Source organism: Eumetopias jubatus, unplaced genomic scaffold, assembly GCF_037043125.1.
Source record: "Eumetopias jubatus isolate StellerSeaLion01/CBP00866 unplaced genomic scaffold, mEumJub1_p1.0 scaffold_13, whole genome shotgun sequence".
Classification (NCBI taxonomy): domain Eukaryota; kingdom Metazoa; phylum Chordata; class Mammalia; order Carnivora; family Otariidae; genus Eumetopias; species Eumetopias jubatus.
The window spans coordinates 103,248,764-103,392,621 of NW_028274819.1; the positions used below are offsets into that span (position 1 = coordinate 103,248,764).

General features: G+C 45.1%; 2 protein-coding genes across 2 annotated transcripts; both read left to right on the top strand.

Annotated features, from left to right (window-relative positions):
* The first annotated feature begins 4,367 nt into the window (after window positions 1–4,367).
* ZW10 (zw10 kinetochore protein) lies at window positions 4,368–36,735 on the top strand. The gene is made up of 16 exons (XM_028105940.2): window positions 4,368–4,550; window positions 6,358–6,492; window positions 10,567–10,668; window positions 10,851–10,928; window positions 11,082–11,241; window positions 12,760–12,912; window positions 13,458–13,649; window positions 23,143–23,306; window positions 23,869–24,051; window positions 27,586–27,824; window positions 30,110–30,181; window positions 30,831–31,000; window positions 31,854–31,984; window positions 32,655–32,786; window positions 33,591–33,793; window positions 36,121–36,735. Exons 1-16 carry the CDS (start codon window positions 4,446–4,448, stop codon window positions 36,239–36,241), a joined length of 2,340 nt encoding a protein of 779 aa, XP_027961741.1. The 5' UTR covers window positions 4,368–4,445; the 3' UTR covers window positions 36,242–36,735.
* Window positions 36,736–59,220: 22,485 nt separating this feature from the next.
* On the top strand, window positions 59,221–67,615 carry TMPRSS5 (transmembrane serine protease 5). The gene is made up of 11 exons (XM_028105730.2): window positions 59,221–59,353; window positions 59,690–59,788; window positions 60,261–60,383; window positions 61,461–61,596; window positions 61,952–62,065; window positions 62,800–62,843; window positions 63,584–63,746; window positions 64,709–64,887; window positions 66,456–66,554; window positions 67,033–67,175; window positions 67,424–67,615. Exons 1-11 carry the CDS (start codon window positions 59,236–59,238, stop codon window positions 67,613–67,615), a joined length of 1,410 nt encoding a protein of 469 aa, XP_027961531.2. The 5' UTR covers window positions 59,221–59,235.
* Window positions 67,616–143,858: the final 76,243 nt, after the last annotated feature.

The following is a 143,858-nucleotide window of genomic DNA, read 5'->3' on the forward strand; positions in this document are numbered from 1 at the left end:
CACCTTACCTCCAGGAACTGACCCTAATTTATTGTGAGTATATACAGAGATTATGAAAATGTCCATTGAAATATTGGTTAGTACTGGGCAGCCATTTTAAAGTGATGTAGAAGAAATTTCAATGACATGAAAAATATTTTTGATTCTTTGTTAAGTGAGACAGGCAAGTGACTGACCAATCAGTGTATAGAGCATGTAGAGTACAATTTCACTTTCAAAAAAGAGTGTACATCTATATCTACATATCATACATCACAAAATGTGAACCATGGTTATTTTAGTGGAAGGATTATGGATAGTGTTTATTTCTTTATTTGTGATTATCCATGTATTTTATATATTTTATAAATGTACCAGTTAATATTTTTGTAAGCAGGAAACATAGAAAATGCCTCATCTGAGGAAGCAATCCAGACCCAGAATCCGCCAGGAGGGAAGCGCTCCCTCCCTCCCCCACCCCTACCTAAGCTCCAGCTGCTGTAGGACAGTGGCTGTAAGAGGTGGTACCCTTGCCAGCTTCCATTCCGATGTGTTGCTGTTGCCAAAAGGCAGGTTCTGACAGCAAAGGAAATAATTTGCATTTACTGAGTATGGCTAAATGCCAGACTTTTGACCAGATGCTTTATCCGTATTTAATTTTCACCCCACCACTGTGAGATACATGTTAGGCAATGTACCAGTGTGCCCCAGCTGGTAAGCAACAGATCTAGCTCCTGAGCCAGGCGGTTTCAGCCTGTGTCACTTCAGGTCCCTGTCTCCAGGCCGCCACGGTGACTCCCTCTGCCCTGCACCTGCACAACCAGTGACATAGCACGTGGGCATGGTTAATCTTTATGGCAAAACACCGAAGAAAATTGGGATTTCTTATAATGAAGACATACGTGTTGACCAATGTATTCCCCTCTTCATATTTTAAGCTACTGATTGTCCTATGGTGCACTAGGAAGGGGAAGCGGGGAGGAAGGATCTAAGAAAACACTACCTTGACTTTATCTGAATGATGTCTCAATACAGTCTGATCAGATTATCAGCGGTGTGGGGGTGGAGGGAGGCGACCGGAATCATCTCGGAGGCCCTTTCCTTCCTTTTATGTTTTATTATAGAACATTTCAAACACATATACAAGTAGAGCAAATGGAAAAAGGAATTTCATGTCTTACCACCCAGCTTCAGAAATTACCCACACATACCAGTCTTATTTCATACCTGCCCACATCCACCATCCGCATCCCTCCCTTCGCACTGTTTTGAGGCAAATGGGGTACTTTCTCAAATTGTAGGCTCCTTCTGCTGTTTTTGTAACAACCACATGTTCTAATCAACACAATGGCAAAATATTACGCATCCCTGGAAATGCTGTCTGCTTGCACTATATTCATCCAGGTCTGTGTTTGGTATTTTCCTTCTTGAACACAGGCACGCCACATGTATAGGAGCTCTGACAGGTCAGGAGGAATTCTTTCAGACACCACTCCTTATTCCCTCACCTTTTCTTCAGAGCCCTTTCTTTCCTTCTTCTTCTTCTTCTTCTTCTTCTTTTTTTTTTTTTTAAGATTTATTTTTCTGGGCGCCTGGGTGGCTCAGTCAGTCAAGCGTCTGCCTTCGGCTCAGGTCATGATCCCAGGGTCCTGGAATGGAGCCCTGCATCGGGCTCCCTGCTCAGTGGAGAGCCTGCTTCTCTCTCTCTCCCTCTGCTCCTCCGCTGGCTTTTCTTTGAGAGAGAGAGTATGCATGGTGGGGGGAGGGGCAAGGGAGAGACAGAGAGAGACAAGGCGAGAGAACCTTAAGCGGACTCCCTGCTGAGTGCAGAGCCTGATGCGGGACTCGATCCCATGACCCTGAGATCATGACCCAAGCAGAAAACAAGAGTTGAAAGCTTAACTGACTGAGCCACCCAGGCGCCCCTTTCAGAGCCCTCTCTTGACAATTTGTGAAAATCTGTGAGTTGGGAGACATATAAACCATGATAAGTGTGAACTGTGGAGGAGGTCAGGTTAGTGAGGGAAAGCAAAACCCATTCATTTTATTAATTTCTTTTTATTTATTCAGGTAAGTCATTCATGCCTGTCTGCACCGTCTGTGTGTGGCAATCCCACTCCATTCCTTCTTTCTCCTGCTTCCTCAGTCTAACTCTGGCTCTTCCTGGCCTTTCCCTGCAAACTTGAGGGGCAGTCGGCCATTTATCCCGTGACCTCTCTGCCCAGGGAGGGGCAGAGCTCTGCAGTTGCATTTGTGGGTCTGACCTGTGGACTGGTTTCCTGGAGAAGATTCTAGAACCTCAATCTCAAAGTGGCATCTCCTTCCATTCTCAGTTCAGATTCCTTCTTCTTCTTCTTCTTCTTTTAAAGATTTTATTTGTTTGACAGAGAGAGAGACATGGCAAGAGAGGGAACACAAGCAGTAGGAGTGGGAGAGGGAGAAGCAGGCTTCCCGCGGAGCAGGGAGCCCGATGCGGGGCTCGATCCCAGGACCCCGGGATCATGACCTGAGCCGAAGGCAGACGCTTAACGACTGAGCCACCCAGGCGCCCCAGTTCAGATTCCTTCTTACTGTGAAACTTTTCTGATTCAATCAGGGACTGGGTGCTCCTCCTCCATTATTTCCCCTGCCCTTTGTATCTTCCTCAGAGGTGACTTTAGCTTCGGGGCTGTTACTTGCACAGGCCCCTTCTCAGGCCTGCACCTAATTTTGTATTTATTTTCTATTCTTTTCCTGAAAGAGTTCTCCCCTTCCCAGCAACTGGATAAGACCTAGTCCCCACAAAATCTGGATTGATCTCTCATTTACCTTCAAGATGGCAATGATCATATTTCCTGGGATTATTTATTCACACATTTTGGATTTTCAGCCTAGCCCAGTGTCTGTCATACGTAGTTGCTCAATAAATATGTAAGTTTTCAGGAAGATCCCCTGCAGGTCCTTCCTTCTCACTGGGCATTTAGTAGTCGTAGCATTTAGAATTCAAAGTGAGGCTGACAGGTGTACTGAACAGAAGCTGATTTGGTTTTCTAGGGAGAGATGCCTTCCCAGCACGTTATGGCTATCCTTTGTGCTTCCTGTCTCAATCTCAGTTTCATTTCCTTTGCTCATTTCACAGAAAGCTGCCCTTGCCTCACTGGGATAAGCAGATAGTCCCACGGGCACTTAAAATTGACAAGGACTTTCGGGTCAGCATCTACTTGGGGTCAACCCTCACCAAATACCTTTTTAAAAAAATTAAAGATGACATTCTAATCAAAGTAGTACATGTTTATGACAGAAAAATAGGAAAACAGGGCAAAAAAGAGAAAAAATACCATAAGTCTGCCACTCAGATAATTTGGTGTATATCCTTTACCACTCTATATGTATCTATATCTATTTATTTTATTTTATTTTTTATTTTTTTTAAAGATTCTATTTATTTATTTGAGACACAGGGAGAGAGAAACGGCAAACAATCATCGTGTATGTAGTATGTTGTGAACATCTTTCAGTATGTAACACATGTAAATAATGAAACAATTTTTTAAAACTTTTGATAAAGTTAATTTGTAACCTCTGATAGAAAGTGTTAAGTATCTTGTTCTAGTCTACACAGTACTAATGTTATTTATGCTTAGGTAATATGAATAATATAAAAAAAATATGTAATGGGGGGCACCTGGGGCTCAGTTGGTTCAGCCTCTGCCTTCAGCTCAGGTCATGATCTCAGGGTCCTGGGATTCCCCCCCCCCCCAAAATCAGGCTCTCTGCTCAGCAGGGAGTCTGCTTCTCCTCTCCCTCTGTGCCCCTGGGTGCGCGCTCTCTCAAATAAATAAATAAAAATCTTTAAAAATATATATAAGTATGTAATGTATTACATAGAAGAAACACATGTGTATTTGTTACACAGATGTAGTATGTATGTACATAGATTGCATTGTAAACCATGCAACATAAAAGGAGTGCAATTTAGTCAGACTTTTTTTATGAGGTGATGCCACTTCATTTGCACAACTCCAGAGGGCACTATTCATATAGACTCTGAAAGCCGCCGCAGCCCTTGAGAGTGAATATTTAACGAAAAAAGATCAAGGTGGGTTCCTCGGGTATTCCAGCTCAATAAATTTCACAGTTAAGCGTTCTGAAGTTGAGAAAGGTTCATTTAGGACTGGTTTTTAAGTAAAAACATTTCATTTCCTCTGGCGAAAAACAGGCGGGAAGAGACAAGCTATTTGGAAACAGCCAGGGAGGGAAACGCGTCTTCCCCAGTTTGCCCGCTACGGGACACCGTGGAAATTCCACGCTAGGACTGTCGCGGTGCCTGCTGGGAGTTGTAGTGCGTCCTCGCCTTCGGAGCCAAGGTCTGGGCCCCGCGAGACTCAGCTTCCCGGCAGGCCGCGCGCCAACCCTGCCGGCGGGACTGGGGCTGCCGTGCTGGCCGCAAGAGAGTGACCCTGTCCGTCTTGGTTCCAGTCGTGGCGATGGCTTCGTTCGTGACGGAGGTTCTGGCACACTCGGGGCGGCTGGAGAAGGAGGATCTGGGCACTCGGATCAGCCGCCTGACCCGGCGGGTGGAGGAGATTAAGGTGAAGGCCCAGCAGCCGGGGGCTGACTGAAAAGGGACGCCGGGTCCGTTTGTGGAGGGACCGGGAAAGGAGTGGGGGCGAAGGGCAGAGAGAGGGGGTGTGAGCAGAGTCAGGTGGAGGGGCTGAGTGAGAAGAATCTGAAGTGGGAGGGCTGGGAGGTGTGTGGCTTGGGGAGGCGCGCGGAGGGGAGCCCAGACGGGTTGGGGAGTGAGGAGGCGCGGAGGCCTGGCGCTTAGGGGCGGAGGAGGCGGTGTCCGAGGAGGGCTGGGCAGTGGGGTTAGGGTGGGGACCGGCCAGGTCGGGGGCTTCGGAGGAAGACTGTGGAGACCCAGCAGAGGAGGTGGGTCTGGAAGCCCCGAGGTGTCCAGGGAGGGAGCATGTGCGAAGGATAGGACCACCTTCCTGGTTTGTGTTTATCTCCTCCGCCCACTCCTTTTTATACCATTGGCTGATGAATAAAATAGCTTTGGGAGAATGGTACCGTTCTCCTCTCTGAAATTTTTGTTGTTCCAGTCTGTCAACATGTTTTTGAAACTCTGGTCTTCATCCCCAAGTCCTTTGAGGCCGCTCTGAGTGTTGTAAAACAGGGAGAGAACGCTTCAGTGGACCCTGCTGGCTTGAGATTGATACCAACCCCCAAAGCACGGCGCTATGCACAGTTTCACTCTGTATTGGTACCCTTCCCTTGCGAGTCTTTGCCCACATCTTCGTTGCTTTCCTTTAAAGTTGTGTGCACCCACGTTCAGCCTGGATTTCAGGGAGCAAGTTTGGCACCCTATCATAAGGGCGCAAGAAGTAGGTCTTCCTAACAACCCCTGATTTTACAAAAATGGTTTCCTGACTTGTAAGTATTCATGTTGCGGCCATCTCTTTTCTAACACGGCTTTAGGGTTTTTCACCACTTTTTATATTAAGCTACCTTAGCGTGGCACTCAAGGCTCCTACTGTTCTGGACCTAACTTTCCTTTCACTGGGTTTCTTTCCTTCACCAACTTGGATCTTCAGCCAACTGACAATTACTTTCTATGCTCCAAGCCGACCCAGTATTTTTCCTGGTTCCCAGACTTTGCTTATGTGGCCATCTTTTCATCTTTACCTATAGTATTTCTACCCATTTTTCATGTCCTATCTCAAATCTAGTTTCCTGCATATAAGGTATCTCCATTTTTCCCACAAGCAGAGGTGATCTCTCTCTCATTTGTGTTTCTGCAGGACATTAACTCTTCCTATATTACATTTTTGTATTCTGTTACTTAAGTGTATAGTAATTTTTCTCCTTAAAAATAACTATTATTTATGGGCAGGCATAATTTTTTCTGGTATTTTCCAAAGCTTTCAGTGCAGAGTATTCAATAATTTATTTATTGATGAAGCTCAAATTGAGAGTTTTAAGATTAGGCCTTAAAATTCTATAAGCGAGAAGATAGAAATTCCTAAGTTGAAGTATACAGATTGTGGATTTAATTTATCTGTTTGCTTTTTCTAGTAGTATACGATTAAAGTTGGTGGCTGCAGTCTGAGCTAATCTAGTGTAATATGAGAGCTTCTGGCTCCCCCTTTTCTTTTTCAGCATTTGTACAACTTTTGGGCACTAGTGGAAATTGGTGATCATTGTCTTCTTGCATCCTAATAATGTTATGGGATCCTGAAAGGTGGGAGAAATGTGTTTTTCAAAGAAACCCATTGGCTTGGAGGAAAAATGAAGGGGTGTGGGTAATGGCCAGAAGGCTCCAACATGGAGGATTCCTTATGGAAGATGAGCTGTTCTCTACTCATCTCACTGTAATTCTTCTGTCTTATTTTATAGGGTGAAGTGTGCACTATGATCAGCAAGAAGTATAGTGAATTCCTGCCTAGCATGCAAAGTGCACAGGACCTGGTTACCCAAGTGGATAAGCTATCTGAGGACATTGACCTGCTGAAATCCAGGATAGAGAGTGAGGTAAAAATGCTTCATTATATTGGTTAGGTTTGTAGGGTGGTAGTTCAGCTACCTGATTGCTCAGACGGTTCAATTCTGTGTATAAGTTTTCAAGACCTCACTTTCCTTATTGGTCAATGGAAGTTGTATTGTATAACTTTAGAGTAACTTCCAGTTTTAAAATAGAAATATTTTCCAAAACTATAAACAATTTTCATAGTGAATTTTTAAAAGCTATAATAATAATGTCTTGCATTTGAATAGCACTTTATAAATTAGAAAAAAAAACTCAGAATTTTATTGTCTTCAAAATAAAGCTGGGTCATTTGGACTTTTATCTCTTAGTTTAAAATGCTTACATCTCTTAATGGCTAGTATTCTCTCATATCTATAGCTGGCCTCTGCACATTCCAGCCTCAACATAATCTTGGTCATTTGGCCTTCTCCTGGAAAATTGGCTTGACTTGCCAGCTACAACCACTCTGCTTCCTGTCGTAAAGCCACTTTATCTGGACACACAGAGAATCGTTGCCTGTCTTGTACTGTGTCGCTGTGTCGGGCCCTGCTTGCTGTGCTCCTTATGGAAGGTCTGGTGGGGTTTAGAAATGCTTACCATGTTTGCCAGAGTGCTGTCATCACAAAAAGAAGTAGGCCAGTGTGGAAACAAAAATAGCCACTTCAAAATTTTAAAAACTTTTTTCACATATATTATTTCACCGGGAGTTTTTTCCTGTATTTAACTTTTAGGAAACATAGTCATTTGAAGCAAGGAAAGCTGATATTAGAGGTTTAAGCAGGTGTAATCTTCGAGGCCTTTTACATCTATTGCTAAATTATTGGGCAGGGCTCACTGATACCCCAAATCGAGATGGTGAAGTGTTTTCAAAGTCCTCAAGGAAAGATGCCCAAGTCTTTTCTCTGTGTGACAGTTGCTAAGGAAGGAAAGTGAGCAGATGTGTTTTTCAAAAGTTCTATATAAAACTTTAATCACAAATGAGGATTTCCAGTTACCTAGAAAATCTACTAACAGCCAGTTCATCAATCATTCTGATTAGAAGTTTTAATAAAAATCTGTTACTCTACAACTCTGGCACAGTTCAAATAATATTTTCAAGGTGTATTTGTAGTTAGTTGATTGTTTGATCCGTGAGTCAATAGTGCAATCTTAGATTGTACTATTAGAAATGCAGTGTCTGGAATAAGAGAGTCATGGACTGTCTGTACCAGATTATGGTTGGTGAAATTTATTCAGTTCTGGTTGTTGCATTTTGAAAGGTGCCTGGTCTAAATGAGAAGGTCCATACCTAAACATTGTATCATCGGAAGAACAGTGGAAGAAACTGAGGATGTTTAGCCCTAGTAAGATTCAAACTTACGGCTGGAGAAGGAGAATGAGATTTAATAGGTAGATATTATAAAGAGATTTAATCAGTCATATGGTATACTTATTCAGCATCTACAAGGGGTCAAACACTGTGGTAGTTACTGAACACAACAGTTTTTTATTTCAAAAATGTGAATCTCTTGCCTAATGTAGATGACTAAAATAGTATGATGCTTGTTAAATAGGAATAATTCAATCAGAGAGGGAAAATACAGCTAAGCTTGACTTCCTATAGGAAATAGTATCAGACCAAAACCTGAAGTAATAGGTAGTTAGGCAAAGAGGAAGGAAGAGTGTTTTAGGTGGACATAGGGGATAGCCTTGCAGAGACATAGATGGAATGGAGAGATGTCACTTTCAGAGAGCTGCAGGGATTCCACGTGACTCATGTGGTGGGAAAGGACACGAGATGAGAATAGAAAGGTAAGCAAGGACCATGTCTATCAGGTTAAGCCGTGTGGACGTTATCTTGATGGCACTGTGGAAGCCATGGAGGATTTTAAACAGAGTAGTGACATCAGGTTTGAATTTGAGGAATCCCATTCTGCTTGCAGTTTGAAGAATGGACTTGGGGAGAATGAGACAGGGACATGAGCTGGCAGTTAAAGCATTAGGAGGCAGTTAAGCTAATCAGGGAAGAAAGGACAGGGGCCTGCTCTAAAGTCAGTGGCAGTGAGGATGGAGAAGAGGGTGAGGATGAATCCTAGTGACATTTAAGAGATGGGATCTTTGGGACTTGATGTGGGCAGTGAAAGATGGAGGAGTCAAGGATCATGGAGAACGAGGTCATTGATGTGCCATTCACTGAAAAGAAAATCTAGAGAAAGGAGTAGGTTTTTGTGGGGTGCCTGTGGGGTATGCAAATGGAGCTGCACGTTGGAGTGTAATAAGACAAAGGCTAGACTTCAACAAGAAATGAAAAGAGAGAGTGAGAGAGAGAGACAGACCTTGAAATGCAGTGGCTCAAATGGCTTTTTAGTTTGCAGTAGTCCAGGCTGCCAGGCTGATTCTACACAGTCAAGAACTATGAGGGAATCTGAGGTTTTATCTGCTTGTAGGTTAGCTAGTTAGCCTGCCACAGTTTCATGGATGCTACTAGAAGACATGAGACTCCTTGGGTGGGAGATCAAGGACAGTTTATTACTCACAACAGGGGGCAGACTGAGCATTTTGTACAGAGGTTAGGAACAAAGAGAGGGCACGGACGAGGCGCATCTATTTTCTTGACTCAGACTTGGAAATGGTTCACATCACTTCTGCTTATATTTCATTGGTGAGATCTTAGACACATGGTCACACTCCACTGAGAGAGCCTACAAGTCTCGTCGGGTAGCTGTGTGCTGTTACTGTGGGGGAATGGGAAAATGGTTTTTAGTTGGCAGTTTACACATCACCCATCCATATACGTGTTTGGAGCTTAGGAAAGTGATGTGGACTTGAGATAGAAGTCTTTGGAAATGGAAGCCATGAGCCACTGATTGCCCAGAGAGAGTGTGGAGAGCAGGGTTTCTCAACCTCGACACTGTTGATATTTGGGACTGGATAGTTCTTTGTTGTGGTGGGCTATCCTGTGCATTGTGGGGTAATCTGCAGTATCTCTGGTCTCTACTCCCTAGATGCCTGTAGAACTCCCTCCATTGTGACAACCTAAAATGTCTCCAGACACTGCCAGATGTCCCTAGATGGGAGGGGGGGAAAATACGGTTGTTTTTTTGAGAACCACTGGTTCAGGGTGGGAGGAGGGCCAGGGAGAAAGGACTATCAATCTGTATGAAGTGGTCAGAGGGAAAATGAAGTTCCCCAAAGAAAATGAATGGCCAAAGAACTAGGAGGAAAATCTGGAGAATAATTTCAGGGAACCAAGGGAAGGAAAGTAACTGTACTGTTAAATAAACACTGATGATGTTTGCTTTGGATTTAGCAACAAGGAGTTGATTGGTGTTTGGGGCACTGTTTTGGAATAGTTTTGATGGAATGGTGGGGGTAGAAACCAGATCTCGGTGAGTTGTAGAATGAATGAGAAGTGGGAAAGTAAAGACAGTGAGCATGGATCACTCTTGCAAGAAGCTTGTTTGTGAGAGGGAGGAGAGAAATAAGGTAGCCACTGAGAAATAGGGGTTGCTGAGGTGGAGGGAATTTTTTTCTCAAAGATGGAAATTTCAGCATCTTTAAACCTGAAGGAAGGAGCCTTGCTCTAGTAGGCACTCAGTCAGTGTATATTTTATGAATGAGGAATGAATCAGGAAGCGGTAAAAGATACAGAAAAGAAGAATTGATAGTGCAAAGTCCCTGAAAAGATGGGACAGAATGGGAGGTGGATTCTGATTCAGCATAAAATCTTTCTAAGAGTTAGAGCTATTAGCTGTAGAATGAATTGCCACTTAGCAGTGGGGATACCCCTCTAATCATCCAGGTGGATGAGCTCTCTGATGAAAAATACTGCTTAAATTAAGGCTAGATTGTGACATGAGCCTGTTATGTTGAAGGCATATTGCTGCATAGGATAACGGTTTAGACTAAGTGAACCGCTTAAGATCTCTTCCCAATACATTCTGTGACTTTTTTTTTTTTTTTGTTATTCCAGTCTTAACCAGCATTTGAATTTCAGTATGAATTATGTTCACCTAATGAAGCTTATTGATTAACTATAAATGCTTTATTTCTTAGATATAGTATAACTTAGGAGTACTTATGTTCGATGTGTGAATTAGGTTCGCCGGGATCTTCATGTATCAACTGCTGAATTTACAGACTTGAAGCAACAGTTGGAAAGAGACTCAGTAGTCCTAAGTTTGCTTAAGCAGCTGCAACAGGTCAGTAAACTCAACACTCAGTGTTTTGCTGGTGAGAAAGTCATTTTTTCCCAGTTGGTCTTATTATTAAATGTGTATCCCTCTAAGGTATTTTTTCATATTTTAAAAATAAACAAGCAGACAGACTTGAAATAATAGGATGTATAAAATGAAATACCTAATAACAGTGTTTATTGTTTTAGTTTTCTACTGCTATTGAAGAATATAATTGTGCACTAACGGAGAAGAAGTATGTCACTGCTGCTCAGTGTCTGGAAGAGGTACTAAATGCTTTCTCCACATTATAAGCAATTAGTACTGTTCTTGTTTTTAGTAAATTTTCTGTTCCACTTATTCCTTATCATTATACCAGTATATTCTCATTGCCCTGAGGCTAGATGGAATGTCTAACGATGATTCCATTTCACTGCCAGGCGCAGAAATGCTTGAAGTTACTGAAATCCAGAAAATGCTTTGATTTAAAAATGTTGAAATCTCTCCACATGGAGCTCACAATACAGAAACAGAACATCCTTTACCACCTTGGAGAAGAGTGGCAGAAGCTGATCGTATGGAAGTTCCCGCCATCAAAAGGTGCTGCTGACCTCAGGTGGACTGCTTTGCTTAATCTGCCTGAACCAGTGTGGCCTCTGAATATATTCTAAATATCTTATACTGGGGGATAAGGAGGTTTCATTTATCAGTCTCCACTGCACTGAGTTCTCCTTTTAAGCAGAATGCATGTTAGGACTAGCTCCTCACTTTACTTCCCCTGAATCTCTCTCTCTGTTCCCTTCACGAGGAAGGAACACAGCAAGGGAAGATGACTGGGTGGGTGGGATTCATGTGATGCGGGTGCGGCGGTGGAGGAGGTGGTAGCTGTTTAAGACCCCAAAGAGTTTCCACTGCACTGTAGGCCCACCCATTCCCAACAGCCCTAATCCCAACAATTTACCATGGCCGGAAAGCTTTGAAAAGCTGTTCAACCATTTCCTCTCTTGGCGAGGGAAGAAGACGCTGGGTGAGAGGGCGGTCAGTGGGACGGGGGTTTGGCTGTTTTTTTCAGTCCTCAGGGAAAAATGGTGGCAAAATCATGAGATACTGGGTGCTTTGCAAGATGAAGAAATAGGATGACTTTGGCCCTGGCTTTGCTTGACCCTGCTTGGCTCTCAGGCTCTCTGCTCACTCTAGGTGCCCGTTGTCTTTGATGTCTGGTTTACACAGAGTAGAACCTCTGAGACTATATGTAAAGGACATGCCATTACACCTGGTATATATTCTAGTATTGAATCTTGAAATTTAGGTTGTTTCAGTCTCCCCCCAACCCCTTTCCCGTATCCACTTGGGCCTCCAAATTCATTAAATACGTATGTATGTATGTACACACACACACACACACACACACACACACACACACACACACACACACACACACACACACACACACACACGTGTATGTATTTCACTTTGAAGGAAGTAATCTAGAAAATTTTGGGTTATACTTGCAGGCAGACTAAAATTAAGAGAAGATAGCAGGCGTGTTAATTTTTTGTTATTATACACCCTTCTTGTTAAATTTATTAGGCAGGCTATTTTCTATACTTAGTAAGAAAAAACATTAAGGAGATCTTAAAGTGAAACTGGGACCTCACATGTCACTCTTTTTTTTTTTTTAAAGATTTTATTTATTTATTTGACAGAGACACAGCGAGAGAGGGAACACAAGCAGGGGGAGTGGCAGAGGGAGAAGCAGGCCTCCCGCAGAGTGGGGATCGTGACCTGAGCTGAAGACAGATGCTTAACGACTAAGCCACCCAGGCGCCCCCTCACGTGTCATTCTTTACCTCCACTCATTACATATTTAATAAGCATCTATTAGGCACATCTTCTTGCTTTTGCACTTAGTTTGGTTCTTTGAATATACCAAAAACAGTCATTTCTTGTTTTAAAGTGATGCCAAGGACACGTATGTCATAATAAAAATTTGGTTACATTGGAAGTGTATTGTAATAAAACCACATATTTAGGAATCTCAGAGAATGAGCTCTGAGGAATAGAGGTGGGAATATCTTGTATTGCTGAGACAGCTGATGTTTTCCCCCTTTTTCTTAGATACCAGTAACTTGGAATCTTGCCTACAAACAGAACTTAATTTATGCATTGAACAATCTCAGAAAGAAGAGAAGACCCCTGTGCCACCAATCAATTCTGTCCTCCTGGCATTTTCTATTCTTGGGGAGCTACAAATGAAGCTTAAATCATTTGGTAAGGCATACTACTTTGTTTCATTTTCATGAAATCTCAGAATATTCGGTATTAATGGAATGACATAAGTTTATAAAATATTCTCTAGAAAATATTGATGATAGATCCTGGGTTTGGCCTTATGATTCATCAAATGGAATTCTCATAAATACTACCCTTTTTATTAAGGGCTTGGATCCTTTCTTGACTTCTTTTTTCCTTTTTTTTTTTTAAAGATTTTATTTATTTATTTGACAGAGAGGTAGAGAGCACAAGTAGGCAGAGAGGCAGGCAGAGGGAGAGGGAGAAGCAGACTCTCCACTGAGCAGGAAAGCAGCTACTGCTATTTATTTAATTTGACTTTTTGAATGATTTAAATAAAAATCTGTGGACAGTCTAGGGAATTTCAGTGGGAAAACCTGTAGTGCATAACGAGTGGTGTGTGATGTCACAGGATATGTATTTTTATTGTTAGGTTCAAAGATCTTTTTTGGTGGTGGTGGCGGGGCATGCTTTTTAAAAGTTTGTTCCAGTGATTTCTGATGAATGTTCATATAATTTTTCAGGTCAGATGCTGCTGAAGTATATCCTTAGGCCTCTGGCATCTTGCCCATCCCTTTATGCTATTATAGAAAGCCAGCCTAACATCATTATTATTCGTTTTGAATCTGTAATGACTGACTTGGAACATCCGTCACCGTCTGAAGTTTTTGCAAAGATCAGACTGGTACTGGAAGTCCTCCAGAAACAACTTCTAGGTCTGTATCCCCAAGGTAATACTTTTCTATTTTTATATTTGGGAAAAGTCAGTATTGTTTTTAAAAGTAAGTATTATTTTAAAGTAGATAAAAATGCCCCTAATCTGAATGTATAGAGGATTGGAGGTGAGTAGATTATGCTATAGGAGTAAAGTTATCACCTGCTTATGTCTTGCTCTGCTTTACATTCCTTCTCCTCCCTATATTGAAAATAGGGTCACCAGTGCTACCCCAGATTCTGTATTTGTAATATTTAGTTGAATTCTAGGATATACTTCTCTCACTGGACTTCTAGTAACATCACATTTTGGGACTCTTGCTTTAATTATGGGAGAAGCAGAGATGAACTAAGTACTCTTTTTTTTTTTTTTAAGATTTTATTTATTTATTTGAGAGAGAGAGAGCATGAGAGGGGGGAGGGTCAGAGGGAGAAGCAGACTCCCCGCTGAGCAGGGAGCCTTATGCGGGACTCGATCCTGGGACTCCAGGATCATGACCTGAGCTGAAGGCAGTCGCTTAACCAACTGAGCCACCCAGGCGCCCTCTTGTTTGTCTTTTAGAGAGCGAGACAGGTGGGGGGAGAGGCAGAGAGAGAGAGGGAATCTTAAACAGGCTCCACACCCAGGGCAGGGCTCCATCTCACAACCCTGAGATCATGACTGAGCCAAAATCATGAGTCAGACGCTTAACTGACTGAGCCCCCCAGGTGCCCTGAACCAAGTTCTGTGTATTTCAATAGGAAAATCTCCATTAATCTGATAGAAACAAACTAGATTTAACATAAGAAATAAATTACATTCCATCTTAGCCTGTTGTTTAGATCTTGATATATTCATGATTGAAATAGCCAGTTTCTGTATTGCTTTGAATAATTTTTTTGGTTGTCATACTATTAAAAATAAATTTTTCTGGTGTTTTAATACTATTTTTTAGTTATTTGACTTCTTTTTAAAAAATTTATGTATTATTTGTTTATTTTGACTTTATGCTTTTCTCAGTTGTCTTACTAAATAGTCAAACATTCTTGATGTAGAAAAAATTAACAAACTGCTGGTGGTGTTTGTATGCTTCGCTGGCAGTCATTTAGTTTATTTATATAAAATAATTTCTGTGTAAAGGAAGGAACTGGTTCTAGTTTTAACAGTAGCAGAGAAGGAAAAAAAGTCTTCAGACTTATATAAACTGCAGCAATCCAAGGTAGTTTTCTTGTTCCTTCACTTAGGGAAATAATACATAGGTATAAACAAAGTTGTAAACAAAGTACCCAAGGACTAGAAAGAACCAGAGATCTCTGATGCTTGAGTCTCCTCTCTGTGGGCCACACGGGCAGCCTGAGCACTGTTAGTGAGGGGGAGGTCACTTCCTCTTGATGCATGCATTCTGTCCTGCCTCTGGGCAGCTCTGAGTTTTATGGAGTTTTTGTTTGTTTTTTAAAAATCATGTCTCCTATATCGATAGTAAATACTATTAGCAAAACCTCCATTTTGCAAATTAGATCTTCAGGGTAGTTGTTTAAAAAATGTGTTCAAAATACATTGCTCTGTAATGCCTGCTTTACTGATGCTATTTCTACTATGTGTAGCATATAGAACATGTCTAATTCCTATTACACATGATGGACTTTTAAATTCTTTACGGTAGGGGTGCCTGGGTGGCTCAGATGGTTAAGCGTCTGCCTTTGGCTCAGGTCATGATCCCAGGGTCCTGGGATCGAGCCCTGCATTGGGCTCCCTGCTTGGTGGGGAGTCTGCTTCTCCCTCTCCCTCTACTGTTCCCCCTGCTTGTGCTCTCTCACTCTCTGTCAAATAAATAAATAAAATCTTTAAATAAATAAATAAATTCTTTACAGTAGCTGTTACTTCCTTTGTATCTTACCACCAGTATCAACATCCTTAGGTTTTTTTGAATGACATAGTTTTAAGTTCTTATTTTCATTGCTCTTCTATGAATATATTCCATTTCTTCTATAGTTTTACTTAAAGTATGGTATTCAAAACAGAACAAAGTATTAATAGTGTGAACTAATTCAGAATAGTTTGGGAGCATTCATGCCCTCATTCCCAGTTCCATGCTTCTGTGAGTATAGCCAAAGGCTTTTTATTTATTACACAGTTAACTCACTGAGCTTAATCTAAATGAAAATCCTGTGTCCTACTTAATGCAATGCATACTGCTGCTCTCCCATCTTAGACTTGACTTTTTGGAATTAACATTAATCTTTGTTAAATTTTACTTGATAAAATTTTGCAGTGTGTTTACTGTCCTTACCCCTTCATGTCGCATGCATAATTGATACCCATGCTTTCATATAGTTTAATCTGAGTCAGTGATGATATTGTGGCCTGGGATAGGGTTACAGTCCAGAGGTGCTCTGGAGAGTTCTGGTACAGACCTCTTTACAGTTTTACTTTGCTCCACTAAATTAATCAGTACTGTACCTGTTGATCTATATGTAAGTTTTCTTATATCTAGGATATTCAGAGCAGAAGACAGCTCATCTCTTTATGCATTTTAGGCTCTAGTTTCTCTTTTACCATTCATTGTTTCCCTTCCGGTTTAGAGATCACTGTCTTTGACAAAGAAGAGAATAAAAGAACGAGTTTAGGAATTTTGTGTTCTCTTTGATATCCGTCAGCATTCATTCCCTTCCTTCATCTTCTTGATCTAAATATAATCTGAAAATTCTGTTTTGAGTCCTTAGTTCTTTTTGGAATCCTCTATTTTCTTTGGATTTTAGTTATTCTGAAACTTCCTAAGGGCTTTTGCCCTTCCTCTTATGTTTGCCTTTGGTTTATGATCTTCTTTTCACCTTTTAAATCTGTATTTTTCCTTCAGAGTTTTCTTTATTAGAAGGCATTGTTATATCAACAACAAAGGAGCTTTAATTTTTTTAAATTTTATTTAGTTTCATTTTAATTCCAATATCGTTAACCTACAATGTTATATTAGCTTCAGGTGTACACAAAGGAGCTTTTATTTTATTTATTTATTTATTTATTTATTTATTTTTAAAGATTTTATTTATTTGACAGAGAGAGGGAGCATGAGCAGGGGGAGGGTAGAGGGAGAGGGAGAGCAGGCTTCTGGCTGAGCAAGGAGACTGATGTGGAGCTTGATTCCAGGATCCTGGGATCATGACTTGAGCTGAAGGCAGATGCTTAACTGACTGAGCCACCCAGGCACCCCTCACAAAGGAGTTTTTATTTATTTATTTTATTTATTTATTTGTTTTTTAAAGATTTTATTTATTTATTTGACAGAGAGAGACATAGCGAGAGAGGGAACACAAGCAGGCGGAGTGGGAGAGGGAGAAGCAGGCTTCCCGCGGAGCAGGGAGCCTGATGCAGGGCTTGATCCCAGGACCCTGGGATCATGACCTGAGCCGAAGGCAGATGCTTAACGACTGAGCCACCCAGGCGCCCCACAAAGGAGTTTTTAAAAGAGGAAAAAGAAAATTTGCTTGGAAAGAATTTGGCAAAATATATAAAAGGTCTTAATATGTTTCAATCCTTTGAACCAAGATCTCAACTTATAGGAGTCTGCCCTACAGAAATAATCTTAAATATATAAAACTATGTATAAGGATGTTCACCATAATGTTACTTATAATACTGAAATACTGGAAAGTAATGAAATTTTGAAGAATAGGAAAATGAGTAAGTAAATTATAGAGCTATGTAATAGATCACTTTGCATAATTATATTTGTATTGAATTTTTTTAAAGAAAGGATTGGTTTTAAAACTAATTGCTTCTAAAAGCCAACTAAAAGCATTCTATTAAAGGATTAAAAACTATTTCCATTAAAATCAGTTATAAGTCGGGAATGCATGCTACCATTAATATTCTTTGGTATTGTTTTAGGGGTTGTGCTAATGCAAAGAAGAGAAAATAAGTATGAATATTAAAGAGAAGAAATTATGTATAAATGATATAATTGCATACATAGGAAACCAAAAGGCTCTAGTAAAACTTTTATAATTAATACAATTATAAATTGTGTTAAATTTATAATTTAAATTATATTTTATCTTTAAATTAAATTTATCATATAAAAATTTAATGTTTAGATACAGTGTGAAGGTATAAAAATCAATAGTATCTTTGTGCACTAATAATCAGTTATATTAAAATATAAAGATATTTATAATGCTAACAAAATCTGTGAAATTTTTAAGTATAAGTTTAATAAGAAAGAGGAGGATATATGTGAAGAAAACCATAAAACTTTGAAGGACATAAAGTAAAAGCTGAGTAAAAAGAGGCTTTTGTGGATTAGAAGACAGTCCCATAAAATTGTCAGTTCATTCCAAAACAGTGTATAAATTTAATATATTTCCAAATACCCATTATATATTTTCAAACTCAATAAAGTACTCTAAAGCTTATATCAAAAATAGATTTGGAGAATTGCCAATAAAGATTTAAGAAACATTAGTGGGACAATTTAAAAATTAAAACTATGTTCTTGGTACAAGGAAATCAGTGGAATGAAGAAGAGTCCAGAAGTAGAGCCAGGATAAATGAGAACTTGATGTTTGATCAAAGTCACGTTTCAGTTTAGTCGGACAGACAGTTCATTTAGTAATGGTGCTAGCAAAATTGGCTGTCTGTGCAATAAAACAAAGTTAGATTCCTGCTTCATAGTTCGTACTGAAGTAAATTCAAGATGAGTTAAAGCCCTCCATGTGAAACAACAACAACAAAAATGTTAGAAGAAAATTTAGGAGATGTGAATAGTCTGAGGAAGCTCAGAATGCATAAAGGGAAGGACTGACAAATTTGACTACGTATAAATGTTAAATTTTGTATGGCAAACAATACAGTAAACAAAAGCAAAAGACAATAGTGAACTGGGAGAAAATTCTTGTAAAGTGTTTGACAGACAAGGCATTAGTATAAGGACTTTTTTCCAAAGAAAAAGAGAACATTAGTAATAGAAAAATAGGCAAAAAATTTGAATAGGCAATTCATGGAAGAGAAGGTGCAATTTGTTAATAAATGTAAAAATGTGTTGCTTAACCTCCCTAGTAGGGAAATAGAAATCACAGCATCAAGGTGAACTTTCATCCTTAGGGCAGACATTAAAAGATTCTGAGTGAGACACTTCTGATAAGAAAGCGGAAAGATAGTCTCCTTCATTGCTTTTTGTGAGTGCTTTGTAGAAAATACCATGGGGCACCTGGGTGGCTCAGTCGGTTGGGCAACTGCCTTCGGCTCAGGTCATGATCCTGGAGTCCTGGGATTGAGTCCCGCATCGGGCTCTCTGCTCGGCAGGGAGTCTGCTTCTCCCTCTGACCCTCTTCCCCTCATGTGCTCTCTCTCTCAAATGAATAAAATCTTAAAAAAGAAAAGAAAAGAAAATACTATGAAGCTCTGCTATTATATAGTATATGTATAGTAAAATCTAAAATATGCCTCCCTTTGACCTAGATATTCCACTGTCTAATTCTCTACAGAAGTGATAGCAGTAGGTTATGTGTGTGTGTGTGTGTGAGTGTGAGTGTGAGTAGTGTATCCTTGCACACAGGACTGTGCCTCATTTGAGGAATGGTTATATAACTTACGTTTGAGCCGTGCTGTGGCACATTTTGCAGCTATGGAAAAGAAATGAAGTAGAGCTGGGTATGTTGACTTAAAAGATGGCCATGATCTGTTTTTAAGTGATAAAAAAGTTAAGTGTAAAATCCATGGCATGAACCCATTTTTATAGAAAGGAAAGCTGTCCCTTATATGAATACTGTATTGGTTTGCTGGAGCCACCATAACAAAATGCTATAGGCTGTGTGACTTAACAGAAATTATTTTCTCACAGTTTTGGAGGCTGGGAGTCCAAGATCAAGGTGTTAGCAGATTTGGTTTCTCCTAAGTCCTCTCTCCTTGCCTTGCAGACAGCCTTCTCACTGGTCTCCTCTGTAGGAGTGCATCCCTGGTGTCTCTTCCTCTTCTTATAAGGACACTAGTCATATTGGATTAGGGCCCCTCCCTGATGACCTTATTTAACCTTAATTACTTTTTCAAAGGCCAGGCCCTATCTCCAAATCCAGTCACATTGGGGGTTAGGGCTTCAACATATAAATTGTAGGGGAGAGTGTACAATTCAGTCCATATCAAGGGGTGTGTATTTGGCAATTCAGTCCATATCAAGGGGTGTGCATGTGTGTATATATGTGTGTAAAAACCATGTATATATATGTGTGTGTGTGGTTATGAATGTTTTATATATATAGTATGAATGTAAGGGGGGAAGAATACAAACCAAGATCCTAACATTGGTCACTTGGGCATGGAGAGAGAAGCTTGTGGGTATGGATAGGGAAAATTTGGCTTTTTCTTTATAAATCTTAGTGGTTTGCGACTTGTCATAACAAGCAAGTTTTGCTTTTCCCATGAATGATTTTCTAGAAAGTGTCAATTACAGACTTTTACCAAGGAGTAGAAACTCTGAACATAACAAATAATTGTAGAAGAAATTTGAAAGGTTGTTGAAGACTTGCCACTGAAAAGGCCACCATCAGGCACAGAAAGTTTGTAGCTAAATTCTGTGTATATTTCAATTTCTAGATAATCTCTGTGTTAATCAAACTCTTTTGGTCATTAGAAACAAAGATGAATATGTCCTACTTAAGTTTTTAAAAACCAGCATAGGGGCACCTGGGTGGCTTAGTCAGCCTTCTGCTCAGGTCATTATCTCAGGGTCCTGGGATGGAGCCCCGCATTGGGCTCCCTGCTCAGTGGGGACCCTGCTTCTCCCTCTCCCTCTGCCCCTCCCCCCTGCTCATGCTCTCTCTCGTGCTTTCTCTCTCTCAAATAAATAAAATCTCAAAAAAAAACCCCAAACAGAATAAACTTAATACCAAAATGTAATAATGATAGTTTATACACAGAGAAAACACTGCCAAATGATTTTACCTTTGGGTTATAAATGCAAACACTTAGAAAATATGTAAATTAAACCCAACAGTACCTTTAAAAAGGAGACATTGTTTATTCTAGGAGTACAGAGGTGTTTAGCATAAGAAAGCTATCAACCAGTTTATGTCAGCATATTAAAAGGGGTCACATCATTAGATATGGAAAATATGACAAAACTCAGTACCCTTTTTTAATAACTAAAATAAGAATAGAGTACTTTTTAATAGTATAGTGAAATGTTTATGATACTAGCTGAAACGTCTCTTAGTATTGTTTACTTTATTATCTTTAAAAGGAAGGCAGGTTTTTTTGTTTTGCTCTGTGTTAGTAAATTGCAGCTGCCATTTATTGTGAAATTTGTGACATATTTTCTTCCAGTCTCTCTTTTTTTCCCCTTTACTGTTCCCATGATTCTACTCGCTTTTGCATCTTCACTTAATTCTGCATCGGTAGCATACCTTGTCCATAGTTATTTTTCTTAAACTTAGAAAAATAATTATATCATGATTAAGATAAGTACTTCTATTTAATTGCCTTTTACAGTTTATATAGGTACCATTGTAGCTTGTGATGTATGCATAAATATTCAAATGAATGCATTACAGTGTGACATTGTGCATAGAAAAAAAAATAATTCGAACAGAATCAATCTGTTTACACTGATGGGATTGGTGATGTGTTCGTGTGCCGTACTGGAAATGATTCGTGTTCCTGCCATCAGCGGTACAGACAACATAATTGCTTATGTGGTGCAGTGGTTCAAGTGACGTTCTAGTCTTATCGAAACAACGAAGTTGTGCTTAACAGAAAACTACTTCCTTTTTTTTCTTTTACTTTAAGATTTTTATTAAAAAAAATGGACAGCAGTCCCATGTACGCTTCAGCCATTTTCCTCAGTGTTAACGTCCTGTGTACCTATAGTACAATGTCAAACTCAGCAAACTGACGATGGTCCAATTCACAGAGCTTATTCCAGTTTCACCTGCACTCATTTGTGTGTGTGTGTAGTTTTGTGTAGTTTTATCACATGTAGATCCATGTAGCCACCACCTTAATCAAGATATGGACTATTCTAACACCATAAGCTGCTTTGTGCTATCTTTTTATAATCACACACCCTTGCTTCCATTTTTTAAAGATTTTGTTTATTTATTTTTTATTGGTTGGTTGGTTTGTTCAGAGAGAGAGCATGCAAGCAGGGTAAGGGGCAGAAGGAGAGGGAGAGAGATGCAGGGCTCCATCTCACAACCCGAGATCACGACCTGAGTGGAAATCAAGAGTTGGATGCTTAACCGACTGAGCCACCCAGGTGCCCCCCTTGCTTCCATTTTTAAAATGAAATCGAGGGCGCCTGGGTGGCTCAGATGGTTAAGAGTCTGCCTTCGGCTTGGGTCATGATCCCAGAGTCCTGGGATCGAGCCCCACATCGGGCTCCCTGCTCGGCGGGAAGCCTGCTTCTCCCTCTGCCTCTCTCTCTCTTTTATGAATAAAAAATAAAATCCTTAAAAAATAAATAAATAAAATGAAATTGAAACCGATTAAAAATTTAAAAAATTCAATTCTTCAGTCACACTAATCACATTTCAAGTGCTCAGCAGCAAAATGTGGCCGGTGGCTGTGCAGGTGTAGATTTTAGACATTTTAAGTTTCTCAAGGCTCTGAGATAATAGGCTTCACTTTTTTTTAAGGTTCTTATCCCCTAAGGTCTTCCTTGGTGAATTGGAACGAAGTTAAAAATAGCTTGTCTCTTGGGGCGCCTGGGTGGCTCAGTCGGTGAAGCATCTGCCTTGGGCTCTGGTCATGATCCTGGGGGCCTGAGTTTGAGCTTTGCGTGGGGCTCCCTGCTCGGCAGGGGCCTGCTTCTCCCTGTCCTCCCCGCTCCTCTCTCTCTCGCTATCTCTGTGACTATCTCTGTCTCTCTCAAATAAATAAAATCTTTAAAAAAAAATAGCTTGTCTCTTTTATGGTTCCTTTTCCTTCTACGTTGGTCACTGATTCTTAACTATTATTTATTTAATTAATACTATATTTTAAATAACTCCATGAAAATGTGTTGGGGGAAAAAAAACCCCATCATATGATATACTGTAGAGAGGCATTGAAGCATTCCATTTGCTAGGTTAGGTATTATGCTGTAATGTAAGGTGTTTATTGATATTTTACTTAGGATAAACATGCAGATCCTAGTCAGAGATGACAGAGGGTGTTTATTCATTATTAAAGAACTGGGGTTTTATTCTAAATGGGTTTCAACTTGGTATGCAGAACTTCTGAGTGCTTGTCATATAATCAGATCAGTCGATTAGCAGTAGATGATACTGTATAGTGTAGGTGGCTTAACACTTTATTATTGTAGGGTAGAGGCAGTAATACAGGGCAGACCCTTCAGTTGAGCAATGAAAATAAAGTAGTAATTGTGTGTCATGCTTTGTGCCACGAAGGCACTTGAGATAGCTGTAGAATTATCTGTGGTGTTTTCTTCCCCATCCTAAAATCAAAGAATTCTAAAAAACTAGGGAACTTGAGCATAATCTGAACTGTGAATGGTTTCTTGTTTAAAACTTTTTCTTTTGATTCAGATTTACCTCTTGATACTGACCTAGAAAATGAAAAAACATCTAAAATTGTATTGGCTGAGATGCTTGGTGACATGATCTGGGAGGACTTGTCTGAGTGCCTCATTAAAAACTGTTTGGTTTATTCTATCCCAACTAATAGCAGCAAGTTACAGCAGTATGAAGAGGTGAGTGCGGAGATATCACAGAAGGTTATAAGAGACTGTCGGTGCGTATTGGTGTCTTGTTTTTCCTGGGAGACCTTTTGCTCTTTAGCGACATCTTTAAGGAAATTATTAATAGGGAGTGGAAGCAAATTCCCTATTACTTATTTCTCTCCTTGCTTTCTACCTTTTGATTGGGAAGAATGTTTTCTTTTTAAGTATATTTTTGTTAGTGAGATACCTTTGAAAAACAGTTGTTCTTTTATACTCATATCAACTATAGTAGCTACTATGTAACATTTTACTTTTTGCTTCTTTTTAGCATTTCCTTGAACACTAAAATAAGTGTATTTATTTTAGAGATCTTTGCACTTTTACTCAGTAGAATCAGAAGTTTATATTGAAGGTACTATTCCAAATGAACTTAGGGCTGGAAGAATGTCTAATATGTGTACCTGCTAACTGCTGGTCTGTTGTAAAACTTAAATGACCAGCTGGTCCTTGTTACTTTGGATTTGAAATTTTAATACTGGGATGGACTATGTGTATATAATTCTTTTTTTTCCTCGTTGTCTTTCTTACTCAGATCATACAGTCCACTGAAGAATTTGAAAATGCCCTCAAGGAGATGAGGTTTTTAAAAGGAGATACTACTGATTTGCTGAAATATGCCCGTAACATCAATTCTCATTTTGCTAACAAGAAATGTCAGGATGTGATTGTGGCAGCTAGAAACCTAATGACCTCTGAAATTCATAACACTGTGAAGGTACTGGGGGTTATCTTAATGTGTATTACCTTGTATTTAAGAAGTGGTATGCATTTTTTTTTTTTAAAGATTTTATTTATTTATTTGAGAGAGAGAGAATGAGAGATAGCATGAGAGGGAAGAGGGTCAGAGGGAGAAGCAGACTCCCTGCTGAGCAGGGAGCCTGATATGGGACTCGATCCCAGGACCCTGGGATCATGACCTGAGCCGAAGGCAGTCGCTCAACCAACTGAGCCACCCAGGCGCCCAAGAAGTGGTGTGCATTTTTGAGACAAATTTGGTAGAGTGGGAGAGAGCATGACAGTTGCTGAGCTCACTGGGAGAAGTTCTCATCTTCCAACAGTAAGTTCTCTCATCTCTCAGGTGGTCCTGATATCTGCGTCTTTCCTAGGGTACCGTGAGGCCCGGATGAGCTAGTGCACATGAAAGCGTTGTGTACATTGAAAAACCTATAATAGATTTCTGTTGTTGAAATTAGAACGTATATCAACCTATGTAGATTTTTCTCAACTTCAGTACTTGAGTTTTTAGGACATAATTTTGTGACAAATGTAATTGGGCTTCATTATGTCCAGAGATTATACCCTGTTGTGACAATGTTGACTTCATCTCTTAAGCTAACAGAGGCACTAGTTTTACAGTCAAAGTAATAAAACAAAAAAGATAATCTTTGTAGGGTATCAACAATTATCTACAAAGTGGGCTCTGTAATTTGCGTGAAGGGTAATTTACTTTGACCTTAGATAAGTCTGTGTATTTTCTTTTGTTTTTTTTCTCACATTTTACGTACATAAAATATTTCGTAAATGTAAGGTATTACTTAGATTAAAGTAAAACATAGACTAAGGTAGTCCCTTAATAGAAAATTCCTCAGCCATTTTTCTCTTGTCACAGTGATAGGAACTAGGCTCTTCTTCCTTCTGTCCTTTCTTTTGTGACCCTCCCTTTTCCTTGGGGGTACTCTGTTACTGTGTCCACCCAGCAAAATAGTTCATTAGCCCTTTGAAGTGCACAGATTTTAACACATTTGGAGATATTTTGGGTTTTTTTTTTTTTTATTGAGTTGTAAGCATTTTTTTTTTTTAAAGATTTTATTTCTTTATTTGACAGACACGGTGAGAGAGGGAACACAAGCAGGGGAGAGGGTCAGAGGGAGAAGCAGGCTTCCTGCCAAGCAGGGACCCTGATGTGGGACTCGATCCCGGGACTCCAGGATCATGACTGAGCCGAAGGCAGATGCTTAACGACTGAGCCACCCAGGTGTCCCTATTTTGGATTGTTAAGGAGCTATAATCCACTCAGTACCAGCAACTGTGCTGGGGAGTTTTATTTATTTTTACATAAATATTACTTGATTATGTAATTCTCCTGCACAAAATGCCATGGTTTCCCATCTCATTTAGAAAAAGACCCATGAGCCTGACAATAGCCTGTAAGGCCTTGTAGGATTTGTCCCGCCATTGCCTCTCTGACCCCATCTCCTGGTGCATTCTTCCTCAGTTACAGTGCTGCAGACACACTGGACTCATTGCTGTTCTATGAATTTGCTAGTCCCACTTGGTTGCAGAACCTTTGAGTCTCTTGTTCCCTCTGCTTGGAACATTTTTACCACAGATAGCTGCATGACTTGTGCCCTTTCCTAGCAATTCTTTTTTCTTTTTCTTTCTTTTTTTTTTTTTTTTTTAAGATTTTATCTGTTTACCTGACAGATAGTGAAAGAGGGAACACAAGCAGGGGGAGGGGCAGGGGCAGAGGCAGAGGCAGAGGGAGAAGCAGACTCCCCTCTGAGCAGGGAGCCCGATGCTGGGCTCGATCCCAGGACCCTGGGATCATGACCTGAGCCGAAGGCAGACGCTTAACGACTGAGCCACCCAGGCACCCCTCCTGGCAACTCTTTTTTAAAATTGTGACTTCCTTCTGTTCCTGCACCCTTTTCTCCTTGCTTTATTTTTCTTCGTATCTCTTATCAACAAACACACCATATGAACTATTGTTTCTTTCTCTCTAGAAAATAAGCTCCATGTGGGCTTTTTTTTTTTTCTCTCTTCCCCACCCTTTTGACTACTGTTGTATATCCAGCACCAAGAAAATACTGGTACATAGTACTGGGTACTTAGTGCTCAGTAAATATTTGGTAAATGAGTCAATATATGTCCCAGTTTCCTGTCCCATAACTCCTTGATGTAAATAGGATTGTTACTGGATAGCTCTGCGACCCTGGGCTCAATCTTTTAACCTTGTTGGACCTCACTTTCCTCTTCCGTAATGTGACAGAATTGAACTAGATAATTTCTGAGCTCCCTACTCAACCAGCTTTGACATTCTATAAGACTACATTTTCCTCAAGAACTCAAATCCTCATAGTAGCTTTCTCTAGGTCAGGGTTTCTCAGTGGTGCACTGTTGATATTTGGGACCAGGTAATTCTTTGCTCTTGGGAGCTCTTTTGTAGGATGCTTAGTTGTATCCCTAACCTTTACCCACTAGATTCCAGTAGCACCTCTCCCAGTTGTGACAACCAAAAATGTCTCTAGACATTGCCAAATGCCCCCCGGAGGGCACAGTTGTCCCTAGTTGAGGACCCCTGCTTTAGATTTGATCCTGGTTCTTTCTTCTGGTATTTAGGCCCTGGGATTAGATCTTGTAAACGGCTCGGGCGCCCGGGTGGCTCAGTTGGTTAAGCGACTGCCTTCGGCTCAGGTCATGATCCTGGAGTCCCGGGATCAAGTCCCACATCGGGCTCCCTGCTCAGCAGGGAGTCTGCTTCTCCCTCTGACCCTCTTCCCTCTCGTGCTCTCTCTCATTCTCTCAAATAAATAAATAAAATCTCTAAAAAAAAATTAGATCTTGTAAACGGCTCAACTGTGAAGGGATCCTCTTCCTTTTCCTAAAAGCCATTTTCAACTTACTTGCCTTTAATGGTTGTCATCTAAATTCTCTCTAAACAATTCGCTGTGTGTACCCACTATTTTCCCAAAAGATCTAAAGCTACTTTTTGTTGGTGGTGATTTTGTTTTGACTTTTTTTTTTAAGATTTTATTTATTTATTAGAGAATGGGAGAGAGAGAGCATGAGAGGGGGGAGGGTCAGAGGGAGAAGCAGACTCCCTGTCGAGCAGGGAGCCCGATGTGGGGCTCGATCCCAGGACCCTGGGATCATGACCTGAGCCGAAGCCAGACGCTTAATGACTGAGCCACCCAGGCGCCCCAGAAAGATGATTTTTGAAGGTCCTTTCATTTACCTGAAATCTTGGGCCAGTTTCACAGCTTTGCTCTTTCCACCAATATGAAGAGTACACAGAAGAAATGGAAGAATGGCACAGTAAAGGCGATTCTTTATTTCTTAGGACATGCTCTCACTCAAGATCAAGCAGTCATTAAAATAATTTCCATATTTACTCAAATCTTTTGATTACTCTGTAGAGCCACAACTTGGTCATCATGCAAGTCCACCAGTATCTTACTCCTCTCTGTATGCTTGCGTTTGAACTATTCTGAGGACAATACATTTTCTGTGTTTTATGTTTGAATCTTAGATTACTCCTGATTCTAAGATAAGTGTGCCAGACTTACCCCATCCTGAGAAGGATGAGAAGCTAGAAGTACAGAAAATGTCCACAACTCAGTACAACGAGGTGGTGAACTTAGAACCTGAAAATACATTGGACCAACATTCCTTCTCTTTGCCCACGTGCCGCATCAGTGAATCTGTGAAGCAGTTAATGGAACTTGCCTATCAGACTTTACTAGAGGCAACAACCAGCAGTGATCAGTGGTAAGAGTTCTGAAAACGGCAGTGATAGGGTTACATATACATCTAAACTAAACATTTATTGTGAAAATTAGCTGGAATTCTTTGGGTTTTCTCATGCCATTAGTATTTTTTTTCCGTAGAAAAACAGGGCAGCACACAAATATATATCGATAATTCACTTTTATTTGCAATAACATGTACTTCTCACAGCGTACATTAGAAATGGAAGCATGTGTATGGATGAACAAATGGAGTTTCTTTGACATTAAAGTTGTTAATCACTCTTTTATAAAAAGCTCTTTTAATTTTTGTTTAATTTCTACTTTTATATGAGTTGAATGATGTTACATGAAAAAGCACATGTAAAGAACTTAGAATACTAACTGGAAAATGATCAGTACTCAAATGTTTATTTTATTATTACTGGTGGCCATGGTATTAGTGGTCATTATACCATCTGCTCCAGCCTGCCCTGGCCTTTTAGCTTAGCATTCATTTTACATTTTGATTATAATTATTTTACATTAATTATAATTAATTTACATTTTTGTTTTTAATGCAATAATGGTTGGAAGGCCGAAGGTAGAAGGAAAAGCATGGAATGTTCTGAAGATCTGATTTTATCCTTTCAAGATGATTTCTCTTAATCTATACTGTATTCAGGGTACCTCCAACTCTAGTCCACATTTTGTTCTGAACCTCCCTTTGCTTCATGAGCCCCTCTCCTACTCCCAGACAAAATTGAGGAGGAGATGGCAGGCTGGAGCCCACGCTGTAGAGCAGAGTGACAAAAGCCTCTTCAGTTTGAATCTGTGGGTAGCAGTTCTTTACTCCTTGTCCACACAAGAGAGAACAGTCCCAGTTAGGGCCTGACTCAACTACATTGCCTCTCAGGTAGGCTTCCAGAGTTTTAACTTTTATCTCCACATGCAAACAAACCCCGTTATTTTATTCTGCTCTAGAAAGAAAGAAAACATGTTTACCAGGATATTTCCATGACTTCAATGAATTGTGTTCACAAGCCCATCCAGTTTTAAATATAAGTAGGAAGAAAACATGTAAAAAATATATATATTCCTTAAAAAAAAAAAGTATATATCCCTTTGGTAAAATAAATTTAGGGTAACTATTATTTCACCTGAAACATACTAGACCAGAAGTTAGAGATGCAAGGCAGTATTTCCGTAATTTTTTGATAACACAGAACACTAAACAGTAGTTTTGTGTACTGCATATCTCTATGCATTCTTTCCTCCAAAAGAAATCGTTTTAAACCGGACAAACAGAAACACAACTACGTTATGACTCGCTTCCCCTTTACCAAACCTTGAATAGCAGCACGTGCAGCAAAATAAAATGAAATAATTTCATCAGGTATCATCGTAATCAAGTAGTAACAGTGTTTTGGGATATAGTAACCATGACTTGTTTTTCTAAATATTTGTGGAATTACTGTTACTTGTTCAAGGTACATAGTTTAAGATAGTCTTTTTCTAAAATTTTTTTTTTTATTTTTAAAGATTTTATTTATTTATCTGACAGAGAGAGAGACGTAGCGAGAGAGGGAACACAAGCAGGGGGAGTGGGAGAGGGAGAAGCAGGCTTCCTGCCGAGCTGGGAGCCCAACGTGGGCCTCGATCCCAGGACCCTGGGACCATGACCCGAGCCAACGGCAGATGCTTAATGACTGAACCACCCAGGCGCCCCTAGTTTAAGATAGTCTTATGTGGAAGTAAGCTGTACAGACCTTATATTTGCTCTGAGTGCATTTTAATAATAATCTTCAGGTGTTATAAGGCCAGATTTAAAGGGCAGAAAATTTTGAGGTTAGATTCTATCCTAGAAATGTTGATTCATCTCCTTGCTTTGGGGTAAGGAGGAGAAAAGGTGAAAGCTGAAAGTCAGACTGATTCTAAAAGAACCAAGTGAATGCCTTTATTGATACCTTGCCCTTTGCAGAGTGCGTCAGTGAGTAGGTGACATTTGCTTGAGGCTTAGCTCCATTTGTTACTGAAGGGATACTCTGGGTACTGGCAGAACACAAATTGATAATGGGAAAGAGGCTTTGGGTTAATGCTGCTGTTCTTAAAATTATTAATAGATCCAGGTTTTTAGAACTGCAATCTAGTTAGTAAATACTGGTTGAGAATATATTTCCATCTAGATTAAGGGTGTTTTCAGCAGTGACCAAAGCCAGGTGTTCTCTCAAACTGTAGTTTTGGTGACGACTAATGTGCGCTTAGTTTGACCTTTTTTCTCATTGCTAATGTCCGTATGCATTTCTGTTGAAACTTTTTTTTCTTCAGTGCTATTCAACTTTTCTACTCAGTGAGGAATATCTTCCATTTGTTCCATGATGTTGTGCCAACATATCACAAGTAAGTGCCACTGTTTCTGATTTCTGTATGGTACTGTATATCTAAAGTGTAAGTTGGGTTAAAACCAGTAATTTTATATTCCCACCAAAAATATCTTGGTTACTGAAATTCACAGTGAAATGCAATAAACCATTTAAGAAAAAAACATGTTGAAAGAATATTGGTTATTTATTCAAGTCTAAACATCTATGTTTTAAAATTTCCCAGGTGACTCTGATCTGTAGCCAATTTAAAAACTAGTGAATTGGAAGAGTTTAGTGCTTCATTGTCTAAGTGAGAAAGGAATTTGGCAGAAGGGCAAGCAAGTCCCTACTTGCACAGACTGGTCAGTGTTAAGTTTGGAGGGAATGTATACAGCTCTCCTAGGTTTATGTACAGAGAGTTGACACATGTCAACATCTGGGTTCCCTTGCTCTTTCTTTTCTTCTAATCACTGGGATAGGATTATAGGATCAGGTTGCACTCAGGCAGAATGGTCTCACTCTGCTTGACTGGGATGGGAGTGATGAGACTGGACCTTGTTATATATTTGTACAGGAGAGACAGTTCTTAAAGCCTAGAAGTACATTAAAAAAGAAGTAACTTTTCATCCACCTCAGCTTCAGTAACTTGTGATTTCTTTCTTTTTCCACCCCTCCTCCTGGCCTAGGGAGAACCTTCAGAAACTGCCCCAGTTGGCTGCCATTCACCACAACAACTGTATGTATATTGCTCACCACCTGCTGACACTCGGGCATCAGTTCAGATTGCGTCTTGCCCCCATTCTTTGTGATGGCACCACGACCTTTGTGGATCTTGTACCTGGCTTCAGGAGACTTGGTAACGGATACCTTCAATTTAGGAAAACATATTGATTATGCAGCTTCTCAGTGTAGTGTCTTTGTAATTTATGAATGAGGCAGCAAGAAATTAGGTGGTGGTCCTCAGCTATATTGGAAAGTGGGATAGCATTTAGTTTGCAACTGTTCCCGGTTATTTAATTTTATAAAGTGAATGCAGTCTTTGTGGAAGTATTACTTTTTCATGACATGGTTTCATGGTACATTAGAGATTCAAGCTGCATTGCTGGTGTGCAGTGAATTCACCAAATCAGAGTCCTGTCAGTAGGATGACACATAATGAGATTTGTATTGTGATAATTCTGTTAGCTTTGTCAGTAAGAGCTTACTAATGTCACTGCTTGTTCTTTTGCAAAACCTCAAGATAGCTCTCCGCTCTTCTACCTAGCTTTACTTGGGATTATTAAAAATCAAAAGAAATGAAATGTGGGATAAATCAGTATGTTTACTATAATGATATTCTAAGAAAAGCAGAGAACCTATATGATTCACTTAGCTTTTTACTTCTTGACTTTTCCCTTAGGTGGTGTAGATTTATCAGAAAAATAAGTAGCTGCTGCTTCTGAATAAGTAATGTTTCTTATCTGACCCTGGACAGACAATTGGGAAAGACTTATGATCCTGAGAGTGGGTTTGGAGGGACTGGCTAATGTATTTTAGAAGTGATTATTTCTAGTAACCTTAGAGCAGCCTTATGATGTCATCTGGCAAGCAGTTGTTTTCAAATAAGGAGAATAATGTATGATTCATGCTTGTCTCTCTCCCTCCACCCTGGAGCTGTAGTGTGCAGTTGAACAACTTTTAGAATTCTTTATTCTATTTCCCCACCATAGGGACAGAGTGTTTTTTGGCCCAAATGAGGGCACAGAAAGGAGAACTTCTGGAAAGATTATCAAGTGCTAGAAACTTTTCCAACGTGGATGACGAAGAGAATTACTCTGCAGCAAGTAAAGCAGTCCGGCAGGTGGGCAGCTCCTGTTAGCTCTGGAATTTGTACTCTTTCTCTAGATAATACCCCCTTGTGTTTTAAACAGCAAAGAATACGTAGCAGGTAATTCAGTTGAATCTCTACAACCCCCATCGGAAAATATGGGTACCTTTTACAGTCACGCTTATGACCTTTCCCTTTCCTTATCCCACCAAGCCAACAGGAAGCTATCTTTCTATCCACCCAATAACATGACTAGTTATTAGTAAGTCTGTCAGTTTGGGAAATCTGAAATATTAGCTTTTATCTCAGTGCCCCTCTCTCTCCTACACGATTTGTCATCTTCTTTCTTTTTTTTTTTTTAAATGAGCACATGGTTTTTATTTATTTTTTATTGAAGTGAAAACTAACATGCAGCTTTATATTGGTTTCAGATATACAATATAGTAAATCCACAATTCTGTACATTTCTCAGTGTGTGTGGTTTATCTTCTTGCAGTGGTTTTCCCATCCTCGGGATAAGTCTACTTTTCATCTAGCAGGGATATCACTAAGGTGACATATTCAAGAAGCTCATACTTTTGATAACTTTACCTCACCTTCCTATAATGCCTCTTTCCCCATAACCATGTGATAAATGTGAATGTGCAGAGTAGGAATTGGCAACAGTCTCTCTTTCATGTCAGCAGCTGTATTCTCCTGACAGGTACTACACCAGCTGAAGAGACTTGGAATTGTGTGGCAGGATGTCCTGCCAGTGAACATATATTGCAAGGCCATGGGGACTTTACTCAATACAGCAATTTCTGAGATCATTGGCAGAATCACTGCTCTAGAGGTAAGGGCCATTGGATGCCTCACCAGACTTGAGATGGCAGTTCTTGTCTCAAATTTTCGCTTTACTAAGAAAATGATGTTGAAATCTCATTTCTAGTCAACACAGATGGTAGAAGAAATTGCTCATGTTTTACATCTAACTCATTATACTGTTATTTTTTTCAGTTCTGTCTTAATTCTGTTTTGCTGGAGACTTGCTAATTTCTATCTTTTATACTTATATAAGAAAGTAGGATTATACTGCTTCTCCCATTAGCATCCATGGGAATTATGAAGGAGAAGGCTGGAAACTGAGTAGTCCTTAGATGTATTGTAAAGTATGAAGTCATATATTTATTTAATTTGCAAGTGAACTAAATAATTTGGTAAAGTGAAATGCAGCCTGCTGCAGGTACCACTTTTCCAGCACACTGTTGCAGTTGGGATTATATATGTGAACCTAGATGCAAGTTGCCTGGACTCCGCCAGCGGATGTCTCTAAAGCATAAATTGCCTAAATCCTTGTTTATAAAAATATCCCCTGCTTTGTAGCAAGCGGTGCAACATTCTGCTGGAGAAATGGGGCTCTTTCATGCAGGCAAACTAAATTATTGATAATCAGTTGAAACATATTTTGTGTCATTCTAGCTTGAGGAGTATTGTCAGAGAGCTGATGATATATAATGTCTGTTAAGGTGTGCTAAGTTGGTTGGAAAACATGTTGCTGTAGCTGACCCCTTGGACAGCATGCACCAAAGATCTCCCCTTTCCTGACTGCTAAGCTGGCCCAATTCTGTTCTTTTGTGTTCCCTCTCTGCAAAACCAGGACATCTCTACTGAAGATGGTGATAGATTGTATTCCTTATGCAAAACAGTGATGGACGAAGGACCCCAAGTATTTGCACCTTTGTCTGAAGAAAGCAAGAACAAGAAATACCAAGAAGAGGTTCCAGTCTATGTGCCAAAGTGGATGCCATTCAAGGAATTGATGATGATGTTACAAGCCAGCCTGCAAGAAATTGGGGATCGGTGGGTATAACCCTTTTATAGAGGGTTATCTCTTCCTCTCTTTCTCTCTCTCTGTATCTATCTCCAAAGATGGAAAGTATTAGTGCCATTGATAGTAATGCTTTTCTCATTTTCTTAATTTTGCTCAGGAAAGAGTTTCATATTGAGTTGCAGTAGTTGGGGTCTTTGCATGGTCTGTAATAGTGTAGATCTCATTACCACTTTCCTGTATTTGATAGCATAAAGACTTCTTGTTTCATTTTATTTTGGTCTTGAACATGTCGTTTTGGCAGCCTGTACCAATGATCTTACATTTGTAAGAAGGACAACCTTCTGACATCTGGATGGAAATTGTTGCCCGTTTTAACCAACAGTGGATACATTTTAAGGTTGATTTTGATTTGTTAACAGAGAAGTGACTTTTATTTGTATGGAATATTCAGCATCAAACCACTGTTTGATTGACCAGCAATTCTTCTGCAGGGAATACAGTGGCTTTAGAGATTAAGCATCATACACATAGAGAGGATTCATCTTTTCTTAAGTAAAGTGAATGATGTTTTTCCGCGACACCAGAGACCATCAGTTAACGTTGCTGTGCGCAGTAAATGTATGCTTTATTGTATCATACTTGGTGTGCAGAGGTCATTGATGCTGCACAAAAGAGAATAGGTATGGGTTAGTTACACATTCGTGGGTGCTTTGATTATTGTCTTGGTAAATTACTAATGAGCATGCATACTTTGCGTAGGGAACCCCTGAGTAGGCCTTAAGGTCCATCTCCATCCTTATAGCTCCTTGTCTGCCTGTTTTAGTTTGGTTTATTAGTTTATTACAGATGCTGCAGTGTATTAGACCAGTCATCCCAGATGTGTCTGAGCTGTTCTCAGCATGTGTTGTCCATCCTAAAACAATGAAAATGAGATATGTGCTTGAAAAAAATCACATCAAAATACTTCCAACTCTATTAGTACAAAGTTTGATTTATTTGTTATTTATAAGTCCTTAGTGGGTAATGGGATGTCTTTAGGTAAGACTCCAGAGAGCAGCAAAGAAATTTTCTTTCTGCTGTTAAAGGACCCTGCTGCAGCCTAATAATCGTTAATTCTTTGTTGTGAGAACAATCACAGTACTGGTGTATCTTAGCTTCTTGTTTTTTGCCTAGGAAGAATTTTTCTCCTAGAGATTTCAGTAAACCTAAGGATAGTAACTAATTGGGAAATTTTTTACTGAAGAAACTACCTCCACTCATGTAGTTTAAATGTTTTAACATTATAAAATATACATACGAAGGAATACAGTATATATATGTGTGTGTATATACATATATATACATATATACACACACAACATATTTACATATTTACAATTTAAAGAAAATAAGTAAAATGTTTGTGTACCCATTACCTAATTTAAGAAAAATATTACCAATACTGTGAAGACTCCTGTGTGCCCCTCTCCAGACAGTTCTCACCACAGGCAGTCACTATCTTGAATTTTGTGTTAATTATTTCCTTTCCTTTCTTTATAGTTTTGCCCCAGTTGCACATATCCCTGAACAATATAGTTTAGACTTGCTTATGTTTGAACTTTCTATAAATGGAGTCTTCTGTAACTTCTTATGTTCAATAGTCTGTTTTTGAAATTCACTCATGATAGTATGCAGAGCTATAGTTTTCAGTGCTGTATCATATTCTCTTGTACAGATGTTTCATTGGTTATTTATCCTGTTGCCTCACAGTTTCACTGGTATTTGCTATTCTGAGACTCTGAAATTTTTGCTAGTTCATGTGAAATGGTAGTTCATTGTCACTGTAATTTATATTTCCCTAAATTCTAATGATGTTGAGAATCTTTTTATTGATGATTTATTTTCCTTCTATTGTAAAATTCCTGTTCATGGTTTTTGCCTTTATTCTACGGGGTTGTTTGTGATTTCATTATTGATTAATGGGAGTTCGCTGTGTATTTTTTATACCAGTTCTTTGTTCGTTAAAGTTTGTTGCCTGTGGCTCATTTTTAAAAAAAATAGTTACTGATCCCAAGACTCCATATAACCATATGAGGATGTGGCCATAATTCTCAGGTTCAAACAGGACTATAGAAGGAGGGGGAACAGTCTTATCTCCTAACCTGGTCTCTTCATCTGACTGTGCTGTTACCAAAATGCCTCGGAGAAGCAGAAATTAAAGAGATTGAGTGGTAGAGCCATCGAGAGGGGGAAGGATGCCAGGATTTGTTTTACTTCCGTTTAAGACAAATAAGCATTTGGGAACAAAGAAGCAGTTTTAAAATCTTGCTTATACAGAGACATAAGAGGAAATCGAATTTTATCTTTTATTTTGCAGGTGGGCAGATGGAAAAGGGCCCTTGGCAGCTGCATTCTCTTCCAGTGAAGTAAAAGCTTTAATTCGTGCCTTGTTCCAGAACACAGAAAGAAGAGCAGCTGCCCTTGCTAAGATTAAATAGCTGTGTCTTCCTAAGAAAGCCATGTCTTGACTGTGTGGATTCCTCTCTTGGCATAATTACTGCTTTAAAGACTAATTGGAATCATCCGTTAGTTTCGGTGAACCAGGATATCATGGAAGTCTGACTTCACCTAAGAACACCTTATCTTCTGGCTTTTATGAGGCTTTGTTGAGGAACGGGATGTTAAGATAAGCTGTCAAGTGAAGCACCTCAATTTGTTGACTTTCTAGCCATCCTCCCTTGATAAGAAACTGTAGGGTAGCATTATTTCATGTCGCTTCTGGGCCTTCTGGGAACTGTATCCATTGTAGATGTAGGCCGTGGCCTTGGATCAAGGAATCCAGGGGATTCCAAGAGTCAGGGAGAAGAATTTGTGAGCAAATGGAAGATATATTTTGGGGGGGGGGGGGTAGGGGAACCGTATTTGTCCTTGCCAGAATTAAGAAGACTTCCTTTAATATTTCTTTCCAATAAATAATGCTTTTCAGAGTTAAGGGTGACTGTCTTTAATAACACGGGAGCTTTGACAAAAGAGACCAATGAGTTTTCTGGTCTTCTGTGCTATTCTCTTTACTGACATTTATGACCCTCACAGAGGACTCACTTGTCGCCGTCTTTTTTCATAACCCTCTGGTAATTTCTAGGAGTCCTACAACTTCCTTTCAGTTTACATTTTTGGTGCTTTTTGCTATTTCAACTAAATTCTGTTTTCTTGGTTGGAATTTTTTTTTCACCTTCTTAAACTCCACTGTTTCTGTACCTTATCAAATGGCAAAGGTTTTAAATTGATCACGTTCCTTCGGCACATATGTATACCCCGAGATGCTAACTCTGGGCTCTGTAGCCTAATCCTTTATTTGCTGGACATAGGTAATTCTTCAGCTCAACTTAATCTGGTTTTAACTCTTTTCAGCCATTGGAGGTATGCGTTATGTCTAGGTTATCCTGGACCTCTGTAGGACTCTTCATACTGAAATAAGGTTTCCTCTCACGAAAAGAGAGTAAAGGGTGTGATTTTTAGATGCTCCAGGCAGATCCAGCCTGGAAGAAGTTTTCAGTACAGTGGGCATGCTTCCTTAGGCTTAACCCCTTGATTCCTGGCACACAAGAACAATGATTTTTCCTTCTGTCTTCAAGTGTTCTGCCTTACCCCTCAGTTCTGGTCCAGCCCCTACCTACTCATTCCGGTTGTTTAGTGTTTCTTTTACCTACTATAGGGGTCGTAGAATAACAAAGAAGGCCGTTTTTGTTTTTAATAACAGAACTCAGCTGTGGTTAATGATAAGCTCTTTGCCTATACTGAGCATGTCCTACAATGAGAACTCACAGAAAAAAGAACTGCCTGAACCAACTTTGTTTTTTGAGAACAAAGGAGTTGTCTCTCTTGAGAGAGGAAGGAGCCATTTTCGCGGGTGAAGAGAATACCTGTTTTTGAAAATTCGCACAATTTCAGGTAGCATTCTTCTCAGCAATTGAGAGAATGGGGAACTAAGGACAGAACTGAAATAAATGCATCACAGGACTATTACACCGAATAGCAGATTTCTTTTGTTCATAGAAGCTATTCCTGTTGCTTGACAGGTACAGCAATTTGGGGGTGGGATCTCTTGTAACTGAAAAGCACACTTCGCATTCTTTCCCTCCCCTCAGTAGCACAGAAAATTGCATTACAGTTCTTCTGAGGCTGTGTCGACTCCGTCTCTCAGGACTGTTTCCCCTAATGAACAGTTTGAACACCATGGCGCTTGGAGCAGGCACACTGCGTCGTCTTCTCTGGCCAGGGCAGTGGATAGCTGATGATCAGGTGGATGTTCGTTTTGGTCAGAGATGAGCCATCTGATTGAGCACGTGGGAGTTGGGTTTGTCTGGAAGCTCTTACAGGGACCTTGAAGGTACCTGTTCTGATTGGGAACCTGAGTTGGAATGGGAATGGAACCTGCTTTTTAGAGCATACAGATTATGGGAGAAAGGGAACTTTCAGAGGACTCATTTAGTGGCTCTGGGGGCCAACTAGAAAAAACCTCTTTCCAAATAACCAGAACTATACGAATGATGCTAAGAATGAAATTCAAGAAGGTTCCCCACGCTTTTAGGAGAAAGGAGAGTTTTTGTTAAAAATGCGAGACTGCAAACAACTTGAATCTACTTGATAGTGACTTCTGTCACTATGTGGATCCTAGATTGTTGGTGATTTTCCTCCTGATTTTCCACGGTCAGTTTTGCACGAGGATTTCTCTCTAAAATGGAGATCCTCCAGATGGCACTCTTACCTCAGGCCTGGGAGCATCACAAAGCATGTAGGTCTGGTCTGTGGAAATTTTGCCCTGGGTGTGTATGCTGCCCTGGGTCAGCCCATTGGAAGATCATTCAGACTTTGAACAGCAACCTTACTAACTAACCTGCAAAATGTTGCTGAACAATCACTTGTGAATAGATGAAACAGTATTTTCTTTGATCAATAACATTGTTACCGAGGGTGTGGATAGTCTAGTTCCCACACTTGCAAATACTTATGCTATCACTTAAGGCAATGCTTCCTGGCCTTTGGTGGGGTTTCGTTCTGTTGTTTGATTTCTCAAGATTTTGTCTATCTTCTGAAAGTTCTGAGTGGTACGTGTACACGCACGCACACACACGCACGCACACAGGATAGTTTTGTTATAAGAAAACTGTCCCAGAGAAGTTTGCCCAAGTTCCACAGCTAGTTTGTAGCATGGATAAGTGAAGCTGTGTATAGGAGTAACTTCTTGGAGAAGGGGATGTAACTATAAATGCAGGAAGGGTTAAAGCTATTGGAAATTGCCTCACATAACAAAAAGTGGTGGCACAAAGTAGTCTTTTAAAATTGGGTTTTGATGCCCACATTCTTCCTAATCATTGACCTGATCATTGGATTTGTGATGACTTCCTCCTTAAAAATAGTCATTGTCCTAAAGCCTAACATTTCCTAAAAGCGACAAAGCCCCTCATTTTGAGTTCTTCTATTATCATATGGCTTAGACAGAATTCCTGCCTTTGTCACAAGGAGTTTGGTTTAAGGATTTTGGGATGTCACATGACATAACTGGGGACAGCCTTAGATGTCTCAAAACCAAGTTATGAAATCTCTGCCTAGAGGTTGGGAGGAGGGCAGTAATTCTGACGAGCTATGTATAAGTTCTGCACTCCTCCTCAGAAATCAGTTGCCCTAGATTTCTTGTTTAGTGTGAAAGACTGGGGTGGGAGAAAACTGGTACCACGACCACAGACACCTACCCCTGCCTTGTCTCAGCCTTCCATGCAGTTCTAAAACTTCCTGCATTCATCCCACTTACGTTTATTGGGTGCCCAGACTTGCCCTAGTCATTGAACAACCTCCCCCCGCAACTCAGAACAAAAATTCCTGTCCCTCTGGTGATTACATTCCAGTGACGAAGACAGGTAATAGACATAAAGTAAGTAGATTAGGTAGTATGTTTGAAGATTTTTAAACTTCACTATGGGAAAAATAATTGTAGAGTGATAAATGTGAACTCCACCGGAGTTCCAGAGAAAGGAGAAAAGGGGAGGGAGCTGTCATTCTAAATAGGATAGTCAGAGTACATCTCCGTGTTCGAGCAAGCTATGCGGCTACCTGGGTGTGGGTAATTCTGAGCAGAGAGACCAGCCCTTGCAAAACCCTAGGATGGGGGGAGTGTGCCTTGTGAACTCAAGAAATAGCAGAGAGTGAGGGAGAGAGTAGGAGGAAGGGAGGTTAGAGAAGTAACAGGAGAAGATACGATTGTGTACGCCATCATAAGGATTTTGTTTTATTTTGTTTCTTTTTAACTCTGAGTACATAGGAAAGCTTTAGTAGCTTCAAAAGAAAGGGTGGGGGGGAGCATATATAAAAGTATAGAAAATAGGGGCGCCTGAGTGGCTCAGTCGTTAAGCATCTGCTCAGGTCATGATCCCAGGGTCCAGGGATTGAGCCCCGCATCCGTCTCCCTCTCCCACTCCCCCTGCTTGTGTTCCTCCCATCTTCAACATTTATGATCATACAGGCAATGTAACAGCTGTGATCCTCTGTACCCCCTCTCCATCCTCCTTGCTCCCACAAACACACTGGTTGTTGAAGCAAATGCCAGACAGCATATAATTTCAAACCCAGGGCTCATTCCTGTATAAAGTCTGAATTTTGTTTCCTTTGAAGCTTTGTCTGTTAGCATCCTTCTTTCAGCTCTCATCATTCCCCCTCTCTCTGCGGGCCTCCCCCCCCCCCCATTTCCCCAACCTTACTTCTCCACGCAGGCTCATCCTGTTCCACTCTAACTCCCATTCCCAGAACACCGGGTATGAGCTCACAAACACCGAACCACACTTGACAGCTGACTCATCCCACCACTTCCCCTTCGAGTCCTCTCTGCCCCAGCCGCTTGCTCTAGCTACTCCAATCCCATAGTTTCTGGGTGTTCTAAAGGTGCCCAGTAAAGATTTTCCTCTTGTTGATTGTTTCATCAGAGGACAAACTCTGCCCTCTTAAAAACAGGTTTTCCTGGGTTTCCTTCAGAGAGAATCCAGTAGACATGATGACCTAGCTCCAGCTGGTGGGTCCGAGGGCTGGCTATTGGTTGGCGTCTGGGACTGGCTTGGTTCAAGGCTGGGCAGCCCCCTTTCCTAAGGTCTGTCTGGGGGGCGGGGAGTGGTATGGGGTGTGGAGCAGCCACTACCTGGCTTCTGTCTCCCATTCCCATTTCTCTGACTTTAGAAATGCTGCTTTAAAAGAACAGTAATTGTTTTCATTTGCATGAAGGGCTTTATTTATGCTTGATTAACATGCACGATGATAAAAGTTTTGCGTAACCTTAAGTATGTAGGATTAACCCTGTTATCAATTTCATTGCATTTCAATACCAAGCTCTGTTCCTAAATGCAAAGTCTAGGTAGTTTGCCGTATCTACGGCACGAAGATGGTTACATGTCCACCTTTGGCTCAGGTCATGATCCCAGGGTCCTGGGATCAAGCCCCACATTGGCTCTCTGCCAATGTTAATAATAACATTATTATTACTTAAAACTAAAAAATTAGGACTTGTTTACCAACCATCTGTTCAGTAATGTGTCCTAGGATCTTTTGTAAAATTAACTTTGACTACGTTGGTCTGAAGGACCAGTAGATCTTTTGTCCCCTTTTTCAAAGTCGGGGAATCTGCTCATGCTCACAAATAGCACAGGTTTGTGATTACATGTGCAGTTTCTTGTATTAAGTCCCGTAAGTCCCATGGGATAGAATTCATCTGAGCTTATTTCAAGCCCAGTTTTTCTTTTTCTGTCTTTTCACCCACCTCGGGCTTCATTTTCCTCCCGACTATGTTTTTATTCTATCCTTTCCAGGCCAAAGAGAATTCTCCTTGCTAGGGGATATGGAAGCACAACCGTGTTGGAGTTGTTCAGCTTGCTCTCTGTTGGTTTTTAATGTCACCCTTTCGGCTCCCAGCAGAGCCGAGTTCTTTCTGCTCCTCCCCTTCGCCGACTACACTCCTTCCCGCCTCCCCCCCCAGATTCCTTGAGATAATGTTTTTCTTAAACTTCAGCTCATTCTGGACTTTGATCTTCCTGACACGATTTTCCTCTGTCCTGGCCATTCGGCTATTTTAGCATATGAAGGGCCCCTTTATTTTTTGCTGTTTTTGTTGTTGTTTTGTAGAACTCATCCCTGGTTTCCATTTGCAGCCACATTGCTGTTTTTGTATGAAAGCAGCGAATTTTTTTATATTGTCAGATTTTCAGTTTTGAACTTCCCCTCCCCCCACTTTCATCCATAGTGTGATGTCTTTCTTTTAAAGTCTACGGCCATGAAGTATGCTTCTGTGGTCTTTGAAATATGCTTTCCTAAAGCCAGGGCCTGTGTCTAGGCCACATCATTTCTTCCTTGCCTGTTGTGAAATTCGCAATTGTTCTCTAACAGGTATTTTGGATAAAAAGTTCCCCTTTTTGCTTCTTTGACTTTCTGAAAGCAATTATTAGCAAGGCTACTAGTTAACACTGGTTTTTAGCGGAGTGGGGCTTCTAGTGGGCTTACAAAGTGCTGAAATCCCCTACAGCTCTGTATCAACTTCCTTGGTTCATTTTAGAAAAATACCAGCTGCCTTGTCCATCTAGCTGGGTGGCGCTGTAGTACATGCACACGGCAATATTACTTTTTTTAATAAAGATTTTATTTGTTTTTTTATAAAGATTTTATTTATTTGACAGAGACAGAGTATAAGCAGCAGAGTGGCAGGCAGAGGGAGAAGCAGGCTCCCTGCGGAGCAGAGAGCCAATGTGGGGCTTGATCCCAGGACCCTGGGATCATGACCTGAGCCAAAGGTGGACGTGTAACCAACTGAGCCACCCAGGTGCTTCATACTTCTGATTCTTTTTCTGTTTCCCTTTACCTTCTGTGCCTGGTTGCTTCACATTCACTTTATCGACCTGTAACCTTTTCACTCGGGGTCCCTGAGAACTCCATAGAATCTTAACTTTCTGGCTTTTGTTTGTCTCTTAGTAATTTCTGCCAGCAAAGCAGTAAGAAGGAAAGAGTGGTTCGGTTAGAGGAGAAGCAATTTGCTTTTCATAAAGGCAAACTCACAGTCTCATTAAGAAAACAATATTATTCTTCCATGAAGCAAAGATAGTAAACACCTTTTTAAATTTGCACTGAACTATATTTTGCCTTGGAGTTTGCTTTACAGTAGAAGAAAGGAACAACCGAGAAAGCCTCTAGTCTTAGTTTTTCTGGCTTTTTGTTTCATCTTATCTTGGGGAAGATTAGTGAGAACTGTGGATGAGTACATGGGGATAAAAGGGAAGGGAAGAAAGACTGAAAGGGACTTCATTCTGGTCCTTTGGCAGATCTTCTTGGGGACCAGCTGGTCTGGCTAGACTTGGGAGGAAGGAAGGGCAGCAGAAGGGGCATGGTTGGAGGGTGGCTGTGGGGTCACACTGACCTGGGTTAACCCAAGTCTGCGTTTCTTTAGCTCTGTGACCTTGCACAAGCTGTTGATCTCTCTGACTCAGAATCTTCATTTGTAAAGTAGGAATAATAATGTGACTGAGCTCATGGGCTCGCTAAGAGGATTGAGATAATCTATGTCAAACACACAGCACAGGGATCATAGACCTGTTAATGCCAGTGTTCAATGCACACAATATAGGGGTTAATTATGTAGGCAGTTCCTCAACTAAACTGGAACTCCTCTGAGGGCAAGAATGGTGTCTAATACCTTTCTTGATATGGAGCCGGGCAGAGTAAGCTTAATGGATAATCACGAGTGGTTTGACGTCAGCCCCACACAATGGGACATGGTGGCCCACATAAAGAGAGAAAGGGGCACTTTTGCCATGTGAGCTGGAGTGTCCTTGTAAGTAACTCATGAGGACTGTAACATGGGAAAGGGTTGATTTTGGGTTCCAGGGGGACTTCTTCCCTAGGCTGTGTGTGGAAATTTGTATTTATGTGTATAGGTTTAAAAACCTGTTTGTTTAGAATTTATACCACCGAGAGACACAAATTACCTTCAGTTCTTGTTATCAGGAGTCCTCAGCATTAACTGAAGGCCTGACAGGGTCCCTGAAACATTGCCAAATTCTGCAAGGCTCCTGGACTGGCCAAGATCAAACCATCCTAGTGCACTTGGAGTTTAGCATATGTGGTTTATGTTCTAGTTCTTTGAAAGTTGGTCTTCAACTTTGATTGGGCAACTTTTAAATAGAGTAAGCAGTTAACCCAAACAGTCAATTTGCCAACCATTCTGGACAAATAGGGCTTTATTATATGAACTTATTACTACAACCAGAAGGGGTTTTCCATTCAGTTTTATTACAATGATGATTATCTTTGGGTGGAGGTGGGAGGATTTAAGTAACAAGGTTTTTGTTTTGTTTTGTTCTGTTTTTTTTTTAAAGCAGGCAACAACAACAAAAATTTTTTTCGAGGTCTATATGTCTGTCTCCAGAAATGAACATGAGAGGGAGTGATGAGGGAGGACTTGGGGGCTGCCGAGCAAACTCCCCTTCTGTTCCAAGTCTGGCAGGAGAAATGAAAGAGGGGGACTAAGGAGCAGAAAGCTGAAGTGTTTAGTCAGAGGGACAGAGAGAAAGAGCAAGTGTGCAATAAATTCAGTGGGGCAGAAGGAACCGAGATGGGAAGCATTCATCATAACGTTGACAGAATCCCGTAGGGGGCTTGGTAATAATCAGGGTCATGTGCACTTTGTAGTAATTTTACAAAAGTGACTCGTGATCACTCCCATCAGTATTTGCTGGGTAGTCAGAATTTACATTGGCGTCTGTGCCTAATTGCTGAGGGGCCATGTGCAACCGGGGTCTGTATAAGCCAAAGACTGTTTTCACATTTAATCCTAAAAACCACTCCTTTGAGGAAGATATTATTATCCTGATTTTACAGAGAGGAATCAAGGCGCGGAGAGGTTAAGTCTTGCCTAAGGGCACATAGTGGGTACTACAAAGTCAGGGGCCCAGCCCAGGTTTGTTTGAGTCCAGAGCTGCTGTTCTTTTTAGTGTTCTCATGAAAAGTCCTTCTTACTCAGGGGTCTTCCTGCCTCTCAGATGTCTCCAGATGTATTAGTTGGCCAGAGCTGCTATAACAGAGTACCAGAAATGGGGTGGCTTTAAACAGTAGAAATGTACTGTCACAGTTCTGGAGGCTGGAAATCCAAAATCAAGGTGTTGGCTGGACTGGTACATATTGAGGGCTGTGGGGGCAGGCCCTGTCTCGGGCCTCCCCCGTTGGCTTGCAGATGGTCATCTTCTGTCTGTGTCTCTTTGTATCACCTTCCATCTATGTGTCTCTGTTCAAATTTCCCCCATTTTTAAGGATACCAGTCATATTGGATTAGGGCCCATCTTAATGACCTTCTTTTATCTTGATTACCTCTGTAAAGACCCTATCTCTAAGGAAGGTCACATTTTGAGTTAAGACTTCAACATATGTATTTGGGTAAGGGGGACCCACAATTCACCTGCTAGCATGAGACACATCTACAGGTCACACACTCTGGCAGCTGAGCTCCTTGCACTTTGTTGACAGGACTTTTCCTATTGCCCATCACTGTCTGTGTCTGTTTTATTTAATCTGTTAACTAACAGCCATGAGCGTAGTCACCTTTTAAGTGGGCCTGCTCACTGGAGTGAGTTTCAGGTCAATAAGGCATTCAGTGGGCTCTAATTTAATTAGTCCAGTTACGGTGACAGCTGCTTTGTAACCCTGGTTCACAGACTGGCAGAGGACAGAGACGAGATGGGCAGAGCTCATTGTTGTTTCCACGCAGCCCCGATGCAGCCCCGGGCCCTAGGAACTTTGCTCCTGTTCTGGCAGGAAAAGCGAGGGAAGCTGAAGGGGCATTTGGGGCTCTCTACCCTGGATGTATCTTTTAAAATTAAATGGGAACCAGAACAAAAAGGCAAGACCCCACAGTTTCATTCCCCTCTTTCCTCATCTTGCCATATAGCAAGTCAGTTCGCACATAACTTAAAGTCTTCCCGAAAATCTCCTCCACTGCGGAACCTGCCTGGGCTGGTGCTGGATTTGTCAGCTGCTTCCATCCTTCTCCCCACATCCAAGCTGACATGGTTCCTCAAACCTCTCCCCGTTTCCCCCACCTCAGCCCCAGTCTTAGACTTGCCTCTTGCTCTGAGGGGCCCTGACCTTGTCAGTCTCTCACTGGCCTTCCCCGATCTGTGGGGGGCAGGGCAGCCCTGGAGACGGGGAGACAGCTCTGGATGCAAAATCAGAAGACACGATTTTCTTCTTGCTCCCATCACTTGGCCCAGCCATGTGAACTTGGGCAAACCATTTAGCTCCTCTGCTCTCTAAGTGTGATCACTTACCAAATGGAGAAGTCTCTGTCTTGCCCACCTTCCAGGATGGTCGCGAAGAGGGAATAAACTTAAAGGAGCTGCCCCTACACAAGCCAATGTGAAAACTCTCACTTTGGTTACGTTGTATTTACTGTACAGTGTATTTCCGAGGTCATGATGCGGTCTGTGTTCTGTATGTGTTGTGTCGGAGCTGGACTGGATGCTGAGAAAGCAGAGAACTCTGGGTAGTGCCCCACCCACCCTGCACAGCTTGCAGTCAGGCAGGAAGGGGCTTCGGATGATTGATGAAGGCCAGTCTTGGAGAAGAAAGGAAAGATCGGTGGGTGACAAAGTGGGTGTCCAAGCAGGTTTCACATGGAGAGAGGGACTTATTTTCTGAGTCACAGTCTGATCAGTCGTTAAACATTGATTTAAAGTGTCAGATGGCTATTGCTGAACTAGAGCAGATGTTTGGGAAGTTATTTTTAATCAACCCCATGATTGATATTTTTCGCTACTCCTTTTTGTCTCAATTAAAGCAGATGAAAAATGTCCTTTGTGTCCAGTAGTGACACCACCGACTCACCATGTGGGGAATTCTCACAGTCCAGATCTGGCTGAGTGTTCCACAAACATAAGTCTTCAGATAGAAATTTGAATGGCTCCCAAAGTAAATGGCTTTTAAACAAAGTTTGAAAAAAAGTCGTTGCTTAACAAAATGAGCAATTTGGGGGGGGTATTTTATTTATAGTATGTAAATTACAAACTTCATATTTTATGAGATTGAGAAATCCAGAAACAATGGATGGATCTTTGTAGGCTTAGAAATCATTTCCTAGGGGCGCCTGGGTGGCTCAGTTGTTAAGCGTCTGCCTTCGGCTTGGGTCATGATCCCAGGGTCTGGCGATCAAGCCCCGCATCGGGCTCCCTGCTCGGTGGGGGGCTTGCTTCTCCCTCTGCCACTCCCCCTGCTTGTGTTCCCTCTCTCGCTGTGTCTCTCTCTGTCAAATAAATAAAATCTTTAAAAAAAAAAAAATAAAGTCTATTTTGGGCGCCTGGGTGGCTCAGTCGTTAAGCGTCTGCGTTCGGCTCAGGTCATGGTCCCCGGGTCCTGGGATTGACTCCCGCATCGGGCTCCCTGCTCCGGGGGAAGCCTGCTCTCCCTCTCCCACTCCCCCTGTTTGTGTTCCCTCTCTCGCTGTCTCTCTCTCTGCCAAATATATAAATAAATAAATCTTTAAAAAAAATAAATCATTTCCTAGAATACAACTTGGGTAACTTTTTGTCTGAATGTTTGAACAAGGCAGGCCTTGTTTCCCTAGCCTCTTGGGAATGCGTGCTCCTGTGTGGGGAGGAGAGAGCCGGCCGCTTTGTCCGTCCTTCCCACTTTTTATGGCTGCCACGGTGGCTGATGCAGGGGGAGTTCAGGGCAGGACAGAAGGGGGCTAATTTTTTTTTTTTAAATTTGAGGACTATGATGTGCTGGTTACTGGGTAAAGTGCTAGGAATAACTCTATTTATTCAGGCATACCTTGTTTTATTGCACTTCGCTTTATTGTGATTTGCAGATACTGTGTTTTGTTTTGTTTTTTACACATTAAAGGTTTGTGGCGACCCCCCCATCGAGCAAGTCAAAAATGACACCATTTTTCCACAGCATTTGCTCACTTCTTGTTTCGGTGTCACATTTTGGTAATTCTTGCAATATTTCAAATTTTTTTATTAGTAGTATATTTGTTAGGGTGATCTACGATCAGTGCTTAACAGCTTGCTGAAAGCTCAGTTGATAGCGTTTTTTAGCAGTATTTTTTAAATTAAGGTGTATGCATTATTTTTTAGACATAATGCTATCATTGTACACTTAATGGACTACAGTAGAGTGTGAACATAACTTTTATATGCACCGGGAAACCAAAAAATTCACTTGACTCACTTTATTGTGATATTTGCTTTATTGCTATGGCCTAGACCTGAACCAGCAATATCTCCAAGGTACTCTGGTACGAAAAGAAGCTGCTAATTCTGGATTTGGGGGATTAGGCGAGATGTTTGGTGATGGGTTGGCAGTTGAATTATATCGTGAAGCACCTGCAATTTCCTCTTTATGAAAAATGAGTGAAGGACATTCTAGGCTGTGAGCACAGTCTAAGTGAAGAGTGGGAGCGAAGGTCTACTTGAGGAATATTCTAGGACTTTGACTGTAGTCAAGAGTAGAGTACAGCAGGAGAAATGATGCAATGCAACACAAGGCCGAAAAGATTAGTTTGAGACTAGATCATGATGTGCATTGAATAGTTAGACTTAAAGAATTTGAATTTGACCCTGAGGGGAATGGGGAGTTAGTGAAGGTTTATATAAGGAGCAGAGTGGCCTGGTTTGACCTTTGTTTTTGGGAGGAACCCTGGTAGCCGCATGGAAGATGGGTTGTGTGGGGTTGAGAAGGAAGGCAGGGAGATTGTTTAAAAAGCAAGAGATAATAGGAGTCTGAACTAAGGTGGGGGTGGGGAGTGGCGGGTAGAACTTTCCTGACTGGACAGGATGGTGGAGCAGAGGTATAAAACAGACTGGCACCTCTTGATTGATTGCTTCAACAAAACTTTACTGGGCACTTACCACGTGCCAGACACTGTGTGCAGCTGAACGGACAGAGATGAAGGGACAGTGTCCCTGGTCTTGAGGACTTACGACCAGTTAGCCCTCAACCATGTCCCACATGCGTGTGATTCATGAGCTACTAGTGCAGGGGCTGTTGGGGGAAGGTAGAGGGACATTTAACTTGGGTCTTAAAGGATGGTGGCAGGCTTATTATGTCCCTGAGCTGCTTTTTAAAAATGGTCGTCATGGGGCTCCTGGGTGGCTCAGTCGGTTAAGCGTCTGCCTTTGGCTCAGGTCATGATCCAGTCCTCGGATCAGCCCTGCGTTGGGCATCCTGCTCAGTGGGGAGTCTGCTTCTCCCTCTCCCTCTGCAGCCCCCCCACCTCCCGCTCATGCTCTCTCTTCCTCTCTCTTTTTCTCAAATAAATAAATAAAATCTTTAAAAATGGCTGTATGGTTCTGGGGATAAGGACCGACATTTACCTTAGCTCTAAAGGCTCTGCCTACTCTGGTCCACCCACTGTCCCAGCTTCCACTCACATCATCTCCATTCTGCTCTCTGGCTTTCACTTCTGATAGTCCCTGGGTGTCAGCAGACTCTTCTGCCACAGAGAATTTTCCCGTTGTCTTTGCCTGGAGCACTCTCACATCTCCCAGATCCCATCTGAATCATCTCTTCCTTAGAGATGTCTTTCCTGAGTCTTCAGACTCAGTCATGTCTCTCTGTTACATGCTTTCATTAGTACCTTGTACCTCTCTCTCATAGTACTTTTTTCAGAACTCTAAGTGTGCATGTTATGTGGTCCTTTGATTCATATGTGTCTCCTCCCACTAAATGGTAAGCTCTTTAGGGCACAAATTGTGTCTGGTTTTGCTCAGCATTGTTATCTTCAGTATTTGCACAGTGCCTGGCACATAGTACACTCTCAGTGAATGCATATTGGCTGATTGATGGGCTAAAATCATTAATTAAAGGAGGAAGGGCATTTCAGGAATGAGGAGCAACATGAACAAAGGTGCAATGGTTTATTCTGGGGATATTCTAGAAACAACCAGTGACTGGCTTATGGGAGGGAGGTTAAAGGGGAGGAAAAACAATGAGGCTAGAAAAGTATGTTGGGTAAACTTGGGAAAAAACCTGTACCATGCTAAGGACACCCTGGGTGCGAGTTAGGTGCACCCATTACACCTCGTTCTTCCCCCATCAGAGATTGCATTCTAATTGTTGGCTTGATAGAACGAGCCTATGAGCTCCTTGAGGGCAGGGGCTGTGCCTGACTTATTCACTGATGTAACTCCAGAATCTAGGAAAGTGCCTGGCATTTGGTAGGAACCTACAAAACACTTGTTGAGTGAATGAATGAGCAAATGAATCGATGCTTTTATCATGGGAGCTACAGTGAGTTATGGAAGGTTTTTTTTTTTTTTTAAGTTTTTCTTTATTTCTTTGTCAGAGAGAGAGAGAGCACAAGCAGGGGGAGTGGCAGGCAGAGGGAGAAGCAGGCTCCCCGCTGAGCAAGGAGCCTGATGCAGGACTCAATCCCAGGACCCCAGGATCCTGACCTGAGCTGAAGGCCGCCACTTAACCGACTGAGGCACCCAGGCATCCCTGGAATGTTTTTAAATATTTTTAGTTTTGCTCTAGGAAATGTTACTTTGGCAGCAGGGTACAAAAGAGGAGGGTCCATTTTCACTTATTTTATCCTTCTGTATTGATAGTTGAGCAGTGAAGGAAGAGTGAAGATACACATACTGATTAGAATGGAATAGACTAGGGGCAGCTGTTACAGTAATTCTGGGGAAGACGCTGGTGGATGTTTAGGGTGCTGGAAGAAGGGGTAGATTTGAGAGCTGTCCTATCTGCATGACTGGGTGGAAGGTCAGGAGTTGGGAGCAGGCAAAGATGACCCCAAGATATTCAAGATTTCTATTTGCCAAGGAAGGGTCAAACTTCTTGCCAGTGAGGTCTTGCTGGGGAGAAGAAGGGGGAGGGAAAGGAGAAGATGGAGTGGGGGCCATCTCTAGGCCCTTCAGAGGAGGGTGCCCTCCACACTTGCTTAGGCATCCCCTATTTTAGATTTTGGTCAGAATAAGACAGAAGAGAGTACTCAGACAGCAGTATGCTAATGAATAAGCAACTGATTACCACATGAGACCACATAGCTATTCTTTTCCTTCTAAATACACTTTTATCCATTTCTTTGTATTACAAGCAAGCAAAATGGCAACAGACAGTCATTTCTTCACTGCCTATTAAGACGCAGTAATGGTCTGGAATAAGTTAACTGGATCTCGCATTTTCCCAATTTTTACTCATTTAGCTTCTCTGTTATTAGACTTAGGAATCATTAATTTCTTCACTGAGAAAACCACTCTCCAGAGGGCTGGTTGGAAGGAGGTATGTGGTTGGGTCTCATTAGGCTGTGGGATGGCATTAGAGGGTCTGATGGCTTGAATTAACCCCAGTGGGATGGTCCGAACCCAACTGGGAGGGGCTGGGACTTGTTTGAGGGGACCTGGGGATATTGTAATACAGATGGACCGTGCAACAGATGGGGTGTGAGAGTGAGAGATGTGTTCTTGGTAGAGATGAAGCTGAAGAGCGGAATGGAATGGCCCTGAGGGGATACACAGAGCTGTTCAGAATCTTGATCCTGCATCTCATCCCACGCATGCTGTCACGACGTCCACTGAGAGCACCAAACTCCCTTTCTCTGGGAGAGAAAGAGTAAATGATTATGAGGGCTATCTAAGCAAGTCTGAAATCTGTAGGGCAGGCAGTCAGGAAGGGAAGATCGTGGGCAGGCTTAAATCCACAAAGAAGGGCTGAAGCTGTCATCTACAGGCGGACAGGAAGGGAGCATCGTGAGCAGGATGGAACTCCATAGGCACTGGCTAGAGCCCTGGTCCCTCGGTGGAACTTCTTCTCTCTGAGCCTGCACGTTCTGTGAATACATGACTCGTGGGTGTGTATGTGTGGTAGGCGTGGGAGAAAGCCCCGGACCAGATGTTCGGAGACCTGGGTTTGGATGGCCTCCAACTTCCTGCGGCATAGATGGTAGATTCTTTCAACAAACTTTATAAGTCTGAGAATTCTGTATAACTTGAACTCAGGTATTTCCATTTGCATAGAAGACAAATACAACAGTGTGATCTGTCCAAAGGACAGCTGAGAAAGGCCCTTCTTGTTTTTGAGAATAGTGACTGAAGGAGGAGAGAAAGCAAAATTTCAAGGTTCAAGAGTCCAGGCTTATCCTGGTCCTGGGAGCAGGGAGTTGTCAGGGGGAAGAAGGTAGGGGAGCAGGGTCCGGACTAGGTTGAGGCTACATATGAGTCACCATGGTAAAAACAGAGATCCCAGGGCCTTCATGCAGAGGGGTCGTGCTTCAGTTGGCTTCAGATAGTGCCCCCTACGGCACAAAATTTAAGGAGGCATCACCCTTAGGGTATTCAAGTACTGACACTCCACTTGCTAGTGAGTGACTCCTTAAAGTTTGCACTATAGGCCCCTGCTGCCTTACCCTGGAGGTTGGTATTCTCTCCCTGCCAGGGAAACGGCCAGGGTACTCAGAATAGCTCACCTGGAATGGAAGAAGTCCAGAGAGAAAGAGAAGAGAGCCTTCCTAGGTAGCAAAACAGAGAAGGATGGCCAGAAATAGGCCAGTCCCAGTTTAATCTAAAACACACTCTTGGGCGCCTGGGTGGCTCAGTTGGTTAAGCGACTGCCTTCGGCTCAGGTCATGATCCTGGAGTCCCGGGATCGAGTCCTGCATCGGGCTCCCTGCTCGGCAGGGAGTCTCCTTCTCCCTCTGACCCTCTCCCCTCTCATGCTCTCTCTCTCTCTCGCATTCTCTCTCTCAAATAAATAAATAAAATCTTTAAAAAAAAATAAATAAAACACACTCTTTTTTTCCCCAGCTTTCTGGAGGTTTCTGATTGACAAAATTGTGATTGTAAAATTAAAGTGTACATCTTAATGATTTGATGTCTATGTGCATTGTGAAAGGGCTCATCTCATCTAGTTCATTAACACATCTATCACCCCACACATTTATTTACTTACTTTTTGGTGAGAGCATTTAAGTTATATACTCTTAGCAAATTTTAATTATACATTGCAGTGTCATAAACTATAGTCACCATGTTATAACTTATATGAGTTACAAGATGAATAAGGTGCTCAGGCCTTATGGTGGTTATCATGCATGCAAGCTCCATTCACTTTCAGAACTAGGTGTTTTGGGAGCCTGTCCTTCAGGTGGAAGTCTTAAAAGTTGGAGTGCAAGATGTGGAGTCCAAACACTTCCCTCCTCAGGGAGAATTTGAGAATTTTGAGTTCCCTCCTGATTATATGTTGCTGTGCCATGGATGGAGTTTATGGCAAAAGTGTGTCTCAAACTTCCCTGCCAGTTTTGATGTGGATATTTCCTCATTTGCCCTACTGGAGGAGTCACTCAGCTGGTTTCTGGATTTCTTTCAGAGAGAATCGCTCTGTGTGTAACTGTAGATTTGATGTGTCTGTGGAAAGAATTGAATTCGGGAGACTTGTATGTCATTATCTTGAACCAGAACCCTTTATTGATTCCTTCCCTCTCCCCGCCCCCCGTATATGGGCCATACTTTCTTATTTTTTTGTGTGTGCCTCACAATTTCTTATTGAAAACTGGGTTTTAAATAATATAATACATCAACTCTGGAAATCAGATTCTCCCCATTCCCTAGTGTTTATTGTTGTTGCTGTTTGTTTAGTGACTTTTCTGAATGAATTCTGTAATGTCTATATTCTTTGTCATGTGTGGTCACTGAAGTCTCTGCTCAGTTTGCTTAGCGGTCAGTGAAAGATTGGACAGAGATTTGCCTCCGATGCCTAGAACCAATAAGTCTCTCAGTCTTTGTAGAGGGGCTCTATGGACATGTTGGGGCATGCCTTCAACACTCAGCCAGGAAGCTTACAACTGTGCCCTAGCCTTCATTTCCTGCTTTTTCAGGGCATTGAGCTTAGCCAGAAATGACAGCTTGGGACCTTCTTGAAGTCTTTTCTAAGTATGTACACAGTCCTGGGTATGTGCACATTCCTGTTCATGTGCTTACTTTCTAGATTCTCTGGAATATTTCAGAGCCTTTCAAAGTCCCTATGGACACCTCATTCCCTAGCTTTTTATTTTAAGGTTTTTGATTAGCTGATTATTTGCCCCAACTCTTATCCATTGCCTTAGGCAGCCGTAAAGTCCAACACCTGTCTTTGTTTTCAACAAACCTCCTTAGAGAGAAAGCTCTTCATACTGGCAAGCTCAGAATCCAGTCAAATTAAGAGTCTCACAAAAGGGATCTTCCAGAGAGTTCAAACAATGACAGCTCTCTGGAAATGAGTCTTTGAAGGAACCCTAACCCTGTTCTACCTGTGGCTGCCAGGCTGCTGGTTTTCCTTGTGATTGTGGGATATTGGTTTCTAAGAAAGAGGGTGATGGAATAACAAATTAAAATGCCACAAAGCTCACCGTTCTTACCAAAATAGCGTCGTTTTTCTTTTTAAGATTTTATTTATTTATTTGACAGAGAGAGACACAGCGAGAGAGGGAACACAAGCAGGGGGAGTGGGAGAGGGAGAAGCAGGCTTCCCGCTGATCAGGGAGCCCGATGCGGGGCTCGATCCCAGGACGCCGGGATCATGACCTGAGCCAAAGGCAGATGCCCAACGACCGAGCCACCCAGGCGCCCCGTGTCGTTTTTCTTAAATAAACAGTTTCCATATTTCTGTAAGCTTCTGGTTAATTTCCAGACTTTTAAAAATTTGATTCTGACAAAATGTTGTCAGTTTTCTCCTTGATTTTATGGCGAAGAGATTTTTCAGAGGTCTTTACTCTGGCATTTTCACTGACACCACCTGTAGTATATTTAGAATGCCCTTCTATGTGATTGCCTTTTCATTTCTCAAAACACAGCTCAAATATCTCCTCTCCTATGAAGTTTTTCTGTGTCCTCTGGGCAAAGGAGTCAGCTCTTTCTTTATCTTCCTGTACCTCTGTGTTTAGCCCCTGTTATTTCACTTTTCACAAATAACAGTTATTGATATCTGTTCCTGTGTCTTGTCTCAGCCTGCAGTTTCCTAACTGGTGACTTATTCATTCTCCATGCCCAAACTAGTTCCGGACACACGGTAAGTCTGCGTATTTGTAGGCTGAGGGGGTATTTGTTTTAGGACATCTCAGAGCCTAGCCAGGGGATTCTCAGCTCCAGCCACCAGTTCTCTCCTCCTGTTTCTAGGATTCATAGCTGACTTCTGTGTCTTCATTGTATTAGAAGTGTGGGGAGCTCTGTGTGATTACCATAAGCTCAGAGTTGACTGAGTGCATGAGGGAAGTAGAGGGCAAAAATAAAGCCTGTGTGGATGAGGTTCAACAGTAATAATAATGATAGCAGCCAATATTTACTGAGTACATTCTGTGCTAGGATCCCGGGCTAGGAGCTTTATATTCAATATCTCATTCATTTCCAGCACCAGTTCTATGAGATGGGTACTATTATCGTCATTTTTCACGTGAGGCTAAGTAAAGGAAGTGGCAGAACTAGAGTTAGATGAAGGCCTGAGTTCTAAAACCCATATTCTTAACCATTCCATCTGAGGGATCCGTGAGAAGCATTTGGAGGAGGGGAAACCACACAAGCCTTTTTCTTCCCTGGCACTTTTTCTGCCTCCCTGAAGAGATGTGGTTCCCGGGTGTGTTCAACCCACCCTGGGCTCAGCTGGGCCACCTTGTACTTTGAAGCAAGATAGCACTGAGGGCTCCTGTAGTAACTGGCCTCCAAGAAAGCTGGGTGGAGAGACCCCATTTCCCCAGCATTGGGGTGACAGGTGTAGCCCTGAGGAGAGAAATGACAAAAATTCCTCATTATCATCCCAGTTCCAACATGGTGACAGCCCCAGACTGCTGGGAAAGCCAACCCACACAGAGATGAGATGTAATCCAGAGAGCTCAGAAACATTTCCACAAATGCTAATATCAGTCCTCCCAATACAGCCCTGTCAGCAGGAAGGGGGAATTGTGCTAGCATGCATGGGGCACACTGTTTGGCACAAGGGACCTCGTTGCTAAGCAACTGTAGCTGGCCTCCCCTCCTCCCTGTAACCCTTTTCTCTGTTTCTAAGCTTCTAGTTAGCAGATGGGAGGGGCTGAAGCTGCCCAGCCCAGCCCTTGGCCCCCTTTCCTGCAACAAGGGGTCTATTCATGGTTTCTGAGCAGATTTATTGTCTCTCTGGTGCATGTCTGTGTGTGTGTGGGGGGGGGCAGGGGGAGAATAAAGGGATAAAGGGAGGGGCATATGTGAACTAGGGAGACCTCACCCTCCAACCAAGCTGGCTGAGCTATTTAATCAATGCTGATCCAAGAACAGGAGCAGAACCCTGCCTAGAGACCCCGAGGGTTTACTTCGGTGCCACTGACCCGAATGGTAAGGCTGTACATACATCTGTGCCATCCCTGACCTGGCCTCTCCCTCTTTCTCTCTTTCTCTCTCCCTGCCCCCGCCCTTGGGCTTCTAGGCTAGATCGTAGAGGGGGCCCTGTGTGGCCAACCTCCTATTTTTACCCCCAGGGACTGACTTTTATTCTCCTCTCCTGTGCCCCATAGGCCTATCCAAGTGCTTTGCACATAGGCAGTGTTTAGCAAATCACTATTACATTGAACTCCTACTCAAAGGGAGGACCAGGAGATCCTGCACCATTACAGACCATTGTTGCAGACTACTGCATGAGCTCAAACACATGGATTTGGAGGTAGAGCAACTGCTGGGGCGAGGCCAGTTAGTCCAGAAGCTGAACTGAAAGCCAAGCTCCCTTGATACTGAGACAGGAGAAAAGCCTGGGTATGCCCTGGAATTCTCTCTAGACCAAGCATTGCCTCTTTGCCCAGAAGGACATCAGTTCAAGAGAAACCATGTTCCCAGAGAAGAAACCCCAACCCCAAATGCCGTTGCCACTTCTCTGCTTTCTTATAGGTGCTTGACTGACTCTTCCAAGCCTGTGGTTCTCCAGTCTCATTGCTTGTGCCCTTGAGCCTCATTTCTAGACCCAAGAAAGAGTGTATATGGTAAGGGGCAAGGCAAGACCCCATGTTTCTCCCTATTGTTGGTGGGAGGACCAGCCCTATAGATCCTGGGCTGTAACTGGTATGGGGGATGGGGAGTAGGGGTGGTGTCTTGCTTCATACAGAAGTTTGGGCTGCTGCCCTGCTTGTGAGCTGAACTGGCAAGGGTGTTCACGGGTCCATCAGAATGATTTCCAGGGTGATTTAGAAGTGACTGATCTGGGAGAGTCTTCCAAGGCCTTTTTTTCTCCTAGCCTGAGGGTCAGGAGCACGAAGTTAATGGAACACAAAGGCGGGACTGAGGAATATGACAAGAACATTCCATGTAACACATGGAAATCCCATCTAAGCCAACATTGTCTTGGAGTCAGTGTTTCAAGTTTTTATGATCATTGGGTACAACTCTAGGTGTTGACAGGATAAGTTGTAGTCTTCAGGGGAGACGAGTCATATTAACTTTTTTTTTTAAGAGAGAGAGAGAGAGTGCATGCACACTTGTGGGTGAGGAGGTGGCAGGGAGGGGCTGAGGGAGAGGGGGAGAGAGAATCCTTTTTTTTTTTTAAGACTTTATTTATTTATTTGACAGAGAGAGAGAGCACAAGCAGGGGGAGTGTCAGAGGGAGAGGGAGAAGCAGACTCCCCACTGAGCAGGGAAGCCCAATGCGGGACTCCATCCCAGGACCCTGGGATTAGGACCCGAGCTGAAGGCAGATGCTTAACCAACTGAGCCACCCAGGCGTGAGAGAAAGAATCCTAAGCAGGCTCCATGCTCAGTGTGGAGCCCAATGCAGGGCTCGATCTCAGAACCCTGAGATCATGACCTGAGATGAAATCAAGAGTCGTATGCTTAACTGACTGAGCCACCCAGGCACCCCTGGAGTCATTTTAAGTTTTAAGGGGTCTTGTCTGTTTTACTGGATCCTAAGTTCCTTGAAGAAAGGATCCATTGCTTTTACATATTTCTTATTAATATTATTATTATACTTAGCATTTGCATTGAACTTTATAATTTATAAAACCCTTTTGATCATATAATCTTTTGTGGTCTCCCCCCCTGCCTTCCTCCTTAATGTACATTAACTGAGTTCCCACTTTGTGGCAGGCCCTGAGCTAGGCTCTGGGAGACTAGACCAGAGAGGAAGGGCAGAGAGAAAGAGAAGTAAATGAGCACAATATAGGGACACAACAGGTGCCTTATAGATTGAAGAAAGCTTCTTGGAGAAGTGACATCTAAGCTGGGTCTTAGGAGTCAGCTACATGGGGGAAAGGACAGCAGATGCAAAGTCTCTGTGGTATGAGAGCACGTGAAGGCCCAGAGGACTGGCATGTGTGTTACTATGACCGACTTCCACTGTGGAGGGAATCATGCTGGCAGGTGTGGATGGAGAGGTGAGGAAGGGTGAGGGCACAGAGGATTTTGTGGGCCGTGCCATAGGACTTTGGATTTTTCTTAAAGAATAGGAAGATTCAGTGGGTACTTTAAAAATGGGGTGAGCTTGCTCATGTTTGAATTGTAGGAGGATTGCTCTGGCTTGGACGTTGAGTGGAGATAAGATGTTAGAGGAGGGAGATGACTTGTTGGGTAGTAGTGGTTATCACTCTTATTTTCCAAATGAGAAAACTGAAGTTTGGAGAGGTGTGGAGTTAAGTTCACATAGTAGGCTGCAGACCCAGCTTTGAACTGCTGGTCTGGTATTTCTTCCAAGATCTTATTTTCCATTACTCTTCTTCATGGCTCATGAGCATCAGGCAAACATATAGCTTCCTCTGCTCTATGCTTTCCCACCCCCATTCCTTTGCCTCTTCAACTGCCTGGAGTACCCGATGCCCATATATGTCCGTTCAAGCCCTATTCATCTATGAGGGACTGTCTCAGGCTGCCTTTCCTAGGAAGCCTGTTTTGATCTCCCAGTGAGAAGTAACCTCTCCTTTCTTCTGTCATTTAACATGTTCTTTTTTTTTTTTTAACATATCAGGACCCGACTGCAAATTCTCTGGGGCAGTTAGGGAGTGTGTTCCATGTTGATTTATTTTGAACTCCGTATAGTGTCCCCCACTGTGGCCCAGCCACTTGGGCTAAATCTTATTTACTGGATAAATGAATGGATGGTGCATTGGGCAGGGGAGAATGAAGAAGGCTGGCACCTAGAGGCCTGAGGAGGGATGTTGAGAGACTCAGCAGATGCCCTTGATGGTTGTGGGAGGCCAGGGAAGGGAGTGGTGAGGAGTGTGGGTTTCTGAATTGGCCCCGTCTGGGTTTGAATACCCACTCTGGTACTTACTGGCTGTGTGAGAATAAGGTGGGTGGGGTTAGGGGTTCCGGGAGAGCAGAGAGGGCCTGGAGGGGCATCAGTAGGAACACACAGAGTCTCCAAGATGAAAAAAAAAAAAGGCAGTGAATGCACAGCTGAGTTTAGAGAGTGGGGTCTTGTAGTGGGCTGATCTCCCTTTGGTGTGGGGATCCTGAGTGACCGACAGTTATTTCCCCAGAGCCTGATGCCGGATGGCCAACCCCACATGGAGGCTCAGGATGCAGAGGAGGGCCCAGGACCTGGGATCTTCAAAGCAAAGCTGAGAGACCCACTGCGGAGGCCCGAGGCCCAGCAGCAACCCAGTAGGGTGGACTGGGCTATAGGGAAATGACAGGGTGGGGACAGCGATGGGTAATCTTCCTACATTCCCCAGGTCCTTCTTGAGAGAGCCCCTAATGACTGATGGCGAGAGGCTGCCTCACTATTTATCCCAGACCTGCTTTTGCTCTGTTTCCAGTTTGGGGGTTGAGTGGGCTCTGGGGGCCTCAGTGGGGATGGGGCGGGGGGGGGTTGGCAGGTGCAGTGGGGCAGACTCCTGCCACTGCCCTGTGGCTGCCTAGCCCCATGGTGGGGCCTTGGGCAGAGTGAGGCTGGCAGGCAGGAGCAGGGCACACAGACTCCTCTGCCCTGTCCCGCAGGCTCTCGGGCGGGGCACCGGTGCTCAGGGTGGCACTGCTGTGCAGGGCTGGGAGCCCTGGCGCTGCTGGCTGGTGTGAGCGTCGGCTCCTGGCTTCTCGGTCAGTGCTGGGACCCTTCAGCGCTCTGGGGAGGGCCAAAGAACAGGGCCTGGGGGGTCCCTGTGGGAAGAGACAAGCGGATGTAAAAGGCAGCCGGGACCTGTCTTTCTCATCTACTCTGAACTGACAGCAGGGAGAAGGAAGGGACTTAGGCTCTGTGTTCAGAGTGCTTTAGTCCTACCGTGAGAAGTGGAAGGTACTTGAGTGGATGACCCAGGAGGCCCAAGTCAAACTTTCTCTAGAAGTCTTTCCCAGTCAGAGGGAGAGAGACAGGGACAGGGAGAGAGAGGGTGTGCTGAGTTAGGTGGGGGCCCGCCTGAGGCTGGGTGGCCGAGGGGGAGTCCCCAGGCAGCTGCTTTTGTCTCTCTCTGTTGCAGGGGTCTTGTTCTGCCCCTTGGCCCTCTCAGGTGGGAGTCCCTCCCTTCTCCTAGCCTCTCGTCTGTGACCCTCTCCCTGTCCTTGTCCTCTGAAGTGCTGTATGTGTGGCCAGCGGCCTCTCAGCCTGCTGCCGGACCCTTGCAGGATGAGGAGATCCCTTTGAGCTGCTCCGGGGCCAGTGGTGAGGAAGCCTTACTCCCTGTGCTTCCCAGAGCAGGTGGGCCACAACCCCCCAAGCCTACGACTGCCCCCCCCCGGCCCTGAGCCCCTTCATAGCTCTGGGACCCCCACTTCCGGCCAGGGGCAAGAGGACGAGAATGAAGGGCCCTGACGTCACTGCCAGCATCTGGGTCTCCTCCTCTGGCGGGAAGGGAGCGACATGGTCCAGCCTTGAAAAGTCCATCTCAGATTTGGAGCTTTCAGCACTCCCTGGGGGGGCACGGCCAGGAGCCCAGGCTGGAAGGAGGGATGGCAACTTGCCATTTGAGGCACAGTGAGCCAGCAGGATGGGGAAGGGGGAACCGGTGCGTGTGGGGAGCTGGGGTGGAGCCAGCAGGGGTCCCCACCCGCCCCACGTTGCCCACCCCCCACCCCACCCCCTTCTCATTGTCCCCTCCCCACCAAACATGAGTCGAGGATCAGGAGATTAGGTGCCCAGGCAGGGGCTGGAATCAGTTATAGAAGTTAAACAGTCAGCGTGGAGCCTGCTTTTGCCAGCTGTGCGACCTTGGGCAACACTGCTTCTCGGAACTTCCATTTCCTTCTCTACAAAATGGAGATACAACTATTTACTACGTAAAGTTGTAAGAATAATATGAGCTAATGTATAAAAGAGCCTAGCACAGAGCCTGGAGAAAGCAGATGCTCAGTGGTAACCATCACTAGTATTACCACAAGATACGACACGGGAAGACCTGGACTTAAGTCCTGGATCCATCATGTGCAGCCTCTGTGATCTGGGGCAGGTCGCTTAACCTCCATGCCTTAGTTTTCCCTCTGCAGCATGGGAGGATGGTCATACTCACCCCACAGGGTTGCCGTGACAATGACTGACAGAGCACGTTTAAAAAGCACTTGGTTAAACACCAAACTGGAACGCAGCACTATAAATAGGAGCTATTTTGTTCTCAGAACTGGCCTGATGCCCTGGGGGACAGGGAGCCCGACACTGGGTGACCCAGATGCTGTCTTGAGGCCTCTTCAAGTCCCCGCATGGCCAGGTCCAGCTCCCCCTGCCCAACCCGCCCCTCCACCCTACAGCAGGTAGGATGTGACTTCCATGCCGTGCCTTCAGTATCTTTCAGAATAAACACTGAGGACTTCTTGCTGGAAGTACAGGTGAGGGCACAGCCAGACTGGCTCCTGGTCTGCCACGAGGGCTGGAGCTCTGCCCTGGGGGTGCGGATCTGCCAGAGCCTTGGGCATCTCAGGTAACTGGGGCCAGACTTGGGGCCCAGGGAAGGTGGAGGGCTGGTGGTGGTGGAGAAAGGGGAGTCGGAGACCTCTATCTGCCCGTCCCCGTCAAAATGCTCAGGAACGGGCAAGAGGTCATTTTGGCCGTGTCCTGGCCTCTGGGCATGGTGGGGCCCCAGCTCGTTTCTCTCCTTTGAGTATCCCTGCTTTTTAACAAATATGAATCCCAGAAAAGGTCATTGTCAAAGTCTTGCTCCGTGACTGTACTGCTGGGGGGATGGTATCTCATGCACATCTTGGTCATGATTATGTACCATTTCCTGTGCTGCAGTAAACCGGTTTCCTCCTGTTCTGTTCCCCTCTTCCACCAAGACTCACTCACCACAAGGGAGTGAACCTGTCTGATATCAAGCTCAACAGCTCCCGGGGGTTTGCTCAGCTCCCTCCCAGACTGGAAGGCCTCCTGGAGGAGGTGTGGCTGCCCAGGTAGGGCTTCTGAGGAGGTTGAGTGGGATCCCTTACTTCTGGTGAACAGTTTAGCAAAAATCTTCGGGTCATGGGAGCGTGGTGGTGAGGACATTGGCCATGTGAGATAGGACACAGAGGAACAGTTCCCAGTCAGAAATCACAAACTGAGTTCATGTGAGTGGGGACTGACTCTGCCAGGAGAGCCCGAGCCCTGTGGCTTTGGGACACGAGAGGGATCAAGGCATTGGGCCGCTGGGGCCAGGGATGAGTAGGAGAGAGAAGAGGACTTTGGTCCAGCAGGAATTGAGGTTTTGCTAGGAAGGAGGAGGGGGAGAGGAGAGCAAGGAAGGGGCTGGAGAGAGAGAGAGAACAGAGTGAGCCCTGGAGGGGCATGGGGTGAAGTGTGCTATTCTTCATTCACTCCCTTTCCCATCTCCTGAACCCAGGTTCATTCAGGGGCCCTTAGTGGGCCCAGCTGGACTTCCTATCTACAAATACTGGATTTGGGCCCTGTGCAAGACAACCCTCAAGGGCCGTGACCTCCTGCTGGTGCTCTGGGGTGATGGGACAGAGTAGCATTGCTGTCCTAGAGACCTGTTAATGAGGAGGGGCCTAGGGGCTTGGATGGAGGCAGGATGCAGATGGGGGGCTGCACCGGAGGCCTCTTCTGTCTCCACCAGACAACTGTCCCTGGCCTCCATGGCCTCGGGTGGGCCCCTGCCCTGCTTCTTGCTGCCACCTCTGTTTTGTAGGAACAGCTGTGCTTCCGGCCAGATCGTTTCCCTCAGATGCTCTGGTGAGTCATATCCAGGCATATCCGGGAAGGTGGCAGTGGGAGGAAGGAGTCTCCCCCCTGTCCTGAGCGTGGTGAGCCCCACAGAGAGGCTCAGCTGGGTCTGGGGTGGGATTCCTCGCCCACCTGCCCCTCTGCCTGCTGGTCCCCTTCTGCCCCAACAGAGCCCTGTCCAAGCCTCTGTCCTGTCCCCTACCAGGCCCTGATCTGGGCGGATCGTCCCCTTGCTTCACTTCCTGGCACTACCTGACATGAATTCCGAAGCTCCCGCCCCCTTTCATCTAGAAAGCCGCAAAGGGGATTCTGTTGGCTACGAACTGGTTGGCACCTTCAGGAGACCAAGGAAGGGGACAAACTGGGGGCCACATGGGAGACAATCTGTGGAAATTCTATCATCTGACCCCCCCACCCCCAATCATCTGTGCATCTCTTCCTCTTTCCTCTTCCATGCATCCATCCACACACCAACATTTTGATCCCTCCTGTGGGACAGGCTTCTCGTGAGGTGGTGGGGCTCCATGGACACTGTAGGCGTGGTCGCGGCTCTCAGTGACCTTGCAGCCTGATGGGGCAGACACACCCCGATGTGTAATTGGCACTTCGACTGTCCTATCCCCCAAGCTTAGGGCCAGGGATAATAAATGAGAGCTGTCCACACTGGGCCACACTCGCCGAGGTTAGGACTATGCTGGCACCCACCTGTCTTCTGGCTCACCATCTCCCCCGTGCTTCTCTGTTTGCAGAGTGTGGGGCCGGGCCCCTGGCCTCCCGGATAGTCGGCGGGCAGGCTGTGGCTCCTGGGCGCTGGCCCTGGCAGGCCAGTGTGGCCCTGGGCTCCCGGCACACGTGCGGGGGCTCTGTGCTAGCCCCGCACTGGGTGGTGACGGCCGCTCACTGTGTGCACAGGCAAGTCTCGGGGGCTGCTGGCAAGGAGAGCGCCTCAGCGGCCTTTTCTGTTTGGCCCTTGGTATGTCCCGTATAACATGTCCACGTCGGACTGTCTGCCTCCCCGCGTCCATTCTGAGAGGCACGGACTGTTCCGTGCCAAGAACAGCTCTGTACGAATAGCAGCAATAGCACAAAGATTGGTTCTTTGTATTTGCTCAGTTTTGAAGATTTTCGAAGCCTTTCCCATTCACAGCACTCTGTGCTTCTTAATGTTTATCACAACTGTAATTAGATCACCTTCCGTGTAATTATTTGTTTAATGTCTTTCTTCCCCTTTAGACTGGAAGCTCCATGGGAACAGAGACTCTCAGTCTTGTTTACCACTGAGTCTCTTCGTTGATTTTCCCACTGCCATGTCCCCCTGGCCTAGAACAGTCCTGGCAGATAATAGGTGCTTCATAAATACTGCTTGGAGCAGTGTAGGAATGAATGATGAGTGAATGAGCTCTTTGGACCTCTCCTTTTGGTGGCAGCCAGGGCAGATAGCATACTGCTCGGAGACCGAGGCTGGGAGAGGTGAGGTGACTTCCCCACGATCACAGGTAGTAGGTGGAGAGACAGGACTCATAGAAGTTTTTCTGACTTGCAGTTAGGATATCACACAAGCCCCTTTGATGTTTGTTATAAAACATGGAGGAGGGTTATTCAGGACAGAGGGGAAGGGAGTTGCAGATCACCCACAGTGTCTTCCTTCTCTGGCTGGTCTGGAGCATTTATTAAGCACCTACTGCGTGCCTAGTATCTTGGCAGCCACTGCAGGGCTACTAGGAGGCACGGTCCCAGATTCTGGGAGCTCCCAGCCTGGCGATGGGGGCATCCATTAATGGCTTCTCTGGCCAGCTTCCCCCATCTGCCACCTCACTTAGGTCAGCCTCTTCTGCCCCGCCCTTCCCTGGGCTCATCATGGCTCCTGTGTGCAGTTTTAGGCTATCCCGCCTGTCCAGCTGGCGGGTCCATGTGGGGCTGGTCAGACACAGTGCCGTCAGGCCCCACCAGGGGGCTGTGGTGGAGAGGATCATCCCTCACCCTCTCTACATCACCCAGAATCACGACTACGACATCGCCCTCCTGCGGCTCCGGACGCCGCTCAACTTCTCAGGTGAGGCGCTGGCCAGGGGCGAGCAAGCTGCGCGCTGTGGTGAGCGAGGCAGGCCCTGGGGGGCGGGTGGGGGCTGAGGGGAGAGCTCATTTCTGAGGTTCCCTCCCGGGGCCGCAAACCTTAACACATTCAGTTCATTTGGTGACCACAGTGAACTTTGGCGTCGCCTGGACCTAAGCTTGCACCAGCTCTTGCGGAGGCTCTTTTGGTGACAAAGTTTCTGACCCTTTGCATAGCTGGGCTGCAAGTGGGCCTTGCCTCAACGTCCCCAGCAGAGCTTCCTTGTTGCTCCATCTACCAACGGGCTGCTTGGCCCCTCACCCCAGGCTGGCCCCAGGTCCCAGCCACCGTGTGACTTGTTACAGTTAATAAGCTTTATTTTCCCAAATGTCTTTCCTTCAGTCCTTGTAGGAGCCCTGACAGGTAGATGAGGCAGGCTGCATAAAGAGGGACGGACGATGACGTTTAGTGAGGAAAGTGACTCTCTGCAAGATCACCGAGCAAACCGTTCCAGAGCCTGGTGTCCTGACTCCGGGGTCCGGCTTCTCCACAGCAGCTGCTCTTGAAAGCACCCCCCCACCCCAACATGCACGTGTGCCTGCATCCTCACCGACAAACACACGCACGCGCTCACACGTGCACACACTCGCTCATGCAGTCTTCACACAAGGATGCACGCACGCTCACACACGCTCTGCGCTCCTCCCTCCCGTCACCTGTAGCCTTGGGTTTCCCAAATCACAGTTGTTGCTCCATGCCCTTCACAAATTTTACCACATATGTGCACCCTCTAAACTGTGGCTCAGCAGTTAGTATTTCTAGAGTGACTTAAGTACATTTGAAAGGGGAACTTTGAGTTACGACATAACTGGAGAACCCATATTACTTGTAGCAAATAGGTAACAACTGTAAAAATACCGAGTGAAAACAAGATAACGTTCAAGTTCCAGCTAGCTGCGCTCTGCAGATCTGCTGCGCCCAGGCAGGCCTGCTGTTTGTGTTTAGGTGGAGGTTGGTAGGCACTGGATGGAATCTTTGTCCTGGATGCCCTTGGAGGGGCGGAAAGAGCCCTAAGAAGGGAATTCTCTTTCCCCGTGTACATCAGTGCTTATTTAATGGCACGGCTATGTGCTACTGTAGAACAAGTTTGGGGCCCAACCCTGTAGGACTTGCCACACACTTTTGGGAACAATGCCCCAAGAGGGATCAAACACCCTAAGGAAAATCCAAAATGAGTCCTCATTAGGAGAAATTGGGCACAAAGGCCCAGAAGAAATTCCCATTCTCCCTCAGTCCCCAGGTCAGGGGGTGTGCAGTGTGTCCATTGCCCAACCTAGAAGGCACCATGCACGTGGCAGTTTATACATGGTCCTCTGTGTCAGTGGTGACCTCCCTGCCAACGTGGTGTAGTGCATGACCTGCACAGCCTTACAGGAGGCCTGGCTGGCGGAGGTGGGGAGCCAGGACTGTTTGAGAGGAGTGAGGAGGACCGTCCAGTCCTGAGGGTGAGGTTGTGGGGAAGGGAAGCTGAGCCCGAGTGGGGCCCAGGACCACCTGCTTCTCCACAGATAGCGTGGGTGCTGTGTGCCTGCCAGCCGAGAAGCAAGATTTTCCAAGAGGCTCGCGGTGCTGGGTGTCTGGCTGGGGCCACACCGACCCCAGCCACAGTGAGTCAGCTCCCAGGGCCCCGGGGAAAATAGGGGTGGGGGGGATGGCGGGACATTGTCCCCAAGATGAGGCCCCCCTCTCTCTCCCACCTCCCCCTCCCCCGGCCGCATGGCGGTGCCAGCCCCCTTTTACTCTGGTATCACTGTTGGCCAGACCTAGGAGCCCTGGTCTCCCTGGCCTGGGTCTTTCTGGGAGAACATTCCATGAGTTTCCCCTGAAGCCACTCCATCCCAGGAGTGCTGTGGCCTCAGCATTGGGGGGGGGCGTATGTGAGTTCTACTCTTCTTCACTCTTACATCTGATGGCCCCGTGCCTCCTTCCCAGGGTCCGTAGCTCCCACCTTGGGCTCCCGTCTTTGGGTCTCATGTCTCCAGGGCCTCTAACCACCTTCCCTCTTGCTGTTGTGTCTTCCTGGCCTTGCTTTGTGCCCCACGGCCTGGCTCTGTGTCCCTCCATCTCCACGTGGACCTCCTGCAGCCCACAACTCAGATACGCTCCAGGACACGGTGGTGCCCCTGCTCAGCACCCAGCTCTGCAACAGCTCTTGCATGTATAGTGGGGCACTCACGCCCCGCATGCTGTGTGCTGGCTACATGGACGGGAGGGCTGATGCGTGCCAGGTACAACAAGGAGGGGGACTGTAGTGGAGGGTGGGAACGGGGGGACCTGTGGTGGTTTGGCCCCTGCTCTGAGCAGCCACTCTAGGAGGAGGGGTGCCTAGGCAAGTCGAGTAGCGTGCTAAGGATCTATGGAGGAGGGAGGCAAGCGGAGGCCCCCTGCTGGGAGCAGCAGGAGCCGGGGACGGAGGCTCTGCTCCCTCCACCAGGAAGGGCTAATGGCCTCTTTCTCGGTGTCTCTGTGCCCTCAGGGTGATAGTGGGGGCCCCCTGGTGTGCCTGGACGTGGGCACCTGGCACTTGGTGGGGGTGGTCAGCTGGGGCCGTGGCTGTGCCGAGCCCAATCACCCAGGCGTCTACGCCAAGGTTGCTGAGTTCCTGGACTGGATCCATGACACTGCAAGGGTGAGTGTGGGGGCAGGCGTGGGGCGGTCGGGTTTGTAAAGGACCCAACCCTTGGAAACTGTGACCCTCACCTCTTAGGCCTGGGCCCTGCTTGGGGCTGGAGAATGGGGAGGAGGAAGTGATGCTTGTAACACTGAATCCATTGGATTTCTCTGGATTTAAGTGTTAACTAGGTAGGAGTAGACCTGGATGTGTAGCCCAGATCCGCCATTTACTCTGTGAGCTTTGGCAAATTCCTAACCTTGGCAAGCTTCAGTTTCCTGGTAATAGCACCACGGCTACCTGTGGGGAGTGATCCTCTGATGAGTGAATGAGGTAAGACTATGAGGCGCCATCTGCCCAGTGCTAGCTAGGCTTGCAGAGGGTGGTCCGCATGTTATTCATATGCGTGTTTGCTCCTGATTTCTAAGGCAGTTAAGAGTGCCTGCATTCCCTGCACTATGGAGAGAGCTCGGCCTTTAGCAGTTTGCGTTCAGCAAGGGGTTAATTCTTGTGCAACACTGGTCAAGGCCCTCAACTTCATCCGTTGAGTGGGAGGGCCGAGTAAGATGTGTACGGAAACAGGTTATGTGTATAAAGAACTTTACAAATGCAGGGCGTGATGAAGAAAAGCATCTTTCTGCAGGGTTGGGCACAGGCACAGGTGGTAGGTAATAAATTTTAGAGTTTACAGGGGACATATGCACCCACCTTCTCATTGAAACCTTACAGAAAATCTCGAGAAGCAGATATTTTTTTAATTTTTTTTTAAAGATTTTATTTATTTATTTGACAGAGAGAGAGAGAGAGAGACAGCGAGAGAGGGTACACAAGCAGGGGGAGTGGGAGAGGGAGAAGCAGGCTTCCCGCCAAGCAGGGAGCCCGATGCGGGGCTCAATCCCAGGACCTTGGGATCATGACCTGAGCCGAAGGCAGATGCTTAACAACTGAGCCACCCAGGCGCCCCAAGAAGCAGATATTTTTAGCTGCATTTGATAGAAGTAGAAATCAAGGTTCCAAATGGTGAAGTGATTTACTAAAATGAACGTTACTGGGCTGGTAGGTGGTTGGGCCACGCTGTGGGTCTGGCTCCTTCCTCTGTCGGCCCAGGACTCCCTCCCTGGTCCCGCCTACAGCCTCATGCTTCCTGGGTCTCTGGCAGGTCCACTAGATGGAGGAGAAGCAGCAGCCTCAGATGCAGAAGGCATGGACCTCCTACCACACAAGACAGTCACCACCCACGGGCCAGCATCCAGGGAGGGCCTCTCCCCTCCCAGGGCCCTGATTTTGAGCCCCTCTTTCTCACCAGAGAGCCTCAGTAACAGGAGAGTGGGTGGGGCTGGGCTGGGAAGATGGGGGAGCTGGGGGGTATGGGGAAGGAGTGAGAGAGGAAGAGGCGGCTGGCAGCAGCTCGGTGCCTGCCCTTCTGCCCTCTCCCCCCCCCCCCGCCCCCAGCCCCACCATCTTTTTGTGCGCATTTTTTGGGAGGATGCTCAGGGATGCCCTGAGACCAACTCTCTCCATGTGCTCTCAGGTGGGGCAGGTGCCTCTCTAGAGGAGCCCCTGGCTCAAGGCAAGGCCAAGTCCATGGAGTCAAGGATCCTCCTGACTCTGCAGTCATTCTCACCTACTGCCTATTCCCTCTTGGCTCTGGCTGGCGCTGCTGGGGTGGGGTGGGGGGGCTTGTAAGAGTGCTCTGGTTGGCGCTGGGATAGGGCGTTGGTTTAAAAATGACAATTCGGTGAACTGGTCCAAGGAGCGCTGTTATTAAAGTGAAGTGATGTATGGTCTCGGTCTGCCTCTCATTCTCAGTCTCTCTTTCTGTCTCTCTCTCATACACACATATACACTCCCTCCCTCTCATACTCTCTCTCTCTCTCTCTCTCTCTCTCTCTCTCTCATACACACACACACACACACACGCGCGCGCGCGCTAAGGGATAGAATTAAAATTTTCCTCCTATACATATTTCTTAAAGCTCTGGAACAGATTCCTGCTTATCTCTCTAGAATTTTGGCATTCACTTATTTAATTCTTTACATCTCTTAAATCCACACAGCACTATCTGCAGCACATAGCCGCGGCTGTTTGGGTGGGCTGCTGCCACAGGCCTGAGCGCGGTTAAGTTAGTGCTCTCTTAGGAGGTTCTGGCTTCCCAAGACCTATGTCTCCTGAGCTCCTGTCTCAGCTCTGGGCCTTCCATCTTGGGGAGATTTCTTTCTGAGTTTATGTCCAGTTAGCATTTTCCTGGTTTAGCTTCTCCCCCACTCTCTCCTCTTTAGCAATTAAAATGCACTTGGCATCTTGTTTCTAAAAATTGCAATGTATTTTTTATGGAGCTTACCCAAGGAAATGCAATTAGCGTTTAGCAACAACACTTTTTTTCGTGAGTTTATCAGCATTTTTTTTTTTGAGGGGTGGTACAAATGAATATTCATTCCTGGAGGGTCTGCTCCCTTTCCATGAAGTGCACTTAAACATAAGGGCCTCAATTAAATGTCGCTCTGTCACCTGGGAGGAGGTTGCTGGGAGTCTGCTCTCAAACTGCAGAAGTAGCATGGGAGAGGCTGGGGCGGGTGGCAAATAGCCTCACCCTGTGTTCGTAGACCTGCAGCCCCTTCCCTGAGCTTGAGCATTTTCTCTGACTCTGGTAAGTCCCCATCCCCAGAGGCAGTTTCAGGACAGCTTATCCCTCTGGGCAGGGAAGAATTACCAGCAAATCCATCAACTGTGATCTTTGTGGTGCTTCTCATGTCACCCAGGAGCATTGGCTTATTTATTTATTTATTTTTTAAAGATTTATTTATTTTGAGAGAGTGAGAATGAGAGAGAGAGAATACATGAGAGGGGGGAGGGTTAGAGGGAGAAGCAGGCTCCTTGCTGAGCAGGGAGCCCGATGCGGGACTCGATCCCGGGACCCCAGGATCATGACCTGAGCCGAAGGCAGTCGCTTAACCGACTGAGCCACCCAGGCGCCCGCATTGGCTTATTTAAAGGGAGGTTTTTATTTATCATAGTCATTAGAGCTGGTTAATAATCAGTAACATTTGGATATTACAGTTTATCGACGCTGTTCATGTGTATCTCACTTAGATCTCATAATATCTACACAGTGAAGATATGATCACTGTGCCCATTTTACAGGCAAGAAAATCAGTTCAGAAAGATTAAGCATCTCCCCAAGACCCGCCACGAGTAAGTGCCAGGGAACCCTGGGGCTTTTTACTCCTCATCCCCATCGGTGTTTTGCATGTGGATGAATGAGATGGTCCAGTGTTGCACAGAAGTGTAGACTTGGAAGGTGCTTTATCACCTAGTTGAGTTGCCTGCCTACACGAATGCATTGCCATCCCTGCTTTTTATAGGTGAGGTAAAGCAAAACCTGGGAAATTAAGTGGCTCCTGCCAGAGACCCTTCTTAGGCAATATTCTTACAGATTTCCAGTTCTCCGTGAGATTCACAAATGAGTATCTTCCACAGGAGGATGATAAAGAGAACCCTAATTAGAGAATTTGCTAATAGCGGTTCCCTGTTTACCTACAGAAGCTCCTAGTATCTTTTGCCAGTTGGATCTGCAGACTCAGAGGCTCCCACCTGCCCTTCCTTTGTTAGCATCTGCCAATCCAGCTCTTAGGAAAGTGAGGAGGCGTGCTGGGGTGGGGGGGGCAGCTGCCAGAGTGCAGGGGTAGAGCTGGGGGCAAGGAAAGGTGGGAAGATTCAGGTCCAGAAGGATTTTAATGGGGACCAGCTGGGTGCCCAGCTGCGTTGAGCTCTGTAGGGAATGCAGAGGTAGAGAAGCCTGACGGCCTTATTGGAGCGATGAGGCTTGTTTGCATAAATTATACAGTGGCCAGCCAGGCACAGGGCTACATGGCGAGGCAGCGATTGCTAAGGGAGCTCCGAGGGCCTATCGTGGAATAAGTCAGGGCATTTCTGTGCAGGAAACCCGTCTCTCCTGCCCAAGGATTCCGTGTCCCACCTGCCTGGGCAGAGCTGGCGAGCCCCTGGGACTTCCCAAGCAGGTCGCTCCTGGTGGCCATGCCCAGGGTTTCCTCGTTCTCTTGTCTACTCCTTCTCCGTGCTTTTGGGGTCTGGAGGGTACAGTGGGGGTGCAGGCTCTCTCTCCTTGATAGACCTTTTACTTTTGGAAGTGCTGGGCTCACCCATAATAGGACAAAGCTGGAAATGCTATCAATGCTAAAAGCTGGTACAGGAGCTGCTGGGAGATGATTTTCCCCAGTCTCTCCATTGTTTTCTGTGCTCTGCCCTCTCCTGGCCATGCACTGAGGACCCTCCTGGCTACTCAAGAGAGAGCCCAGGTACACCTGCTGCCACTATTCAGCCTCTCCCGGCACCCCTCGTCTGGATACCCCTCCCCCGCCCCCACCTCTCTACTCAGACACATCAGAATGCACTTTGGGTATGCCTCCCCCTCGGGCCTTTGCTTCCTGCTAACCAACTGGAGCCCAGTGTTGTTAATGGCTGCTTAAACTGTCTTCAATACCACCACCTCTAGAAGGTTCCTAGTAGCAGATCGGGACTAGCATCCTACTCCCGAGGGCAAGGCTGATCTTTCTGACATATTCCAAGACCTGGAAAGTGAGATGCGGAGCAGGCAGGCACCCTCTGTAGACTTATAGCACTCCAGGGGCCCCAGGGACAGAGCAGTCCCAGGGAATCTACTGGAAGGTTTCTGTCTGGACTTGGTGCTGGAGCAGACCAAGCTGGGGACAGACAGAATGGAGAGAGCAGTTCTGGCTCTAGAAGATGCCGATCTTCCACTCGTGTGCCTCTCTCAGAGCAGCGTGTGAGCTCTAGGAAAGCAGGGCCTTTCACAGGGGCTGGGCTTACCTTCTGAGCCTCCTCCCTTCCAAGGAACCTTTGGCTTTGGCATCTGATGGGGTAGAGTCCCAATCTGGGCCTCCAACCACTTAAGAGAGTGCTGCCCTGAGCTAATGACTCAGCCTCACTTGAACTTGGTGTTCCACCTGTCAAACAGGGAGTCTGGGCCAGGTAGTCTCCACGGGATCTGTCCTCTCAGCTTTAACTCAAACCTCTGTTACCTCCAGAGACATCTGCCCCACTGTGGAGAGCACCATAGCGTGGTGCTGGGCCAGATGTAAAGGACCAAGCGTGTTCTGGCTCCTCAGGCCCACACCAGGACAGCACTCACAGCTGCTCTCCCTTGGGGCTTGCCTTCTGGGTCCTGGCGGGGGTGCGGACCACACCAGGCACACAATTTTAAAGCCGTTTTTCCCCACGTCCGTCTGTCTGGCATTTGTGTCGGGGTGGAGGTTTCCGGGACAGGTAGAGCCCCTTGACCTGGCAGTGTTTCAAGTGCTCCCCGGCTCCTTCCTGACATTCGAGGCTCTGTGCAGGGCCTCATGGGCCCCAGCTCCTAAAGACGGTGAAGGAATTTCCTCCCTCCCACAAAGACCACGGACACTTTCCTGCTGCCACCTTTCTCTTGACAGCTCCTAAGCTGGCCTCAGGACCCACTCCGCCCCCCGGCCCCTCCCTGTGCGCGAGGAGGAGGAGTGCAGTATAGCAGAACCACTAACAGGCAGCTTTGGTCCAAACTGTCCTCTGTCCCTGGCCATGGTACCAGGCTCACGGAGGGAGAATCCTTTCCCACGGCCCCTCACAGTGACCCTGCCTTCCCAGTTGGCCTAGGATGCTCCTGGTTTTAACACCGAACGCCCTATGTCCCCAGAAACCGCTGTCTGGGCAAACCAGGACAGTGGGTCACACTAAGTCCGCTTGCACAAAAGGCAGTCTGTAAAACCTAGTGCCCCTCGGCCTCCTCCAGTCCTCCTTCAGCCTGACCGGGCTTAAAAGAGACCTGCCCTGGGGACCCAGAGTTGGAGGAAGAGAAGGTTCCTGGGAATTCTCGAGGTCTGGACTGTTTTGCCGATGCTGCCTTGGCCCTGCTGCCCCAGCTCCTTTCCTGTGGCGGTTCCTCAGATGGCAGCCTGGGCAGCGGTACCTCACCTTGCTAGCCTGGCGCGCCCAGTCCCAGAATTTGGGGGAGGCTAGGAAGCTGAGGTAGAGATAGTGCTGCTCCTGGAAGCCATGAATATTGATTTCCCCATTTCCCCAGGTCTCACTGATTTCTGCTCCCCAGAGCTGGTACAGGGCTCAGCACGTGGTGCTCACTGAGCCCACTCGGGAGGAGGAGAAGGGGGTGCTGTCCCCTTGGGAGGTGGGTGGGCCTCTTCTCCAGCCTCTGCCATCCAGAGGGGATCATAGAAGAGCAAAGAAGAGACTTCCAGGCTGCTGGAGCCTGCAGGGATTCTGTGGGGTTTGTTTTTCCTCAGCACTGTCTGCAGAGGTGAGGGCATGAATAAAAGAGTGAGGGAAGATTTACTGTTCCCACCGTTGGCAGTGGCCCTGTGTTTGCACAGTGGATCTGGGCGAGGAGGGGCTGGAGCAGGTGGCGACGGTGCTAGGACTCAGGGAGAAAGACTCTTGGCAGTCTTTCTGCAAGGACCCTGGGTGGAGATGCAGGCCAGGCTGTGAGGGGCTATCTAGGCCAACTCTCCAACCACCAGGGGCCAGAGTGTCCCCTCCCTGCTCCCACATTCTTGCCTGCGTGAACCCGGAGCAAGCAGCTTGGGTCCAAGAATCTCTACACCCTGGGGCACATGGTGGACCTAAAGGGTGTGCTGCCAATGAGGACCCCAAAAGAAAGGGCTCCAGGCTGGGCTCATTTGTCGTTCATGGCCCTGGTAATGAGAACAATCAAGAAATGACTTTTATCATGGCCTACCCCGGTCTGGGGCTTGGTGGGCCTGGGGCTGGGGCTGGGACTTGGAACCTTTCAGCTGAAAGCAGCCTTGGACAGGGTCCCATGTCACTCCCACATGCATGTCCAAGGCAATACAACCCATATCTTGGCAACACTGTACTGTTTCTGGGGTCAACAAAAGATGGACAATTTTTTTATATAGTCAATCCTAATGGGGTCAAAACTGGTGGTGGGAGGTAGCAGAAGAGAGCAAAGTCTGAGGGGCTGGAGTGGCCCCTGGGAAGTGAAATGATCCATATTGTGTGTCCCTGTGTGCCTGTGCGTGCCTGTGTGCATCTGTGTATGTCTGCATGTGTTTATATATTTGTGTGTATCTGTGTGGTCTGTGTGTGTATTTGTGTGTATACTTGTGTGTGAGGCTCTACAGAATTTCTCCCCTAACCCTGAAGACGTGGATCTAATTCTGGCCAGTTTCCATGTACAGGGCCTCCACCTTTAGCTACTCCCTCCCCAGTACACACACACACACACACACACACACACACACACACTCACACACCACCTCATCACTTTACTCTGGCAGGCATGATCATAAATTACTGGGAAGTAATCATTCATGGTCCTGGTAATGAGCACAATGACCATCACAATGGTCATATACAAGAAACAAAGACCTGTAGTTGCCTCTGTGTGTGTGTGTGTGTGTGTGTGTGTGTGTGTGTGTGTGTGTGTGTGTGTGTGGTCATTTCCCTACAGGGGCTTCTGAATCTTAAGTCAGCCTCTCAAGACTGCTTCTGCCTGGTCCACTTGAAGATTTTTGGGGCTTATCAAAAGGAATGAGATCTTGCCATTTGCAACGACGTGGATGGAACTGGAGGGTGTTATGCTGAGTGAAATAAGTCAATCAGAGAAAGACATGTATCATATGACCTCACTGATATGAGGAATTCTTAATCTCAGGAACAAACTGAGGGTTGCTGGAGTGGTCGGGGGTGGGAGGGATGGGGTGGCTGGGTGATGGACATTGGGGAAGATATGTGCTACGGTGAGCGCTGTGAATTGTGTAAGACTGTTGAATCACAGATCTGTACTTCTGAAACAAATAACGCAACATATGTTAAGAAAAAAGAAAAAGAAGAAGATAGCAGGAGAGGAAGAATGAAGGGGAGTAAGTCAGAGGGGGAGACGAACCAGGAGAGATGATGGACTCTGAAAAACAAACTGAGGTTTCTGGAGGGGAGGAGGGTGGGGGGATGGGTTAGCCTGGTGATGGGTATTGAGGAGGGCACGTTCTGCATGGAGCACTGGGTGTTATGAACAAACAATGAATCATGGAACAGTACACCAAAACAAATTATGTAATATTTGGTGATTAACATAACAATAAAAAAATTAAAAAATATATCAACAACAACAACAAAAAAGATTTGTGGGGCTTAGGGCAGGAGTGTGGGTGGAAGGCCATATACCACCTGTCTAAAGAGTTAAAAGTAAGACATCAAACTAGCAAATAATTAAATTAAAAATGTCTTGCCATGACCAAATAAACCTTCTTAAAGATGTGGAAGACCAGATTCAAATCCTTGGATTCTTTCCTGGAGCATGGCGGGCCGGGGAGAGCCAGCATGCGGCCACGTTCCTTCCCACCTCCTGATCCAGCCCCTCCTACACAGAGCCTTGTGGACAGCCAGGTGGGCATTCCTCCTGCCTAGGGTTGTGCCCACCAGTGGGGTCTGCCCTCAGGGAAAGAGGCCTGTGCCTCAGAACCACTTGAATTCTGGGGTCTAGAAGGGGGCACATGGACTCTGAGTGGGCACATTACCTCAGCCCTGTGAGCTTCTCCCTTGAGGGAGGGAGTGGTCAAAAAGGGCCACGACAGCAGGGTCAGGCCTGGGGTGAGGCAAGTGAGGCGTGGCTCTCAGGATCACACAAGGATGGGGGGCTCCTGCCTCATCCGGTGCCGGCCCTACAGGACAGGGTCTTACAAAGTGAGCAGCCCAGAGCAGGGCCAGCTTCTCTTTCTGGTCTCTGTGGCACCTGAAATTTATTGCATCCCCTGAGTGAGACTGAGGTGAGATGGCAGAAGTAGACCCCCTCTCCCGTGTGCCCCCACTCCTCTAAAGCATGACAAAGCACCCCTGGCCACCTTCCAGGGACCGCCACGTCAGCCCAGCTCCTCTGGCAGTCCCTGCACTCACGCTCAGTGGAGAAGTGGAATGATCCTTTAGGAGTCCCACTCATGTGGCCACTCAGAAATGAACTGAGATAAGCACAGGGAAAAATTCTAGTGTACGAATGGATTGTATTCCAGAACTCTCTAACGGAACAGAATTCATTAAAATGAAGGTGAAAGAAGATAGCAGGAGGGGAAGAATGAAGGGGAGTAAGTCGGAGGGGGAGACGAACCATGAGAGACGATGGACTCTGAAAAACAAACTGAAGGTTCGAGAGGGGAGGGGGGTGGGGGGATGGGTTAGCCTGGTGATGGGTATTTTTCTTTTATAAAGATTTTATTTATTTATTTGAGAGAGAGAATGAGAGAGAGAGAGAGAGAGACCATGAGAGGGGGGAGGATCAGAGGGAGAAGCAGACTCCCCACTGAGCAGGGAGCCCGATGTGGGACTCGATCCCTAGACTCCAGGATCATGCCCTGAGCCGAAGGCAGTCGCTTAACCGACTGAGCCGCCCAGGCACCCCCTGGTGTTGGGTATTAAAGAGGGCACGTTCTGCATGGAGCACTGGTGTTATGCTCAAACAATGAATCATGGAACACTACATCAAAAACTGATGATGTAATGTGTAGTGATTAACATAACAATAAAAAATTTAAAGAAAAAAATGAAGGTGAGTCAAAGCTAATTAGAAAAATGGATGTGTAGGGTCAGGAAATGTCTGTGGGGGAGGAGCCAGGATACAATCCGTACGCAGTTAGGAGAGCTGGTATGGACAGATTGTCTTCTCGAATGCATGTGTTGAAGTCCCAACCCCCAGTGTGACCGTATTTGGAGACAGGGCCTTTGGGAGGTAGTAATTAAGGTTAAATGAGGTCTTCGCTGGTGTCCTTATAAGAAAAGGAAGAGACACCAGCGTTCTCTCTTTCCTCATAAGCACAGAGAAGAGGCCATATGAGGACGCAGTGGAAAGGTGGTCATCTGCAAGCCAGGAGGAGTGTTCTCACCAGAAACTGACCTTGATGGCACCCTGATCTTGGACTTCAGGCTTCAGAACTGTGAGAAATAGATTTCTGTTCTTTAAGCCATGCCGTCTGTGGTATTCTGTTAACGGCAGCCCTCGCCGATTCATATCAAACTAAATCACCGTAGAAGACACTCATAAAACAGTGTCTTGTATTTACAAGAGCAAGCTCAGGGTCTTGAGCCTGATGTGGAGCCTGTGGCTTGGGTATCTGTTGCACCATGTGTGGGAGGCATTTAGGGGAGGCCAGGTCGGTGGGGAGAGAAGAGTGCTGGTCCCAGGAGCCTGGAGTCTGGGTTCTGATCTGGTCTTTGTCGCTTGTTATTGAGCCCAGCTGTCTCTAGACTTTGCTGAGTTCCTCTTTTCTCCTCTATGTAATGGGACTAATAAAATATGTCCTGCATAACCCATGGAGTAGATGGGAAAACCAAGTCAAATTAAATAACAAGAAGGCTTTGGCGATTGCAGAGAGCTAGGCAAATGGAAAAGGTTATGGCTTCCAATCCATGTTGGCACATCTGCCAGTTGTCATGTTTATCTAGTCAAACCCCATTTACTGGATGTCTCCTTGGTGTCATGCCCCATTTAAGCCTGGAGCACCCAGAACTGAATAAAATAGCATTGTCTTCAAGGGGTTCATGATCTGGTTGTGGACAAGCACTCAAAACTCCTTATATTTGTTATTTGCTGAGAGAGCACAAATGGGAACTATTTTGAAAGACTTTGCTACAATTATTTTACAACCATTTATGGATAGATGCTTGTTGCCAGAAAGAACTGATGTGGTAAATGTAGAAATTTCCCACCTACTATCAGCATGTAAGGTTTTAAGAAAGCCAGTGGAGGCAAGTGATGTTTCGATCATAACCTCAGGAGTGTGGTTTCCATACCAACATATTTGTGCAGACTAGAAAGCCCAAAACAAAATGCTGCCTCTGATTCACAAGAAGGCAAGCCTTGGTTGAATCATGTTTTTAGTAGAAAAGACTAAGCCTCCCAGCCCCCACAGTGCCCTGCCTAATTGTCTGTCTTTATTATCTTGACAGAGCACATAACAGAATAGTCTGGAACATAGCTTAATCTGGAAGGTCTTGCACACTTCTAGGAGGTGGGCAGCGTGGCACGAGAGGCTGTGTTTAGTTTTGTGTCTGCCTTGTCGGGATGGTCACCATGAAGGATCCAGTCCTCCCTGATCTGTTCTGCTCACCTCTGCCTACCCCCTCCTCCCTCCCTGTGTCCTCCCTTCTCCCGTCTCCCCATCGGCCTTTCCTTCGTTTTTGTTACCTGCCTGTTGTGTGCCAGAATGTAGAGGTAAATATCTCACTATTTCAGCGGAAACTCCTAGTCAGACAGGGAGCTCAGAGATGTACACCAACCATTTCAGTACAGGACCCGGGGTAAGATGCTACGGGAGCATCGGATAAGGCATGAGCCTGGGTAAAGAGACTGTGCTTGAGTTGGGCCTTGACTGATGCATGTGGGAACTGAACTGGGCTGGGCGCGGGGAGATGGCTAGGAGGGGAAGACAGAACAAGAGCCTTTGGGACCGAGGGAACAGCAATACCTGATATTTCTTGGGCAACGGCAAATGGTTCTGTGCTAGTTGTTCTTCGATTGCAGACCCAGAACAGGGTCTGATACCAGTGACTATGTGGCAGCCAAGCCAAGGAGTCCTCACTTTGTCTCATGGGAAGTGGGGAGGGAGCCTCTGAGATTCCTGAAGTGGGAGAGAGTCACAGTCATATATGATGAGGGTATATGTGTCAAATGGAGAGATTATTCTGGAAGAGACATGCAGGTGGGCTTTGAGGGGCACTAACCATTAGTGTAAGGTTTCAAACTGCTTTAAAGATAAAAATCTTCATTTGGAGCTCTTAAATTTGTGGCACACAGCAGTGTTTTATTAGCATGCATTTATTTTATAATTCCAAATTGGCAATACCTACTTAATATGAAATCAATCAGTGTGAACAGTGATGTCATTTTGATGAGTATAAGAAGTTGAAGTCAGGGGCTATACGTCAAATTACAGAGTTATATAAGTGAATATAACAGATCCAGTTTATTTCCGGATTTTGGTTTTGGCTGCATAGCGCCAAGGAATCCTGACTTATTCGGTGAGGTTGCTGGTAATAGCAATGGGTTTTGCACAGCTTGACTTTCAGTCTCAGGACACGCCTTAATTAAAAGAGGAAAACTGCATTCAGAGGCCTGTATAAAAATGAATTGATTTTGTAAGCTAGGTTAATGGGCTGGTGGTCCCCAAGTACCAAAACTGGGTATATAACACATTTTAATTATGGTTTAGATGGCTAAAATATGTTTTAAATGAGATTTAAATCAATTATTTGAGAAACCCCAAGCCACATATGGAAACTGAAGACATACGAGATTATTCCTCCTCTGAGTGAAGGGTATTAAGTGTCTTATTTGTGTTGGTCATTCACCGGGTGACAGCAGCTGGTCCTCCCATGGCCAAAGTTGCACAGTTAGGCTTACATTAATACACATTTCTTCAGTTGGATGTTGACAGGCACTTCTCTCAAAACTGGTTGAGCGGGAAGGTGGGGTGGGTACGTTGGGTTTGTCTTTCCTTTGGACAGCATGTGACATCTGTATAATCTTGGTACTTGTCTCATCTGTGATTTGTGGGCATTGGGAGAACCCAAGCGAAATGTCAGTTTATCGAAAGACCTCATGTCCGTTTGGAAACTTCTACCCGTGTACACTTACAGAACTTCCCCGAAGCACAGAAGCCCCCCCAAAAGGAAACTGGTACCAGCTCCTTTTACTGAACACCTGCTGTGTACTAGGCACGTTTCATGCACCTTATGTGTATCGACACTCTTCACCTTTGTAACAATCCTATGAGATGATCACTATCATTATCCCCATTGAGGCACAAAGAGGTGAAGTGTCTTGCCCAAGGTCAGAGAGCTAGTAGGTGGCAGAGCTGGGCTTTGAATCCATAGTCTGTCCTTAGAGCCTGCATACCAGTCACTGTGCTGTCTTGTCCTCTTCAAGGTGAGAGTTTGCGTTAGACCCCTGAGCTCAAATACCTTTTAATTGGAATGAACATTGCATTTGTCCGACGCTTAACCAACTGAGCCACCCAGGCACCCCGAACAAAGTTTCTTCTCCTGATGTTCAGGATGGTCTTTTAGCAGAAATTGTTCAATATGCAGTATAGGTGGGGAAAGGGACTTAACATATGTGTGAACTTTGTTGAAATGTATTCTTTGGAGATGGGTTTGGGCCCTATCATGAAGCATCAGGTATCATGGAGTCAGGAAACTGTCCTAGGGGGTCGGTGAGCCAGGCAGCCTCTGTCTCCCTGTTAATTGCAGGATCCAAGATACCAAGTTACTGGGTGGGACAGACCCAGTACAGAAAGGGTGGTGGGATGCTGAGAATTTGGGTAAGGGGTGGTCCTGGCTCCCAGGTCCTCCTCAGGTCCACCCTTTTCTGGCATTGGTCCTTCCAAGTAAAGAGAAGCAGCCCATTAAGCCTCCACCAAAGGTAAGAGCTTGAGAAGCTTAAGAGGAGATTGTAATGAAAGTGAGTTGGCAAAGCGGCTAAATTGATAGGAAACAGCAGGGTGGGGACAGCCATTGCAAAACCAGTCTATTAAGACAAGGTCCTGAGAGGCCAGGCTGGATTTTCTAGAGAACAAATGCCAAGCTGAGCAGACTGAATAAATGAAGACACGTCAGTCAGGGCTGCATGCATTGGCAGGAGCAGCACACACTAGAAGCAGGTCATGGTCAGGGTGGCAGCTGACCTGTTGGCTGGGTCTCAAAGCTGAATTTGGAAAGAGTTTATTTTAGGATGAACAAAAGGAATCTCCCACTAGGAGAGCTTGTTATCTCTGGTGTTCACAGCAGAGAATGAAAATCACATCAAGGAAGGATTTAAATGAGTTCTTGGAGCATGGAGAGCAAAAGGACTAGTGAGGGGAATAGAGAAGTTCACGGGAGCTGCTTGACCTTGTGGGGTCACCACTGGGAAGTTCAGCAGCCTTCCCGGACTCCTGGTGGCCTTGCGCACCCAAGTGAGCATAAGTCATGATTGCCACGTGACCCTCGAGGGCCTCTGCTCAGGTTCCAGTGTTCTGTACCCATTCCCCGGGGTTAGTCTGAGCATTATGTTCAGAGATCTCATACCCCTGCTCACAGCCCACACACCTCCAGGTGTCAACTCCCAGAGAGTGTGCTGAACTCAGCCCTCTCCATGAGCAAGGAGCTGGTTCCAACCTAACCGCGGCTCTGAGAATGAGTGTGTCGTCTCTTTCCATGTGGCCAGACCACTGCTCCTAGTTGAAAAGAGCAGGGAGGGAACCAGTGCTTTTGGGACACTTCCTTTGTATCAGGCGCTGAGCCAGGCGTATGAACTACACGGTTCAGTACCGGCTCCCTTCACTTGGTCCTCATGTTAAACCTCCACCACCTTATGATTTTTCCAGGTATACACTTCCCTGGCCCAGGTCTGTCTACAGTTCTCCAGTGTCCTCAGGATAACATCAGAACTCTTGAGTTGGGTACACACACTACAGCAAAATCCAGGTCCTCCCACTTCTCTAGTCTCACTTCCCTCACTCCATCTCTTGGAACCTTTTCGGTATGCAGCCACTTGCAGCTTTTGGTGTGTTCTGTCATGGCTGCCGTGCCCCTGCCACATGGGGCTCTCCCTTCATGACAGGAGGATGGGATTCGCAGGGGAACCACAGTCATCAGTGGTTCCTCTCAACCCTGGCTGTGTGTTAGACTCACCACAGCAATCACCCTAAAATTAATCATCCTAAAAAATAAAGATCACCCTAAAAATACCAGTGATGGGCCTATTTCAGAAATTCTGATTTCATTGCTCTGGGCTGGGGCTCAGATTTAAAACTTTTTTTGAAAGCTCCCCTATTGATTCTAATGTTGAGGATTGATAAACGATGTGATCAAAGCTGCTGAAGACTAAGTGAGCTGGTTTTGCATGTAGGCCTACCATTGAGGTAGGAGTAGAGGTGGAACTGTCTCAGAATTGACCAAGTCAATCCTGAACATTCTCGTCCCAGGTTAAGGGAATAAGGGACATAGCCTGGGGGAGGACAGCTCACTCTCCTGCTTCTACAATCTTGAGTTTATGTTGAAATCAGCACAGTGAAGCTCTGATCAGCTAGAAAACCAAGGTGGGGACCTACAATAATGCTAAGATAGGTCTGGATCTAGGATATTCTGGATCCCTCCACTCATTGAGGGGCTCAAGTTCATTGCCCTTACCACATGCAATGCTCCCCTCTCTATCTCCTTCTTCCACACTTCCACCCTAAGCCAGTGATGGAGATATACAGAGTCCTGTGACCAGGAGTGAGGCTTCCTCAGTCTTAGCTGCATGCAGGTGGGCTCATAGAGGGTGAATGTCTCACCTTGCCAAGTTCCAGGCATGTGTGTCTCTCTAATTCTACCTGGACTTTTCCCCACTAGGTCCAAGCAGAGACCTCCCTCAGCCTGTAGACCTGTGGTTCTTTAGCATGTATCAGAATCACCTGGAGGGATTGTTAAATGCAGTTTCTGATTCTGTAGGATGGGGTGGGGTGGATTTGAGAATTTGCATCTCTAACAAATTCCCAGGTGGTGCTGATGCTGCTGGTCCTGGCGGCACATTTTGAGAATTTCCGCTTTGAAGAACAGGTCCTTTCAGACTGGATTCTCTGGGTATTAACCCAACTTAGGGAGTATCAAACCCTGGCATACTCCTGGAAATCCAGGATATAAAGCTGTGCACTGCCCTCGCCTCACAGAAATCACCAGACCAAACATTTTCCAGCTTCCTCTAGCATCTCCTTTAACCACTACAAAATACAATCCTTGCCCTTCTGAATATTGACTATTTCTTTTCTCCTGCTTCTCAGCTTTTTCCTCTTTTCTGGCTCTCGTTTTCTATCTTTTCAAACATTCCAGGCTGTTTTATGACTTGGCTGTGCCATTGCATGTGCTGAAATCTGTGCCCGGGATTTCCTTCCCTTTTCTCTGTCTGGCTGTTTTATTAGCCTCTTTTGGTTAGAAGGAGTTGCTACTCAGTCGAATTACTTCATTTTATAGGGACTTTATTTTAAAGATCCCGAGAGAGGCTGAACAGATCTCAGGAAGAGCAGAAACAGGTGGGTGGTTCTGATTTCAAGGTGTCTGAAGGGACATCAGCAGCAGAAATTTGTGTGCGTTTCCTCTGATGTTTGGCCACTAAGTGACTCAGCAACTCGGTGTATTTACTTCTTATTCTTCTTTCTACCAACTAACATGCCTCCCCGATACTCTGTGTTTTTCATTCACTTTATAGCTTCTGTTTGCTCTTCCTCATCTTGTTCAGTTTCTGTTTCCTTATAACTTTGGCTTGAGCCATGGCTCATGTTCTCCCTCACTGAGATTCTTTCAAATAGGACCACTACCAGGGTGTTCAGTTTAACGCACTTCTAGAACATTGGAGGAGGGACCTCCAAAAATCTTCTTCATAAAAGCAATGAGAACACTGGCAGAAATAGTCAAAATCAACTATTCTAGAATTCTGGAATATAACTAAGATATACAACAATTTGAGGATAATTTACTCAAGAAGTGGCCAAATGTCAGCAAGAACACCATGTTTTTATAGTATTTTATCTTGTCCTATTCCCATCCCCCCTCTCCCCAGCACCACAGGAATCTCGGAAACCGGCAGCCTCACAACTATGTTTTCTGTGAAAACCAGCATCTTAGTAGCCACAGAAGAGGGCAGAATGGGTTCGGACTCTCCAAAATACCCTATGCCCAAAGAAGTGTTATTGTTTGAGTCATATGGAAGCTCCCTGGGAGAGAACCATTCTCAAGGCTTGTCTTTATTTGACCCAACTCAGGGTTCAGACCTGTGGGACACTATCAAGTCACCAACATTTACATAAATGGAGTCCCAGAAGGAGAGGAATGAGAGAAAGAGACAGAGAGAAAATCTAAAGGAATAATGGCTAAAAACAGATTTGACTAAAAACATTAATCTATCCATACACAAGTCTGACAAACTCCAAGAAGGACAATCTCCAAGAGAGTCACACCTAGATGCATTATAGTCAAATGATCAAAAGCCAAAGACAGAATCTTGAAAGCGGGAAGAGAGAAGTGACTCATCATTTACAAGGGATCTCCATGGGGTTAACGGCCGACTTCTCATGAGAACCCATGGAGGTCAGAAGGCAGTGGGATTCCACTTTCAGAGTCTTGAAAGAGAGATTGCCAGCCAAGAAGTTTATATCCAGCACAAGTATCCTTAAAAAAAAAAAAAATGAAGGTGAATTTAAGACATTTCCAATCATGTCTTCTTTTGACTTCTTCAGGTGCTTTAAAATATGATCTCTTTTAGCATTGACTCCACTCCAGTATTCTATACACTGCCACCTGCAGGGAGGATACATGAAGGACACACAGGTGGAGGAAGTTGGAAAGTCCCTTGTCTTGGATGGTTGAAGACTAACCTGAAAGAATATGATGTCACCACATCCATCAGAATCAAGAGAAGACATTGATAAGAAGGACCTGTTGGCATGGTGGAACCATTATCTCTAAAGCCGTTGGAGGAGATGGCCCAGCCTTACCCAGAGGATGGTGTGACATGTGGTATGGAGCTTGCAGAAAGCAGAGATGCCAATGGTGGGGGAGCATGGGTGACCCCACTGTCCTTGGGTGCTGTAGACTGAAGAGAGTACCATGGATGAACACAGATGGATGAGAGCTGACACATGAGCCCAAGGATTGGTGATGGACCTTTGGTAGGCTGAAGCCCCGAACTCATCTTGTGTCTGACAGAAGTGAATGTCACCAAAAGAAATACGACAATACCATCCTGATCACCTAACCTTCTGTAATCCCATGAAAGAAATACTGCATTGGCTAACAGAAGCAATCCTCTTACCAGGCTGCCCTCCTGGAACCAGGACCCACCTATGAGGGCCTGTGACAACCTCATTGCTCTGAGTCTAGAGCTGTCAGGGAATATGTTAATCCCACATATGAGGTAGAAGGTCTGTGAGGTCCCCAAAGGGAAGAAACAGAGAACAGGGCTTTTGCCAGTCCTAGTCCAGGCTTGGGGTGCTCCATCTAGATGATACTGCTAGCCTCCCTCACCACAGGTCGTAGGCATGAGAGAGGAAGTACTGGCCCCTTGAGGTGTGAGGCCCAACCAAGACAGGAGCCTGCTCGCTCTGATCTTAGGGTGCTACTGTTCTCAAATTCACTTCTCCCTGCTAGCCACCTTGATGGTTAAGTGTTTCTTGGTTTAAACAATTTCAGAGAGGGAATCTGGTTGTCCTAGCTAATCACTTTTGCTCTATCCCAGTAGTACTCAGAGTATGGTCTGAGGACCTCTTGGGTCTGAGACTCCTTCAGGGGATCTGTATGGTTAAAACTCTTCATGATAATACTAAGATTTCATTCACCCTTTCCGTAGTGTTGACGCTTCAAAAACAGTGGTGGCTAAAATTGCTGGTGCCTTGGCACAGGTCAAGACAATGCCACCAAACTGTTGTAGTGGTTTCTCACCATATTTTTCACTACCATGTAGTCACATTTGAAAAAAAAAATCCAGTTTCACTAAAGAGTATCTTTGATGAAGAGTAGAGTACTAATTTTATTAAATTTTGACTTTTGAGACAAGATATGTATGTCTTTTTTAAGTATGTGTGGAGCACCCGTAGTGCCCTTCTGCTGCACACTGAAAGACAGCGGGGGTGTTTAGGAAAAACACTTGTATGACTGAGTTGCAAGCTGAACTAGCCACAGAACGCCATTTTACTTATGAGATATATTGACAGAAAAAACTATGGTTTTTCAGATTTGATATTTCGCAGACATTAACAAAAATGCACAGAGTGACTGAAATCAATAGAGCAAGAGAGTGAGCCTGCCAGTTGAGGGAAGCAACGGATGGGTTGACAATGATGCCGTTTGAAGTTTCACGTGAACATTAGGGTTTTGGAAAGCTTGTACCCACCAGGAGCTGGATAGCTTCCCAATACGTAAAGATTTTCTGCTTATTGGCGATCTTAATGAATGTGAACAGATAGAGGGGGAAGATCAAACGTTCTGATTTGGACTTGCTAGGTGTGAGGGGCTTTCATGACAGAAAGCAGCCTCAGGGAAGGGGCCAGAAGTCAGACTCTGAGAGCCTGAATAGGCAGAGCTGAAATGTTCCTACAGTGGGCACTGCCTGAGTTGACATGGGTGGTCTGTATCCTTTGTGGAACCATGTGGGCTGTTTCCTCATGTGGACAAGTTTACTTGTATCATCAAATAACTCCAGAGCTCCTATGGGGAAGGCTTGGGACAGGCTGGAAGTTGAGGCTGGGCTCAGCTCCCTCCCCTGAAGCTTACTCCACTTGTCTTGGAGACTCTGGGCATCCTGGAAAGTGATCTCTGAGACCCACAGGAGAGAAGGGGGCTTGGCTGGGCTCACTTACCCTGACCATAACAATGCTAAAAATAAACGGCTCAGCATCCCAAACTCTGCTTAGAAGGGAGCCAGGTACCCCCAAGCTTCTGTAGCATATCAGATATGGTGTTTTTCAGAAATCCCGACTGAATCCTGAGTATTGCTACACAAATACCCTGAGCCAAGATGCAAGGGAAGATAAACAAGTCTGAAGCCCTGGCAGAGTGACTGAAACCAATAGAGCAAGAGAGAGAGAGCTGGTGAAGCATCAGAGTAAAGTCAGCTTTCTTCCAAGACTCCAGGCTAGTTGCAAATGCAATGATCAGATATCTAGAGGAGCAGAGAATTTGTCCTGGGCTAGGGTTGTGACGAGAGGTCCTCTCTGATAGAGGCACCCTTGTTTAACACTTTTCTGCATGTTTCTGCCACTGAGTGAGGTGGTGCCCAGCTTAGGCTGGTGGTCACAGCCCCCATCCCCACACCAGCCCCAAAGAGATAGCAATGGTGTATGGGGGTGGGGGGTGGGCAGAGGTTGGAGTTTGGCACAGAGGGATTTGAGCTGAAACAGAGATGCTGGTCCCGAGTACTTTGAAGTCTTTCACATGTAAATGGGTCTTACTTGTCTCTAGATACTCAGTCTAGTGCTGGCTGGCATAGGCAGCTGGTGCTTGGGAAATATTTGTGGCTTTGTGCTGTGAACTACTTTATGGGAATAATGTTGAAGGGAGAAAACATCCAAGGGTGGGAGGAGGCAGAATCATCATGGGGCCAGCAGCAGAATATTTCCCGTGCAGGCTTGTAGAGGAAGGTGAAGCTGTTGGAGGAGTAGAAGAGGGGACGGGCGGAAGGGGAGCAGAGGGGCTGACAAAGGAGAGCCGGGAGAGGGATGAAAGATGGTCATGGTCTTCTGGGCATGGTCACAAAGTATGTGACCAGGCCCAGGTCTTCTGCAGGCTGGAAGGAGAACTGGAGAGAGCAGTCCCCAGGCCTAGCCTCCCTTGCCTGCAAGTCCCTGGACAGAGACATTGGAACCTAGAGTGCACACTGCACCCTAAGCTGGCAATTTTGCCATCAGGGGCCCCCCCAGCAAGCCGCAGTTCCACAGACTGTTCCCAGCAAATATCCCCAAATATCTCTGACGTCCTAACATTCCCACACTCCATGGCTCCCTGATACTTGTAGCTGTAAGTCGTTCACCTTCATCCATTCGGTCACCCATCCACTGACTCACTAATTAATTAAAAAAACATTTTTTGAGTGCATCCTGTATGCCAGGTACATGCTAGGTACTATGGTTAAAATAGCGCTGGTCTCTGAGCAGCTGCGTCCGCACCATCTGGTGTGTTAGTTACCTACGGCTGCCTAACACATGGCCCCAAAACTTCGTGGCATAAACCAACAATAGCCGTCTATGATTCCTCATAGTTTCTGTAGCTTCTGGCTTCGGGCCTATCATGACGCCGCTGGGGCTGCAGTCAGGAGGCTTGGGTGGGACTGGAGGACCTGCCTCCGAGGTGGCCCATTCACATGGCACGTGGGTGTTGGTTGCTGGTGGGAGGCTTCGGTTCCAAGCCCTGTGCACGTCTCCTCAAGGTTGCTTGAGTGTCCTCACATTATGGTGGCCAGAACAGTCTGAGAGAGAAGCAGCCAGCTACAGTGTCTTTTGTAACCTCGTCTGGAAGTCACACACCACTGTTTCCACAATACCCTATTGGTCACACAAGCCAGCTCTGTTCAATGTGGGAGAAAACCGCCTCGTGAAGCAAGCATAATGGGGGCCATTTGTGAGACGGGGTGCTTGTTAGAAATGCACATTCTCAGGCCTAACCCAGACCTACTGAATCAGACACTCTGGGAGCAGGGCCTTACATTGGTGTTTGAATAAGCCCTCAGGTGCCTCTGAGGCATGCTGATATCTGGGAACCACTGCAGAGATGTAGGAAACGGTCTCTGCTCTGAGGTCGCTCCTGGCTTAGCTCACGTTATGGAGCAATCATGAAACAGTGCTGTGGCAAGCACATGGGAAGTTAGGGGTGGTGTCCCAGCCCCGCATGCAAGGTCTGCCTTAACTTGAACTCCTCTGACTCTGCCTCTCATTCTACTCCTCTCCTACTCAGGCCCTCTGCTGTAGTCTGATCTCTCCCCTGTCCCCGTGCCCTCACATTGTGCTGCTTCTCTCTTCTGTGGAATGAGCTGTGATGGATGTGACAGCATCTGGCATAATAGTTGTGATAAACACATAATAGTTGCTTGAGAAATCCACCCAGCTTCCATCTCCCTTGTTCTGACCCAGCTCCTGCGCCCTTCACCCAGCCAGATTCTCACCTTTCTTCAAGGCCCAATGTTGGGCTCCACTTCCACCAAGTGTCTCAGACACCGTCTGCTCTAGTTTCTCCTTTCCCTGAGTCTCTGAGCTCCATCTCAGAACCCTGAGATCATGATCGGAACTGAAGTCAAGTCTGACACTTAACCCACTGAGCCACCCACCCTTTTAAATACTATTCTTATGGAACAGCTCAGGGCAGAGAGGCACCTGATGTGATGGAAGGAGTACAGGGCAAAAGACCTACTGGATTCCTGGCTTTTCTGGCTACCCTGTAATCCAGGGCAAGTCCCCCTCACTGATTCAGACTTCAGCTTTCCATCTGTGAAATGGTGCTCAGAGCCACCCACATCTGAAAGGTCACAAATACCTAAGTAAAGAATGGACATAATAGAAATATTCTATAAGGTTGCCAGGGAAATGAAAGCCAATGCTTGAAAGTTATCAGTTATTTCACCGCCATTTATTAAATGCTCACTGCACACTAGAACTGTGTCAGCCTCTGGATATCAAATGGTGAAGGAGGTCCCTTAATGCTCACTTGAGACGTTGCAACAGCTATCGAGAAGAACAAGGCACGGACTGTGTGTGGAATGGGACCCTGCGCGGGTGGGCAGGCAGGTGCTGGGTCCACATGTAGCTCCCAGGCCCTTCAATGTCCTCCATGCCCCAAAGGCCCCCAGTGTGTCCACTTCTGCTGCTGCCTGTCGCTCTCCTGCATCTTCCTGTTGGGCCGGGGCTGGGAAGAGAGGGCACATGGGGGCTCTGAAGGTTTTCCTGACCTTGGGAGAGCCTGGCCCCATGGCCATTAGCCCTCCCCGGGGGCCATCTCTCAGGTCCCATCCTTTTTTTTTTACATATGGCAACTGCACTGTGACTCGCTTAAATATTCCTCAGATTGTTTTCATTATTAAAAGCGGGCGTCGTTCTAACTGTGTCTAGGATTAAGTCTCCTGAGCAGCTGGCTTAATTGCACATGTAAAGTTGCTTAACAGCATCCATCTCTTTGAAAGCCAGTGGAGAGAGTGGTGGCTGGGGGGTTAGGAAGAGCAGGGATCTGTTTGAGTGCAGCCATGCTCCACCGCATTGCCTTCTTTCTCATAAGGAGCTGCGTTTGGCTCTGTCTTGCTAAGTGAGGCTCTTGGCGTCCCTCTGGCCTCCTGGGGAAGGAAAGCAGTCATCTTCTTGTCTCTGATGAATTCATGTTCAGGGAACACGACAGCCAGGTGTAGTGGAAAGATTATCAAAGTGGAGTCAAGAGACTATACTCTGTCCCAGCCCTGTGACTAGCCAGCCAGTGGCCTTGGCCAAAACACGGAGCCTCCTTGGACCTTGTGATCTCATCTGTCAGATGAGCGGGAAGGATAAAGGTGATCTCTTAAGTCCCTTCTGCCCTCATGGTCTCGTATTGTGGGAGGAGCCTCCAGATTTGTGTCCAGCCCTATGATTTTATGAATTCTGCCTGGCTCCCCCTCAGTACCTGCCCCAGATGATTGCTTTGCACATCAGCATTTCTCCAGGAAGGATTAAATATTGCACAAAAGAGAAGAGATGAATGTTGTGATGCTGATAATACCTGACAGCTTACATGTAATGTTTTATGTCCTATATCTTTCAGAAAAATTCAAATGAAATACCATAAAGACAACCTCTGGAGACTGTCCACATGTAGACTTCATGGATTGTCTAAATTTGGGTCTGTGTCAATGCCGAAACTAAAATGGCCACCTCTGCAGCCCAATGCCCCCGTATAAAGTCATATTCTCTATCAACTGTCACCAAATGGCTCATCCTTGATCCTTAAGGAATTTAACTCCATTTATCAAATAGCTACTGAATTCCTATTATGTGTAAAACCTTATCATGTGTGCTATAGGCAATAAGAAGAACAGAACACTCTTTTCCTTGGGGACATGATTTTATATGGTATATCTTAGGTGTTGATTTTCCAAGGGGATAATCGTGTTTTGAGCACCTCAGCATCTTAGCATATTGTGTTCATAGTAACAACAATGACTAATCTTTTAGTTCACACAGAACTGTGTGCCTGCCGTCACGGTAAGTGCTTTGGTACTTCTTCCTCTCCTCTGCAAGACGATCCTATTCCAGAGATGTACGAACTGAGACCCAGGGACCTCAAGTAACTGAACCAAAGTCATAAAAACAGAACAGGGACTCAACCCCGGTCTGCCTGCTTCTAAAACCCATGATGTTTGTCATAAGAAGAATCTGCTTTGTGTAAAGTTGACAGTACAGAAAGAATAGTTGAGTAATTGAGTAAGCAAAGAGTGAGAGCTGGGAAGAATCAGTGAATGGAAGAACTTTGGGGCAGACCCTGAGGGGCTTGAGGGAGATATGGGCCGCCCCCTTCACCTCACTGAATGGGGCTCAGGCCCTGTAGTTGGGTAACTGTCTTTGGGGTCCCTTTCAGTTCTAGTCTCTGCTCTCACTTCAGAAATGACTCCACAACCCCTCCCAGCACACATTCATCCATATCTCCTTTTTTATTTGAGTGGAGCCTCTGCTTTGAGTCAACCAGATTTTTATTTTTTTCTCATTTTGTCTTCACTCTACCTCTACCCCAAGTCTATTTCTAGCCAGGCCATTATGCAGTCCATCTCCTGGACTGAGATCCTGAGACAACCTGGTTTGTGTCCTCAGAGTTATGTACTTGATCTCCTTTCCAGATGCCCAGAGTGTGGACCAGCCAGAGGAGCAGGGAGACAGCATGAGTTAGTGCCCTCAGCCCCATCCCGGCACCCTCATCCACGCTTACAAGGCTCTGCCAAGCTGAGGAGAGACCCAGTCAGGGACAGCCCCTCTGTTGGGCCCTCCAAACTCAGGACAGCCTGGCTCCAGGCCTCCAGGCATCAGCCTCTGAAGATTTACTGAGGGAGGGCTGCGTCTGGGGGCTGGCCAGGAAGTCTGTGGTCTCACTAGAGACCATGCTAGAAAACCACTGGCCCAGTCTTGGCCTTCTCAGCCCTGCCTCGTGCCTTGTGCCACCTTTGTGTTTGCATCAGGAGCGCAGTTCCTTCAGGACTCTTTAGCCTCTCTGCAACTTCAGGCCTGCCTCGGGAAAGGCTGAAAGGCCCATTGCCCCGGGAATGCTGGGGCTGTCCTGGACATGAGACCAAGGGAGGGGCAGGAACGGGACCAGTGCAAGCTGGTCCAAGGGATGATGCTGTAGAGCAGGGAGGAAACCAGGGCACCTCTCAGAGGGTGAGTGCCTGCTGGGGACCCTGGAATTGCAGGTTGACCCAGGCAAGCCTGGCCCTCTATGCCAGCTGAGGGGGAGAAGGGCAGGAGGGAATGTGATTTATTGAGAGTTTGCTACCGTGGGCCTCTATCCCTGGTTTATCCTTTGATTATTACAATTATCTTCTTGGTGGGGTTTGACTACTCCCATCCTACAGATGAACAATAGGGCTCAGAGAGGTGAAGTAACTCAACTGTATTCTCACAGCAAGTGGTGGAGCTTGAATTTGGACCCAGATGTTTCTGACTTCAAAGCTCATGCTGCTTCCTGATGAGGGGACATTTCACGCCTGGCTCTTTTCATTCCTTGTGTGGACTCCATTGCTTCCCTCCTGCTTCTTGGCTACCTCGCTGCAGCTGGCTCAGAGGTGCTTCTAGGGTTAGAAGGCCAACCCTGTGCTGTGTGTGCTCACATACAGCACACTTGTACAGTGTAGGAAGTATGCAGAGGAGGAGGAAGGTCTGGGGTCTACAGAGATGCTCCCTCCTCACCACGCCCCAGCTACTGTTGCTGCTCAACACCTCCCCCCTTCAGGCTGTCCCCAGGCTCCCCAGGGGCTTTGGGGGTGGGGGTTTGTTATGGTGTTGTAGGTTCTTGTCTCTTTCCCCAACAGGGGTAATTGTAGATGACTCACAGGTGGAACAGGATCAAAACCAATTTTATTTTACTGAATTCTCCCTTCTTCTGCATGCGAAAAAGCTTTAGGGTTGGGGGGGAGGCTCTTCCAGAAAATTACACCCTGCATCTCCCTTTCTGCTGCTCCTAGGAAGTCATTTAAAATGGAAATTAGAGCCCATTATTGCACATTTAATTACCCACCAAATGAATGGCATATTTAATGGAAATGGCAAAATCCTCCAACATGCGTAAGATTTCTAGTTCATGCATCTCCAGACGTGTTGCAAAATAATTCATTAACTAGAGACGTGAACGGCTGGGGCTGCCTCAGGGGAAAAGCAGGGCCAAGGAATGGGAGCCAATGAGCCGACACCCCTGCCCCTGGGGAGCTGAGGTAATATTGAATTCACTCCTACAGAGCTCAGAGGTGCAGCCCCGGCCCCGCCCCAGGAGTGAGGCAGGGAGGCCAGCACTGGGGGCCTCTGGGGCCTGTGCAGGTTGGTCCTTGGCTGAGTAGGAAGGAGAGGGTGGGGTGGCCCATCTCCAGTCCTCTCCCCACGCGCAGGTTCCCATCTCTACATTGCAGCCCCAGGCCATATGCAGAAACAGCTGTGGGGGGGAGGGGAGAGCTTCAGAAGTGGTAGGCAGAAGGGAACCACCTCTGAGGCAGTTGATGGGGACAGGCTCTATCCCCCTTCTCCCCCTCCAATCCTCTAGCTGTGGCCTCTCTGGCTTTGGCTCCAGGCTGTTGTTATATTTTAGGGATGTTTGGTCACTCACTCAACCAGCCAACATTTATGGAACATCTGCTATTTGTGGAAAATCTGTTTGTTAATTCAACCATGCAAACAACCAACCTTCTTGTTAAATACCTAGTATTCATTCATTTCCTTGTTCATTCGTTTTAAGCAATGAACTAACCAGCCAACATATATTGAATAGCGACTGAGTTACTTATTCATGTAACCGATCAGCAGTAAAGTACCTACTATTGGACCATCCATGCCTCTATTCATCCACCCAATCAGCCAACCAATCAAACAACCAACCAACCAATAGCCAACCAACAATCAATACATTAATTCGGCATTTATTGAATTTTAAATGCAGATTCATTCATGCAGCCCGCGGACATGTACTGAGCACCTACTATATACCAGGCATTGTGTAGGCACCAGGGAAACAAAGATCAAGACACAGGTCCTGCCTTCAGGGAGCTTAGAGTGAAGTATTAGTATTAAGCTAACACTAATTCAGCATTGAATATATATGCCCAGCACTGTGCTAAATGCTTTACGTATATGAACTCATTTGCTATAAAATGTGCCATGAAGAAACAGGCTTTGAGAAGTTAAATAAATTTCTCAGTGTTACACAGTTTTTGAGCTGATAGAGTTTTGGGGTTTGAACTCAGATTTGAAAGTGTGTGCTCCTAACACAGCCCTGCCTCCCTAGGTGGGGTATGGTGCCAGGTATACATTGCCCAGCCCTATGGATAGAGGGGTTAGCATTTGATTGGACCTTAAAGAAGGCATGGGAATCCGTGAGCTAGGGGAAGGAAGGCGAGACACCCTGAGCAGGACAGTGTTGAGAACTAGGGAATGCAGACATATAAGATACAGTTTCTACCCTTCATGGGGCTTTTAATCACACAGGGGAAGTGATGGACACAGATGACTTCACCACAAGGAATGGTGGGGATGGATGGCTGGTGTGGTGTGGGATGGTGTGGGATGAGTCCTACAAGACCCACACATGAAATTCATAGTAGCAGAAGGAAAGAAGAATCCTTCTGGCTGGAGGTGATCAGAGATGTTGTGATGGAGGAGACAGAGCTCAGGACAGCCTTTAAATTAAGGTCGAGTAGGATCTCTGAAAACAGAGCTGGGGCTGGGGAGAACATTCTAGCAGGTGGGATGGCATGAGAAGATGAAAAGCACTAGAAAACAAGTGATACCAACTGACTCCCATTTCAGACTCAAGTATGTGAGCAGTGAGTGGAAGAAGAGTCTGGAAAGACTGGAGTGTTCAGCTAGGGAGATGAGGCTCAGGTTAGTAGGCAGTAGGCAACCAGGTTTTGAGAAGGGGAGAGTGTGAATGATTCTGTTTGTCCCCTTGTTTGTATGTGCCAGGAGAAACACTCCCACAAGGTGCCTCACCCACCTTCCGTGGTGGCCAGCTTCTGGCTAGGTTCAGTCAAAGGGAGCACCAGTCAGAAAACATGTTCTCTGCCCTGCCCTTGCTAGTCAGAACTGTGTCACCCCAGAAATCTATATTTTCAGCCTTCACTCTAGGTACTTTTAGTACTCAGGTAGGCCTGGGAATCATTGATCTATATACCGTTCACCGATCACTTTCTTCTTTAATCTTGGAACCCAAACCAATATTCTCATCCACATTTTACAGTTGAGAAAACTAAGGCTCAGAAGGGTTGTGATGTGTCCAATGTTACCAACTTTTAAAGAGAACAGCTGGGGGCCCCTGGGGGGCTCAGTCAGCTAAGTGTCCAACTCTTGATTTGGCTCAGGTCATGATCTCAGGGTTGTGAGATTGAGCCTGGTGTTGGGCTCTGTGCTAGGCATGGAGTCTGCTTGAGATTCTCTTTCTCTCCCTCCCCCTGCCCCTTTCCCCACATGCTCTCTCTAAATAAAAAACAACAACAATAACAACAGAATAGTTGGGATTAAAATCCACATTTCTGATTCTATACTTGGCTTCTTGGGAGAACCAGAACAGAAGAGCTTCGCAATAATTGAGCCCTCATACTATTTTCTCAAACTTGTTTCCTCTAATCTTTGCGTTGCTGAATATTGGCCATCTGAACTAGCATTGGCTGCACACAGTGCTCTATGGTCCCCCAGCTAATCATAACCTCACAACCCTGTGGCTGCACCTGGTTTGTATTTGCATGTCTTCTCTCTCCAACTGTCTCTAAACTTTTAAAGACAGGCAGTATGGAATAGTGGTTGGTGCATGGCTTCTGGACTCTTCAATCTCTTCCACTCCATAGTCTCACTCACCCCCTCACTCAACCCCTGTATCTCATTATCTACTAGATGATGAATGGCTTTATTTATGAGACTCTAGGACATCATTCGCTGATCACTCCCCCCAGCCCTCCAAATTTATCACTCAACATTTACAGATTCCTTGTTAGTAACTGCTGGGTAAATACTAGCCATTTTCTTATTAGGGTGGATAAGAGGGAGATGAGCCAGCCAACGGGTGGCTACAGAGATAATTTCTGGGGCAAGGAAAGAGCCCTGAGTGTAGGACATATTTTATGTCCAGTGGAGGCCAGAAAAGACCATTGTTGCTTACCTATCATGTGCCAGGTGCTTAATGACACTGTCCAATTTAATCTTCACAACAGTCTGATGATTTGTGTGTCTATTTTTATTTTACTGAAATAAACCAAAGTTCAGAGAGGTAAAGTAAAATTCTCTACATCCCTCAACTCATGGCGGCAAAGCCAGGACTTGAATTCATACCTGTGTGTTGCGGGAGTCCATGCCCCATCTGTCACAGCCACGGCTTCTGGCATAGAGGTGCTGAGACGAACAACCCAAGACAGAGGACCCACAGCTAGACGACAGGGTCTCAGGCCACAAGACATGTCCAAGGATCTCAGCTCCATTTTCAGGTGGCCGGTGACTCCCTCTGTCCCATCTGCTCCTGCCCTCCCACCCGCTGATTTTGCCAGAGAGGCCCTGGGTAATGACTCAGCTGGGAACCATCCAGCCTCATCTTCCAGACCTACTGGGAAAGACTTCTGAGGTAGATAATGGCTTTTGAAATGTAATTTAATTTAATACGCTGCTGTATTGTTACTAATGTAAGCCCCATTGTGTGTCTCTCTGAGGCAGCCAATTATAGAAACTTTCATAAAGAATATGTCTAAGTCAAGGCAACTGTTACTTTTCTGAATAAATGGGATGGGGTTTAAGCCATCTGGCCAGGACTGGCATTTGAGGCCTCAGTGACTGTAGAGATTCCAGGCTTCCAAGAAAATATCAGGGAGAAGGTCCCCATTGTCCTCTCAAGAGTAGCACAGGGATGGGTACGGAGGATCCCTCTGTTCGCATGCCTTATCCCTAGCCTTCTAGCACATCATGGTGGAACAAGGCCGCCAACATCGGCATGGGGATTTCTGTGTGCACATGGGCTGACTTCTTCATGTTAATCAAACGATATCTCAGAAGAAAGAAAAAAGGACATGTAATAAGTATTCTTCAGTGTAAGTGATTAGAAGGGGTCTTGTAACAGATTGCTGGCATCTGGGGACACTGAGTCAAGTCATAATTCAACCCTCATCTGACTGGTATACAGAGAAAATGCTTAAAATACACACAGGTAGGGGCTCCACTTACCTTCTCTCCAATTTCTGACATTAATCTCCCCTCCTCTTCCCTCCTACACCAAAGCTGTCACCAAGGGGTTCCACTGGGTTCCCTGCAGAGACCCACCCTCCCTCCTCTTCTCTGTCACTCAAGCCATACTTCAACAGGCCCTGTACTCAGGAGGCAAGTGTGTGCCCCACTTCCCAGGAAAGTGTGTGCCCTATCACATCTGGGCTGTAGACCCATGTACCTCTGAGATTTCTGAGGGTCACACCCTGAATCTTATAGTGGCTCGCTTGAAATCCTCATTTTTAAATATGATGATGGGAAAAAAAATATCAATCTGTATGTCTGGTGTTAAGAAATTCTCTCTTTAAGTATGTTAATTTGAAGAGGTCTTTCCTCTGGGATTTGGAGGTCAAGGGCCTTTAGTGCTGTTGTGTGTTGTGGGGCACTTGGAGTGTGTGTGTCTATATGAAGTGACTAGAGCTGCTAAGAAGTGTTGGATGGACAAAGGGAACATCTCCATGTCCTCAGGATGAACTCACAGACTGGGGAGAGCACCGGGTCTAGGGATTTAGGCTCCTCTTCGCCACTGGTCTCATGGGACTAGGGAATCAGAAGGAGAACCAAACACCACAGCCTTCGTGGAGGCCAGCTTGTAGCTCTCCTTCAGGCCATCACTCCATCAGTCCATCAATTTGTCCATCTTTCCCTCCTTCCAGCCTTATACTTTTTCCAAATTAGTCAATAACATTATCTTTGGAGAGTCCAAACTTTAATGAAGGTTACAAGACTCTTCAGCCCAGCCCTGTCTCCTCTCTGGCCTTTCTCTCCTGACCCTCTGGTTCATGCTCTATACCCAGTTAAACTGGCCACACTTTCACCTCCCAGTTGTGGTGCATATTGTCACCCCTACCTCACACCCTCTTTACTTTGACTCCTCTACCAGGTCCATCTTCCACTCACCCTTCAGGCTTGAGTTGAGATATCATTTCCTCCAGGAAGCCTGTCCTCACATCCTCCCCATTGCCTATGTCTGAGTAAATGCCCCTCCTTATCTGTGCTTCCTTAGCTCTTGAATTTACTCCATGAGGACACCTGCCGCCCTATAAGGGAAGCCACGAGTGTCAGCTCACATTTCTGGTCTGTGTCCCTGGTTCTCTGCCTGCCTCTTGGGGCTGTCCAGCTGGCTGAAACCTCTCACAGGGTGATCCTGATTAGTGGGCCACCCTAAAGGGGCAGCTTCTACCCATGGAGGAAATCTCAGATTTTGATCTGTGATTGGTTTGGGGTATCACAGAGGTTAGGAGTTTAGGGGATAGGGGAAGTATGATGATTAATTTTATGTGTCAACCTGACTGGGCTAAGGGATGCCCAGACAGCTGGTAAAACATTTCTTCCAGGTGTGTCTGTGAGGGTGTCTACAGAAGAGATTACCATTTGAATTGGTAGACTGAGTAAGGAAAATTACCCTCACCAACATGAGTGGGCATCATTCTGTCTGTTGAGGGCTTAAATAGAACAAAAGGGTGGAGGAAGGGTAAATTCACTGTCTTTACTTGAACTGAGACATGCATCTTCTCCTGCCCTTGGACATCAGCGCTCCTGGTTCTCAGGTGTTCAGACTCAGACCAGGACTTTTACTTTCAGCTTTCACTGCACAGGCCTTCAGATTTTCACTGAATTATGCCACTGGCTTTCCTACTTCTCCAGGTTGCACATAGCAGATCATGGGACTTCTCGGTCTCCATAACCACATTAGCCACTTCCTAGAATAAATCTCCTCTTAAATATGTCTATGTAGATCTTACTGGCTCTGTTTCTTTGGAGAACCCTGACTAATACGGTGGTGGGGGGTGGATATATATTCTTCCTTTTGTGCATCACCTTGGTCTGGTGTCATGGCCAATCTAGCCCTCCCTGAGCTCGGCATTCAGGTGGGGTAGAGTCATCAGAGAGCCCATACTTAGCTGTTCTGAAAGTCTAGGCTTCCTTCCTGCTGGGGAAGAGTGTGAAAGCGGGAAATCCCAGAGAGGAATTTTGGGCATTTAGGATTGTGCAGAGGCAGGCAGGCGATCTCACTGCCTGACGGCCTGTGTTTGTTGGTAAATGCACTGTCTCATTCCATGTTTCCTGGATCCTGGGGCTTATCTCTCCCATCCAGGTGGAATTTCAAAGCCTGTTGGAGCAGAGAATCCTGGGACAGAAGTGGGAACATGTTACAGGTTTTTATGGCAGAGTCATCCCTGGAATTTTAATTACCTATCTTCACACTATTATGTATTTACATATCCTAATGATGAGATTACACATTTCAATTAGCATGTAATTATGAGTTCTATTACTTAAAGAAAAATACTTGGGGATAATTACACAATTATGAAGTACAATTAGAAAATGACATATAATTAAATTTAGAAAAGCTTTTGAAACACTCCTCCTACCCTCCCATCCTGCCGCCTGTACAAGAGATGTCTTGTATTTATTCTCTCTCTCTTTCTCCTCTTCCAGTGCAAGTGTAGTCCAGTCCCAGTCCAGTGTGAGCAAGGGGCCTAGGGACATTGTAACTTGGGGAGGTGAGCCCTCATGACCTCTTGGCGGTTTAGATGGAAGGTCTACCTGAGGTTGTGGAATCATGGGGGCATTTTTTCAGGTCATAGGGTGTCGTTGTCCAATCTTCCTGGCTGGAGATCTTCTGGGAGTGCAGAAAGTGAGGGAGCAGGGTGGGACTGGCAATTCCAGAGGCTGGGAATGTTGCCAGCAGGCTGGGCTTCTGATGGTGGCAAGAAACCCATAGGGTATCAGAAGTCATGTCTTCATGACTACATCATTTTACCACCTTGAAAACGCTTCCACTTTTCCAGCTCATTCAATCCTCTGAAACATCTTGAGGCATGAAGACAGATTAAGGGTTCTTGTTTCCCTTTTGGCATTCCTTTCTTTGAACTGTATGTGCCCACCTTCCTGGTATTTGTCTTCAGTTCTTGGATTTCCCTTCTCTGTTTTCTTCATTGCTTCTTTTTCTACTTGGCTCACAGATTACATGTTATTTTTCTCCAGCGTTCCATCCTCTCTACTGTTCTTTTTTCTCTCTTTGGCAATTGAAATGGTGTGGAGGGAGCAGGTGGGGTAAGGTTGGGTGGTAGCAGGGAAGGTAGCCAGGGCACAGACTGGCCACTGCTTACACATTCATTTCCACTCCCTCTGGAGCACATGGTTGGAGGACCTTCCCCAGACTTCCCTGCAGTCATGTGGGGCATGTAACCATGGATGGAAGCATGGCCCATAGTACTTCCCTCTCGATCCTCTACTTTATCTTCCACCTTCTTCTGGCTGAACGCTGATGTCACGGATGACCTTCAGTGTCACTTTGACAAAGGCAGGGACCCTGCCATCTCTAGAGCAGACCACTCCTATCATTCTCGCTGCTGTTTAGAGTTTGAGCAAGAAAACCTTTGACTGTATTAAACCATTGAGATTTCTGGGTTTATCTGTTATAGCTGCTGCTTGAAAATGAAAGCAACCTTACTAATATGAAATAAAACTTGGGCCCTGATATTTGTATGGGCAGTGTTTTTATTTTCTCCTCAGGGAGGTCTAACTAGGAAACCAGCTTGTATTCAAAGTTGGTAAAGTTGGTTCGTCTAGTGGAAGTCTTAGTTGCCTCCCTGGCATCCGCTTCCCTTTCATTTGGTAGTTATCCCAGTTTTGTTCAGGTTCCCAACCTTTGTCCACCCCCATGTGCTGGAAGGGAGGCAGCCCCCATCCTCTGCTCCAAGGTTGGGCCTATTGGCCCTAAGAATAACTGCATTCTCTCTGCTTTAGGAATCCACACCAATGTGAATGAGTCCTGGCCTCAGGATTCGTTCAGGAAAGGCTGTGACCCACTTGGTGCAGTGAGACCCAGGGGCAAGTTTACTGGGGTCTGCTTGGAAAGATGCTTCTTCACTCTTAAGAAAGAGCCACAGAAACTGTATCCCTGATGAGTCCAGAGCTCTGAAAATGGGAAACCAAAGATCTAGACCCTGTGTAGGCAATGAGCCTGGGAAAGCATGGTCTGTCCCTTAGACTTGAGTCCCCTGGTCCCCAGACAGTTGTGTCCCCACTGGGACCCATTCATTACCTGCTCTTGCCATGCTTCCAAGCTCACCAAGATACCAGTTTAGGATGCTTTTGACTGAAGTATCAGGAAACCCAACTCAAATAAACCAAAAGCAGTAAAAGAGGTTTATTTGATCAGGTAACTGAAAAAGGCTAGGGGTGGAATGTGGTGGCTCTTGCTCTGTTTCTTTGAGATGCTCTTGGCACACTGACTTGTCTTCAGGCTGGTATCCTACAGCAAGCCCAGGCCTCATAGCTATAGACAAGGTCCAAAGGAAGGAGGTGACACCAGGTTGTTCTGATCAGTGTTTTAGGCCTTCTCAATTCTTAGGGTGCTTGACAATAGACAACTTGGTTATTAACTCCCATAGCTCCTCACACCCGCTGTCTGCTTATTACTATTTAATTCTTAAAAAACTGTCTGTATTTCCCTCATCTCCAAGTTCTCGGGCAGAATGAGCACCTGGCCATGGCTCCCATGCCAATCCAGGTCACCTTCTCTCCCTGACTGATCACATTCTTTTTCATGGCTCAAGCCATCACCTGTCCATTGACAATCCCAAACCTACAGCTCCAGGGTGGGCTGTCCTTCAGGCTCTTCACAGACTCTTCTGGTTTCAAGCACTAGCTGCACAGCTCACTGGGCACACCAGGGTAGTACCTCCAGCACACAGAGTCTACATGGGAAACCCTCATGTGCTCACAGGCCAATGTTTTCTAACTCAGTTAGTGGTGCCTCTAGTTACCCAGTCACTCAAGTCTGAAACCTCAGCACCATCTTTTTTTTCCCGCTGACACATCCAAGGGATTCAACCTTATATTAGGATCCAACCTTAGTTGAAACTTTTCTTGTATTTTATCTGGACTATCAAGGTAAGGTTTCTTGACTGGTCCCTCTGCTTCTGGTCTCACTCCTTTCAAATCTGTCCTGCCTACTATCCCTAGAGTAGCCTTTCTACAATACAATTATTCATTTATTGTCTTCAAAGAGCTTTCACTGGCTCTCAATTACTGCTAGAGAATAAAATCCAAATTCCTTAACCTGACATTCAAAGCTCTTCACGTCTGGCCCCGGCTACCAGCTCCAGCCTCTTCCACCATGATTCCCCTCATACTCTACCTTCCAGTCAGACTGAATTATTTGCTCTTCTCTGAGCACATGTTGCTATATCATAACTAGGGACTTTTCTACATACTGACCTCCCTGCGAGAATGTCTGTGTTCCACTCTTTCTACTGCACGCACTCTCTCTCTTTCTTTAAGCCCCGCCTCATGGGTCACCTCCTCAGTGCACCTTCCCTCACCCTTCCTCCCATGACCAGCAGCTTCCCCTCGCACTCCCTGCCAACACACACTTATCATAACTTCCATGGCACTCGCTTCAGTGCATTGTCATTATGTGTATATATGTCTGTCTCCTGCACTGGACGATGAAGGCCCTTCGGTCATGCCCTCAGCATTATTGAGTGCTTGGCATGTGCCAGACACTGTGCTGGGTGTTGGGGACAGAGAGATACACAATAGCAGCTAACATTCATAGACTGCTTGCTATAGGCCAGGCTCTACTCAAAGCACTCTGTATTCATTAACTGAAAGAGCAACAATCTGTTGGGAGCCATGGAGAGAAGGTGACCTGTGTTGGCCATGCATGGGGGCAGCAGTGAGGTACCCATCCCCTCCCTGGGAACTTGGATATAAGGGAAATACAGCCATTTTTGTAAGAATTAATACACAAACATCATTATTATTACAGATTTGGTTGGTGGAGAGGCAGGGCTCGAATCCTGATTTTTCAGACCCGAATCTCACATCCTTTCTGCCACACCTGTTTGGTTTAAACTCCTCCCAGCTCCTCATCTGTCAAGTGATAATACCTTCCTTTTCTACTTCATCTGATTTGTGAAAAAGACCCAATATGACAATGATAAAATTGTGCAAACTCGAAAGCTCTATGCAAATGTGAGTTATCATTCTATCTATACGTGTGTTTCTGGAGCCTTATTGAGCATCCATTTTCACTGAAAATAAGGCAGTTTCTTAAAGCTGCCCAACCTCTAGGAGCTCTGAATTGCACAGGAAAATGCTGTTGCAGGTCTCTGGTTGTTTCTGGATTCCGGTTGGAACCTGACAATAGGTTGTTTCTAAGTAAGTGGCTCATTTTCCTTTCGTTTGAAGAGTTTTAATCCATTCTTTACTCTTCTCTCACTACTGTATGCACCTCCAAACTTTTCCATCTCTCCTTCAGGTTAAATGATTCAAACCCCCAAGTCCAGGTTCTTGTCATGGGAGTGGGAAACCCTGCTGGAACTGAGACCTGTGGAAGGTTGCCCAGAAGGCCCCAAGCGGGGCCTGGCCTGGAGCCACCTCCTCACAGGGTCCACTCACAGTGTCCCTGTTGGCAGAGCAGGGCAGCAGGCAGGCCCCTCGGGAAAGGAGCCTGAACACTGATGGCAGCTCAGTGTTCAGGCCACGTGCTCCGCAGGGATGTCCCAGAGCACCCCCAACAGCCACGCCCTGAAAATGTGCTGACTGTGGGCAGGAGAGAGGGGCTGGTCTCTTGGGATTGCGCTGATGGTGGTGGAGCAGTGTGGAGAGGGTCTCTGGGCATCTTTTATAAACACAGACTCAACCTACTGCAATGGGGTGTGGTTGGCTGGAAGACAATGGAATGCTTACCTAAGCCCCAGCCTGTGGGCAGCCTGTAGGAGGGAGCCCGTCTGGGTGCAGGAAGGCTGGGTGGCCTTTCCTTCCTGGCATTAGAGGGAGTGAGGGCATTCCCTTCAGAAGTGGATTCTAGAGAGCCTTGGACCTTTCAGGTCTCGTGCTGGCTCCCATAATGACTCCTCCCATCTTCTGTCTCCTATCTTCTGCTTTTTTTTTTTAAACTTTTTTTTTTTTTTACCAATTGCTGTGACACCAGTGCTGAGCACATCAAAGAAGAGCCCAAGGTCAAGGTGCTGCTTCTAAGAGAAACGATTCTAAATTGCAGATCTAATTATATCATTTGCTCCCCATCTCCATTTTGTTCCCCTCCCCGCCCCACTCACTTAAGACTATCCAGATACCCTTGGGAGAATGTCCAGACTCCTTAAAGCACCTATAATCCACCACCCAGTCACCTCCCCCACCGAAGTGCCTCCCCCTTCCCTTCCTTTCTGCTCCAGCCACAGACCTTCTGGCCATGAAATGTGGCCATGGTCACTGTCACTGTCCACCATGCCCTGCCTGTCCCTTCTCCTCAAGAGGTCCTTCTCTACCTGCAGTTCTCAGATTAGACATGACTTTCTCTAGGACCCACTCCTGCTTCGGGCATTAGACCATCTTCCTGTCTGTCTCTGTGCACCTCACCACCTCAACTTGTGTGTCTCCAAGAAAACAGATCTGATGTTTTATGATCCCAAATAGTATTTTTATCTTCCTGTGAAACAGTTCTGCTAGGACAAGGACTGCTGTAGCCCCTGACACACATTAGGTGCTGAATGAATGAATGAACAAATGAATGAAAACCTGTCCAGTCTGGAGCTATCTGGGTTTTTGAGGGAGCCCAGCAGTGCTGACTACTAACAGCTGTACTTGTTCATGGGATGGTTCTTAGATTTCATGTCCCTTGCCTCTGCCGTTGGCCTCTGATCGCTCCTCCTACACAGAACCATTGTGCTGCTGGAGAGAACCCTAGCCTTGTGGGGGTTCCTAGAAGCTCTGAAATTGAGTATTTTTGTTTGGCCTCTCAGTATTTGTGAGAGCAAGCAGCGCTGGGGAAGGCGTTGCTTCTAGGCTTCCGAATAATGGCTCCCAGAGGCTCCTCAGGGCAGGCTTATCACAGAACAACTCACTGGATTATTTTTCCCCCGTTTGATATTTTTCTACTTCCTACAGTCTTTGAAACCTTTTGAATTCTGCTGCCAGCTCTTAGGGGAGAGTGGCCCTGTGGCCTCCTTAGTGTTGCCCTGCCGGTCAGGCTTTGAGCAGAGCAGACGACTTGGGGCTGGCTCTGCAGCTCACGGACCTGCAGGAGTCGGGGTGAAGCACCTGCTCCCCTGGGCACCGTCAGAAAAGAAAACTTGGTTGCTATTCTGGTGAAGACTAAGGTGATCGTCCACTGCGGAAATGTTAAAGCCAGCCCACAAGGGAGGTAGGGAAGGTAGTCCTAGGATGGCAGTCATTTGAAGCAATTGATCCCTGGAATCCACAGTGCTGGCCTTGCCCCTGGACTTGAGGCTTTTAAGGCTATCACACCGGCTATGTTTTGGCCCCAGGCCCACACAGGCAGCAGGATTGACATGTGCTTGGTTTTGAACTGAACAGTCTAGTGTTTGAGCTTGATGTCTGGTAGAAAAAATATCACACACAGGTTTGTCTTTTTTTCCAAATTCAGTATGGATTTTATTATGGCATGATGTGATTTGAGTGCCCAAGAACCAGTGCCTTTGAATGCAAAAATATAAGCTGGAGTAGTAATGGTCATTGACTTGTTTTCCATCTCTGTCCTTCTGGTTTGGTGTACACATTGTGCACATATATATATTTTTTAATTAAGCATGACCAGGTATTTTATGTTTGGTTGAGAACCATCTGCTACCTCTAACAGGGAAGGCACAGAGACCTATAGAAAGTTCTTTCTCATTATACTCACTTTCTGGCTGGTAATGTGATGGTAAATAATAACATTTGGAATCAGGCTTTTGTGGTACTTTGCTAAGAATGCTCTGTGTGTCTTCATTAAATAATCATAAAGTTAATTATTGGTGAGGAAACAGGAGCTGGGTAAAGGAGTTAAGAATTCTTCTCTGAGTCCTTTAGAGGGGAGGGGGTAAATCAGCGGGCGGGAATAAGAAGATAAGATGTCCTTGAGCAAGAAAGTGAGGCCGAGTGGGGGTCTTGCAAGAGAGACAGTGGTTTCCCAGCTAAAAAACTTCAACTCTGTGGTTTGAATTTAGGGACCTTCAAGGTCAAACTGTCTGCTTTTCCCCCCCTCCATACCGAGGTGGACGGACGGCAGGTGGTGGTATGGGAGTTGAAGTGAGCAGCTGCTCACAGCTATGTAGTGAAGGCAACAGAAAGCTGACTGAATCTCTGAGGGGTTGCGAATGGGGTGGATGAGGGGGGGTTTCAAGGAAGTCTCAAATAGTAGCATGGGGTTTAGTGGAGAACGGCCAGGCAGGTGGAGGGGAACAGGGCTTTCAGGATGAGGAAATGGGTTGCTTCCTGTTAACATCTGGCTTCTGAAGCTCTGGGCTTTTCTAGAAAAGATAAGGACACCTTTTTGCTGGTGGTAACTTGGAAAGTTTTCTCAAGTAGGTAAAATTAAGAACTTTGCTGGGAAGAATAAAATGACTTCTTTTTTTTTTAAATTTTATTTATTTATTTGAGAGAGAGAGAATGAGAGATAGAGAGCACGAGAGGGAAGAGGGTCAGAGGGAGAAGCAGACTCCCCGCTGAGCCGGGAGCCCGATGTGGGACTCGATCCCAGGACTCCAGGATCATGACCTGAGCCGAAGGCAGTCGCTTAACCAACTGAGCCACCCAGGCGCCTGAATAAAATGACTTCTTAAGATGGGCTCTAAGGGGTACATTTAGACCTAGGTTTATATGGATGACAAAAGTCTCTTACTTTTGTAATGTATGTCAGGAGGTGTAGGGGGTTGAATGGTGGCCCCCAAAATATGTCTGGGTCCTTGGGAACCTACAAATTTGACCTTAGTTGGACAAATGGCCTCTGCAGATATAACTAAGTTGCCCCTGCTTTTCCACTGGCCTTTTTCTCTTCAAGAAGTGCTCAGAGGGCTCCCAGTGTGGGGAGGTAAGTGTCCAGTTGATGGTTCCTCTAGGCCCCAGATCCCTTTGCAAATTGAGTATGAAAAGACTCAAATAAATTTAACTTTAAGGATTTATTTCAACACCTGGAAGTTTGATTCAGACAGGGAGTAAGTAACTCACTGAATTCTTCAAAGTGTTTGTTCCCCAATGGGCCATTTTCCATTTTCAGTGAGTCCAGACGTTGGACAGGCTGTTTCAATAGAATGACCTGACATTCTAAGAGCAAAGGGCCATGGTCTCTGCCTTCCTTGTTGAAGTCCCCTTATAAAAAAATCCCTGGGAAATACAGTGATTTTGCAACATGGGGTTTATTCAACATGCTGAGAGAGGGGGAGCATCATGTTGATAGAATCTCAGTAGTGGCTGAAGAGCGGGAAGTTAGTGGGCTCTTGTGATAGGGTGGTTGTAGAGGAGAGTTAGTAAGAGAGGTCTGGGCAAGGATTGGTCAGAATTTGCAAATAAGTGAATTGTCAGTAGCCTTGCCTCTGGAACTTGAGTTTGTGTCGTAAGACATAATTTCATACAATTGATCTATTTTGCGAGTCATAGTACAGTTTTGCAGTTCATGGTTTCAGTTTTATTTCTTACCTCTCAAGACAGAAGAATATGGTTTCCAAAGAGCTGCTGCTTCTTTGATTCAGTCCAGAAAGAAATCCCTGATGGAAGCCAGAAGGAACACTTCTTCCCGATGGAACAATTGTAGAGTTGCTCATGCTCTACTAGAGGTAGTCTGAATCTTCTTGCTGAATCAGGGACCTCCAAGGACCTGGCTTCCCCCAACCACCAGTCACTACCATCACTCCCCAATTCCACTGGCATGGCCCACCCTCCATCACCATCACCCACCCCCACCCCAGCCCATCTCACTCCCACTCACATCAGCATCTATCTCACCATTGCAACCAGAGCCACATCGTAAGCAAACACTGGATGCCAGGAACTGTGCGGTATGGGTTGCTAACCATAGTTTTGTTCAATCGCCACAGCAGGTTTTAACATGGATTAGTGGTTCTTGACTAGAAAGATACTGATGGATCCTTACCCAGAAGTGCTGAATCAGCAGTTCTTGGATGAGAGCTCAGGAATCTGTATTTTAAAAAATATTCCATAGATGACTTGGATGCATACATAACATTCAAGAACCACAGATGCAAACACTTCTTGTTTTACAGATGGACCAAAGGACAGGGGATTAAGAAATGATTTCCCCTGTGATCCCAGGAATGGCTATATCTGAGATGAGTTTGAGAAATAGTCCTACAGTTCAAGAGAAAAGAATAGCTTCTGTTTGGTGACCTACTGTTTATCTCATCTTATGGAGGGGGAAACTGAAGTTCAGAAAGGTTAAGTAAATTGCCTAAGCATACGCAGCTCACAAGGGCTGAGCCAGGATTCAGAGGCAGAACTGCCTGATGCCAGGTGCTGGGCTCTTTCATGAATACTTTCCAGGTGTCTCCAGGAAGCTTCTCTCAGGCTGGCCTAGGCCTTTGTTTTATGGACACATCGCTCATGTTCCTGCTTCTCCTCCAGTGGGAACATAGCTTTCCGACCAAAAATGACCTCCCTGCCATCCCAAGCTTTATGAACAAAGCATCTCATCATGACCTTCCTTCCTATTCCACAACCCCTTCCAACGCCCCTGTCAGGCTTGTCCTTCTCCCTGGCACCGAGCTGTAAGACTTTAATATTTTGTCTCCTTCTCCTGCTATGACTTCCTGTCTGTCTTTTTTTTCCCAACGTATTTCTTTCCTCTTTCTCCAGTTCCACTGCTATTGTTCTAGTCCTCACGCTCTCTGAATCCTTGTATATCTCTGAAGCTGGCCTTAGTGATACCTCCAGTTTCTTCTTCATGCCGTCTACTGTGAGGTAATAGAAAATACACACGTTGATCTCTATCCCTTGTTCCTGACACGGAGCCCCCCAAACCCTTCTAAATTCCTAAGTGGTAAGAGCACTAGGAGCATCTTTTGTTCTAATGAGGTGACTCTGGGTGGGCTCCTGGATGGCTCCTGGAAGGGGGCTGGTCACCAGAAAGACCAAGCCGTGATTAGAGGCTTGGAACTTTCAGCCCTGTCCCCCGTTCTCTAGGGAGGGGAGAGGGGCTGGAAATGAAGGTAATAGTTGATTGTGCCTACATGAGGAAGTCTCTGTAAAAATCCCGATAGTATGGGGTTCAGGGAGCCTCCAGGTTGGTGAACACATCCACGTGCTGCAGAATGAGGCGCCCCAGCTCCACAGGGACAGAAGCTCCTGCCCTCAGGACCTCTTAGCCCCCTATGTATCTCTTCATCTGGCTGTTCATCTGAATCCTTTGTCATATCCTTTAATAAAGCGGTAAAACGTAAGGAGGTGTTTCTCTGAGTTCTGTGAGCTGCTCTAGGAAATTAATGGAATCTGAGGAGGGGGATCCTGGGAACCTCTGATTTACAGCTGATCCGTTGCAAGAACAGATGACAGCCTAAACTTGTGATTGGCATCTGAAGTGGGGTGAGGAGCAGTCTTGTAGGACGGAGCCCTTAACCTGTGGGATCTGATGTTGTCTCCAGGTAGATAGTGTCAGAATTGAGTGAAATTGTAGGACACTCAGCTGGTGTACAGAGAATTGCTTAGTGGAAACCACCCCCACCCCTCGCTGCCGCCCCCACCCCACATATCTGGGGTCAGAAGAATTGTGAGTTTGGTAGTTGTGTGGGTGCGAAGGAGACACACCGGAGGGAGGACTGGGTTTTTACCTACTCAGGAAGAAAGGACTGAATTTTTTCCAGTACATCTACCCTGCACTCAATGAAAAGATTTATCCTCCAAAAATACTTTTGCTTTCTGTCATTCCTGGCCCTAAAAACCATCAAGCCCAAACTGCTCATCGCGGGCCCTCCTGAAGGGGGCTCCACTGAGTCTGCAGGTTCATGACAAAATAACAAGTGATAACAAACCCGTTTTGTTTAAAAATTACTGTACAAGCAAACAGCTAAACAATTTTGACAACCACTTAATATTTTGACTCTTACTGAAACATTAACACATTGCCTTCAACATAACGTCAGTGTTGATAAAAATCAGAGTGAATTCGGACAGAAACCCTTGATCTAATTTCATATAACACAAACAACTTCTAATATATATTTAGTTTCCTTTCTTGGAAATAAATTTCTTTCCATGTAATTATGATTTTTGTAATTTTCTATATCCAAGTCTCAAAAGTACCTTTTATATGCACTCTTGCTGTTTCAAGGTTGCTTTTTACTTTATATTCCACTTGAGATAAGATTTCTAACTTAGCACAATTGTATCCAGTTAAGTGTATAAAATAGGGCCATTAATTCTAACAACAAATATATAGTCAGCATTTGTGAAAAAACAAAAAAACAAAAAAACGAATCTTTGGCTGTTTCTGGAAGTGTCTAAATACTGAGTATATTACTACCCTCCCCCCAACCCTTATAAATAATTACTTCTTGTATTACATTGGCAGTTCTCTAACTTTAGTTATGATTTTCATCTCTATTGTAATGCAGAACTTTAATTTACCAGTTGAGAAACTCATTTAAACCCATAGTATAAAAGCCAACGTGGCTTTAAACATTTCTTTTCTAGCAAAAGCCCATTCTGTGCGTTAGAGTAACTCTCACCAATATACAAGCAATTACTTTCACTTACTCTTGTCTCAGATATTCAGAAAATCTTACCCTCTGTTTCCTTGGGCTGGATTCCAGCTGGCTACGGTATGTTAGTAGAGCTATCTAACCATCCTAAGTAACCGTAGCTGCTAGAACAACCCTCGGATCTCAGTGGCCCATCAACATAAATGGGATTGAGTTATGCTATTGGGCATCTGCCCTTCAAGTAGTGACTTGGGCCCAGCCAGGCTCCTTCTGTTTTGTGGTTCTGCCAGGCTCTCAGATGGAATTTGGTGTGGGACTTGCTGGGGGCCAGGTCTGGAAGTGGCCCTCATCACTTTCTCCTATACCCTATTGACCAGAACTCTGTCACTTGGTCAGTCTATGACAAAGGATCTGGGAGAGAGTGAGGAGCACGCCGATTTGGATGAGGTCTACCAGCTTCTGAAATGGGGCTGACAGACTCACCCTCAGAGAATCTGGAAGCCTTGAGAACTAGGGTGGGAAGGTTTCACTTGCTGCATCTTTGTTAGAAGATAGAACTCCCTGGAGATTCAAATAGGAGGCCAGAAACCTGAATTGCCTCTCCGATCTGCAGCCCACAGACCCCAATGAGGTCTCCCTTTAGGTTTTGCCAAACCTTTAAAGCATTCAATCAGCTAACACAAAATTTATAAACAGAAAGAACAGGAAGAATAGTGGGGCAGAGCATTTATGCTAAGAGGCTTGGATCAGTGAATAAGTTAACATTTAGTTATTTACAATTGCGTGAATCAGCTGGGTCATTTTGAACTCTTCAGGTGCACCAAAGCTGCCTGCTAACTTCAGTGTGTGTAAGAATCGCCTGGGTACCTCGTCCAAGTGGAGATCCTGATTTAGTCAGGCCCAAGAGCCTGCATTTTTAGCAAGCTTCTAGGTCAAGCCCATGGTGCTGGTCCAAGGAGAACACTGAGCAGCAAGGCACCCAATTAGAACATGAAACAGGGCATTCTTAAAAGATCGCTGACATAGGAAAAATAACTGTGAATGTTCTTAACTCACTTTCCTATTTTAGAGAGAGAAAGAAAGAGGGTGCGCACATGCACATGCACATGCACATGCAGGTGGGGAGGAGCAGAGGGAGAGGGAGAGGGAGGGAGAAACTCAAGCAGGCTATGGGGCTCCATCCCACGACCCTGAGATCATGACCTGAGCCGAAATCAAGAGTCAGACACTTAACCAACTGAGTCAATCAGGTGCCGTCTTGACTCACTTTTGAGTCACGTTCAATGTCAGTACTTGTGTGCTTGCTAACAGAGATACAACATAACCTAATGTATACAAATAAGCATCTGGAGTTAGTGAGACTTGGATATGAATCCCAGCACTGTCATTTGTTGGCTTTGTGAACTTGAGTGAGTAACTGGAAACTCCAAGGCTCCAGTTCCTCCTCCGTGAAGAGCCATGAACAATACCCACATCCAGTGATGCGAGATTTAAATGAAAGTCTCGGTTGAGTCTCTGACACCGAGCTGGCAGCAGAGGTTATTCTCTCCCCTCACGTTTGCTAGCAGCGAAGCTCTCATAAGGTTGGCATGTAGAAGAATTTCTGAACCTGGCCCTAGATTAAAAAAACAAAACGCATCACGTGCCTGAACAGGGTGTTGCCTGGTCCTTCCGGACTTGGCAACTGAGTCAACTTTGTCCATCACGAGAACCCAGGATTCTGTCTTGAGTTCTGGGACAGATTCTGACTGAATCATCCAGAAACTTTGGGCTTTGTAACTCTTTCAGCCTGGGAGTCCCATTAATCTTTCATGCACTGTATTTCCTGAGTGCTGTGTCTCTGAGCAGTCACTGGAGCCCCCTTCCTGGGACCACATGCAATAAGCATATTGCTTTGTTTGTAAGACCCACATGTATAAAACCCTGTGGGTTTTATAATCCACTTGTCCAATTTAAAAAAAATTATTTTTGATTTTGAAAGTAATATAAAGATATATTTTCCTTACACACACACACACACAGACACACACACACACACACACACACACACACAAGAACATTACTGAGAAGGCTCATTTCTTTCCATCCCAGTTCCCTGTCCTCATAAAGGAACATGGTTATGAGTTTGACCCCTCTCTCCCTCTCTCTCCCTTTTCAATTTTTAAGATAACTGCAGTCTGAAATTCTGCAATTGCTTAAAAGTGTTTGTTATGAATGTAAGGGGTTTGTTCTATCATTTGCTTCTCTTCAATCTAAATGTACTTTCTGGGGAATCTCATCTAGACACGCAGTGTGCACTGCTCCTGGTGATACCTTCAGACTTTGTATCTGGAGCCCAGATTTCTCTCTTGAGCTCTAGAAGTGTAATTCCAAGTCTTTCCTGGACATTTCCATCTAGAAATCCCACAGGTGCCTCAAACCCAACTTGCCTAAATCTAAAATTACAAGCTTCCTCCTAAACCTATTCCTCCTTCTGGTTTTCCTCTCACAGCTGGGTCACCTAATCACCTATCCCAAAAGGAAATTGAAGCGAAACCCCCCCCAAATACAGTGATACTGACTGTATGCAAATTAACTGTTCTTACGAATTGGACACTGTGCAAAAAGCAAAACTCCTAAAATATAGATGACTTCTATTAAATTAATGTTAAAGTAATGATACCTAGTGTTGGCAAGGATGGTGAGACACACGGCATTGAAAATTGGTACACTCCTTTGGGAAGGCGATTTGGCAAGTGTGACAAGTGCCATACAAGCTCTCACTTATTTTGTTTGATCTAGTCATTTCTTTTCCAGAATTCTAGCCTAAGGAAATAATCCAGAACTTAGGGGAAATTATATTCATATAGATATTTACCTTGGTGTTATGAATAAGAGAGAAAAAAGAAACATTTTTTATTAACAACATTGATTGAGTGCTTATCATCTATCAGGCTCTAGGCCAAGTGCTTTACACCTATTAGTTATTTTTCTCCTTGCAGCAAACTTTTGAGTTAAATGCTATTGTTATGCTGATTTTAGAAAATGAAAATGTAATGTTTAATTAGTTAAAGTACCTTGCACCAGGTCACATAGTTATGACGTTACATGTTGAGATCTGAACCTGGGTCAGAGTTCACAGACTGAGCTCTTAACTGTTGTTGTGAACTTGAGCAAATGAGGTAATCCACTTAAGGAAGCATCATGCAGCTGTTAAAGACAGATGCACAGACCATGTAGCAGCATAAAAATATAATTCATTCACTCACTCAATAAATATTTACTGCCAGCTACAGCCATTTGCTGAATGAATAAAATATTAAGCAAACCGAATGAAAAAAGGCATACATGTAAACCATGTAAGAAAAAAAAAACCAGAAGGAAGTACAATAAATCATTAACCCTGTTCATATTAAATTAAATTATGGTAATGGTAAAATTATTGATTTTTTTCCTCTGATTTTGTACTTTTAATAATGAGTACTATCACATGTAGCATTTTTTTACATTCTTTTTTTTTTTAAAGATTTTATTTATTTATTTGTCAGGGAGACAGAGAGAGAGAGAGAGAGCACAAGCAGGGGGAGCATCAGGCAGAGGGAGAAGCAGACTCCCCACTGAGCAGGGAGCCTGATGTAGGGCTCAATCCCAGGACCCTGGGATCATGACCTGAGCCAAAGGCAGATGCCCAACCGACTGAGCCACCCAGGCACCCCTCACATTTAGCATTTAAAAAAATCTTTTTATTATGGGAAATTTCAAACGTATACAAAAGTAGAATAATATCACAAGCAGCCACAGGCCCATCATCCTGCTTTACCAATAATTAACCTATAGCCAGTCTCATTTCATAATATCACCACTCCTATGGCTCCATCCCTAGATTGTTTCCAAGCAAATCCTAGAGATGTTACCATTTTATTCATAAATATTCTGTTTGTATCTTTACACGTTGAGCAATCTGTAAAAATAACTGTAATACCATTACCTCGATTATGAATAATTCCTTCATGTAACCAGATATCCAGTTAGTGTTTGAATCAATCCTATTGTATCCTTATTTATTTATAATTACGGTTCTTTCAAATCAAGATCCAAATAAGGTCCACACCTTGCAATTAGTTGATCTGTTTTAAAATCTCTTTTCATTGCTTGGTTTCCTCTTCCTCTTTTTCCCTCTTTTGCAATTTATCTGTTGTCCAAACAGGGCAATTTGTTTGTAGAGTTAGTTTCCTATTTTCAGGATTTTGTTGATTGCATGCTCATTGTGTCATTTACCTTGTCTCTCTGCCATCTATATCTACTGAATTTAGTAGCTAAATATAAAGTCTTTGTCAGATTCAGAGTCAGCTTTTTTTTTTTTTTAAGTAGGCTCCACACCCAATGTGGGGCTTGAACTCATGACCCTGAGATCAAGAGTCTCATGCCCTACCGACCAAGCCAGTCAGGCGCCCCCACGGTCAAAATTTTATATAAGGATACATCCTAGGTGATGTATACTTTTATCAGAAGGCATATAACATCTGGTTAGCTGTTGTTTTGTATTCTTAGTGCTTATTGTATTGGTGGGTATTGCTTCCATCTGTCCTACCAATATATATATCCTATATGAAATATAGTTATATATAAAATATAATTCAAGCCAAATAAGTAATTTTAAATTTTCTAGTAGCCATAATTAAAAAGGTAAAAAGAAGCAGGTAAAATTAATCTTAAAAATATATTTTATTTAATTCAATATATTTCAAATATTATCATTTCAACATGAAATCAGTGTAAAATTACTAAAAATTATTTTATATTCTTTTTTAATATGAAGTCTTTGAAATTCAGTGTGGATCTTATGCTTAAAGCACATCCCAATTCAAACTTGCCACATTTCAAGTGCTCAATAGCCACGTGTGCCTGCTGGCTACCATACTGGATGGAGCTACCATGGTCTGGATCCATTCTCTCCCTGGAGAGTGCAAATTCATGATATTCTAATTCTAGCATGCCTTTTTCATTTATTAGCTGCCATATACCCAAAAAAGAAACTTACCCTTATCAATTATTTGCTTTTCTTGAGATAGTTCATTAAAAAAGGCAAGATAGATCTTGAGTTTTTAAACTTATTTATTTATTTTTAAAGATTTTATTTATTTATTTGACAGAGAGAGACACAGCAAGAGAGGGAACTCAAGCAGGCGGAGTGGGAGAGGGAGAAGCAGGCTTCCCCCTGAGCAGGGAGCCCGATGCGGGGCTCGACCCCAGGACCTTGGGATTATGACCTGAGCTGAAGGCAGACACTTAATGGACTGAGCCACCCAGGCGCCCCTTGACTTTTTCTTATTTGCCAGTTTTCAAATGAGTTGGTTTCTTAGCATTCTCCAAAGATAATCAACCGGTGAGGTTTTTTTAAAATGTAGCATTGTGAACTCATGGCTTTAAACGTATTTAATGTGTTTAAATAATTATAGTTACTCTTATTGATGCTCAAATTTTTCCATCTTTGGCCTATTAGAGCCTCTTCAGGTTGTCTCCTGAGTGTTCTAGATATGGCCCCAGTTGTCTTTGATAGATTTCTGGTATGATAAGATATTCTAAGCTCATCTTGTAAATTTTCTGTCTAAGACCTAGAATCAACTATTTCTCCTTGAAGCCCTGGTTCATTTTAGTGGGAAATGACTTTCAAGATTATAATCTAGTTCTAGGGGTGCTCATTGCTATAGGCTTAGCCATCGTTTTTAGGTCTTTTCAGCGGGCAAAGCTAGAAAATATTTTCTTTAAAGATTTTATTTATTTATTTGACAGAGAGAGAGAGACAGCAAGAGCAGGAACACAAGCAGGGGGAGTGGGAGAGGGAGAAGCAGGCTTCCCTTGGAGCAGGGAGCCCGATGCAGGGTTCAATCCCAGGACCCTGGGATCATGACCTGAGCTGAAGGCAGATGCTTAATGACTGAGCCACCCAGGCGCCCCTAGAAAATTTTTTTAAAACCCGTATCATTAGTTAATACTGATACTTCCAATTCAAATTCAGGACTACAAGGGCCTTTACTTTTTAAGAGTTTATTTTTTGGATCAGTTTTAGGTTCATGGCAGAATTGAGGGGAAGTTACCCCCATTCATGCAGAGCATCCTCCATTATCAATATCCCTCACCAGAGAGTACCTCTGTTACAACTGATAAACCTACACTGACTTATCACAGTTGGTGTTGTACATTCTGTGGGTTTGGACAAATGTATAAAAATGACACATATCCATCATTAGAGTATCATTGTACAACATTTTCACTGCCCTAAAAGTCCTCTGTGCTCGGCCTATTCATCCCTCCCCACCCCAACTACTGGCAGCTACTTATGTATTTATTTATCTATTTTTGCCATCTCCGTAGTTTTGTCCTTTCCAGAATGTCTAATAATTGGAATCATATGGTATGTAGCCTTAAGAATGGAGACTCCATCTGACTTCTGAACTTCCCTTCCAGACTTCCCCTTTCCCTTCCCTACACTGCTACCAGAATCTGGACTAGAAACAAGAGCCAGCTTTCTGATTACAGAGCTAATGTCCCTGCCTCTTCCTGGTTCTCTAGTTTTACTGTGAGGGTCCTGGTTTTGGAAGCATATTTGCTTTGGCTCCTGGCCATTATCTGCTGTCATCATGGCCACCAGTCTATGAGGGCCTATGCTGGGGCTCGTCCAAGTCCCAGCTCCAGGAGGCAAACTGCAGATGGTTCTTCTATTTTTAGATCCTGGGATGTTGCCCATGAACAAGCCAGTGACCTGAAAGAGCCAATTCTCCCTCCAGTCTATGTTTCTGACTCCCTCATTTCCCTTATTGTTCTACCAGAATTTCCCTCTGTCTGTGGGACTGGGATGATGTACATCAGCTGAGTTTTCATTTATTTAATCCTACGGATTTTATATTTTCTTTTACTGTTGTGTATTGGTCATTTTTTCTATTGTATTTTTTATGTAGTAAAATATGCATAACGTAAAATTTACCATTTTAACAATTTTTTAGTGTATGATTTTGTGACACGAAGTCCTTTTGTGTTGTGTAATTATCACCACTGCCTATTTCCAGAACTTTTTCATCATCCCAAACAGAAACTCTGCACCCATTAAACAATAACTCCCCATTCCCTCTTCCCCCCAGGCCCTGGTAACTTCTAGTCTACTTTCTGTCTCTGGAAAGTTGCCTATTTTAGGAACCCCCCTCTAAGTGGAATCATACAGTATTTATTTGTCATTTTGTGATGGACTTATTTCACTTAGCGTGATGTCTTTATGGTTCATCCATGTTCTAGCATGTGTCAGAATTTGCTTCCATTTTATGGCTGAGTAAGATTCCACTGTATGCACTTATCACATTTTATTTAGCTATTTGTCTGTGTTATACACCTGGGTTGTTTCCACCTTTTTACCATTGTAAATAATGTTGCAGTAAACATGGGTGTACGAATATCTGTTCTTTCAGTTCTCTGGGGTGTATACCTAGAAGTGGAATGGTGGGATCATATGGTAATTCTCTATTTCACTTTTTGAAGAACTGCCAAAATGTTTTCCACGGCAGCTATACCATTTTACATTTCTACCAGAAATGCATCAGGGCTTCAATATCTCCACATCCTGGCCAACACTGTTGTTTTCTGGTGTTTTTATGATAGCCATCCTAACGGCTGACACATGGCCTCTCTTTGTGGTTTTGTTTGCTCTTCTCTAATGACCAGTGATTTGGAGTACTGTGTTTTTAAGTTGATTTTTGCTAGCTGACATCCTTATTTTTCCAAATAAAGTGTAGAATTATTTGTCAAGTTCCTCCAAAAATTCAACTTGCATTTTAATTGGATTGCATTGATTTTATAGATTAATTTGGGAAAAAATAGAGCTCTCCATTGAGTCATCTTCTTTGCATTTTTTAAATAAGCTTTAAAAAATTTAATAGCATTTTAAACTTATGCCTTAGAAGAATGTGCATTCTTTATTAGCTTATTTCCTAGCTACATTATAGATTTCATTACTGCTGTGAATCACATCTTCCCCCCCCACCCCATTTCTAGATAGTTGTTATAGGTCTGCAGAAATGATACTAATTTTCGTAGATTGATTTTGTATGCAGCCTCCTTGTTGAACTCTTACTAGATTTTACAGTTTGATATTCCTCATAAATGAGCATATAATTTGCAAATAATAGCAGTTTTATCACTTCCCATTCAATTCATACAACTTCTCATTGTTGTGCTGTTATGCAGCATTAGCCAGGATACCCAGAAAATGGTGAAAATGAACACCATGCCTAATCTAATCTTCTCCATTAAGTATGTTATTTGCTATATATTTTGGGTATAGATCCTTTATTAAGTTACGGGAGTTCCCTCTTATTTTTTTTCTGAGGGTTTCTATCATAAATATGTATAGAATTCTAATCAAATTTTTTAAAATCTATTGAGAAATCATTTGATTTTTCTCCTTCAGTCTAGTGTGTGGATTATATCCAGTGATTTCTGGTGTCAAATGATCCTTACATTATGGGAATAAACCTTATTTAATTTTGATCTATTACTTTTTCATATTTTGTCGAATTTGGTTGGCTTATATTTTATTTAAGATTTTGGGATCTATAACTGCAAAAGACCTGTTCTGTTATTTCTTCTATTTTTTATTAGGGTTTGGAATTAATCCAAAACTAATCTAACAGGATAAGTTGGGTAGCTTTTACTCTTTCTTCACTTTCTGAAGCAAATTGTTCCAGATGGGAGTACCTTGTTTTTTAAACTATCATCTATAAACCCAGCTGGCCTAAGGCCTTTTTTCCTCCTAGTGATAGGGGTAGGTATTTTTGTTGTTGTTGTTGTTGTTGTTGTTAATCATTTCAGTTTCTTTATTTGCTGCTGATTTGTTCAAAGTTCCTAATTTTTCTTGGGCCAGTTTTATATTTTATATTTTTCTAAAATTTTAGTATATGTGCTGCCGAAGCAAGCACTATTTTTCTAAAATTTTAAATATTTTAATGTTTTTAATATATTTTATCTTTACTTTTATTTTACTAGTGAATAGCTCTCCATAGGACTCTTTGATGATTATTTTAGACTCTTTGGTGTCTATAAGTATTTTCCTTTTTTTATTCTGAATTTTGTAGACCCGTGTCTTTTTTCACCTTTATCAGCTTTTGGTGGAGATTAGTATATCTTAGCAATCTTTTCAAAGGTCCAGCTTCTGGCTTGGTTCTCATTTATTTTGTAGTTGTTACTGCTTTGGTCTACTTGTTTATTTAATTCTGCCCTGACCTTTTTTTCTTCTTATTTTTTTGGTATTTGTTCTGTTGTTCATTCTCTAAACTCTTGAGTGAAAACCTTAGCTCATTTGTTTTTAATTGTTATTTGTTTCTGATAAATGTGTTCAGAGCTATAAATTTTATTCTTAAGGCTGTTTTAGCTGCCTCAAATTCTGTCATGCACTTTTCTCATTATCATACATTTCCAAGTATTTTACAATCTCCTCTATATTTTCTTATTAACCCAAGGGTTATTGAGTATTATGCCATTTACTTTCCAGGTGTACAAGGCTTTAAATGTATTTTGTTGATAATTTATCACTTTAATCCATTGTCTTAAGATAATATTGTGTATAATGTTGATTTCTGATGGCTGTGTTGAGGCTCTGATGGCTTTCTGATCTGGTAAATAATGAATTATTTAAATGTTCAATGTGTGCTTTAAAAAAATGTGTCTTTCCCACTTGTTTATCAGTTTTGTAAAGTTCTTCTCCCTTCCCATATAATTATTATTTCAAGTGTGTGAATCATGTCATTTGAATATCCTCTGTCATTGCTTATTATTTGTCTGCTCATTCTCTCAGTTTCTTAGATGGTTGCACAAAAATTTCTAATTATAATTTTTATGTGTTTCTCTATAGTTATGTGGTTGCATTTTATATCTTGAAGCTGTGTCTTTAAAGACATGTATGTTCAAAATTGTTATAACTTTCTGATTTTGTTTTCTTTAAAAAGCATCCCTCTTCATGACTTTTCTTTTGCTTTGAATTCAGTAATTTGTTATTAAATTCACTCCCCAGTTTTATTTGGCTCTAAATTGCCTCATTTCCCTTTCAGTCCTTTTATTTGTAGCTTTCCTGTCACCTTTTGGTTTATGAATATTCTTTTTAGAAAACATTGCTGAATATTACTTATCCAATAAAAACCACCCCAATCTGTGAGTCTCTGTCTTCTGATTGGTGAGTTTAGTCTACAAATTGTATTAATTTCCTAGGGCTGCCATTAACAAAATACCACAAACTGGTGCTTAAAACAACAGAGATGTATTGTCTCTCGTGGTTCTTTCTGGTGGCCAGAGGCCTGAAATCAAGGCGTCAGCAGGACCACACTCCCTCTGAAAAGTATAGGAGATTCCTTCTTTGTCTCTTCCTAGCTTCTAGTAGTTTGTTGGCAATCTGTGGCATTTCTTGGCTTGCTGTTGGGTAATTCCAGTCTCTGTCATATGGCCTTCTCCCTGCGTTTCTGTCTTCTCATGGCTGTGTTCTTATAAGGACACCAGTTATATTGGTTATATTGAATTAGGTTCCCACCCTATTCCAGTCTGACCTCATCTTCATTTAGCTGATTACATCTGAAACAACTCTATTTCCAAATAAGGATACATTCTGAGGTACTGGGGTTTAAAACTTCAATGTGTCTCTTTTGGGAGGTGGGGACACAATTCAATCTATAATACAAATTATGTAATTAATTTTATATTAGTATTTATTTCACTCCGTATTTCTAATTTATACTTACTATATTTTACTTTTCTCTCTTTGCTTTTTTTCTTTTCTTGTCTTTCATTGGATATGATTTTCTTCTGCTGGTTTGAAAATCTTGAATTCTAATTTTATGCTTTTTGGTGGTTATATTAAACTTATTAAAAATCATATTTATGTTTATTTTTTCGCATCAGTTCTCTATCAGTATTTATATATTTCTCTATAACGAAATAAGTATGCTCTCACTTTGCACTGGATACCCTTGACAACAACTGTTTTTCATCCACTGCTCACTAGTTGTGTTGGTGTTGTCCAGAGTTTATTTCCAGGTGGTTATGAATATTTTTGATATTTTTTCTCTCCTTCTCTCTCAGTCTCTTTATCTCTCTTTCTCCCTCTACTTTTTTTCTCCCTCTACTTTTTAATATTAGAATTAACTTTTCTAAGTTATTTATTGACTCTCATTTCATTTTTATTTCACAGCGGTCTCATGGATTTATCTCTTCCAACTGGAGTAACTTCCGTAAGAGAGAATTTTGTTTCAAAGAGAATTTCATGTGTTAACTTCTTTGGCCCTTTTATGCCTGAGGTTATTTTTATGGCATATTTAAATCTTTATTTCTGTTGAATGTAGATCCTTGGTTTGTAATTCATTAACACTTTGAAAATATTATGTGTCTTCTTTTGGCCTCTGTTGTAACTGTTGAACAGAAATGGGATGTCTATCAGATAGATTCTCATTCCTTCATGAAGGATCATCTCTTTTTCTTTGGCAGCCTTTAGAGTTTTGCCTTTGTCTTTCTGTTTTTAAATGTTCTTCTAATGTGTCTAGGCATGAGTTTTCTCGTGTCTTACTCATTAGACACCCCATGAGCCTGCGTGTTTTTCATCTTTTTTTTAATCCTGGAAAACCCTTGGTTATTTTTACTTCAACACAACCCTTTTTAAGACTTCTTTCTTTCTTTTCTTCAAGACTTCCTATTATACAGATGATGACACCTGTATTTTTATTAGCTTATTTTCCTGTTTATTAGCTTCTAATTCTCTTATATCTTTCTTCCTTCCCAATGTCATCCCGGAGACTCCATCAACCTATCACCTCTCTCACTTGTCTCTGTTCAATGGAATATGGTTTTTATTATTTGTGTCATCTATTGAATGCTATGTTCCAATGATTAAACTTTTCATAGCCAGTGTTTCTATTTGGTTCTTTTTGATAACTGTTTTGTCTTGCTTCATCTTACCAGCACCTTCTCTTCTTTATTTATTATATTTATTTTATATTATTAATCTGTTTGTTCCAATAGTTCTAATTTATCCTGTATTGGTTGTACAGTTAACAAACTTTCTTTTACAGTGACGCTTCTCAGATGGCTGGTGGATTTTGTCTGTGAGCTCATTTCCCCCCGGGAGTGTCAGAATCTTGGCTTGAATTGTAACAGGGGAGGAGACCAAGACCCAGGCATCAGTGTGAGCTGCTCCATTTGGGGTTAAGAAGGGAGCTGGACCATGAGAGGCACACACAGCCTGGGCTTGTTCTCCCCATTTCTGCCTCAAGACTGGGGCATAGACATCCTGCCTGAGTTTCTAGCTGGCCTGCCGTATAGATTTGTGACTTGAGACTGTGACATCAAGCCTCACCTGAATCTCCAACCTGCCAGCCTGCTGCTGCTGTACAGATTTTGGACTTGCGAGCCCCCACAATTGCCTGAGCCAATTTTTAAAAATAAATCAATCTCTCTCTTTTTCTATTTCATGATATAAACTATAATGTCGTACATGGATATATTTGGTTCTCTTTCTCTGGAGAACCTTGACTGATACAGTGATCATATTTGGAAATAGAATGTTCGCAGATGTAACCAAGTTAAGGTGAAGTCATGAAGGTGGGTCCTAATCCAATATGCCTGGTGTCCTTATAAAAAGAGGGAAACTGCCACAGCCTGTGGAGACAGAGACACACAGGGATAAGGCCATGTGATAATGGAGGCAGAGACTGGAGAGGGGTGGCTGCACACCCAGGGCGGCTGGCTACCACCAGAAGCTGGAAGAGGCAAGGAAGGATTCCACTCAGAGTCTCAAAGGGAGCATGGCCCTGCTGACACCTTGATTTTGGACGTCTGTCTTCCAGAACTGCGAGAGAATAAAATTTTTGTTCTCTTAAGCAACCCAGTTTGTGGTACTTGTTACAGCAGCCTAAGGAAACTACCACAACCCCATATCTAATGCCACACATAGAAATCCATTCCCAAGGAATTAAACAGTTACGTATTTAAAAATCCCTATACAATTATTTTAATAACAAAGAATAATATCTAAAATGTCGATGGCTAACCAGATGCAGGCATGGTGCTAAGTGCTTGACTTGTCTTCTCACTGTCGGAGAAGTGAGCCAGTCAGAGGCAGAGTCAAGATTTGAACCCATGAAGTCTATAGGAGGAATCAAATGTTGGCAAAGGGAAGGGCTCTTCTATGAAAGATACAAAACCAAGAGACAAAATGAAGAGACGTTGACCACTTAACGACATGAAGATTCAGCAGTTCAGTATGTCCAAGGCACCATAAGCAAGTAAGCAAAGTGAGGATTAAGAGACAGGGAAAAAATCTCTTCAATAGGTCTGACAGCCCAAGGTGCTCTTTGTTATGTTAACGAGGCGACTTTGGAAGGTATCTAAAGCAGGGCATGGGGTGTGGGGGGTGTGGGGGTGGGGTGCCTGGTTGCCAGGAGAACCAACCATGTGAATAGAGGGATGGAACTTTTCATCCCATCCCCTGACCTCCAGGGAGGTTCACTCAGTTGCCAATGGCCAATGATTTAATCAACCATGCTTGTGTGATGGAGCCTCCATAAAACTCAAAAGGACAGGGTTCAGAGAGCTTCCAGGGTGGTGAACGTGTGGAGGTCTGGGGGAAGGGGTGCGCTCAGAGAGGGCACGGAAGCTCCACACCCTTCCCCCATGCCTTGCCCTATGCATCTTTTCCGTCTGGCTGTTCCTGAGTTCTATCCTTTTTATAATAAACTGGTAATCTAGTAAGTAAAATGTTTCTCTGAGTTCTGTGAGCCACTCTAGCAAATTAATCAACTCCAAGGAGGGAGTCATTGGAACCTCTGATTTATAGCCGATTGGCCAGAAGCACAGGCAACAGCCAGCCTGCACTGGCAGATGGTGTCTGTAGTGGGGGCAGGAGGCAGTCTTGTAGGACTGAGCCATTAACCTGTAAACCATAAAAGGGGCTTGTTAGAACCTCCAATCTGTAGCCTGCTGATCACCTGCAGAGGGCAGACTTGTGGGACTCAGCTCTTAACCTATAGGATCTAATTTCTGGGTAGAGAGTGTCAGAATTGAGTTGAATGGTAGGGAGCCCCCGCTGGGGGTCAGAGAAATTGCCAGGTGTGTGTGGGGGGGGCGCCCCTCGTGTCTGAATTAATGAACAGAACTTACTTAATGCATATATTTTGTTTTCTGGAGAGCTGGCTGTTAAAAATATGCCAGCAACTTTTGGACAGCAATGCCTATGGATTAAATTATAATGTTAACTACTAACAACACATTGATATGAATGAATCTTTCTCAATATAAGTGAAAAACTGGGTGCCTGGGTTGGCTCAGTTTGTTAAGCGACTGCCTTCGGCTCAGGTCATGATCCTGGAGTCCCAGGACTGAGTCCCGCATCGGGCTCCCTGCTCAGCAGGGAGTCTGCTTCTCCCTCTGACCCTCCCCCCTCTTATGTGCTCTCTCTCTCTCTCATTCTCTCTCTCAAATAAATAAATAAAATCTTTAAAATATATATATAAGTGAAAAACTTAAATCTCAAAAGATTAGAGGATGATAGTCTTGTTATAAAGTTAAAAATAATTTTAAAAATACTGTTTAAAGAAAACATGTACTAATGTCTATTCGCATTCTTTGTTCATTTTTAATTTTTTTTTTTTTATTGTTGACTTGTAAGAGTTCTTTATATATTCAGGACACTAGACCCTTATCAGATTTGCAAAGATTTTCTCCCATCTGGGACTGCCTTTTCACTCCCTTGACTCCTAGACATTTTTCCTTGTCCTCTTTGAAACTTGAGCTAGGAGTCTCCCTGGAAGGAGATTTGCTCTTTAGTCCTAGTTTCAGGGCACGGGAGAAGCCAGGAGTCTCAGAAGGGAGGAAACCGCTAACCACTGAGTCTGAGGAAAATGGTAGTTTTCAGATGAATGATAATGAATTAAATACAAGTCCTGAATTCAATCAGGAGCCAGTTTTGGCATCTGTGGAGATTCAGCTGGCTATGAAGACAGCCAGAGGCTGGAAATGCGGTGCCCTCAGGCACCTCTGCCCCCCGACACACGAGGGTCCAAGTGCAGGGCTGGGGTGCCTGGTGTGGGCAGCAACCTTCCAGACATCTCAGGCCAAGTGGCGCTGTGGCAGGAGCAGCAGAAGTAATGCCTCGGGCTGTTTTTAAACCTTGGAAAGGAGGCCTCTTTCCTCTGCCCAAGCCTAGGTAAGTCTCTGAAAGATCTGTGGCCAATACCTTTCCTGTGGTTTTCCTAAGGAGTTCTCCTGTTAAGTAGAATCAGTCTACTTCCCTTTGGCGGATTGGACTTATTACTGCCTGCCAGCTTCTGAGAAGGCAGGAGTTTCAGGCGGGCCTCTTCCTAAGGGATTATCTTGAAAACACCTGGAAAGGGCAGGGCAGAGCTGGGGGAGGGCAGAATGGTGGAGACAGCCCTCAGTGGGGCTGGAGGGCCTTCTTTCTGGCCATGCTTCTGGTTTTTAAACATGCATCCAGCATCGTGTGCCACGGAATCTCATGGAGGAGATACGCATTTATTGAACACACGATGATGTTGTTTTGAGTATCTAATGAGGTCATGAAGGTGAAAGACCTTAAGGAATTTAAAGCCTTAGAAAACATATAGTTGTCACAGGAAAAGAGACCATCCCTTCCCTGACCAAACAGTAGTCAAAGATTGGCTTGCGTTTGCATACTCTGGTGGATGTTCATAGCAGCTTTATGTGTCTTTTATATGCCAATTTTCACAGTTGCCCCCAGTGAAAACAACGCACATTGATGGATTACACAGGGGCCCAGGGGAACTTTTGTGTGCGATGGAAATGTTTGTTGTCTTGATTATGGTGATGGTTTCACCTGGTACACACATATGTCAAAACATAGCCAGTTGTGTACTTGAAGTGTGTGCAGGGGTTATACTTCCATTGGACCTCCATGAAGCTGTTAAAAAGAAAGATTAGCCTGGGATGGTTGTTCTCTTAGACTCTCTTTCCCCCTCCCTCATTCCCCTTCCAGAGAAAAGGTTTTGAGAGGTAGGCACATGGCTTTTCTTTGGGGTGAAAGGGGTTGAGGAAAGCTCTGTCTTTGTTGAATTTCACTGTTTCTTCCTGAAGTTTTCCCCTTGGCTGGGGAAATGAGCAGGGAAACGAGCTTCTTCCTAACTTACTGTTCTCTCCGTGCCTTCTCTCTTCCAAAGCTTTTGGCTGATGGCCTCGGTAGATTTTTGGATGGAGAACAGAATTGCATGGCGCCTGCCTCCCAAGCTGGTCTTGGACCCAGCCTTTAGGACAATAAATCATCCATCACCCAATCCTCCAGTTCTCCCATAGACCAGCCTGACTTTCTCCACCACCTGTATCCCATCCAAGGTGGACATCACTGAGAACATGGCCTCTTCATGATAATTTTCCCTAAAAACATAGAGTCATAATGATTATTTTCATCAGAGACTAGTCCAGATAAAATCTCTAGCTTCTCCAAAAACTCTGGGCTCCTTGGGGATGAGAGCTGGGGGGGAGCAGATGGCTTTAAAAATCTCTTGGCTCTACAGACCCTTCCACCCACCCAGAGTCAGTCCCTAGGTCCTCACATCCAACCTCAAATTCATTTAATGCCTGCCAAGTATCTCTAGGTCACAAGTCCCTGAGTCCTTTCCCTGCCTGCTGCTTGCTAGCGCTCTTCTGGTTTTCCAACTGTAGATCCCTGCTGAGAGTGATAACAGAAGTTCCAACAATCTTCAGGGACAAGGAGACCTTGCAAGTGAGCTCTCTGAATGCGACTGCAGAGGTAAGATCATGCTTACTCTCACACCAAGCTAAGAAGGCAGAGATGGGTACTTTATTTAGTAGATAAAGACAGAGGATCAAGGGACTCAGTCAGTATCAGATAGAAGAGACCAGATGAGCATTTAGATCATCTGTCTCCCAGGTTGGAGCTTTCTGCTCTAGTCTCTCCACTTCTGTGGTGCCTGGGGGCCTGGGAGAGGAGGGAGCAGGCAGTAATGAGGCCTCTGCTCCCAGGCCCTACTTAGCTGGTCTGAGCAAGGTAACACAGGTGGAAGACCACCCTTCCCTGATAGGCCTGATCCCACGTCTGCTGCCTCAGGACGGACAACCTGTGTGCTGCAGATACCCCTTTAGCTCCCAGGAGCTGACCTGGCACCTCCCTTACATAACGAGATGCTGATCTTCTGTGTCCTTTTTCCCACAGACTTCTCTCCACCCCCACACAACTCCCTCAGGAGCCCTGGAGCTTTCTGCCTAAAGGGCAGGGCAAGATAAATAAAGGGGGGGGGTACTCTCAGCAGCAAGGGGTATGTGGAGGTCCTGGCTGGTGTCTCAACCATACCAGGCCTTCAGCAAGTCATTCTCTTCAGAAGGGCACTGTACTTGTCTACTGGGGCTGCCGTAACAAAGGACCCTAGGCTGGGGGGCTTAAACAACAGAAGTTTATCTTCTCACAGTTCTGGAGGCTGAGGTCCAAGATCAAGTTGTTGGCAGCACTGGTTTCTCCTGGGGCCTACCTCCTGGGCCTGCGGATGGCTGCCTTCTCACTGTGCCTTCATGGGGTCATCTCTTGGTGCAGGCACATGTCTCGTGTCTCTCTCTGTGTCCTAATCTCTTCTTATAAGGCCACTAGTCATGTTGGATGAAGGTCTGCCTAATGACATTAATGGCCCCATTTTACCTTATTTACCACTTTGAAGGCCCTATCTCCAAATTTAGTCACATTCTGAGGTACCAGAGGTCAGGGCTTCGACGTATGAATTTGGAGGGACACCATCCAGCCTGTGACAGGCACAAAGTCCCAGTAGGGTGGATGAGGTCTGGGTTCCTACACTGGACCTCCTGCTGCCCTCAGTGAGATCACAGCCTCCAGACTGTGGCCCTGGACTCAGGGAACGTGAAGCTGGGCTGGCGAGTGTGGGCCTTCTGTCCCGCAGGGGCCGCTCTTGGGCTGGGAGCGCCTGGCCCGGTGTTGCCCCATAGGCCCTACCTCTAACCTCTTGCCCATTTTTCTCTTTTCCAGTCAACACTTGCTCCCAGATCACAAAATGATAATATAATGGCTGACATTTATTGGCGCTTCCTATGTGTTAGACCCTAGAGTTACACATATTATTGAGTTGTCCTTCACTGTGTAGATGAGGACATTTGGGGCTCAGAGGGCCTGTGCAGAGAGGGCCAGGCCCTGCTTTGGACAAAGGGGCCCCTGGCTGCCGACAGAGGGGCCTCCAGAGGACTGTGGTGCTTGAAGATCCTGAGGGCCCCGTAGGAGCTGCCTCTGCAGATCTCTGTGGTTTCTCAGTGTGGCTGGTGAGCTGACCCATGGAGGGACTAGCTCTAGGGCTCAGGGCTCCTGGGGGCAGAGAGAATGTGTGAGATTAACGACCAGGTCTCCCAGACAGACAGAGAGCCTGCTTGGAATTCAGGCCACCGCATCCTAAAAAGATACCATGGAGATAGAAAAGAGGCAGAGGAAGGCCTCTAAGACATTTGGAGAGGAGGGGGGTCTTGTGTCAGAACAGAGTCTGAGATGATAGAGATTCGATCATGGGTCTGGAAGCCCCCCCCCACCCGCCCCCCGCCTTGAAGCTTAATGAAGGGACAGCAGAAAAAATTCTATTTTACACTAAGGCTCAAGTGAAATTTGTCTCTATGCTTTTGTGCAGACTGGAAATAGTCTAAGCCCCACAATCGCAGGCCTGGATAGACCTTCTGGACTTAATAAGAGGTCATATGAATTGTTTGGGGGGTGTGATGCAGTCAAAGGGAAAGAGGCCTGGTTGGAGTGGCAGGGGAAGGGCCCCATTTATTCAACAAAATGGTCAGATCCAGGTACCCCATCCTGCTCTGGCCTTAACTGGCTGTGTGATCTTGGACAAATAGCCTAAACCTCTCCGAGCCTCAGTTTCCTTCTATGCAAGCTGAGGATGTTAACTGCAGAATGTGTAAGCCCCCTCCCGCCCCCGGCTCTCACACTCCCAGATTGTGTGGTCCATGGACCAGAAGAGATCAGCATGGCTGTCGAGGGCTGGGTGGGGCCACAGACAGCCTCCATGCATTTGACTTAGAGAATATTTTTCACAAGAGTACCTTCCCAGGAGAATAACCACTGGGGGGTGGTCATCAGAGACCTGAAACCATTCGGGAAGGACCATGGTGCCACTCATTATGCTGTGGCCATTACAGGCCTATGTAGTGGTACAGAGTGGAAGGCAAAGTGAAATAAATAAACTTTAGAATGAGACAAGTGTGGGTTGGAATCCCATCTCTGCCCTTTACTCATGATGTATCTTTGGGCAATTTATGTAATCTTGCTGTGCTCAGATTCCTCACCAGTCAAATTGGGATAATAACACCTTCCTTCCAGAATTGATGCAAGAAATAGATTAGATCATGTATATAGAGCACTCAGCACAGTTCCTGGTAAGTTGTGAATCCTCGTTACATGGTTATTTTATATTATGATTATTGTTCATTCACAGCACGTACAGTGGACAGAGGAACCAGTACCATTCCTCCAGGACAGGTTGGTAATGCTCCTTCTCCGGGCCTGGCCGGTCTCGCTGGACAATGAAGGTTTCCAGGAAACTAGAATTTGAGGTCTGTCAAGTAGCCAGAGGGTTATTTGGCTAATTAATGGTTGAAGAAAGAGCTGGGAAGCCGAGCATAGGAGAACTTCCTGACTAATGCAAATAAATCCGCAGAGCAGTTGAAGTGTGATTATATTTTTTACTGCAATATTTATGGAGATCTTTTATTCTTCAATAGAGTTACACTTAAGCTCAAATGACTTCAAAGGAACAGGTAGAGGAATATGAAATGTTTTAATTGATTAATTAATGCAGGCAATTCTAATCATACAGTTGACATCCACGGAGCTATGGAAGATGTAGCTTGCAGAAAAAAAACACAAAAACACAAAAAACCACAACCCAACAATTAATGTGGTTAGGCGCTGAGGTTGTTTCTAGAGCTGGACCATTTGTAAAAAGTAAGTGAATATCAATAATCATAAATGATCTTCTTGTCTGAGTGAAAGCTAGCTCTGAAAAATGCTGAAAGCTACTGCAATTAGCTGGAGGTTTTGTTTGTGTCTCTGGAAAGAGGAATTTCATTGCTAAGACACTACATAAGAATTTAATAATTGGTCTCTTCGTTGAATGGCTTACTGTTCCCTCGCATGACTCTGATGTTGGCGTGGAGAGTAATGGTGGGGAGCCCCAAACTGCAGAGAGACATAGGCCCACCAGCCTGGAGCTTGTAAGAAACTCAGCATAAAAATCACCGGTGAAAGTGGAGCCAGGTAGAGGTCCCTGGTTCCAGCATAGAATTTGGTTATGAATTAATAGGAAAAAAGAAAGAAAGACAACCAGCTGCGACCTACTGTCTAAAGTGTACAGAATAGGTTGTTAAAAGGCATACACCAAGTCCCAAAGCAAAAGGACAATAACATGTACCGAGGCTGTAACACGTAAATTAGGGAAAGTGGGGTAAACTGGAACCCCTAAAGGTCTGGGGCTCACCTGTCCCACCAGCCCCTAAGTCCTCCCAGTTCTCCTGGCTCCTGGTTGTGTTTCTGCCTCAGGCTGTCCTTTTGTTATCTTTTAAACTTTCTGAGCTGACTTTGCAAATCTTTTAAGCTTTGAGAGGCGGGTAGAAGGAAGGGCGGGGACATGGGGTCAGGTGCTGTCCATCTCCTCACACAGGCCTGCCTTCCTGCACAGAGGACGCATCTGGGTGAGGCTGCGTGTCCCTGGGCTCCAGGAGCCTGCAATGCAGGAAGCCCCTTACTCCCCGGGACGGGGGCCGTGATCTGGAGTTGACCTCCAATAAACGCTGATGACCTGTCCCTCTAGAGGGGCAGAAGAAAGCCTGCGGGAGACTGCAGTCATCGGCAGCCCACCAATCTGGGATTTTTGGAGGCTGTGACCTGCAACTGGTATATTGGTGATCTAGCTTCTGGATACAAGCACAGGTTTAATTCAAACCCTACCTGAGGTTGAATCCTGCTCGTCAAATGACCTAAATTCCCTAAGGCTCAGTTTCTTCGTGTGTGAGATGGAGATAGCCCCTCCTTCCAGGATTATGGGAGGAGATAATGGGATAATCTATATGCAGGGCCTGGCTCTTAAGAAGTGCTCACCAAATGGTGCTGATCTCTACTATCATTCATTCAATCTACCTGCATAGGACCTTGCGTAAAGATCCTAGGAGTCCAGGGTAGACCGTGGGAAGAAGGATGGTGGGGATGTGGGCATTAAGATAATGGGGAAGGAGCAGGCTCCCTGAACTGTTAAGAGGTCCGTCCCCCCTGAAGCTGCTGTCTAAATGGTGCTAGCAGTCTTAATGGATCCAGACACAACCTTCACTGAGACAAGAGAACATTAGAGCTGGAAAGGAGTTTATCCTCATTTTACAATAGAGAAAATGAAGGCTCCGAGAGGCCCCTTAGTGAGGACACATAGCAAGTTAATGATGATTTCAGATCCAGGTTCCGGCTCAGCCCACAGCCCACAACAGTGTGGCTTTTTAAGATGGTATGGCGGCCCTTGAATCTGACTGAGGTCTGACATCTCCAGTTGCTCACCTCACCCAAACTGGACAGGCCACCTCCCTCTGAGGCTGGCTGCCTTTGTCCCAAAGGCCTCCAGAGAAAGGATCTCCAGCAATTCTTCCCAGCATATTCCAGAACCTCAAACTCTCTGAGGCATGCAGTCTTCCTCAGCTCTGCCAGAGCCTTCATGCTGCAGCCCCTACAGGGGTACGAGGGTACCCCGGGCCCTGTGTGCAGTTTCTGGGGATGCACTTGCTTCCCCTTCCTCAGTGCCCGCAGTCGGGCTGTCCTGGCACCTCTCACTCTGAGTGAGAGGTGCTGCTGAGGCTGTGATGTGAGTTCTTGAAAGTTCACTTTTGAAACAAGGACAAAAAGTTGCCTGGAACTTGGGCTCCCAGCTTGCTGAGCTCTGCAGGTCTCTGTGGGACTGGCTGTTGCCGTCAAAAAGAATAGAGCCGTCATTCTGCAGGAGGTTTTATATGGTAATAGGCTTTTTGCCTCCCAGTAATTGGAAAGGTGCTAATCTAGTGACTCATGAGCTGCATATAAGAAAAAAAAAAAAAAAAAACACCCCACCCTGGAAATGAAACTGCATCTGCCTCCTGAGCACCTCATCTCCTTATTTCAGCAGGGAGGACAAATTGGGGCTTCGCTGTTGGGAGCAGAGCCCTGTCATCCTGGCAACATTGCTGGAGTGACCATACCCCCTGCCTCCCCTCCAAGTGGTCCAGTGATACAGAAGGCAGGGAAGGATGGACATCAGCCATTTTTGGGGACACAAACCCAGTCTCAGGCCATTAGGAAGAAGAGCTGGCATGTGAATGGGTTTGCAAAGGACATTGTTATTACCAAATTAGCGTTAGATCCTCCCACGGTCAGGTGAGAGTCCAAGTGTGAGTGCACACGGGTGCATCTGTGCGTTTCAGCTTGGGTCTATGTCACATGTGGATTAATGACCACATGGGCTTATAGTGCACGTGTGTGCATTTGTGCAGACGTGCCTTGACCCAGATGCCCATTCTCTTCTATGGGCTTGGGCTGTAATTATTTTTACTTTCTCCATTCGTGTTGTAGCCTCTCCATTCGTGTTGTAACCTCAGGGACCTGAGCTGAATCCCGGGATCTGACCCTCTGTGGATAGCCACCACTGAGCTGGGTCTTGCTGCCAGAGAGCAGTTGGAGTTTTAGTTGGGTCCCCTTTGGAGAAACACAACCCTCTATCTACCCCTACGGGGGCAGACAGCTGGACCTTGCCTCTGCCTAGAGGTGCTTGGGGCTGCTCAATGCCTGGACCCCTCTCCCTGGGCTCAGGGGGGATTCACCTTGCCCACACACACGCTTGCACCCCCTCTGTCCCTCTGCTGTGTTCCTTTTGCTCGGGGACAACCCTCCCCCCAATCCCAACTCCTGTCCCCTTCCCGTGGGATCCTGCCACCCACAGAAGCTCCGACCTTGGTGTACCCCTGGGACCCCGGAGCCCAGATGAGCAGAGTTTTACCAGCCATAGCCCTCCCTAGCCAGTTCTGCTGCATAGCTCAGCCTGAGTCACCAACCCCCTGAGGCCCCTTCCCCCCCAACTCCTTTCATTAACTTCATTGAAGTTAATAATCCAGCAGCAATTCCATTGTCTCCTCTTAATTCCAATTTCCTTTTGTCTCAAGGGGCAAATCAGCAGAGTGCACTGGTGAAGTGGCAGGCACCGGCTGGCGTATTAATTAGGGGAGCATTGGAGAGGGGAGAGGAATGCGCCTGCAGCATCAGGGTGCGGCTCCAGCCTCCCTCTCCCTTTACCTCTGCCCGTCCTCTTCCTTTTCCAAGCTCTGGCTATACCTGGAAGATGCCCCAGGGTTGGAACCCTGCCAGTTGTCCCACCTCAGCTCACTCCACATCGGTCTCCTGGTCACATCCTTCCACAGGCCTCCCCTCCCCGCAGTCACTACCCCTGTACACACCACCATTGGCCTCCCCCCGGGTGGGGGCGGCAGCCTCCTAACTGGCCTCCCTGCCTCCAGATTGCCCTCATCAAATCCTTGCTCCATCCTACAACCAGATGCAGTACACGCTGCTCTTTCCAGATACCCTTACTGCAGTGCGTGGCCACCACACAGCCATCCCGTGTCCCCTGCACCTCCTCCTTGACACAGGCTGAACTTCTGCTCCCCCTCCAGTTTCTTGGGCATCTTTTCCTCCAGGGAGACTTCTCCGGCCTGCAGGACTGGGCTGGAAGAGCCTTTTGAGGATTCCCAAGCAGCGCGGGCTGGTCCCTAACATCCCATTGGCTATGCTGGATTCCAACTGCCCATGGCTGGTCTGGCTTTCCCGGGCCACCAGCCTGCATTCCAGGAGAATGAAGTCTTTGGGAAGGGGAGGGGGGTGTGGGGAGAAAGGGAATGGGGTGCCAATGATTCCTGCCCTCTAGCTGTGAGTTTTGAGTTGGGATATAAGCACAAGAGTCAGATGGGCTCTTTATTATTATTAGGCTTTTCATGATCGCTAATAAAGCTGGATTGCAGAGAGTGACTTGGCCCAAAGACAAAATGAGCCCTCTACGCCTTTCTTCCCCCAGTGGCAGTGGCAGAATGGGACAACTGCTGGCCTCAGGGGCAGGGCTGTGGCCGTAGAGACCTCACTCAGTAGAGGAAGGAAGCGTGTGCCTGAACTGCAGCAGGCAGCTCCGTAAGGGAGGACATGTGGTCACGTGCACTTGGCCCTTTGCCTAATCTCAGCACATAGTCACAGCTTCTTCTGAAAACAAGTGTGAAGGAAGCAGCTGCTTCTGCCCAGAGTTAAAAGAGAAACTGAGGCATATTAAAAATTTAAGCGTTGATATGAACAAAAATTGATTGGAATTGGGTGGCACCCAATGGGAAGTGGTTAGGAGTGCTCCGCTGACCTGAGCTGGGGCAAGACTTTTATAGAGAAGATGCAGAAGCCAAGCAAGGACACTGACCGGTTAGAGCGTAAGCGGTTGCATTATTTGGGAAGGCCCAGCTAGCTGTTTAAGATTGGTGGTCCTTACTTTCCATCCCTGGCCCTTGAGGCATCCTAGGCTTAGGCTTGGGTTTGCTCGTGTGGGCCACTAAGGCATTCAAGCCACCTCCCTCGAATGGCTTCCTTGCTTAAGTAATTGAACACCAGCACCAGCATATGTGTGCGTAAGATTTTCCTTTATAGGCTGGCAGAAGTGTGGGGAGAGGTGAGGGATGTTTCTCCCTAACCAAACCATCTCTGGTTTGCTATCAAGCCCCAGCACCCAGTCCACACTGAATATGATCAATAACAGTTTGTTGAGTGGAGGAAAGGTCATCCATTGATTAGTTTCATCAGATCTTAGAGGTTGAAAGGATCTTGACTATGAGGAAACTGAGTCCCAAGAGCCCCTTGGAACTCACCCAAGGTCAAGGTTCAGCCTTCTTGCTGTGTGACCATGTGTCCTGCCCCCCACCCCCAAGCTTTGGCTGAGGGCAAGGTCACTAGGCAGGTTGGCCATGGGAAGTCTGTATGCGGAGGGAACTGAGACAATGAAGAATGGACAGCCTGGTGCCAACTTGTGAGCCTCCCAAGTACACAGAGGATGGTTCTGGAGATGACTTTTGCTGGTCTCCTCTCTCAAAACCCAGAGTTAGCCCCCTCAGTGCTCCAAAATCCTAATAACGTTTTCCTGAAAGTTTGAAGCCTCTCTCTCCATTTGATCTCCTCTTCCTCTCTAAGTTCTCCAATGGTCCATTTCTGTCCACATTCCAGCTCTGCCCTGACTCTCTTCTCTCATAAGGGATTGTGGTCCAAGACCAATTCTTCCCTTGGGACCAGGAAACTAGAAGCTAACATATCTACCTCTGAGATTCTGGAATTCAGGGAGAAAGGGATGCTCTTGCCTTCCCGATATCAAAGTCCAGGAGCCCTGATGACAGGCCTGTCCCATCCCTTCCTGGCTTGGCCTGCCCTGCCCCTGCCCCACATGCCCACTCAGACCGAACACCCTCTTGAATTTCCTTGGCTAAAATGTCATTGACACCAAATCCTTTGCTGAGATTGATGAGAAGAAGCACACAAAAATTGCCACCCATCTGGCAGTGCTCTGTAGTTAATATGCTTTCAAATGCATTTTCCCCCAGTGATTTTAACAACTTCTAGGTAGAAAGAGAAAGTTCTATTTGCCCTTTTACAGATGAGTAAACTGAGTCTCCTTGAGTCTGTAGCCTTAGAAGCCATGAGGAAGCTTATATCCAGAGCTGAATGCTTCAAGGAAAGGTTCAGTCTAATTCAACTATTTTAAACTCTTCAGTTTATATTTTAGTTCCCTGCCTTATATTTTTTAGAGTACCAGCTAATTTATATAGCTGCTCTAGAAGGGCCCTTTTTAGAAGACCCCACGTGAGGTGGTTAAGAAAAAATAACCACACAAAAACCTGCACATGGACATTTTTTTAAAGATTTTATTTATTTATTTATTTGAGAGAGTGAGAATGGAGAGAGAGCACATGAGAGGGGGGAGGGTCAGAGGGAGAAGCAGACTCCCTGCTGAGCAGGGAGCCCGATGTGGGACTCGATCCCGGGACTCCAGGATCATGACCTGAGCTGAAGGCAGTCGCTTAACCAACTGAGCCACCCAGGCGCCCATGGACATTTTTTTTTTTAAGATTTTATTTATTTATTTGACAGAGAGAGAGAGATAATGAGAGCAGGAACACAAGCAGGGGCAGAGGGAGAGGGAGAAGCAGGCTTCCCGCCAAGCAGGGAGCCCAATGCAGGGCTCGATCCCAGGACCCTGGGATCATGACCTGAGCCGAAGGCAGACGCTTAACCAAGTGAGCCACCCAGGCGCCCCCACATGTACATTTATAGCAGCTTTATTCACAATTGCCCAAACTTGGAAGCAACCGTGATGATCTTCACTAGGTGAGTGGATAAATAAACCGTGGTCCATCCAGACAATGAAATATTTATTATTCCGTGCTAAAAAGAAATGAGCTACCCAGCCATTGAAAAGATAGGAAGGAACTCTAATTGCATATTACTAAATGAAAAAAGGCAAAATCTGAAAAGGCCACATACTGTGTGATTGCAACTCTATGACATCTGGAAAAGGCCTACCTCTGGAGGTAGTAAAAAGATCAGTGGTTGCCAAGGGGATAGGGGCAGGGCTGGGATGAATAGGTGGAACACAGAGGAAAAATACTCTGTATGAGGCTATAATGGTGGATACGTGTCATTACACACTTGTCCAAACCCATAGAATGTGCAACACCAAGAGTGAGCCCTAAGGTAAACTGTGGACGTTGGGTGATTGTGTTGAGTGAGTGCAGGTTCATCCTTGGTCACGAATGCGCCGTTCTGGTGGGGGCTGTTGAGAACGGGGAGACAGTGCACGTGAGAGGCAGAGTGTATATGGGAAGTCTCTGTAGCTTCCCCTCGATGATGGTGTCTCTGTCCCCTCCCCTTGACTCTGTGTGGGATTGTGACCGCTTTGGCCCACAGAATACAGAGGAAGAGCTGCTCTGAGACTTCTGAGAGTCACCAGAGGGCACGCAGCTTCTGCCCGGTTCTCTCAGAACATTCAGTCTCTGGATACTCCCCCTGGAGGTGCTCCCTCCTGGATCCCAGCTACCATGCTGGAGGCAACCTATGCCAGATGAGGCAGCCCCTGCCGGCACCTGGCTAGTAGCCCTAGCTGGGCGCAGCCTTCCGGTCACCCCAGCCCAGGTACTGGACATGAGAGTGAAGAAGCCTCCAGTGATTTATCCCAGCCCTAGGGTTGTTTGTGCCAACCCCAGCTGGTTGAGTTTCTCAGATGGGGCCCCAGACGTCATAGAGCATAGAGAAGCCATTCAAGCTGTTCCCTGTTCGAGTTCCTTGCTCATAGAATCTGTGAGACCAAAAGTTTACAGGAACTCACTTCCTCAGACCCCCAAGATTAAGTTTCTTGTCACTCATAGGCAGGCAAGATGTGGGTTGCTGGGGAACAGGCACAGATTTGTCCATGGCATCGATTACCAGGCCGGGAAGTGATGATGGCCGGGCCACTTTACCTTTCCTTCCTACCAATCACTTGGCTAAAAGGGGAAGCAAATGGTGCCATTAATCACCTGTTACTCTCCTTCCACCCTCCTTCCATCCGCAGGGGGCTGCTCACCGGTTTCAGAGCTTAGCCATGAGCCACGTGGGGAGGGCCTGCACCCTGAGGCCTAATCAATATCTGCCTCCGAGCCAGCTCTTAGGGGCTGTTAGTGCGTCACTTACAAAATGACTATGGACCACAGGAGCAGATAATTGCAAGTGACAAATGTCTACTTTGACACGCCGATCTCTCTGGGGCCCTGGCAGGGGCTCCGACTGGGCCTCCTGTGTGGACGTGGTATGTCTGGGTGTGGGGAGGGGCTGGTGCACAACAGTCTGGGACTGGTTGGTGGGGGGGGGACGCCCAAAAGTGTGTGTGAGAGAGAGAGAGAGAGAATGAGTTTGGGATGAGTTTGGGGAGGGCTCTGGCCTGTGGAGCCATCCCATCTCTAAGTCCTGCATGGGCATCAGACAAGTATATGAAATATGAGCAAGATCAGGGCTGCTTTGGGCCGCTGTTTCTTTTTCAAAATTTGTTGTGTTGTTTTTTTTCCATGGGGCCTGGGGATGATGGAGATTCTCTCTTCCAGTTCCTGTCTTTAACCGTCTCCTCCAGGAGCTGAGTAAGACGAAAATGAACATTCAGTGCTGACCATGCTCACCAGGGAATGAGAAGGAGGAAAAATACTAACCTAACTGGGGCAGGACGAGAGTCCGGGGCACCAATTAGGTCATAGCTGTGTAATACATTTTAAAAATAATTTTCCCCATACAAATGGTAGCATATTACCCTGCTGTTCTGCCCCATGCTACCCCCGCCACCCCATTTCAACAGTGTATCTTGTGGACTGTTCTTCAGCACTTAAGAAATGTTCTTTATTTTCTAATGATTGGATATAAAATTTCATTTTATGGATGCACTATAATTTATTGCATCAGCTTCCTATTGGTGGATAGTCAGACAAGTGTTTCTCAAACTTGAAAGAACATATGAATCATCTGGTGATCTTGTGCAGACCCTGGCTCGGCAGTTCTGGGCTGGGACCTGAGACTCTGCATTTTTGACACGCTCCTGGGGAATGCTGCTGCTTCTGGTCCATTGACCACCCTTTGAGTCAGACAGGATTCAGATGATTCTCCCTATGTTGTCATTACCCATAAGGCTACAGTGGCTGTTCTTGTAGGGGCCTCTCACGATGCGCAATTCTATCTATAGGGTAAATTCGTAGGAATAGAATTTCTGGGCCAAAGATATGTCTGTGTCCTGGTGATTTGATACATTTTGCAAATTGCCCTTCATAGAACATCCTCTCCATCAGCACTGTATCTGAGGACTTGTTGCCCCCACACCCTTGCAGATAGGGAGTATTATTACACAGATGAGTTTCCATTTCTCCTTCAAAGTTTTGGTTTTTATTTTATGAATTTCGACGTTATATTATTGGTGCACCAATATTCAGGACAGTTAGACCTTCATGGGGAATTGTACCCTTTCTGTAAGAGAACTTGTTTGGTTTTGATACCTTCGCCCTGCTTTCCACTTCAAATATACATTTGCCCCATGTGACTTGGCACTTGCCTTTCTTCATATTCCTGCATATTTTTATTTAGGATTTTTCAAACTTAATTTACCAATTAGTTCACTTGCATATGCATGTTTAAACTCATACTTTATATAAAATCTTAATTTAGAAATGCAGTTTCCTCCACCCTCATTATTTTATGAAATCATTTTGCTCAAACCCTTTGCATGCGTTTTCAAGATTATGGTTTTCTTCTCCATCATTAGAGATAATGTTCTGAGTCACTTATCCCAATTTTCCAGAGCACATCATCTTTATCTCCTTCTGAAAGCTGAGATACCACAATTTTGGTATCCATGTGTCCTAATGTCACTGCAAAAGCAATCCCAAGCTACAAATACTTGAACATTCTTGAACATTCTTTTTTTTAAGATTTATTTATTTATTTGAGAGAGAGAGAGCATGAGCAGGAGGAGGGGCAGAGGGAGAGGGAGAATCTCAAGCAGACTCCCCGCTGAGTGCGGAGCCGGATGTGGGGCTTGACCCCCACGACCCCAAGTCATGACCTAAGCCAAAATCAAGAGCTGGATGCTCAACCGACTGAGCCACCCAGGCACCCCCATTCTTGAACATTCATTCAGTTGTTTTAACCATTTGTAGTTGTCTATTTATGAGATGCTCAGTGGAGCTACTTACTGTGTTGCTTTTTCCCTTTCATTTAGGTTTTTTATGGGAACACATGGGAATACGTAGAAATATATAGACATAAATGGCAAACATTCTGTGGGGCTTATATTTTAAAATACATATTTACAAAATTCCCTAGTCCTTTCTATCACAGCTTCTGTACTCAGACCAGGCAATCACTTTGAATCCTTTTAGCTTTTCTGGCATTGTCTCTATATTCCTTTTTTTTCTTTTTCTTTCCTTCTTCTTCTTTTTTTTTTTTTTTTAAGTAGGCTCCACACCCAGCATGGAGCCGCATGTGGGGCTTGAACTCAAGACCCTGAGATCAAGACCTGAGCTGAGATCAAGAGTCAGACACTTAACTGACTGAGCCACCCAGGTGCCTCTGTATGTTTCTAAATAACGCAGTCAGTTTTAGCTACAATCTATTGACTTCCCACCATGGAAGATGTGGATTTATTTCCTTCACTCTATTCTTCCCCACTTCCCCTCTCAATTCTGCTAATACAGTTATATTACAATTTTGGAAACTAAATAAATCTGTAATGTTTATGTTATTGTGACTGTATCAATATTAGCTAGAGTTGAGCCATGCATTGAATCATAGCTACATTTCCTTTCTTGTACAGCTTTCTGGTTTTTTTCTACGGTTACTACTGACCTCCTTGCTCTTTTGCATAGTTTTCTCTGTATTTATCAATAATTTACCCCCAACTCTCTGATGGGAGTATAATTCTTGTCCCAGTGTGTTAAAAACTCCACTAATATCTTCCTGGAGGGTCCTGGCCCCGTGTTCTGATCCAGAATGGTCACCCCCTTAGCCTGCTGCCCAGACTGTCATTTTGGGGGCTCCCTCTGCCACCCGCTGGGGACCCCTTTCATTTTTCTCCCGTGTCGGATCCCCTGTCTTCTGGCTTCGTTCTTGTTTATTCTCATTTTGGTACAGCCATTTTCCAATAGTGTTCTGAGAAGAGGTACATGGACGATCAAACTCTGGAAGATTTTCATCTCTGAAAATGTCCTTATTCTACCTCCAGAGTTGATTGATAGTTTGGCTAGATAGAGAATCCTGCCTTTGATGTAATTTTCCCTTAGAGTTTGAAGGACCATTGTGTTCTAGCTTCCAGTATTGCTGAGAATTTGTTCTGATCCTGGATCCTTTGGATGTGACCCCAACTTCCTCATCTCCCATCCTGCCAATCTGGATGCCTCTAGATCACATGTTCACACCTAGTATCCTGACTATAGTTATGTGCTTGGAGATCCATCCATTGTCTTGCATCGTGCTGGGCTCTTTATTTTTATTGTTTTATTTTTATAATTTTGGTATAGTTAACACACAGTGATATTAGTTTCAGGTGTAGAATATACTGATTCAACATTTCTGTACCTCACTCGCTGTTCGTCACAGCAAGTTATGCTGGGTTCTTGATGATTGGACCTTACTATGTGGAAACATCTTCTTCAGCTCTAGGAAGTTAACTTGCACGATAGTATACTTTTGGACAGCTTCCTCCCTTTTGTTCTCTCTTTCCAAAACTCATATTATCGGATACTTGATCTCCAGGACAAACCCTCTAATAATTCTCTCTTTCCTCACCTTTTGTATCTTGTTATTCTTCTATCTAAAAAATGTTTTTATCTTTACCTTCTAATCCTTCTCTCAGTTTTTAAATTCATGCTATTACATATATATTTTTGTCTCCCAAATCTCCTCCCCACCACACTTAAAAAAATTTTTTTTTCTGCATCCTGTTCTAATTTCCATGGATGCCACAGCTTCCTTTCACCTCTGTGAGGATATTAACTACAATACTGGGGAATGTTCTCTGCTACCTCGATTCACTTTCTTTGAAGCTGTTTTTCTGTTAGTTTGATGCTGTGCTTCATATTGGTCTTCAGTTAGTTGCTAAGAGTGAGGTATTATAATGTGGACCGGAAGTTCTGGCCCGATGGTGGGTTTCCGTGGGAGGTCACTGGGCAGGGAGCAGGCTGCTTTGTGAGGACTCCCCCCCTCCCTCTGCCATGACAGTATTGTTTCTCTTGACCAGTCAGTTTGTGCAAAGAGGAGTGTGTCTGTCTCCGGCCCCGGGTGGTGGGATAGGGGTGGGGAAATGTACCTCCCTGCCCACCTGTGGGAGCTAGGTGGGGAAGGAGGGCCAGGGAAGAGGGGGGTCTCACCACTTAACATACAGACCATCCTGTTTACCTTCAGGGTCTGGGTCTCCCTCTCCAGAACCTAACCTTGCTTTCTGCCTGGCGATAGTGGGGTCGGGGGCCTGACTGCTGCTTATACAGACTTTGGGCCGATGCCATGGTTTTCGGCCACAGCCACCCCCTGCCTGGGAACTCCTTGGTGCCTCCCCTTCCTGAGCCTTTCTGGGATCCTGTGCATGAAAGCAGCTCTGTGTCTGCCTTCTCCACTCCGCGGCCCTCCGTGCTGGAAGTCAGGCCCCGCGGTTTGTCGTCAGCTAAGTTTCTCTGTGCTCCTTCCACCATTTCCCCCCTAACTGCCAAAATTCTGTTTGTTATCTCTTGCCTGCTTTCATCTCCTTTCTGTTCTCTTTACTGTGGTTTTATGCCTTTTTTCATCTGTTCACTGTCACCTTTTACTCACATTAGGGGAGAAACAGAGGTAAGTCTGTTCAGAACTCCATGTTGAGCTTTCATTTCCATCCCTTCTGAATCCTTCTGTTTTAAGTGTTTCAGAGGGATCTTTTCCAATAGCAAGGCTGGCTGTGCCTGGCTTAGAATAAGGGCTTAGAATCAGGGCTCCCGAAGTTTGCTTAGGACGCAAGCCCAATGTCTTCAACATGGCTTGAAGGCCTGCAGGATCTGCCTCTGGCCTCCCCTCCCCTCTTCACATACTCTTTTCCAGCTGTGCTGGATTTTGAACATGCTGTTCCCTCTGCCTCAATGCTCTTCCCTCACCTGCCCTTCATCTGGTTGATTTCTGTCACCCCTCAGTGTTCACCTCTAATCTCTTCTTCAAGGGAGCCTTGCCTGCCTCCAGACGAGGTCAGGTCCCC

Bases quoted from the DNA above. Each gene is read 5' to 3' on its own strand.
- ZW10 (XM_028105940.2), top strand. From the start codon at position 4,446: ATGGCTTCGTTCGTGACGGAGGTTCTGGCACACTCGGGGCGGCTGGAG. The intron at 11,242-12,759 runs GTGCTGCTGACC...CCTTTTTCTTAG, and splicing joins GAAGTTCCCGCCATCAAAAG to ATACCAGTAACTTGGAATCT. The intron at 31,985-32,654 runs GTGGGCAGCTCC...TTCTCCTGACAG, and splicing joins CAAGTAAAGCAGTCCGGCAG to GTACTACACCAGCTGAAGAG.
- TMPRSS5 (XM_028105730.2), top strand. From the start codon at position 59,236: ATGCCGGATGGCCAACCCCACATGGAGGCTCAGGATGCAGAGGAGGGC. The intron at 62,066-62,799 runs GTAGGGCTTCTG...TCTGTTTTGTAG, and splicing joins GAGGAGGTGTGGCTGCCCAG to GAACAGCTGTGCTTCCGGCC. The intron at 66,555-67,032 runs GTGAGTCAGCTC...GACCTCCTGCAG, and splicing joins CCACACCGACCCCAGCCACA to CCCACAACTCAGATACGCTC.